Raw genomic sequence first — 144,179 nt, forward strand, 5'->3', positions numbered from 1 at the left:
CACTGGGACCCCCTCTTTGCAGAGATTCCAAACATGCTAGCCATGTGAGCACCCTCTGTCCACTGGACTCTCTGTCCATTGGACCCTCTGTCCGGTGCCCTCCTTATCTCTACCTTCACCTATCTCCTTACTTCCAAACCCAATAATAAACCTCTTTTATCAATCTAGCTCTCGGGCCAATAAATGCCTTTATTGGGGCCTCACGCCACTACTAGATCTCATTTACCACTGTATCCTTGCGCTGAATCCAGGGAGGTTGCAGGGGAGCTCTATTTGACTCTCTGTACCCCAAACCTGTCACTAGACCTAACTAAACCCTGATTTCATTTAGGTACCCCACAGCTAGACCTCAACATTTGGTTCCCTGATGAAAGGAATACCGGAAGCTAGATAATTTGGCGACCAAACCGAACCCCAATCTTTTCAGAACATTCAGAACCAATCTGGGTTTTGAGCTGCTTCTGCAGTATTCTTCTGGGAAGAATCTGCATTCCTTCTCTGTCTCACTCTATCTCTAAGGTAGTGGGGAGAATATCTGTGTCCTGTTTCACCCTACTTGCATTTCAGGTGAAAAGACCTCTATTCTTACTAGGAAATGAGGAACTCCGGACAAGATAAAAGACTTTTTTTCTTTCCTTATCTTGCAGTGATCACCCAAAGCCCTCGGGTTGGGCTTGGGTCATTGTTGGGAGCTCCAAGCTCTGGCACAATTCTTTAGGAATTGCTGTGGATTGACAAAAGGCCTTCTTTTGTCTGGCTCTGTCTCTAAGAGATAAGAGGGAGGCTTTACCTGTCCACAATCTAGACACTCCTCTGCCTCTAAAATCTTTCCTAGAGCAGATGCTTTGCTTGAGGAAATTCCCTCTGTCCAAATTCTTTGGAGAGATAAAGGCCCTTCCTTTCCATCTCAACACATTTCTGATCTTTTTATCTCTCACCAGAAAGCCCTACTCTTAGGCAGGGACTCTGAGACAGGAGAGGAAGTGTCTCTTTAACCCCCCCTCAGACCAAGGAGACACATGGCTGTTCTGGGGACCCCACCCCTCTCGGGGGTCACAGGCCGGGCTCTCTTTGATCTGTTCTGGGGAAATAACTGGAGAAACGTAAGAGGAGCCGTGTTTGAGCCCTTCTCCCACTCCACTATTAAATGCAATGGAGTTTCTAGTGGTCAGGCTGTAGCCACGAGGCGAAAGGTCACTGAGCTGGGGTGAGTTTAGAGAATGCCTCTGTCCACGGCTGCTACTCCCTGGACAGGGGTGAGCGGTCTCTCCTTTAGGTCTTTCTCTCCCACCAAAATTTGGGGGCTTAGATGAGCTGCCCGCCCTCAAATTCCTACATAGAGTCGCCCTCGCCATTAGGATGCACCCCGCTGGATAAGATGGCATCTCTTCCTTCTCTCCCCCCCCCCCCCCCCCCCCGGCTCTGGCCTTTCCTCCCCCTCTTCCATGGAGTGGGGAGTGTAGAATTCCAGGCCTGGTTCAGACCTCTCCCATGTGGCTTGGCAACCTGCCGTTTAAATGCTCCTATCCTGTCCCCTTCTTGGGGTTACTGTACAGTGGGGAGATTGGGGATTCAATCTTATCTTCTTAAATCTCCGGAAAGGTTGTCACCAACTTTTAAAACGGATTGCTGGCAATTTGGACAAGTGAGCCACGTCCCTCCCAGACCTTTACCTGGCTCTCGAAAGCCGCAGCTTCCAGCCCTGGGGAAGCGTGCTTGTCCCATACATTTTAGACAGGACTCAGTTTCCCTGATTTGGTCATCCTGCGTTAAAGCAATGCCCCTCCCGTCACAGCCTTGTAACTGTAGAAGCCTCAGAATTACGCTTTTTTTTTTAATTTTTATTTTTTATTTAATAATTACTTTATATTGACACTCGTTTCTGTTCCAATTTTTTTTCCCTCCCTCCCTCCACCCCCTCCCCTAGATGGCAAGCAGTCCTTTATATGTTGGATATGTTGCAGTATATCCTAGATACAATATATGTTTGCAGAACCGAACAGTTCTCTTGTTGCATAGGGAGAATTGGATTCAGAAGGTATAAATAACCCGGGAAGAAAAACTAAAATGCAGATAGTTCACATTCGTTTCCCAGTGTTCGTTCTTTGGGTGTAGCTGCTTATGTCCGTCATTTATCAATTGAAACTCAGGTCTCTTTGTCAAAGAAATCCACTTCCATCAGAATTCGTCCTCATACAATATCGTTGTCGAAGTGTATAATGATCTCCTGGTTCTGCTCATTTCACTTAGCATCAGTTCATGTAAGTCTCGCCAGTCCTCTCTGTATTCATCCTGCTGGTCATTTCTTACAGAACAATAATATTCCATAACATTCATATACCACAATTTACCCAGCCATTCTCCAATTGATGGGCATCCATTCATTTTCCAGTTTCTAGCCACTACAAACAGGGCTGCTACAAACATTTTGGCACATACAGGTCCCTTTCCCTTCTTTAGTATTTCTTTGGGATATAAGCCCAATAGAAACACTGCTGGATCAAAGGGTATGCACAATTTGATAAGAATTACGCTTTTGCATGCTCACAAGGCTGTCTACAAAGACTGGAGATTTTAAACTGCTCTCGGTTTTTTTTCTTAGCCTCAGGGCACTATTTAAAACCTTTTCTCAGCTGCTTGCTGAGAGATAACTTAGCTAACTCAGGCTAGGTCTGTCTGTCTCTCTCACTTTGCTACCTAACCCTACAGGTGGGGACTCTTTCCCTCCTCATTTTCTCAGTCCTAAGACCTTAGGCTTTTAGCACACCCTGTTCTATTCTTTTCTGGATTGGCGTTCTATGTCCCTGCCAACAATGAAAAGATTTTTTGGGGCTCCAACCCTGGTCAGGTTGCAGCTTCAAGAACTACTTTTGGAATAATGGCTGGGGAATAAAATTCTAGGTCAAGGCAAATTAAATTCTTTAGAAGATGGCTTTTTTTTTTTTTTTTCTTTTCTCCCCTCATTCCTTGACTGCTGCAAGAAATGAGTTAATGGGAGAAACTGAAGTTATTTAAGAATTCGGTGAACACCTTTAGGAAAGAAGTCTGCCTTTCCTGTTCTTTTCTCAAGCTCTCTAGATTTGTTCTCAGTTCTACACTACGGCTCTAGGAGCCCAGGGGCTACAGAATACACATACTGTCTAGAGTTAAGCTAGGAGCTATTTAAATAGAGAACATACCCATTCCTACCACACCTCTCCTTGGCTACCCTGCCCTCAATGTTGGTGGTTCTCTAGGAGGTTTCCACTAAGGCAAACCCAACATAATTTCATTTAGGTACCCCAAATCTAGATCTCAATACTTTTTCTGAATGTATTGAAATATTTTGTGTTTTTGTTCATTTGGTCATTTATATAGTCAATATCGATCCTAAACATATATGCACCAAGTGGTATAGCATGGAAAGTCCTCAAAGGCCTTTTATACAACTATTAAGATATTCATTTGATTTCTGTGGGTCTTGTTGTGGATGTGATCAATAATGCCAATCCTTTCCCTAGTATTGATCCAGTCCTGCATTCCTGGTATATTCCCATTTGGTCATAATGAATCATCTTGCTGATAAATTGTTGAAATCTTTCTCTTTTTTTTTTGTACTTTATTTAATATTTTTCCATCAATATTTGCGAGCAAAATTGGTCTATAATTTTCTTTCTCTGCATTGCTTTTCCCTTGCTTGAGAATCAGCACCATATTTATGTAATAAAAGGATTTTAGCAGAACTCATTCTTCACTTTTTTTTCCCACATTGTTTACATAGTATTGGAATTCAGTGTTCTTTAAAGGTTAGGTGGAATTAATTTGTAAATTCATATGGCTCTCCAAACTTTTTCATAAGGATTATATTGATTACTTTTTTAATTTCTTTTTTCTAAAATAAGCCTTTTTTTTTTAAAGCCTTTTATTTTGTCTTCTGTTAATCTGGGAAATTTATATTTTTATTAATATTCATCTTTTCCATTAGAGTGTGAGATTTATTGACATGAAATTTGGCCAAATAGCTCCTAATTATTGCCATAATTTCCTTTTCATGGATGCTGATTTGGTAAATTGGTTTTCTTCTTTCTTTTTCAAAATCAAATTAGTCAAAGGTTTTCTGATGTTACTGGAGTGCCAATAAAATTAGCACTTTTATTCATAAATTTAAAATGTTTTTCTTAGTATCAAATTTATTAATCTCTCCTTTGATTTTCAGGCTTTTATGTTCAGGCTTAATTGGGAATTTTTAGTTTGTAATTTTAATTTTTTTTTTTTAGGTGCGACCCAATACATTGAACTTCTCCTTCTCTATCTTTATCTCTTATTTAGAGATAAAAAATATCCCCTGAGCACTGTTTTAGAGGAACTCCATAAAGTTTGCTATGTTGTCTTATTATTCTGTTTAATGAAACTGTTTATTGTTCATATGATTTGTTGTTTGACCCACTCATTGTTGAGGATGAGATTATTTAGTTTATGGAAAGGATTTTGGGAAGATACTAAAGTAGGTGGGAAAACATCAATCTCCAGATTTCCCCCATAAATAAGAAAAAATTGCTCATGATGGAGAACAGAGTAATTAAAAAAAAAAACACAAATAAGAGTGGGGGCAGAACACTGGTCCTCCAGGGGCAATCAGAGACAATACAAAGAAAGATACCACCTTCAGCAAGAAGCCTTTTATGGTTCTCTCTCAACTTTTCCATGCACTTACTATCTCTTCTGTCTATATGTTATATGTTATTTGCAGGTCATCTCCTTCATCAAAATGTCTATTAGGACAGGGATGACATTTTTGTCCTTTTTAATTTCACCAGCCAACCTAGTATCTGACATATGCTAAGCATTTAATAAATCCTGTTGACTGATTATTTAATACATTAATAAAGTAGTATGTTGCATAATTTATAAATGTAGTTGTATGTTTGGAAGGCATCCTCATTTTTTAACAGATGGAAGTGAAGGATTAAGTAATTTTAGAAATCACTATCTTATAGCAATGAGATATCACTCTTCCTCCATCACCGTCTCACTGCTACATAGCAAACCTGTTTCTGATGCTATTTCTACTTCTTCACTTCACTTTGTATAGCTACTGGACCCACAGCTGCCTGTTTTAAGTCTTTTGCTCAAGTTGATTACAATAGAGCTTCATTAGTGACTTTTAAGCTTGAGTTTCCTAAGGGGCCTTTTGTTTGTGAATTCAGTTGGTCCCCAGGCACCTGAAGCACATTAGAGGGAGGAAACAAATATCCTCTACAGTTAAGTATAGATTGGACAGAATCCTGTCTCCCTGCTTTTGCTAAGTAAGATCAGGGAACCAAAGAAAAGTAGGACCTGAGAAACCATTCTCTTTTCAATGGTTCTGTGTTGTTTTCAGCGTCATACAGCAAAACAAAATACTTCCTGCCTTTAAAGCAGGATAAAATCTCAGATCTTGCATGATTTTATATTTGTGAAAGAGAGGACTATTATATTCTAGAATATGAAGACCTAGGAAGATTTCCAATCTTCCTTTTAGGGTGATATCATGGAATTGTGAGATTATGTGGCCAAAGGTAGGCATATAATTTCCTATTAATTTTTTTAATTTCTATCAAAGTACGGTTTTGAGTTTTTCTAGGGACATTTAGGCTAACATTGTTCACAGAGACCAGTAGTATGGACAGGAAAGTAAGTGAAATAATGGCTTGCTATAACAATATTTTTCTCTATTTTTAGGGATATAGTAATTCCAGAAATCAGTCCTTTGAAGGAGAGTTAGAAAAAAGATAATAAGGGAAATTTTATCAATTACAATTTAAGCTTAAGACAGAAAATAATAACAATTTCTAAGAAGCTACTGTTATTTTGTATCATATGACCCTTGGCATGTACTCTGAGGGCAGAGTAGTTTCACAAGGCCAGCATCATAGCAACGTGGATTACATACTGTTTTTTGAAATATGAGGGGTCCATGATAGCCTCTCATCAAAAGCTATCTCCCCACTGTCATGTAGCGCATTTACTAAAATTTCACAATTTTATGTAAATCAGCATGCTTAGTCACTAAATGCCTAAGAATTCCTGAGAGGATTAATATACAAAAAATTGTGCAAAAGTATAAATTAGTTAAAATATCTTTCCAGCTAATGTTTAGCTAATGTAATGGCTCAGAGAGGAAAAAGTGTAGGGAGGATGGAAAGGTACCTTTCAAAGTAAGACATTCACTAGACAGGGAAAGGAGAAATACATTAGGGTACACATACAATAGAAGATTACTAATATCTTGGAGATGGGGCTTATAAAAAGATGAGGTAGGTAGATTGAGAAATAAGCCTCTTGGTGGCTACATTTTGGGCAAAGATGCTCTTTAATGATATTTTTTGAAGTTCTGCTGATGGGGGAAATATTTCATTTTTCATCTAATTATAATTCCAGTCAAACTGCATCAGAGAACCTTTCTGGTGAGTGGCCTTTGACTTATGAAATGATCACATAGCCTAAGATGACCCAAATTACCTTAGCTGTCACAGTGAATCTCCATTTCTTCAGGCTCAGGGGGGAACTTCTCAGGGTTCTTGGTAGATAATATATTACAAAAGTCAAGGAAAGGGTATTTCAATAACTAATTGGTGTTGTTTACGGAAACCTATTTGAATGCAGAATAGAAAAAATAACAAATAAGGGACGGGAAATATTTGTTTAGCTACTGAATATCATGAATTAATATTTATTGAAAAAAACCATTTTGGGAGCAGGTAGATGGCACAGGAATAGAACAAAGGTGGCCCTGGAGTCATGAGGACCTGAATTCAAAAGGAAAAAAGAATCGAGGACAAAAATCTTTTTTTAAAAATGCTGTGCTTGGTTAGCTGATAGAGAGCTCAAAGTCACTGAAGATAGCACATCATTGGCATGATTTTTTACTTAGCCAATTAAATAAAATTGGCTCAAGAGAACCTTGTATCATTTATATCTAAACTATATTGCTGAAATTTTATGATGATTCTTCTAAACTCCAACTCCCCTCCCTCTCTTTCTCTCTCCCTTTTTCCCGTCCTCTGAAAATTTCTCTCTCTCTCTCTGTTTATCTCTCTTTCTCTATCTGTGTGTGTTTTCTTTCTCTCTCTCTCTCTTTTTCTCTCTCTGTCTCTATTTCTCTCTGTCCTTGTTTCTGTCTATTTTTATGTCTTTCTGTCTTTCTCTCTCTGTCTGTTTCTTTGTCTCTCTGTCTCCCTATTTATCTGTCTTTCTGTTTGTGTGTCTCTTTCTTTGTGTTCCTGTGTGTGTGTGTGTCTCTCTCTCTGTCTCTGCCTCTCTCTCTTCCTCTTTCTGCCTATTTCTGTGTCTCTGTCTTTGTCTGTCTCTCTATCTCTGACTCTCTCTCTCCTTCTTTCTTTCTGTCTCTGTGTCTGTGTTTCTTTATCTATCTCTATCTCTCTGTATGTCTCTGTCTGTCTCTATCTCTATATCTCTGTCCCTCTGTCTCCCTCTGTGTCTATCTCTTTCTGTGTCTCTGTTTCTCTCTTTATCTCTATTTTCTTTCTGTATCTCTGTCTCCATCTCTTTCTGTCTATGTATCTCTCTGTGTTCCTGTGTCTCTCTCTCTCTCTGTTTCTGTCTCCGTCTTTTGCTCCCTCTTTCTCTCTTTCTGACTTTGTTTCTCTGTCTCCCTCTTTCTCTCTATTTCTGTGTCTGTCTTCCAATTTCTCTCTGTCTTCCATCTCTTGTCTGTCTGTCTGTCTGTCTGTCTCTCTCTCTCTCTCTCTCTCTCTCTGTCTTTCTCTTTCTCTCTTTTAGTATTATTCTCTCTCTCAGGTCCATCAAAAGACAGAATTCAGAAATGGGAAACCACACAGGCATAACATTATTCATTCTTCGGGGACTGACAGATAATCCACAGATGCGGGTTCTGCTTTTGATTTTTCTGTTTTTGACCTATATTCTGAGTGTAACTGGGAACTTGACCATCATCACCCTCACTCTGGTGAATCCCCACCTTAAAACCCCCATGTACTTTTTCCTCAGAAACTTTTCCTTCTTAGAATTGTCATTCACAACTGTCTGTATTCCCAGATTCCTGTACAACATGTTAACTGGGGATGATACTATGACCTATAATGCATGTTTTACTCAATTATTTTTTGTAATCCTTCCTGGCATCTCAGAATTTTTTCTCTTGGCAGCAATGTCTTATGACCGCTATGTGGCTATCTGCAAACCTCTGCACTATGAAGCCATCATAAACAACAGAGTCTGTAACCAGCTCCTCTTGGGTTGTTGGATGTCTGGGTTGATGATCCTGCTTCCACCATTTGGTGTGGCTCTCCAACTAGATTTTTGTGACTCCCATATCATTGACCATTTTCTCTGTGATGCAACACCATTGCTGGAGATCACATGTTCTGATACACAACTCCTAGAAAGCATGATTTTAGCCCTTGCTGTGTTCACCCTCATCATCACTTTAGTGTTAGTGGTTCTATCTTATGCCTACATTGTCAGGACTATTCTGAGATTCCCCTCAGCTGAACAAAGGAAAAAAGCCTTTTCCACTTGTTCCTCTCACATGATTGTTGTCTCCATAACCTATGGAAGCTGCATTTTCATCTACATCAAACCTTCCGTAAAAGAAGGGGTGGCTTTGAATAAGATAGTGTCATTACTTGCAACCTCAGTGGCACCAGTAATGAACCCATTTATTTATACCCTGAGGAATAAACAAGTGATTCAAGCATTTAGAGATACATTGAAAAAGATTGCATTGATTTCCAAGCTGTGAAGCAATTGATGTTCAGGAAAATATTAGTAAAAGATTAGTAAATGTAAAAAAAAGAAGAAGTAAAAAAGTTTTAAAAAGTTAAAAAATTAGTAAGGATTAGTAAAAGAAAAGCTGAATATCTTTGAACTTTTTCCTCTATCTTATTTTATTCTCTTACTAATATCCCATTAATCACAGAAACAAATTTTAAAATTCTTTTTCTCTTCTATGCAAAAATCCTCCCTGATTAAAATTTTCTCCTTCACACTCTATTCATTTTTTCCAAGGATTTCATTTGCTTTAACACCCACACTCCTACACTTCATTTCTGTAAAATTCAATGAACATTTGAACCAAGTATGCATAAAACATCTACATTTTTGGCATTACATATTTATAGAACTTAGACCTGAAAAAGTTGAACCATTTTAAAGGGAGAAATACTTAATTTCTACTTTTCTTTTCATTCTTCCTCATTAAATACCTCTATTTTGGACTAATTGCGTCTTTTACCTGACTAATAAAATAAAATATAGTTGCAGAACTAATATTCTGTTTTTTAATAAGGGCAGATCCACTGTTTAGACACCTGGGTTAGACAAGATAGCCTTCTGCAACACAAAATGTATCTCAAAACCAGGCCAACTTAGATTTGAGGCACTCTCTAGGTTTGCAACCACCCAAAACCATTATTCTTCAGGTTCCACCAATATAGTTTTATTATTCAACTAGATAACACAATTAGTGTAAATAAAAAATATGTTAAACAACGGCCCATCAATAAAATTATTAGTAAAAGCTTTTGTAACATAAAACTGGATGATAATACAGAAAGGAGTGGGGAAAACCAAGCCATATGATTAATATGTAAAGAGAGAGAAAACCTCCAAAAATTGAGTATTTCTAGGAGGATATGATCAACTACATCAAACACAGAAGTTAAAAAGGACAAGGACAGAGATAAGGCCAGCATTAGGATTAGAAAGATCATTGAAAGAGCGCAATCCTGTGTAGAATACACAGGATTACAGTTCTCTCATTTTTCTCCAGCAATAACAAAGAAGGAGACCAGAGCAAATAATGAAATTAAAAATTAATTAAAAGACAAATCTCATTGAGATTATTCATTCCCTCTTGGACGGGGGAAAAAATTTATAGACGAATTTTTATGAAGAGGTAAACTAAATAAGGCAACTTTGAAAGCAATAGTTTTCTTAAAATTCAAGTTGTACGTAATACAATCATAATTCCATGTATGATGATTGTTCTGAATTTCTTTGAGCATGGAAATGTTTGTGTTTGAAGTTTAATTATAAATAATAACAATTAAGTTTGAAAAAACATAAAATATCCTTGGAACAAGCAATTTCAAATGAACAATGAAGCCTAAAGCAAGATTGTAAGCAGATGAAAAATGAATGGAAAGAGAGGAAGTATATACCAGTGACAAAATAGCTTAGTATATACCCATTATGAAAAGCTGTGCAAGGATGGAAAGTCCTTAGTAATTTTAAGACACCAGGGAAGGAGAGAGTGGATGGAGAGTGGTTCAAAATTAGAAAGTCTTGGGGTGAGGAGAGGGACAGTTATCAAAAGGGTTAATTCCCAAAAGAAATATAAAAAAGAGGGATATAGAGCCAAGATGACAGAGTAAAGGCAGGAGATTATCTGAGTTGTCCCCCAAACTCCTGCAAATACCTTTAAATGTTTATGTGAAACAAATTTCAGAGCAGAAGTACACACAAAAAGTTTGTGAAACAATTTTCTAGACCAGGACAGTTTGTAGGGGGAGCAGGAAAATTCTCTCACACTAGTGGGAGAATGGAGTGCAGTCCCACATAGTTTCTATGTTTGGGTTCTTTTTTGGCTATTCATTTTTAAATGAGAACTGTTAGGGTAAGCAGTTCTAACTCAGTTTGGGGAAATGGTGCTTTTACCTTCACTTCAGCTCTCCCCTCTGACCTGAAAGCCCAAATCAAAAGCTCCACACTCCTGCAAGTGCCTGAAGTTAGATATATCCCCCCTCCACTGCTTTTGCACACCCTGGGCTTATTTCTTTCTTCTCACTCTAGGTCATGTCTTAGCAACATACCTGGGCCTAGTGTTGCTAATTAGCAGTGGTTCCCTCAGTCTTCCAGTATTGAGACCTCCAATTCTTCATTCTATTCTGTCCCAAAAGGAACCATGTTCCATCCCAATATTTATTTTTTACCAGTCTATGTTCACTCAGAGACATAAATTTGGGCTGTTTGTGGGAGAAATCTGGAAAGTTTAAAATTTTCTGAGCTTCTAAGAATCTTCCTCCTATTCTCAAAATTATTTTAGTTATTTATTTAATTATTGCAAGACAACTAGTGTTGTGACTTGCCCAGTGTCATATAGCTAGCAAATATTAAGTGGCATCTAATTTTTTCTTTCCCAAGGTTTTTTTTCCTTTTGTTTTCATTTTAATTTCACAACATGAATACTATGGAAATATGTTTAATGAGATTGTACATATATAACCTATATCACATATTTTGCTGTCTTGGAATTGGGGACAATAAGAGAGGCATGAAAAAATATTGGAACTCAAAATCTTACAAAAATGAATCTTGAAAACTAATTTTATATGTAACTGGAAAAATAAAATGGAAACTAAATAGAAAATTTGACATTCAAATATAACATGCTAGAGAATTCTTAGAATTTTTAGAATTTTGTAAATTCTAGGAAAGGAAAATCATAAGGAAATTAATAAGTTTAACTTCTTACATTCCTATATAGGAAGATGATACTTCTAATTCATAAAAAATTTATCATGATTAGGACAGTAGGAAGGTGGGATTTGAAAGATATCTGTCTCCCATTTCTGTGACTGCTTTAGAATTTCCCCTAATCTGGAACACATTGCTGTTCAGAACGCCATCTCTTAAATTCCCCACAGAATTCTCAAATACCACTTTTTCTGATCCTATCTCAACTTCTTTACCCAAGTAATCCTCTTAGATTGCCTTCTATCTCTTCTACATATATGTTATACCTACAATAATTTACATGTTGTCTCTTCTATCCAAATGTAGATTAGGACAGGGAGAGTGTTTTTGTCTATCTAGTTAACTTTAGCCCTTGGCTTAGTATCTGACATATATTAAGCATTTAATAAATGGTAGTTGAGTAACTGATTATCTAATACATAAATGAAGTAGTAAGTTGCATAATATATAAATGTGTGTATGTACATGGAAGACACACTATTTTTTAACTAATGGAAGTGGAGGATTAAATAATTTTGACAGTATTGGAGGAACAAAGGGATGTCACTTTCCCTTCATCATCTGTTTCACTGCTATATAGAAAGTGTGTTTGTGCTGCTATTTCTACTTCTTCAATTCTCAATGGCTTATCTTGGATGGGGCAGAGCCAAGATAGTGGAGAGCAGACATGACTTTCTGTGATCTCCTTCTCTCAGTCCAACAGCAGATTAAGCCTCTTGGAGTCAAAAAATCCACAAATATTTGGAGTATAACACATTCCCAGAAGATACCTTGGGAAAATGTTAGAACAGGTCTGTTTCAAATGGATAGGGAGACAGCCTGCCAATCACAGACTACAGCCCAGGGCCCAGGGTAAGGAGCTGGGGTGAGAAGTCAGAGCCTAGAAGCTTCCATGCACTTGCGAATCTTCTGTGAGCCTCTTAGACAACTCTGTCCCAGTTGCAAATAGGTGCTTTGACAGATTTGCCAAATTTGGCAAACTTTAAACCACTAAGCCCCAGGAGAATGCTGGATATAGCCACCATTACCCAGCACTGGAAATCAATCAGTAGAATTACCCCAGGGCAAATTAAAGCAGCTGTCATTCCTTTGCATTGAACAGACCTCACACTTTAAACAATGACTAAAAAAAACAAAAAGAACTCTCATCAAAGACAGCTTTTATGGAAAAAGAGAAAAACAAATCTCAAATTCTGAGATTACTAAAGGCAAAGCAACGCCAGATGAAGCCCCAAAGGGAGACATGAGCTGGTCCGCATTTTTACAAAGTTTTATTGCAAGATTGTATAAAGGATCTTAAAAGAGAGTTTAGAGGAAAAATGTGTAACTGAAAAGATATCATGTCCTACAAAAGAGATATGAAAAAGACAACAATTCACTGACAAACACAATTTGTGAAATTGAAGTGAATGACTCAATAAGATTTCAAGAATCAGTCAAACAAAAACGAATACAATGAAAAAAAAGAAGAAGAAAATATGAATTATCTCCTAGGAAAAACAAGTGGCCTGGAAAATAGATCCAGGAGAGACAACCTAAGGATAATTAGACTTCCTGAAGGCCATGATGAAAAAAAGAACTTAGACATTATCTTACAGGAAACCATAAAAGAAAATTGTCCTGATATTTTAGAATCAGAAAGTAAAATAGCCATTGAAAGAATTCATTGATCACCTTCTGAAAGAAACCCTCAAAATTAAATCCCCAATGAATATCGTGGCTAAATTTCAGAACTATTGCACCAAGAAAAAGATATTGCAAGCAGACAGAAAGAAACAATTTAAATACCAAGGAACCACAATAAGGATTACCCAGGACCTAGCAGCTTCCACCTTAAAGCATCAAAAGGCCTGGAATTTCATATTCATAAGGCAAATTGGATTATAGCCAAGAATAAGCTATCCACCTAAAATGAGTATAATTTTTCAGGGAAGAAGATGGACATTCAATGATATAGGTGAATTTCACCTATTTCTAATGAAAACACCAAAACTGAACAAAAAACTTTGATCTCCAAACATAGAATTCAAGAGAAGCATAAAAAGGTAAAAAGAAAACACCTCTTGAGAACTATGTTTTTCTTATGGGTATACTTAGAGAATGCCAGTATACTTTGAGTTTATTGTGATAATATGAAAAAAATAGAGGTGGAAAGGGGCTCATACTGAAAAAAGAGGGCAAAGAAGGTAAAATAAATTACATCTTGTGAAGAGACAAAAAAAAAAAACTATTATAATTGAGGGGGAAGAAGGGAGGAGGATGAGCATTGCGTGAATCTTACTCTCATCAGATTTGGCTACAAAAGAAAATATCAGACATATTTGGTTCCACAGAGAAACTTGTCTCACCTTATAGGGAAGTGGGAGGGAAATGGGGGAAAGGAAGGGAAAGACTAATAGAAGGTAAAACAGAAGTATTAGAAGAAAGGTATAAAAGGGGGGGCTCTAAAGGGAGAGAACTTTTTGAGGGAGGTGGTCTTCAAAAGCAAAATACTGGGGAGGAGGAAAGAAAATAGAAAAGCATAACTTATGGTAAATAAGATGGAAGGAAATACAGAATTAGTTATTTCAACTGTGAATGTGAATGGGATGAACTCACCCATAAAATACAAGGGGATAGCAGACTGGATTAAAAGCCAGAATCCTACTATATATTGTTTACAAGAAACACATTTAAAGTGATACATACAGAGTGAAGGTAAAGGGCTGGAGCAGAATCTATTATGCTTCAGGTGAAGTAAAAAACAAACAAACAAACAAACCAAAAAAACAGGGGTAGTAATCCGATCTCAGATCAAATAAAATCAAATATAGAAATAATTAAAAGAGATAAAGAAGGAAACTACATTTTACAAAAGACTATCATAAATAATGAAGCAATATCAATACTAAATATATATGCACCAAGTGGTATAGCATCCAAATTCATAGAGGAGAAGTTAAGAGAAATGCAAGAAGAAAAAGACAGCAAAACTATACTACTGGTGGATCTCAATCTTGCTCTCTTGGAACTAGATAAATCAAAACACAAAATAAATAAGAAAGAAGGAAGTAAACAAAATGTTAGAAAAGTTAATTATGATAGATCTATGGAGAAAATTGAATGGAGACAGAAAGGAATTAAATCTCCAGGGCCAGATGGATTTACATTTGAATTCTACCACACGTTCAAAGAACAATTAATTCCAATATTATGTAAACTATTTGAAAAAAAAAAAAACAAGGAAAGAAGAAGTTCTACCACATTCCTTTTATGACACAAATATGATGCTGATAGTTAAACCAGGCAGGGTGAAAACAACAAAAAAAGAAACATATAGACCCATTTCCTAATGAATATTGATGCACAAACTTAAACACAAAATTATCAACGAGATTAGAGAAAATCATCCACAAGATAATACACTATGACCAAATGGGATTTATACCAAGAATTCAGGGCTGGTTTAATATTAGGAAAACTATCAGCATAATTAACTATATCAATAACCAAACTAACAAAAGTCATATGATTACCTTAATAGATCCAGAAAAAGCATTTGGCAAAATCCAGCACCCATTACTATTAAAAACACTAGAAATCATAGGAATAAGTGCATTTTTCCTTAAAATGATCAGTAGCATCTATTTAAAATCATCAGCAAGTATCTTATGTAATAGAGACAAACAAGAACCATTCCCAGTAAGATCAGGAGTGAAACAAGGCTGCCCACTATCACCATTTCTATTCAGTATTGTATTAGAAATTAGTTTTGGCAATAAGAAGAAAAAAAAAACATTAAAGAAATTACAGTAGGAAAAGAAGAAACCAAATTATTACTCTTTGCAGATGATATGATGGTATACTGAGAAAATTAACAACAACAACAAAAAACTATTAAAAGTAATCCACAACTTTAGCAAGGTTGCAGGATACAAAATAAATCCACATAAATAATCAGCATTTTTATACATTAGTAACAAAATCCAACAGCAAGAGGTACAAAGAGAAATTCCATTAAAAAACAACTGTTAATAGAATAAAACATGTGGGAATCTATCTGCCAAGGGAAGGTCAGGAACTATATCAACAAAACTACAAAATACTTTCCATACAATTAAAATCAGATCTAAGCAATTGGAAAAAATATCAAGTGCTCTTGGATAGGTCAAGCGAATATAATAAAGATGACAACTAACTAAACTAATGTATTTATTTAGTGCTATACCAATCAACCTACCAAGAAACTATTTTACTGACCTAGAAAAATTAACAACAAAATTCATCTGAAAGAACAAAAGATTAAGAATTTCAGGGGAATTAATGAAAAAAATGCTAATGAAGGTAGTCTACCTTTGCTAGACCTCAAACTATATTATAAAGCAATGATCATCAAAACCATTTGGTACCACTACATATCTGTCAGATAGGCTAAGATGACAGGAAAAGATAATGACGAATGTTGGAGGGGATGTGGGAAAACTGGGACACTGATGAATTGTTGGTGGAGTTGTGAATGGATTCAACCATTCTGGAGAGCAATTTGGAACTATTCTCAAAAAGTCATCAAACTGTGCATGCCCTTTGATCCATCAATGTTACTGCTGGGCTTATATTCCAAAGAGATATTAAAGAAGGGAAAAGGACCCATATGTGCAAAAAGGTTTGTGGCAGCCCTTTTGTAGTGACTAGAAACTGGAAATTGAAGGGATGCCCACCAACTGGAGAATGGCCGAATAAATTGTGGTATATGAATGTTATGGAATATCATTGTTCTATAAGAAATGACCAGCAGAATGAATAAAGAGAGGTTTGAAGAGACATTTGAATTGATGCTAAGTGAAATGAGCAGAACCAGGAGATCATTATACACTTCAACAACAATACTACATAATGATCAATTCCAATGGACATGGCTCTCTTCAACAACGAGATAAATCATTTCAATTGATCTGTAATGAATAGAATCAGCTATACTCAGAGAAAGAACACTGGAAAATGAGTATAGACATACTCATAACATTTCTACTCTTTCTGTTATTGTTTGCATTTTTGTTTTTTCTTTTCAGTTTATTTTTACCTTCTTTCTAAATCCGCTCTTTCTTGTGCAACAAGATAACTGTAAAAATAGATATACATATATTGTACTTAACATATACTTTAACATATTTACCATGTATGGGACTGCCTGCTATCTAGAGGAAGGGGTAGAGGGAAGGAGGGCAAAAGTTGAAACAGAAATTTTTGCAAGGGTCAATGTCGAAAAATTCCCCATGCATATGTTTTGTATATATAAAAAAAGCTATAATAAATAAACAAACAAAAACATGTGGTAGAATAGTTGATCAATGGATTAGTTTAGGATCATAGGACACAATAGGCAATAACTATAGTAATGTAGTGTTTGACAAACCCAAAGATCTCCAACTTTTGGGATAAGAACTCACTATTTGACTAAAAATGCTGGGAAAATCAGAAACTAGTATGGAAGAAATTAGGCTGTGACCTGCACCTAACACCACATATACCAAGATAAGATCTAAATATGTTTATGATTGAGACATAAAGAGTGATATTATAAGCAAATTAGAGAAATATAGGATAGTTTACCTCTCAGATCTTTGGAGAAGGAATGAATTTATGTCCAAAGAAGAACTGGAACTCATAATGGAATACCAGATAGTCAATTTTTATTATCTTAAGTTAAAAAGGTTTTGTGCAAAGAAAACTAATGCAGACACGATCAGAAGGGAAGCAATAAATTGGGAAATCATTTTCCCATTTAAGGGTTCTGATAAAGTCCTCATTTCTAAAATATATAGAGAATTGACTCAACTTTATAGGAATCCAAGCCATTCTCTAATTGATAAATGGTCAAGAATATGAATAGACAATTTTCAGATGAAGAAATTAAAACTATTTCTAATAATATAAGAAGATGCACACACTATTGATCAAAGAAATGCAAATTAAGATAATTGAAGTACCACTACATACCTCTCAGATTGGCTAAGATGACAGGAAAATATAGGATCAAATTTTGGAGGGGATGTGGGAAAACTGTGACACTAATACATTGTTGATGGAGTTGTGAACAGATCTAGCCATTCTGGAGAGCAATTTGGAACTATGCCCAAAGAGTTATCAAACTGGGCATATCCTTTTACCCAGCAGTGTTTCTATTGGGCATATATCCCAAAGAGATCTTAAAGGAAGGAAAGGGACCCACATGTGCAAAAATGTTTGTGGCAGCCCTTTCTGTAGTGGCAAGAAATTGGAAACTGAGTGGATGCCCATAAGTTGGAAAATTGCTGAATAAATTATGTGTATGAGTGTAATGGCATATTATTGTTCTATAAGAAATGATTAGGAGGATGATTTTGAAAGGCTGGAGAGACTTACATGAACATGCTAAGTGAAATGAACAGAATCAGGAGATCTTTGTAGACAACATCAATATTATATGATGATCAATTCCAACAATGAGATGATTGATGCCAGTTCTAATGATCTTGTAATGAAGAGAGCCATCTACATCCAGAGAGAAGACTATAGGAACTGAATATGGATCACAACATAACATTCTCACCCTTTGTGTTGTTATTCACTTGTATTTTGTTTTCCTACTCATTTACTTTCTTTTATTGATATGATTTTTCCTGAGTATCAAGAGAATTGTATATGTTTATACATATTAGATTTAATATACATTTTAACATATTTAACATATATTGAATTACTTGCTATCTAGGAGAGGGAAACTCAAGACTATGCAAGGATCAATGTTATCAAATTATCTGTGCACATGTTTAGAAAATAAACAGATTAAAAAAAATTCTCTTTAGCTACTGGCCCACCGCTACCTGATTAAAGTCTTTTCCCAAGCTGGATTACAATAAAGATTGATTAGTGACTTTTGAACTAGGTTTCCCCAAGCGACCTTTTCTTTGTGAGCTCATTAGAAAGATAAAACAAATATCAGATTAGAAACCAAAGAAAAACAGAACCTGAGAGGTCTTCCCTATAGTTCTAAAAAAGAACTGTTTTGTCAAATAGCAGCATACATACAGCATATTAGCATATTTCCTGCTTTTAAAGCAGGACAAGATCTCTGATGCCACTTCATGTTAAAGTTAATGATGAGATAGCAAAATTGGCATATTTTAGACGATGGCAACCTAGGAAAACTCCATTCTGCCTGTTAAGATGAGGTCTTGAATTTGTGAGATAATGTGGCCAAAAGTAGCTATGTTTTTTTCTCCCAATTCCTTCCTTCTCAGCTTTCTTTCCGGGACTTTAAGCTAAAACTGCTCACTGAGACTTGAAATAGGGCAGAATGGTAAATAAGATTGAAGTGCGCAGGCAAGAGAAAAACAGGGCAGCCAAAATAATGAAGTTTTAAGAGCGTTTATTGCTAGCTAATGACTGAACTCCAACACCAACAATGGAGAGGTCAGTAATGAGTGGCCTCAGGGCCATATATTTATAGAAAAAAGAGAGAGACATCAACATGTTTCTTGATACATTTGTCATAATAAAGGAATTTCCATTCTAAACAGGAGCCAAAAAAAGGTTATCACTCTAAGGGGGTCATTCTCAGGCAGAGCAAGCAGCATTTCTTTAAGCTTATTAGGTTGTCAAGGTCTCAAGACTCTCAGGACAGTATATCTGGGATGTTAAAACTACCATCTGCATTAGGGAGTGAAGAACTATTTCTAACTACAAAGATTCAAGATTATGTTTCTCACGTTCCCATTTGGGGTGCTTTTCCATTTCAAGATAATGACTTTTCATATCACTATAGTTTCCATTTTTTGAGCTGTTGTAATGCCAGAAAAACTGAGGCAAGACAGAAATTAGGTTTTTAATATTTAAATAGCAGAAAATTTGGGCTACTGATTGAACAGGTCTTATGTCCAAAAGATGTCTGACACCTAGCCAACTGAATGGGAATCTTGTCTCAAAACATCCATCAACAAGCAATTTATTCCAGAGACTTTTATAGGTGCCACTATCAGGGAAACAAAGACACAGGGGAGCAGAACACTAGGTAAGTGAAAATTCCACAAAAGGATCATAACTTAGTTCTGACAGTATGAGAGTCAGGAAAGTTGGGGGCAGGAGACAGGAGCCTGGGGTAAAAGATATCCAGGCATTTAAGATAAGCTATCTGGCATTTTATGACTCACTGGAATGTGAGAGTGACCAGACTTAATGGGGTAATGGAAGGAGGGGGTGGCTATAACATTTTATTCAGGGTATATTGTAATAATTAAAGGAAACTGAGGTATTACAATTCAGGGAAACTGAGGGATTACTTTCCACATTCTACTAGGTATTCAAATCATTGAATCATCTTCCCCGGGTACCTGAAGGGTCTTAGCTCCATCATTTTGACCAATCCTATTTGGACCGGATAAGTAAAAATAAAATTAGAAAAACTGCAAGGACTTATGATGAGGGCAAGTCTCTCCCTGGTAACCCCAGATTGTTAACAGCATTCTTTATTTAGGGTGGCACAGAGGCCTCCCTCTTGCAAGCATGTCAAGTCCTTTGCAGTTCTGGATCATAATCTCAGCCAGGGAATCCAGTTTGAGATGGACAATTCAATGTGAGTTAGATATGTAGTCATTTGTGCCCTTAACTTAGCATCTGCTTGTAGAGGGGGCAGCAGGGTTCAAGGCAGTTGTGCTAGCCCTTCTAGGAGGGACACTGCATGGTTGTCCAAGGGATTGCAAAGGGGATGGCAGGCTAGGGAACACTGATACTAGAATACAAAAAGGACCCAGATTACTGAAGAGAGTGTGAGAGTATGCACACTTAGTTAGACCATCGAGGTAGACAAACCATGAATTCAGAGGCCTGATACCAAACTGCAACATCCTTCGAGGATGCTGAAATATTAATTAAGGAACTGGGGTTATAGGACTTGAGGAATGGATCAGAGAGACTATCAGTCACAAGATAGGTACCTGTACCTTAGAGATTTCCAAGGATGATTTCTGGTTGTTCCCAAGAACAGATAATCAGAAAATAGTCCCAGAAACTGAGTCTACCAGGGCAATTCCAACGGAATAGGGGAGGTTCAAAGTTAAAGGAGAGGCGGCAATCACAGTCCAGCTGGGATTTAAATAATAAATGAAGCAAGGAGTAAAGATGTAAAAGGACTGATGGGAGAGCTTCCAATTTGAACTGGTGAGTTAGGAGAGATGTGGTTGGGGCAAAGTGAACAGAACTAGTGGCACTAGGGGTGGTAGAGGCGGAACAGGGTTAGGCAGGATTGAGGTTGTGGAGAAATTACTATGGTGGTCAGAGAGATACCCCTAACCTGCTTCCTGAAGTTTAACTTTTGTCAAATTCACTTCCCACCTTTCCCCTGGCTACTGTCCCTTCAATCTAATTCCTAGGTAACTTGTTTGATGAAGGTGTTTTCCCCATTCTTTCAAGTGCTTTGGGGAAACTCCATCAGTTTTCCTGGTCCCTTATCTTTTATCCTCCCCTTTTATTTTATCACAGGAATTATCCAAAGAGAAGTAAATAGGGCTCCAATTGTCAAGTAGCCATCCCACATATAAATCCTGAAAGTGAACCAAAGTTCCTATACAAAACATACTAGTACCTTAGGGATTTTCTATCCTGGAACTTATTCAAAGATCCTTCAAATAATTACATGTTCTAAAGGGAACATTGTATTCAGTTAGATAATGCAGATACATACTATAAGCATCTTTTATAGCAACAGTTACCCAAATTTTAACTCAACATTGTTCGTTCTATGTCCTAAATACATTGTAATAGGGGACACAATCAGGATTTTGCAGTCATTCATTCAACAACCAGTTCTAATTCCTCCGAAATCAATGAGGCTCAAAGTCCATTAGGGGTAAGGGGAAGGGTCTCATTTTCTGAAACTGCTTCCTGCTGAGAATGGATGCAGAGCTGATCCCATTCCAGGGAGTGGAGGTGTGGTATGCTGAAAGTATCCAATGGGATGATTCAGGTCCTAGAAGCAGGTCAGTACAGCTGAAACTTGACCAAAATCTAGAACAAAAAACAAATCTAACTAATGTTAGAATAATCTGAGATAGAAAGACTGGTTCACAAGGACTGCTACAAAATGTGGAGAGGGGTCAATATAGATTGCACAGCAGTTTCTCATGTAAGAAGACATGTTTGTCTCAAAAAACAGACAAATATTAAAGATGTGTCAGCTGCAGTCCCAATAAAGAAAACAAAAGTTAGGTCTTACAGACAACTGTGCCAATTGTCATCTCATTATTTTAGAAACCTCTATGGGCCTGAATACCTACAGATACAAATATCTTGTAACAGATGACTAGGCTAAATACTCATTTGCCTAAGGATTTAGGATATAATGACTACATATAGTCGGATTGGAAACAGCAGAGTATGACATAATTGAATTGTATTAATGATTTCTACTGACCATCTATTTGCTCTTATCATAGAAATCAGCCACAGGAGGAAAAAGCAGGGGTATGGCTATAACATAATACAGTCAAATAAAACATAATCAGTCAAAACTGATTCTTCAGCACATAAAGCAGCCTTAACTCAGTTTTAGTTCGGGTAATTGTCCCAGTAAGTTTCACATGATGGAGCTTTAAATCTTCCAAGTAATATTAGCTACAGGCCCAAGAAATTTTACCTCCAGTAACAAATCTCATTAACCAAAACTCCTGATGAATACTAAACAGGTATTTACCATGACTTTATATTGATAACAGTAAGAGATTTGTCCCAGAGAGTTCACAGTTTACCTTTCATATTTAAGTGAATGGTTTATAAGGTCAGTATTACATAAATCATTTTACTTTAAAAATGCCCAATACATATAAAAATTCTAAATTGTATATTGTCCATAACAGAAACATGTTCAAAGGGACAAAGGCAAAAACTATTATTCTCAGAGTCCCTTTAAATAATAACTTTAAGATGACTCAATACAATCAATTAAAACTGATACAGAATATCCTAATTCCACATAAACGAATTTTTCAGCACTAACATTAATACTTATTCATTCTTAAAACTATAAATTAAACCTTTGGGAATAGTCCTATCAAATTATAGGTCACATTTGTTATCATATTCCTTAAAGAAGGAGACCATTATACACCTAAATAAACAATCAGTAATTAACTTTGAAAGTAGGCAGTTCCTTTAAAATAAAAAATAAAATGCTCTCTATATCAGAGAGCCAGTTGAGTTTGTCTTCTCTTCTAAAAAAACAGCCACAATGGGGAGAGGAAGGGAGGGAGGAAGGTGAGTTAAAATTTCACCTTTGAAGCCAAAAAATCCCTTCCCTTTTCTCCCTCTCCCACTCTACTTCTCTTCATAATTAACTTTTAGGGTGCAAATAGGGATTTTGCAATATCCAGGCAGAATTTCCTTAGGTGTCTTTGTGAGGAATAATTTATAGCAACTAAGCAAAATACATTCATACAAATATTTGGGTTCTCCTAAGGAAGCCTAATCTAGAAAATTTCGGAGGGAAATTGAATTTACATGGGGATTAATATATAGCTAGTGAATAGAATTAACTAGTCATTAGTAAAAAAAAAAAAATTCTGAGCAGATCTTGTTCAAAGCAAGCTAGATTGCTTCTTCTTTAACTTTAGAAACACAGGGACACAGCAGACAGAGATGGCATCTACAAAAATATTGTATTTCTCAAAGAATAAGTTCTTATCCCAGAGGCTTTAGTGTTTGAGTTTAGCATACACTACATTACTATATTATTTTGCCATGTTCTACTAGTCAACCATTTTATTTCTTAGCCACTACCAAAAGTATGCTGTTTTATTACTTAGTTCTGGATCTGGTGTGACTGAGCTATCTTCCTTGCATTTTTTCCCATTAAATTCCTTGATATATTTGACCTTTTTTCCTTCCATATTTTATTATTTTTTCTAGCTTTTTAAGTTAATTTCTTGTTTATTTGATTGGTATACCACTGAAAATTTTCATTAATTAAAGTAGAATTATCAATTTTATTGTATTAGTTCAGTCTACCCATAAGCAATTCATATTTTCCCAATTATTTAGCCTTCTTTTTATTTGTGTGAAAAGTTTTTGCAGGATACAATTTAAATCCACATAAATCCTCAGCATTTTTATAAATCCTCAGCATTTCCCCAACAGCAAGAGATACAAAGAGAAATTCCATTTAATATAACTGTCAATAGTATAAAATATTTGGGGATCTATTTGCCAAGGTAATTTCAGGAACTATCTGTGCAAAATTACAAAACACTTTCCACACAAATAAAGTAAGATCTAAACAATTGGAAAAATAGTAAGTTTTCTTGGATAGGTTGAGTGAATACAATAAAAATGACAATACTGCCTATATTACTCTATTCATTGAGTGCTATACTAATAAAACTCTCAAGAAATTATTTTTCAAACCAAAAAAAAAAAAACAATAACAAAATTCATGTGGATGAATAAAAGGTCAAGAATTTCAAGGGAACTAATGAAAAAAGAAAGGAAATGAAGGTGATTTAGTTGTATAAGATCTAAAACTATATTAAGCAGCATTATAAAAAACATTTGATACTAGATAAGAAAGAGAGTAGATGATCAATGGAATAGGTTAATTCACAGGACGAAATAGTCAATAACTATAGTAATCTAGTATTTGACAAACCCAAAGATCCCCACTTTTGGGATAAGAATTCACATTATGACAAAAACTGCTGGGAACATTGGAAACTAGGATGGCAGAAATTAGCCATTGATTCATACTAACATCACACACCAAGATAAGGTCAAAATGGGTTCATGATTTAGACAACGAGAATGATATCATAAACAAATTAAAATAACATTTATCTCTCAGATTTGTGGAGGAGGAAGAAATTTGTGACCAAAGAAAAATGGGAGCTCATTATTGGTCACAAAATAGATAATTTTGATTATATTAAGTTAAAATTTTTGTACAAACAAAACTAATGCAACACAAGATTAGAAGGGAAGCAATAAACTGGGAAAACATTTTTTTTTCATTTAAGGATTCTGATAAAGGCTTCATTTCTAAAATATATAGAGAATTGACCCAAATTTGGCAGGACACCTTTTTTTACCTACTTTTCCAAATATTTTATATAATATTGGAATTAATTGTTTTTTGAATATTTGTTAGAATTCACATGTGAATCCATCTGGCCCTGGAAATTTTTTCTTAGGGAGTTCATTAAAAGCTTTCTCAATTTCTTTTTTCCAAAATGGTTAATATATTTCAGTAATATATTTCCTCTTCTGTTAATCTATGCAATTTATATTTTGTAAATATTCATCCATTTTGATTAGATTGTCAGACTTGTTGACATGCAGTTGGGCAAAATAGCTCCTAATTATTCTTTTAATTTCTTTTTCATTGGTTTCAAATTCACCCTTTTCTTTTTTGATGTTGATATTTTTTTTTCTTTCTTTTTTTCTGATTAAATTAACCAAAAGTTTATTTATTTTGTTTTTTTTTCATAAAACCAACAATTAATTTTATTTCTTAGTTTAATAGCTTTCTTAGTTTCACTTTTATTCATTTCTTCTTTGAGTTTCAGAATTTCTAATTTGGTATTTAATTGAGAGTTTTTAATTTGTTCTTTTTATTACATGCCTAATTCATTGATCTCCTCTTTCTCTCTGTTTTTCATGTAACTATATATAGATAAAAAACCTCCTCAAAGTACTGGTTTGGCTGCATTCCATAGGTTTTGGTAATTTGTCTCATTGTTACCATTCTCTTCGATGAAATTATGGATTGTTTCTGTGATTTATTATGACCCACTCATTCTCTTGATTTGGTTAATTTCCAATTGGTTTTTAGGTTATTTCTCCCTAACCATTTATTGAATATAATTCTTATTGCATTGTGGTTTTAAAAGGACATATTTACTATTTCTGACTTTCTGCCTTTGATTGTGAAGTTTTTAAGTTTAATACGTGGCCAATTTTTGTGTAGGTGCCATGTACTCCTATTCAATTTTCTCCAGATGTACATCACATCTAGGTTTTCTAGGATCCTATTAGCCTTCCTAGTTTCTTTTTTGTATATTTTGTGGTTAAATTTGACTGATTCTGAGAAGGGAAGGTTGAGGTCCTGCACTAGTATATTTTTGCTATCTATTTCTTTCTCCAATTGGCTTAAAATCTTTAGGAATTTGTTTGCTCTACAATTTGGTATGGTTACTACTTCATTATTTATGGTACCCTTTATCAAGATGTACTTTCCTTCCCCATCTCTTTTAATAAAGTCTATTTTTACTTTTTCTTTATCTGAGATCGGGATTGTTTCCCCTGCTTTTTTTTTTTTTTTTTGATTTCAGCTAAAGCAAAATAAATTCTGTTTCAACTTTTTACCTTTACTCTGTATGTGTCTCTCAATGTCAAATGTGTTTCTTGTAAACAACATATTGTAGGGTTATGGTTTTTGATCCACTATGCTATTGGCTTCCTATTTATGGGAGAGTTCATCCCATTCACATTCACAACTCCATATTTCCCTCCAGCTTATTGTCTCTTTTTCTGTTTTGTTCTCTCTTTCCACCTTGTCCTTAGTCTTGTGTTCTTTTTTACCCAATCCAACAACTATTTCTTATCACACCTTACCCTTCTCTTAGGAGTGTTTTTTAAGCCTATTCCACCCTTCTCTTAGATTTTCCTCTATTGTTTCTGCCCTCCCTTTTATCCTATCCCTCTTTTTCTTTTTCAGAAACACTTTAATGAATTGACACAAAGTCACATCACAATCACAAAATAACATCAATATTGTAATGTGATCAATTGTGAATAATATAACAATTCTCAGCAATATTATAATTGAATACAAACTTGAATGATGTCAGATGAAAAATGCTACTTATATGCAGAGAAAGAACTGGTGATGTCTGAAAGCAGATTGAAGCATTAAAAAAAACTATTTTTCTTGAGAGTTTTTTGTTTTGGTTTATATTTTCTTTAATGATGTGATTATTATGGAAATGTTTTGCATGACTACAAATGCTTGAATTGCTTATTGAATTGTATTGTTTTGTATGTAATAATTGTATTATTGAATTGCTTATATTTTCCATGAAAAGGGCTGGTGTAGAAGAAAAGGAAAGAATCTGCAACTCAAAGTTTTTTAAATGAATGTTAAAAATTGTTTTTACGTGTAACTGGAGAAAAATAAAATACTAACTTAAAAAAAGAAATCATCAAGGAAAAACACTTTGATTTCTTAGATGTAGAGAGTAAAATAGATATTGAAAGGATGTACCAATTATAGCAAGTTAGAAATCCCAAATCAAAACTCCTAAAATATTGTAGCCTAATTAGAGAGCTCCCAGGTCAAGGAGAAAATACTGCAAGTAGCAAGACAAGGGCCATTCAAATATCATGGAGTCATAGTCAGGATCACACAAGTTTTAGTAGCTTCCACATTAGAGAAATGGAGGGCTTGGAATCTGATATTCTTGGAATGTGATTGCATCCAAGAATTACCCAGTAAAACTAAATATAATCCTTCAGGGAAAAAATTAGTATTTGTTGAAATAGAGCATTTTAATGCATTCAAAGTCAAGAGCTAAAGACAAAATTTGACAAACAGGATTCAAGAGAAGCATAAAAAGTTGATATGAAAAGTTATAAGGGATAACATACAATTAATTGTTTACGTTCCTATGTAGGCAAAAGATTTATATAACTTCTAAGAAGTTTATCATTATTAAGGAATTTAAAATGATTCTACATAGACAGAAGTTATGAATATGTCAGTTATATTATGATGAATTTAAACAAAATAAAGGAATGACAAAGTGACAATAAAGGATGCCTTTGGAGTAGGAGGAAGGAAGTAGTGGAATGGTAAAAATTTTATCACATAAAACAGGGCTTCTTAATTTTTTTTCATTTGTCACCCCTTTTTACCCAAGAAATTTTACATGATCCAGCTATATAAGTACATAATATGGACAAATCAATCATTTACTGATAATAAATCATAATTACATGACCCTCTCATTCAGTTAAGAGATCTCATAGAGGTCTAAAACTACATTTCTGTAACTATTGAGATAATAATGCCATTTACAATCTTTTTATTTTGAATATCATTCTGTTGATTTTTTCCTTTAATGCTGAACTATTTTACCATCCCTTGTACAAATCCAATGCTAAGCCTAGTGAATCTGTGTGCTTATAAGTGCAGTTAATGACCTTATTACAGAAAGGACAAAAATTAAAATATCCAGATTTTTTGAATGGGAAAAATGAGCCAAAGAAATGAAAATTCTCTCAAATCACACCTGGACAGTTGTGTTAAGATATAGTTTCTACCAATAAGCATCAATTAAGTGTCTCTTATGTGCCCAGCATTGTTTGTTTTACCAAAATTGTTTCATTTTATCCACACAATAATTTTTTAAAATAGGTAGCCTTCTGAGTTTAAAAAAAAAAAAGGATAATTGAGATCAGAGTTAGTTAAAGGATTAGTAGAAATTGGACTTTGAATTGAACTTTGTAAGACTATGCCATTAATTGTAAAAGTTAAAGTGTTGTACTGTGTTGTGGTGCTTTTGACCTTCTTTCTTGACATAATGAGAGAGGTGTCTTAGCTTTCACATGAATTGAATTGAAGTGAAGCTGCTCAAAGTCATTAGCCTCACTCTCTCCTCCAGAATCATTAAAGTCGGGTTGGAAAACAAGTCAAGATGATTGGTAATGCCCAGCAGGCAATGGATGGCTATTTCTTGAAGGGTTAGAGACACTAAGGTTAGATGTTAATTAAAAGTTATATGAGAAGCAAAGTAATGGCAGATAGCTTCTTGAAGTTTGTAGTTATATTTGCCTATTCTTTGACAGTATTTCTGTAACTTTGACATAGGAAATTGAAAGACATATGGAAAAATTAGCTCTTTAAACCATTAAAGAAAAGATTATGGATAGTTAGTTTTGTGGTTGGAATTATTGAGTTGATAGTCAGTGAATAAGAGAGACTACATCATCATTGAGAATCTGTACAATACATGGGAGAGGAGAATTACTCTCTGTCTGAGTGAGGTTGGGGGTATTTTCCTGGAGAGAACCTAACCTACTCATATAGGAGAAAGAGTGACTAAAGGAATATAGGAAAGAACATATAGAATCCCAGATGTGGAGGAAAAATACTTCATCTATGATTCCCTACAGGAGAGAGCTGTAGTTTCCATTGTAGAAGATGAAGAAGATGAACGTTAGAACTAGGTAGAGGTTTGTGTTCGCATTTCCAATTCACTTGGGCAGAATATATTTATAAAAATAACAAGCATTTTGAACAAATAAAAAAGGAGAAACTTCAGAATCTCATAAAAATTACTAATAGGGATTCTTTTCCAATATGATATACCCTGGGGACTCTTCAATAGATTTTCCCCTGAATTGAGACTGAGAATTGCTTAGATAATGTGGGAAGGAGAAATGAGAAGCTCAGTTCCACCACTTGTCCTGAATCTTGAGCAGTTGTTCAAAACTATGTCTGATGCTATTATTGAATTTTCTGGTCTCTGTAGGTAACAACATCATAGGTACTTTTAGAAAGATTTTTGTCAAGGTTAATTGCACTGGAGATTCATTAGTGACTTTTGAACTTGGATCCTCAGGGACCTTTTTGTTTATGTACTTAGTTGGTCCCCAGGCACCTATAGCAGATGAGACAGATGCAACAAATATCTTCTGCTCTTAGTGTACTGTATAGAGGGAAAACTGTCTCCCTCTCAGACAAATGAAAACTTCTCTGTCCTTAACAAAAGCAAATCATGAAGTTCCCTGCCACTGATGATGGCAGTCTTCTTTTCTGCTACATAGAACTCATGGAAATATTTCCTACTTTTAATTTGGTACAGTTTACAGGTGATAAGAATTAGAGAAAATCAGAGCAATACTTTTGTATGCCTACCTAAGAGAGCTCTACCCCTTATGCAGCCTGCTTATGAATTTTGGTGTGTGTATTGTAGTGGGACTAGAAGAACATACATGTTTTTCTCCTAACACAGTGCTATTGTCTTCTACTCATATCGGGATCAACCATGGTTACACATACAGGTGTGATGTAAGTCCGGTCATAAAAGTTAAAGTAAGTATAAAAAAGTTTGTCATACCAGCACTTGCTCCTTTTTGAAACTATGAGAATGGAAAGGGTATGGCTATTTCTCCTCTGTAAGGATAAAATCTGTTTAAGATAATTCAACAAGTTCTATGTTTTTTTTTTTTCTCAGAATGTAATCTAGCAACCATTCCTGAGAGATTATTGTTTTTCTGTATTTATGGCGGCTCTTAATTTAGCCTTTCAATGAGAGTGGAATCAGTCGACTAGTTTTATACATAGGGGGATTGTCTATGTGATTAGAGAAGTGCAAGAAAGACCTTCCAAAGCTTTCTCCATTATTTGTTTGAAACGCATGTCTCAAAATTCCAATATTCTAATTATTTCCTCTAAATGAACATGTTATTTCACTTAAATGAAGGCAACTTTGGGAGAGTTGACACATTAGGTTGCTACTGATTAAATCATGGGAGTGTGAATAGTTAAGATATCCCTTCCATCTAATCTTTGATGAAGACCAGAGATCTGAAATAAAAGGCATCTTGTTGGGGTAAGAAAGAATGGTAATATCACTATAAATAAGGAAGAAAGAATTTTAGGTTTTATTAACCAAGAGACTTACAGAAACAAATTAACTTCACATTTCTAGAGAAAAGAGAATTGTATGGGATGACACAATGGGCATTGGACTTCAAAGGATTGAGATATTACAAACAACAGGATGACAGATTCAGAGACAAACTTTTGAGGAGAAATGAATTATGCAATAATCATATATCTAACCAATTAAAATTACTCATTGCTACCTCCTTGTAATGGCAGCTTACAACATCTGAATAATGCATTATGTGAAATGTGCATATATAATGTTGACTGAAACATAGAATCCCCATTTCTGAAGACCTGGGAGAAGTTCTCTTTAAGGAACTTTGTAGGAGTATTTTATAACAACCAAAAAAAAAACAAACAAACAAAAAAAAAACCAAACCTCTCCACTCCCACAACTAATTAGGCTATTTTGAGGAAGCCTCTTCCATTATATAACATGGAGAAAAATTGGATGTGGATGGGAAACATGTAGCTACTGGATAATATTAATTAGTGATGAGAAACAACTGTGAACAGGTCTTGCTGCAAACAGAAATTGATTCCTTGTCATATAACCTTAGAATCACATGAACAATCTGTGAAGACAGAGGAGACATCTATAAAGATGGCTTCATCAGCAGAAGGAGATGCTTGATTATTTTTATTTCCAATAACCCCTGGAATAGAGGAAATAATCTGTTACTTTCTAAAGTGAGGTTAGAGACAAAATGTACAATCATCAGAATAAGAGTCCTGCAGGAACCTTTTCACTGCAAACAGGCTGCCACCTCTAACTAGGAAAAGAGAAAATTCTGGGTTTTGCTATTCAAAGTCACCCTCCCCTATTAGACTGTGAGTTTTTGAGAACAGACCTTTATCTTTCACAACTAATGCAGTACCATGAGCCTGGCATATAATAGGAATTTAAAAATACTTACTGACTGAGTGACCCTTCTTGCTCTCTAGATCTTAAAGCACAAGTTTTACATTTTCTCTATGTCTTTTCTGATGTCTGAACATGACATCATTTTTTTCCTAGAAATTGTTATATATACTGTTTCTTTTTTTAAGATATAGAGAAAGGGACAGCAGATAAAAGATTGATATTAGGTGATATTCTCTTACTGCAGAAGGTCCATCTTCTTCAGAGGTAGACTAAATAGTAATCTTCATGGTGTAAATATAAAAGCATTGTCTTCATATCATGCAGTCCATCCAACTTTCAAATAACAATTATTCTATCTTTTAAATATGAATTATGCTTCAAAAGTATCCATTCCTAACTATTCACAAGATATTATGAATTAAACTGTGAGATCTTCTACACCCTAACCAGTTCATTGCAGAAGTTTTGCATAAGTAGAAATATGAAATGAAGGGCATACTATCAGGATATAATGAACTTCTGGGTAGTTATTGGAAAAAATTAAAAGCAAGCTTGGAGGATGGAAAGACACCATCTAAAAGCAATCTGGGAAAGTTTCAGACAACTTTTACCTACTTTTGGATTTTTCTTTGGTTTGGTCATGACATCGAACAAGTCAAATTTTCGTGACTGTTCTCTGAATGTTTCACAGAGAAAGATGTGAACGACACTCAGAAAGGGTGAAAGAATATAACTAATGAGTTAAGGTAATGGGGAAGGGCATAGAAAAGTTGGTACACAATTAAAATAATATGGAAAAGAGAAGAGTGAAGAAAATGAAATCCTAGGAGGGGTTACATTGTTTAGGAGAAAGTGAAGGAGTCTCAAGTTTCTATGAGATGTGAGTGATTTTCTCCTAATATCAATGAAAGTTTGAGTGAGAGTGACAAACAATTTAGTGGTTATCTGTAGATGTTTTAAATCTAGTTGGGATATAGGGTGCTTTCATCTAGGATGGGGTCAGGAATCAGGGGAGCTCCCTGGCCTTTTCTCTGAGCAGTGTTTCCTGTTTTTATAATTGTCCTTAAGCATCTCTTTGTAGTTCATTGACAACATGCTGCACTGCACCTTTCTTTTCCCTCCAAGGAATAGCTAATGTGTTCTATTGTCATGGCCTCCTTGTTCTTAGTTCTATTTCAACCCTTGATTTCCCATACAATTAATTTTCTGACTTCCCCTTTTCCTTCACCATCTTTTCCTGCATTCAATTTGGATACAACCCAATAAAGCTCTGCCTCTCATTGTGAACCTTGGGGGTATATTCTGATTGAAGGTGTTTGCCTGGAATGCAGTGTCTTGCTGCAGTAGTTGTGAGATAGTGGTCAGAATGAGTGAGTTCTGTGAAAGTTATATGTCTAGGTATTATAGAGTATTCATTAGGATGAAATTATTTCTAAATCAAGTAGAGGTGGTTTCTAGTGTGCATCCCTGTTGGATTTCATCTTCCTTGGCTGCATTTCCTTAACACAAGCATCCTTAACCTTAATCCTTTTGGCAGTCTGATGAAGCCTATTTTTCCTTTTTTTAAAGAATAATATATTAGATGTACAAAATAAAATTCTGGTTTACAATCAAAAACAATTATACCAAAATAAAATTATATTCCCCCACCCATTCAAGTATATAAGCCTTATAAAATCTGTACCCTGAACCTTTGAACATAGAACTCCAAGTTAATATTGTAAAGGACTTTGGAATATAGGAAGAGTGGTAGCCAGGGCTAGTGAACATGAAATGTCAGCATTTCCTTAGCTGTGATATTTGAAAAGCTGAGTTCTAAGGTCTGGCAAATCCAGAAGTGGAATGAACTTACACAGAGGGGAATTATTGGTACCAATAATTATATAAGCATCTCATCTTTATTATAGAGTCATGCTTAATTCTCTGTAAGCATGACTGTAATAAAGAAGAGATGTTTGATATGATGTGCTACTGGAAAGAAAGATTTAGACTTTGAAAGAAGGTTAACAAATTCATGAAAATTCCTAAATTATCATGCAATAACATACAAAGAGTGTGGGCTATATTGATAAATGACACTAAGAACCCATTTTTCTAAAAGAATAGTAATCAAAGGAGTTGAAAAATGTTCTCAATAAAGGAACCGAAATTCATCAACAATTATTTTGCGAAAAAATGGTATACTCTCATAATTAAATAAATGTAAATTAGAAGAATGCTGAGATCTTATCTCATAATCTTTACCAATGTTTAAAAAAATTAGCCAATATAGAAAATCTATTCAAAAACTATTGCTGAACATATAAATAGCTCCCAATAATTTGGAAAATATTAGGATCATTATGATAAAATAAACTTAACAATTTGAGGCCTTTGAGTTAAAAATAACATTTCTGAGCATATATCACAAAGAAGTCAAAGACAAGAATACCATAGACATATCAAGCTAATGGTAGTTTTGGTAGCCCTAATGGTTCTAACTATATTTATTTTTTTCTTTTTTAGTATCAAAAAACTGGACACAAGTGAATGTTCAAATGGTGAGGAATTAACAAACAAATTGTAGCTTGAAATACTATTGTACCATAAGGAATTCAGGAAAGAATGGGAAGACCTATATTAACTAAGACAGAGAAAAGTAAGTAGAGTTAATAGGACAATGGTGACAATGATGTAACAAAAACAACCAAGAACAACCAAATTCTGATGAATTATAATGACAAATTTAAACCATGGAGAAAATATGAGACATAAACTTCCCTTTTGGCAATATAGTGGTCGGTGACAGCCAGTACAAAATGAAGTGTCACTTGTTTTTTGTTCATGTGTGGAGTTTTTACTTTGTTTTGTTATGTCCTACTTTTTGTAACTTTTCTTGTTCTTGTTCTTGTTCTTCTTTTTCTTGTTCTTGTTCTTGTTCTTCTTGTTCTTCTTCTACAAAGAAACCAGAATGGCTTATCAATTTTTTTTATCCAGTTAATTTTGCAGATGAATTGAGGCAAATGGGGTTAAGGGACTTGGCGAGGACTATATAGCTAGTAATTGTCTCAGGCTTTATTTGAGGTCAGGAAGATGCATCTTTCTGACACCAGACCTTGCATTCTATCCACTGCACCACACCCTCAGCTGCCTCTAAATATCAGATATCATCACTATATTTGACTTTTTTCAACAATTTGCCTATATCAAAGGGATTCATTGTGACATGTAAGAAGGACTGATGAAAAGAATAAAACAGCATTAAAACTTAAAAAAAATACAAATTTACATAGATGTTTATTCCAAACAAATGGGATGTGGAAGAGAATTTTGAAAAACATGAAATATATGTAGGTGACAAAAGACCTTATAACAACTCTATAACCCAAGATATATTACACTTGAAGTCACCAAGAAGAGCTCATTGCTGTACATCTTCTCATCCAATGGGGAAAAAAGATTCCAAGAATGACCGCTGAGTTTTTCTATTGAAATTATATTGTTAAATCATTTGTGAAACTCCTTCTCAAAACTGTTCTCCCTCTCCTTCTTTCTCTCTGACTTTCCCTATCTCTTGCGGTCTCTCTTACTCCCTTTCTCTTCCCCTTTCTTTCTCTCTCTCTTTCTATCTTTGTTTTGCCTACAGATTCATCAAAAATCAGAGGTCAGGAATGAGGAACCATACACAAATAACATTATTCATACTACGGGGATTGACAGATGATCCATATCTGCAGGTTCTGCTTTTTATCTTTCTATTTTTGACCTATATGCTGAGTGTAACTGGAAACCTGACCATCATCACCCTTACTTTAGTTAATCCCCATCTTAAAACCCCCATGTATTTTTTCCTTAGGAACTTTTCTTTCTTGGAATTGTCATTCACAACTGTCTGTATTCCCAGATTCCTGTACTGCATGTCAACTGGGGATTACACTGTGACCTATAATGAATGTGCCACCCAATTATTTTTTGGTATCCTCCTTGGAGCCTCAGAATTTTTTTTACTGGCTGCTATGTCTTATGATCGGTATGTGGCTATCTGCAAACCCCTGCACTATACAACCATTATGAACAGCCGAGTCTGTAATCACCTCCTGGTGGGTTGTTGGTTTTCTGGGTTGATGATTATCCTTCCACCACTTAGCCTGGGTCTTCAACTAGAATTCTGTGATTCCAACATCATTAACCATTTTGTCTGTGATGCATCACCACTGCTGGAGATCACGTGCTCTGATACAGAGTTTATAGAAAGGATGGTTTTAGCCTTTGCTGTGTTGACACTCATCATCACCTTAATTTTAGTAATTTTGTCCTATGGCTATATTATCAATACTATTCTGAGATTCCCCTCTGCCCAGCAAAGGAAAAAAGCCTTTTCCACCTGTTCTTCCCACATGATTGTTGTCTCCATGACTTATGGCACATGTATCTTTATCTATATGAAACCTTCTGCAAAAGAAGGAGTGGCTTTGAACAAGGTGGTATCAGTGCTTGCAACCTCTGTGGCCCCAGTGATGAATCCCTTCATTTATACCCTCAGAAATAAGCAAGTTATCCAAGCTTTTAGAGATTCTTTCAAAAAGTGTATATTGGTTTCAAAATTATAAGAAGCGATTACCATCTGGATGCCAAATGAATACAAACTGTCTCTCTTGGTTTCCATAACACTTTCTCATATTAAAGATGTTTTACCTATAGACTAGTCATGTTAATCATATTAGAACCATCTCAAAGTTCCTTTTTCTTAGTTTATAGAAATCCCCACTTATCAAGGCTTTCACCTCTCCCATTTTGCAGATCTGCTTGATTTTAACCATCTTATTCACTAATATTATCCTAAAATATCCAATAAACATTCATTAGCCATCTGTTTTGTGCAAAGCTCTTGTTAAATGAATTGTTCAGTCTTTTTAGAACTTGTCTTCTAAGTTTTGTCACAAGCCATAAAAATCCATACAAAAGAAAAAACAACCCCATTTTCAATCTTTTTCTCCTTTATTTTTCAATTTATTTTTATTCTTTCAACTTCTTTTTAAATTGATGATACAGACTTGATTTTATCCCCCAGAACATGCAGAAGAGTTAAAATTCCACAGAAAACCATGAACATGTGTACATAAAGCACTTGAACTGTCCATTCGCTCTTTTCGGAAGGGCACTAAATATGACATTTCTTTAGATTCCTAGTATTCCACAGGATCGTACTCCATCTTTTCCGATATAATACTGGAAAACTCTAGTTTGGATTCTCTTCTCCACTTCTAACAAAGCAAAAAAACTTCGTGCTGCTGAGCATGCTATTTTCTTCCCATCACACCTTCCTTCATTGTCAATGAACGTCAGTGTTTTTCCTAATTAAGCAAGATGCTGTTCAGGAACTATGTGGGTGATCCTCTCACTCAAATAAATGGAATGAATCAGCAAATCACTTTCTTTATCAACTATAAAACTTTCACATTTGGGATTATCAAAAAAAGCATCCAGAAATTTGACAATTGTGACCATGTTTCCTACAGTTTTTAGACTAAATGAGCACAGACCTCTGCCTTGCACATTTAGCTTTGTGCCTCTCTCTTAGTTTTTGCCACTATCTAGGCCTGTCTCCTCTCAGTCTGCTAATAAACTCAAAATGAATACTTATATATACTTTATATATATATATGCATACACACACATACACACACATTAGTTATATATCTTTCCTCTTACACAACCATTTCTGATTCCTGTTGGGGAGAGATTGTGTACCCTTTCCAAAAATTGAGACAACATTGGTAAGTTTTCTGAATAGGACGAGATAAAAATGTAGTATAACAATAACAACTGCTATTGAGCTCAGAGGAGTTGGGATACTCATCTTCTTCCTTTGATTATGGAGCCACTTTCAATTCAGAACCCTGGAACATATAGTCAGGTTAAATCCTGAGGTGACTCTGTCCTTTAAAAAGAGAGATCAAACTTTTTTCTCAGATTTGTCACATATCTCTATTCTCTATCTCTATCTGAGCTGTCTCTATTTCTTTAGAATTCCAATCCAAACAATAATTTAAAATTTAGTTTTGCTTCCTGTCTAGGATTTCCAAAGTGTAGCAGGATATAATGTTATTGTAGTTTTTGTTGTTCCTCCATTTTCAAAGAGGATCAATGATACATGGGATGATTTTTTGACTTGTAAATGCATAGAATTTAAGTGAGATAAAGCTGCACAAATTTGTCAACCTCACTCTGTCTTCCAAAGTCACTGAAATCCAGTGTCAAGATGAAAGTCAAGATGATTGGTGGTGACCTGAGAGGCAGTGAATGATCTTGGTATGTTTGATATCTGACTCAACTCTTTACTTAATAGTGCCCATTTCTGTTACCTTCATGGACATTGGAACAAATTCTTCTTATTTTTCCATTCCATGAGGGATGTCTTTACATGCAGAAAATAGACTCTCTCCTAATTCATCAGTACTTTTGAGGTTCATGGGTTGCCATTACTCTGATTTAGTCCATCTGCCCACATAATTTACTGATTTGGGACTACTGTGATCTTATCCATGATTTTCCACAGATCCTCCAAAGAGGATCTCCCCAAGCCATCTCAGTTTGGCTGATGTAATACCCATTCATTGATGAAATCTAGCTAAGAATAGAGGCAAAGAATAGTGTCTTTTACCTAGTAAAAAAAAATCTAATCTGAGAGGGGAAGGCCCTAAGGGTTTCTAGTCAAAACAGTAACAATTGCTATTTAGATTCACTCTGAGTCAATCAAGTTCCAGCCAACTGGGGCTTGACATGGGACCTAATGTTAGCCATTCAATGAAATTCAAAATAATTTGGGTTTAAGGCAGGGACCTTAAGAAGAAAATTTATCTGGTAAACCCCAAAACATATGGGGAGTTTTCAGTGATAAATAATGTTTTTTGGACAAAGCACCCATACTTAATGATATGATACTCAATGTGGACAGAAGGAATGGTAAGACAAACAGACAGACAGACAGAAAGAAAGAAAAAAGGAAGGAAGGAAGGAAGGAAGAAAGGAATAAGGAAGGAAGGAAGGAAGGAAGGAAGGAAGGAAGGTACAAAAGAAAGAAGGAAGGAAGGAAGGAAGGAAGGAAGGAATAAGAAAGGAAGGAAGAAAGGAATAAGGAAGGGAGAGAGGAAGGGAAGAAAAAATGAGAGAGGAAGGAAGGAAGAAAGGAATAAGGAAGGAAGGAAGGAAGGAAGGAAGGTACAAAAGAAAGAAGGAAGGAGGGAAGGAAGAGAGATGTGACAGAGAAAAAGAGGGGTCCATGGAGGGAGGTGCAGAGAGAGGAAGGGAAGAAAAAATGAGAGAGGAAGGAAGGAAGGAATAATAGAAGGGAGGAAGGAAAGAAAGAAAAAAGGAAGGAAGGAATAAGAAAGGAAGGAAGAAAGGAATAAGGAAGGGAGAGAAATAAAGAGGAAGAGAAAGAGGAAGGGAGCCAGAAAGTGAGGGAAGGAGGAAAGAAATAGGTGTGTTGTCCAATTCCAATGCGGCAGCTCTACTCACAGAGGTTGTTGTTTATCCTTTTTTCTCAAAGAGGATCATGACATCAGGGAGGTGATGCCCTGGCACACAAGTGACTTGGATACATGTGAGATGGATTGGACAAAGTCACCAGCTTCACTTTTTCCTCCAGAGCCATCTGAGTCCAGTGGTCAAGCATAGGTCAGGACAACTGGAGATAACCCTGGATGTATTGGGAGACCTTGTCCTTGTTAAATTAAGGTTATTTTTTTTTCAAGTCTCAGTTTGACTGAGACAATGTAAATTCAGTGATTAAGGCTAGGTAAGAGTTGAGGCAAAGAAGGTCTTCTTTTACTTATTCAATTTTATCTACCTATCTCTATCTCTAGCTCTAGCTATATAGCTGTACTTACTATGCTTATTTGTCCTTTGTTTCTGTGAGATATAGAACATCATCATACTTAGGTCCAAATCTTTCCATATTTTTCTAATTCCAGCAATTCATCATTTTCTACACCCCAGCAATACTCCAACCTTATATTGTTTAATAATTTTAAATAGCCTAGAGCAATATTGATTAATATGGCTGACATTAGTTTCCCTATTTTTTTTGATTAAACCTATTTTAGCTTTAACTTTTTCTGAGATCATGATTATTACCCCTGCTTTTTTGCATAATAAATTCTACTCTTGATTTTCATGTTATGTTTGTATCTCTTATTTCTTATCTTCTCCAACTCCTCTGCTTTACTTCTATCCACTACTTTGTCCTCGAGTACTTACAAAGTTGCCTCCCTTATTCTCTACTCTCCCATTCTTTTCCCTTTCTCATTTGTTTCTAAGTTTAGAAGATGTTTGTAACCTTCCAAATATTTATATATTGTTCCCATTATATTCCATTTCCATTAATCTATATACCATTTTATACCCCCTCCATCCTATTGCCTCACCCTCTCATTTCATCATAAATTTAAAGATTTATATTCCCTTCCAAATGCATATGTTATTCTCTCTTTAAGTCAAATCTTATGTGAATAGAGTTCCTGCTAAAAATCCCTCTTTTATTTCTCTCTATTCCCTATTCCTTTACCCTCTTACTTCTTTCTGTATTTAGAAGACTTTTGTAACTTTGAAGACATACAGGTTTTGTTTCCTCTTTAACACTATCAGATCTTCTAATTTCTCTATGTCAGTTCTTCCTCTCACACATCATTTATATAAGATGATTCTTCTTTTTTTAACCTTTTCCCACATGGTTTTGCTTTTGTAGAATCACACCACACTCAGTTCTGCCCTGATTTTCTTTTAAACTATTCAATTACTAATGATAATCTCAGACATATGGTTTTCACTTCCATATATGAAACATAAATAATCTGCCCTTATTGAGATCCTTATAATTAATCTTTGATGTTTATCCTATCTTTTTTTTTTGGATGTTTATGTCAAATTTTCTATTAAGTTTAGTTTGTTTCACAACAAAATCCTGAAACTATGGCAATTCATTGAATATATGTATATTGTTCAGGATTATGCTTAACTTTGTTGCATATGATATTTTCAGCTAAAACCCTAATTCATTTGCTCTTTGATATATAGTGTTCCAAGTCTTTTAATATAGCCATTACTAGAACTTGTATGATTCTAATTGTGGATCTATGATGCTTAATTTTTTTTCTTGTTGCTCATGATATTTTGTCCTTTTGTAATTTGGCTATGATGTTTCCTAAGTTTTACTCATAGGATTTCTTTCAGGTGGTGACTGATGGATTTTTTTTTTTTTTTATTTCTGCTTTCCTCTCTTGTCCTAAAACTTCATATCTATTGTCTTCAATTATTTCTTGCATAATTATATCAACATTTTTAAATCATAACTGTAAGGTAGTCCAATTATTCTTGTTTTCTTGATCAGTTTTTCAGATCAGTTGTTTTTATTATGAAATGTTGCACATTGTCTTCTATTTTTCATTCTTCATATTTTGATTTATTATTTCTTGGGCACTTATAATTTTATGTATTTCCCCTTCTCCAATTCTACTTTTCAAGGAATAATTTTTCTTCCTGACGATTCTGGATCTTTTTTTTTCCAGTTGGCTGACTTTGTTTTCATAATCTTAGTTTCTTTTCTTTTGTTGTTATATTTATTTTTAATTTTCCTTCCATCTCTCTCATTTGATTATGTAAAATTTAATACACTTTGACTCATGAATCATGTTGGGAGAGAAAAATCAGGACAAAATAAACAACTCATAGCATGTGTTAATTTACATATATTTTCCAATGGTTCTTTTTCTGGATGCAGATAGCATTTTCTGACCAAAATCTATTGGAATTGCCTTGAATCACTGAATCACTGAGAAGAACCAAGTCTTGCTAGATAATGCTTGCTATTGGTTTTAGATAGATACTGCTAATTATTTTAAGGAAAGCTCCTTTATCTTCTATGCTCTCTAGTGTTTTCAATAGGAATAAGTGTTGTATTTTTTCAAATGCTTTTCCTGCAATTGAGATAATCATGCAATTTCTGTTGCTTTTGTTATTGACATGGTTGAGTATGGTAATAGTTTTCTTGAAATTGAACCAGCCCTGCATTCCTGGTATAAATCCCACTTGGTCATAGCATATCCTGCTGATAAGTTGCTGTAATTTCTTTGCTAATATTTTATTTAAAATTTTTGCATCAATGTTCATTAGGGAGATTTGTCCATAATTTCTTTCTTTCTTCCTTTTTTTTTTTTTTTTGACTCTTCCTGGTTTAATTATCAGTACCATATTTGTGTTATAGAAAAAATTTGACAGGACTTCTTTACCTATTTTTCCAAATATTTTACGTAGTATTGGAATTAATTGTTCTTCAAACATTTGATAGAATTCACTTGTAAATCCATATAGCCACAAATCATTTTTCTAAGGGACTTCATTAAGGGCCTCAATATTTTTTTTCTAAAATAGGACTATTTAAGTAATTTATTTCCTCTTCTGTTAATCTGGGCAATTTATATTTTTGTAAATATTCATCCATTTTTGTTAGATTTTCAGATTTGCTGCCATGCACTTGGGAACAACAGCTCCCAATTATTGCGTTAATTTCTTTTTCATTTGTCTTGAGTTCTCCTTTTTAAGTTTTCATATTGTTGATTTGTTTTTTTTTTTTCTTTCCCTTTTCTAATTAAGTTAACCAAAGGTTTATCTATTTTATTGTTTTCTTCATAAAAACAACTCTTACTTTTATTAATTAGTTTAATAGTTAGTTTCAATTTTGATAATATCTCCTTTGAGTTTCAGAATTTTTCATCTGGTATTTAATTGGATGTTTTAAATTTGTTCTTTTTCAGCCTTTTTAGTTGCATGCCCAGTTTATTGATCTTCTCTTTCTGTATTTTATTCATGTAGCTATTTAGAGATAAAAATTTTTCTTTAAGAACGACTTTGGTTGCATCCCATGGATTTTGGTATCTTGTCTCATTATTAGCAATCTTTTGGATGAAATTTTGGATTTTTTCTGTGATTTCTTGTTTGACCCATTCATTCTTTAGAAGTAGATTATCTAATTTCCAATTGATTTTTAGTCTAACTTTCCTTGGTCCTTTATTGAAAATAATTTTTATTGCATAAAAATATAAAAGACATTTACAATGTCAGCCTTTCTGCATTTGATTGGGAGGTTTTCCTGCCCCAATCTATGGTCAATTTTTGTGTACTTATCCTGTACTGCTGAGAAAAATATATATAGATATTCCTTTCTATCCCTATTCAATTTTCTCTATAAGTCTATCATAACTAGATTTTCTAGAATTCTATTAACCTCCCCAGTTTCTTTCTTGTTTATTTTGTGGTTAAATTTGTCTGATTCTGAGAGGTGAAGATTGAGGTTCCCCACTAATATAGTTTTGTTGTCTATTTCTTCTTGTAACTGGCATAATAGCTTTTCTAGAAATATGGCTTCTCTACCAGTTAGTGCATATAGATTTAGTATTGTTATTACTTCAATGTTTACAGAACCCTTAACAAAATATACTTTCCTTCCTGATTTCTAGTAATTAGATCTATTTTTTACTTTTTCTTCATTTGACATCAGAGTTTTCCCCCCTGTCTTTTTACTTCAGCTGAAGCATAATAATTTGTGCTCCAGTCTTTTACCTTTACTCTGTATGTTCTCTTTGTGACAAATGTGTTTCTTGTAAAGAATAAATTGTAAAATTCTGTTTTTTACTTCACTCTGCCATTCACTTTTGTTTTATGGGAGAGTTCATCTCATTCACATTCAGTTATGATGACCATCTTTGTATTTCCCCCCACCCTATTTTCTTTCCTGTATATAATTTTGTTCTCTTAGTCTCTGTATTTAGTAGTATTTTGTTTTTTTTTTAAACTTACTGCACCACCATTTTATGTTCTATCACCCTCTTCTTATCTTTTTTCTTTGGGTTTCTGTTTATCTTCTATGAAGCCCCTCCATTTTCTTTCCTTCTAATTATTTATAAAGTTAGATATATTTCTACACCCAAGTGAATGATTAAGTAATTTCCTCTTTGAGCCAAAACTGATGAGATCAAGTTACATATAATGTTCATCCCCTCCCCAATTTCCCTCTATTTTAATATGTCTTTTGTGCCTCTTTATGTGATTTAATTTGTCCCATTATACCTTCCCTTTATTCTTTTTCCACACCCCAATGACTTTTTCTCTCATACTTCAAATCAGAGTCCAAGTACAACCACATCCTCAATCCATGTGATGCCCCCCTCCATCTACTCCAATAACAGATACAGTTCTCAAGAGTTACAGATATCATTTTTCCATTTGGGATGTTAACTGTTTAATCTTGAAATTATATATATATCTATATTTCCCCTGTTTACCTTTCTATCCTTCTTTTGAGTCCTGTGTTTGAAGATTAAATTTTCTGTTTATTTGTTTTTTTTTTTTAATAGAAATGATTGAAGGTCACTCCACTGAAGATCAATCACCTCCCTGAAAGATGATGTTTATTTTCAATCAGTAGTTAATTCTTAGTTGAAAGATAATTAATTAGTTAATTAGTTGATTCCCAGATCCTTTGCCTTTCTGTATATGCTAATCCAGTGCTGCTGAATCTTTACTGTAAACCCTGGCAGATTCTGGATCCATTTTCTACTATTTTTTTCATTCTTTCTAGTTTGAGTGATTCTTGTAATCTCAGAGTTATAGGCATCCATTTTTTTCTACTTTAGTTTTTTAAATTTTTTAAGCTTTTTAACTCTACCCATATTTCCCAATATTGTTTAACATGTTAAATATATGTTTAAATCCAATATATATAAACATATTCATATAATTCTCTTGTTGCACAAGAAAAATCGATCAAAAAAAGAAAGTAAATAACTATGAAAACAAAATGCAAGCAAATAACAACAAAAAAAGTGAGAATGTTACATTGTGATCCACACTCAGTTCTCAGTCCTCTTTCTGGATGTAGATGGCTCTCTTCATCACAAGATCATTGGAACTGGAATCAATCATCTCATTGTTGAAAAGAGTCATATTCCTCAAAATTGATCATCGTATAATATTGATGTTCCTGTGTACAATGATCTGTGTACAATGGTTCTGCTCATTAAAATTAGCCTCAGTTCATGTAAGTCTCTCCAGGCCTCTTTAAAATCATCCTCCTGATAATCTCTTATGAAAAATTCCATAACATTTATATACCATAACTTATTCAGCCTTCTCCAACTGATGGCCATCCACTCAGTTTCCAGTTTCTTGCTGCTACAAAAAGGGTTATTACAAACATTTCTGGACATGTGGGTTGCTTTCCTTCCTTTAAGATCTCTTTGGGATATAGGTCCAAAGAAACATTGCTGGATCAAAGTTGTATGCATAATCCTGAGTGTTTGTCCTTGTTATGTGAATTGCTTTTGTTTGGCACCTTGTAGTCTTTTTTGCCTTGAGACTGTAGTTCTAGTATTTTGCAAAAAGAGTTCTTTGGTATTTTCCTTGCGAGTTATGTTTCCAAAGGCAATCAATGGATTCTGACGATAACTATTTCCCCGTCTCTTTCTAGAATTACTTTTTGAGCATGGTTCCAAATTGCTCTCCAGAATGGCTGAGTCTGTTCACAGTTCCACCAACAATGTATTAGTGTCCCAATTTTCCCACATTCCCTCCAACATTTGTCATTATCGTTTTCTGTTATCTTAGCCAATCTAACAGGTGTATATTAGTATCTCAGAGTTGTCTTAATTTGCATTTCTCTGATCAATAGTGATTTAGAGCACCTTCTCATATGATTAGAAATCGTTTCAATTTCTTCAACTGAAAATTGTTTATATCCTTTGACCACTTTTCAATTGGAGAATGGTTTGGATTTTTATAAATTTGAGTCAATTCTTTAGGTATTTTAGAAATGAGGCCTTTATCAGAACCCTTAAATGTAAAAATTATTTCCCAATTTATTTCATCCCTTCTGATCAATACCACTTAAGTATTAATAAGTAGCCCAAAAAATCAGAAAAAAGGAAAAGAGACTTATAAGTACAAAAATGTTTCTAGCAGCTATTTTAGTAGCAAAGATTGGAATTGAGGGAATGTCAATCAACTGTACAACGCCTGAAAAAATTGTGACATATGGATTGTAAATACTTCTGTATATGAGTGAGATTGTACCTTAAGAAATGATAAGGGATGGTTTCAGAAAATGTGTGACAAGACATATTTTAATTGATGCAAATAATTGAGAAGAACCAGATCATTATAAACCACAACAAAAACATTGTAATCATGATCAACTATGAATGACTTGGTTATTCTGATTAATATAGGGAGTTAAACAGTTCTAAATGATGTGAGTTGAAAAAAAAAATGCTGTGCACCTCTTGAGACTAACTGAAAACATTTGAAATTGAAGCATAATTTCCTCCCTTTTGAGGGGTTTATTTTGTGATTGTGATTGTGATATAGCTAATGTGGGAAAATATTTTTGATAATTTTATGCATTAAAAAAGTGCTATCAACCTCTAGAGACTGAGCTGATAAAATCTGAAACTGGAGTATAATTTTCTCAGTTGGGGGGGCTTTGTTTTTTGATATGGCTAATGTGGGAAATGTTTTTCATAATTTCATGTGTATATATTTTTTCACATATATATAATTTTATTTGTCTTCTCAGTGGTTAAAGAGCAGAAGGAGAAAGAAAGAGAATTTTAAACTAAAAACTTAAAAAAAGAAAACAATGTTACAAATAAATATTAAAATAAAAAAGGAATGTAGAAAAATATCATTAAAAATAAAAATTGGAAGATAAGTGAAAAATTAAATGTTGATAGACTTGTTTAATTAAGATTAGGGAAAAAAAGGTTCAAAGAAAGGCTCAAGCCAAAAAGTAAATAAAAAATAAATATTTCAATACAAAGAATCTTGGATAGGAAAGCTAAATCAGAAGGGCATAAAACTGACAAAATACTCATCAAAGCAAGATAATCATAGTAACAATATCCTTCTGAAGAATAAGAGGAAATAACAAAATGGCCCTAATAAATTAATGTATTAATGGGTTAGACAATCTAATAAAAAGAAAAATAGAGGGAAATAATGGAGAAAAAAATTGAAACTCAATATATATATATGTGTATATATATATGTATATATATACACATATATATATATATTTAAAACAAGTTTTTCTTGATCTTTTCAAGATGGCATCATTTTCTTGCGTTTCTTCCTGTCCCTTTCCACATAGCAAATAGTTTATTTTGAAGACAGAAAAAGCCGAAGAAGAGCAAAACATCATCACAATTGATAAATACTTCTTAAAAGTCTGAAAAAAATATGTAATGTATAATACTTTAGATATCATAAAACTTTCTTAATGACCAAGATGGATTGGGATTCCAGGAATACTGATTGGTTTACCATATGAAGAATATGCAAAGAATACATTATGTTTATAATTTATACATATAAAACTAAATCACATGATTGGGATAGATGATGAAGATCTTTGACCGAATTCAAAATCTGTTACCATTAAAAACATTAGAAATAAATGGTCCTTTTCTTAAGTCATTAGGCATTACCAATTTAAAACAAAAATCATACATTGGATGTAATGGAAAAAAGTTAGACTGATGACAAAGTAAACCTATCTACTGTCATTAATACAAATTTTAATATATTGATTTTGATAGCATTGAGATTTTTTTTTTTACATTGGTATGATGAGAACTAGGAAAAACAATGAGTAACCTTCCAATTATTCTATACATTGAAAATTTTGCTTAATATATATTTTATAATTATATTTTCATGTGACTTGAGTGCTGCAATATCTGAAGAGAAGTTATTGATGAGGAGGATGTTTGATATTTTATTGGCATGATTGTGAGTGCCTAGTAGATTCAACAGAGTGCTCTATATTTACATGTATGGAACCTGAACTAAGACTGAAAGCTAATTGTACAGAATTTTCCACTATCTTATCAACTTGGGCATTTAGGAAATTTGTGAAAAAAATACAAAAATAATCTTCTCTTTATCGGTATGGCACTACAACTGGATAGAAAAATGCATGAAGGAAAATTACGGCTTATAAGGAGAAGGAAAACTCAGAATCTCATAGAAAATAGAATAATTGATAACTCATTCACTTGATCTGCTTTCAATCTGACATGTCCTAAGGAAATCTTGTCAGCTCCTCCTGGGAGTTCAGATACATAATCCCTTAAATAATGCAAGAACTATTCAGAAGATGCCAACCTCTTGCCCCAACAGCCAATCTCTGTCTGATATTATCATTGTATCTACCAGTCTCTGTGAACATTGGTTCTACAAGTACATGATGAAAATCTTTTGCCAAAGTTAATCATATGGAAGATTCATTAGTCAGTGTTGAATTTGGGCCTCCAGGGGCTCTTTTATTTGTATCTTAATTTGATCCCCATGGACCAAAAGTAAATTCACAGATAAAACAAATATCTCTTGTTGTTAGCATGCAGTTTGGAGAGAATTTTGCCTCCTTACTCAGGCAGGTGATACCTCCTATTATACAAACAAGACCACGACTTTGAAGATCTTTGTTTTTTTTAATGGTTTTATCTTCCCTTTAGTTATATCAAATGCACTTAAATATTTTCTACCTTGAGAAAAGACTCTGATTCAATATCAGTTTAAAGTTAGTTGCTAAAGGGAGAAAGAGGTAGGACAGCAATCTGGGGTATTTCACAAATCGTAAGTAGAGAAGTATCTATTTCCAAGTCAGTCTGAGAGTATAAGCTTGTCTGGAAGCTAATTAAAATATTCCTGCTCATTACTGAGTTATATCTAATAAAAAACAATCAAGAAAACAAACATTTCTTAGATCCTTACTATATGCCAGGAACTTGATTAAGCACTGGAAATCTAAATAAAGGGAAGAACTCATCTCTTGTCCTCCAGGATCTCACATTCTAATGCCCATAAAGGATATTTAGAGTCAAACTGCCCAGCAAAATTGGAGCATTTACAGAAATGTAAGTATTGAAAGAGTCCCTTTCCTCTTATGTAGCTATGGGGATGAAATATGTATTTCTAATTGATTGTGTGATTTGAGAGTAGACTACCTTTAAAAAATACCACTCATATGAATACTCACAAAATCAACTCATAGAATAGTACAGTCAGAGTTTGACAGCAGATTTTACAAGAAAAGATTTGGTGAGGTGAATATTGGGACATTTCAAGATTAATATCAATCAGCAGAATGGTGTGAAAGCCAAAATGTGTCTGCTATTTTGGCTTTCACACCATTCTGTTGTTTGATATACATTGTACTTTGCTCTCATTAGACCTTATCACATGTCCATATAACACGGAGAAAAATTGGATGTGGATGGGAAACATGTAGCTACTGGATAATATTAATTAGTGATGAGAAACAACTGTGAACAGGTCTTGCTGCAAATAGAAATTGATTCCTTGTCATATAACCTTAGAATCACATGAACAATCTGTGAAGACAGAGGAAACATCTATAAAGATGGCTTCATCAGCAGAAGGAGATGCTTGATTATTTTTATTTCCAATAACCCCTGGAATAGAGGAAATAATCTGTTACTCTCTAAAGTGAGGTTAGAGACAAAGTGTACAATCATCAGAATAAGAGTCCTGCAGGAACCTTTTCACTGCAAACAGGCTGCCATCTCTAAGTAGGTAAAGAGAAAATTCTGGGTTTTGCTATCCAAAGTCATCCTTCCCTATTAGACTGTAAACTTTTGAGAGCAGATTTTTATCTTTCACAACTAATGAAGTACTATGATTCTGGCATATAATAGGAACTTAAAAATACTTACTGGTTGAGTGACCCTTCTTGTTCTTTAGATCTTAAAGTACAACTTTTACATTTTCTCTATGTGTTTTCTGATGTCTGAACATGACATTTTTTTCCTAGAAATTGCTATATATACTGTTTCTTTTTTTAAGATATAGAGAAAGGGACAACAGATAAAAGATTGACATTAGGTGATATTCTCTTAGAACAGAAGGCCCATCTTCTTCAGAGGTAAATAGTAGTCTTCATAGTGTAAGTATAAAAGCATTGCCTTCATATCCATGCAGCCCATCCAACTTTCAAATAACAATTATTCTATCTTTTGAATATAAACTTTTAATTATAAATGTAATGGACTCAAAAGAGTCCATTACTAACTATTCACAAGTTATTATGAATTAAATTGTGAAATCTTCTATAACCTAATCAGTTCATTGTAGAAGTTTTGCTTAAGTAGAAATATGAAATGAAGTGCATAGTATCAGGATATAATGAGTTTCTGGGCAGTTATTGGAAAATACTAAAAGCAAGTTTGGAGGATGGAGAGAAGCCATCTAAAATTCATTTGGGAAAGTTTCACAGGCAACTTTTACCTACTTTGGGATTTTTCTTTGGCTTGGTCTTATCCAATAACATTAAATAGGTGAAATTTTTGTGCCTGTTGTCTGGAATATTTCACAGAGAAAGATGTGAAAGACACTCAGAAAGAGTGAAAGAATATAACTAATGATTCAAAGTAATGGGGAAGGATATAGAACATGTGGTACACAATTAAAATAATACGGAAAAGAGAAGAGAGAAAAAAATGGAATGTTAGGAAGGGTTACATTGTTTCGGAGAAGGTGAAGAAGTCTCATGTTTCTATAAAATGTGAATGATTTTCTCCCAATATCAATAAAAGTTTGAGTGAGGGTGACAATTAGAAAATTTAGTGTTTCTGGAGGTATTTTAAGTCTAGTTGGGAGTTTAGCACTATGATATAGGATGCCTTCATCTAGGATGGGGTCAGGAATCAGGGGAGCTCCCTGGCCTTTTCTCTGAGCTGTAAGTTTCCTGTTTTTATAATTGTCCTTAAGCATCTCTTTGTAGTTCACTGACAACATGCTGCACTGCACCTTTCTTTTCCCTCCAAGGAATAGCTAATGTGTTCTATTGTCATGGCTTCCTTGTTCTTAGTTCTATTTCAACCCTTGATTTCCTATACAATTAATTCTCTGACTTCCCCTTTTCCTTCACCATCTTTTCCTGCATTCAATTTGGGTACAACCCAATAAAGCTCTGTCTCTCATTGTGAACCTTGGTGGGTATATTCTGATGAAAGTGTTTGCCTGGAATGCAGTGTCTTGCTGCAGTAGTTGTGAGATAGTGGTCAGAATGAGTGAGTTCTGTGAAAGTTATGTGTCTAGGTATTAAAGAGCATTCGTTAGGATGAAATTATTTCTAAATCAAGTAGAGGTGGTTTCTAGTGTGTTGGATTTCATCTTCTTTGGCTGCATTTCCTTAACACAAGCATCCTTAACCTTAATCCTTTTGGCAGTCTAATGAAGCCTATTTTTCCTTTTTTTAAAGAATAATATATTAGATGTACAAAATAAAACTCTGATTTGCAATCAAAAACAATTATACCAAAATAAAATTATATTCCCCCACCCCATTCAAATATATAAGCCTTATAAAATCTGTACCCAGAACCTTTGAACATAGAACTCCAAGTTAATATTGTAAAGGACTTTGGAATATAGGAAGAGTGGTAGCCAGGGGTAGTGAACATGAAATGTCAGCATTTCCTTAGCTGTGATATTTGAAAGGCTGAATTCTAATGTCTGGCAAATCCAGAAGTGGGATGAACTTACACAGAGGGGAACTATTAGTACTGATTATTATATAAGCATCTCATCTCTATTATAGAGTCATGCTTAATTCTCTGTAAGCATGACTGTAATAAAGAAGAGATGTTTGATATGATATGCTACTGGAAAGAAAGATTTAGACTTTGAAAGAAGGTTAACAAATTCATGAAAATTCCTTAATTATCATGTAATAAAGTACAAAGAGTATGGGCTATATTGATAAATGGCACTAAGAACCCAATTTTCTAAAAGAATAGTAATCAAAGGAGTTGAAAAATTTTCTCAATAAAAGAACTGAAATTCATCAACAATTATTTTGTGAAAAAAGGTATACTCTCATAATTAAATGAATGTAAATTAGATCTTATTCATAATCTTTAGCAATGTTTTTAAAATGACAAATTAGCCAATATAGAAAGCCTATTCAAAAATTATTGCTGAAGATATAAATAGGTCCAAATAATCTGGAAAATATTAGGATCACTATGATAAAATAAACTTAACAATTTGAGGCCTTTGAGTTAAAAATAACATTTCTGAGCATATATCACAAAGAAGTCAAAGACAGGAAGATCATAGACATATCAACCTAATGGTACCTTAATGATACCAAAAGGTAGCCCTAATGGTCCTAACTAAATTTATTTTTTCTTTTTTAGTAGCAAAAAACTGGACAGAAGTGAATGTTCAATTGCTGAGGAATTACTGAATAAATTGTGGCTTGGAATACTATCACACCATAAGGAATTCAGGAAAGGATGGGAAGATTTATATTAACTAAAACAGAGAGAAGTAAGTACAGTTAATAGGACAATAGTGACAATGATGTAACAAAAACAACCAAGAACAACCAAATTCTGATGAATTGTAATGGCCAATTTAAACCATGGAGAAAATATGAGACATAAACATACCTTTTGCAATATAGTGGTGGATGACTGCCAGTACAAAATGAAGTGTCACTTTGTTGGTTTTTGTTCATGCATGGAATTTTTGTTTTGTTTTGTAATATCTTACTCTTTGTAACTTCTTTTTCTTCTTCTTCTTCTTCTTCTTTTTTGACAAAGAAACCAGAATGGCTTACCATTTTTTAATCCAGTTCATTTTGCAGATGAATTGAGGCAAATGGGGTTAAGTGACTTGGCCAAGACCATATAGCTAGTAAGTGTCTCAGGCTGTATTTGAGGTCAGGAAGATGCATCTTTCTCCACTCTCATTCTCTCCACTGCACCACACCCCAAGCTGCCTCCAAATATCAGATATGATCACTATATTTGACTTTTTTCAACAATTTGTCTAAGTCTCAAAGGGATTTATTGTAAAGAAATACATATGAGAGCACTAAAACTTTAAAAAAAATACAAATTTACATGGATGCTTATTCCAAATAAATGGGATGTGGTAGAGAACTTTGAAAAACATGAAATTCATGTAGGTGACAAAAGACATTATAAAAACTCTATAACCCAATATATATATATTATACAACTCAAAGTCACCAAGAAGAACTCCTTGCTGTATGTCTTCTCATCCAGAGATGTGGATGGGGGGGGGGGAATATGTGTATTGGGGGGAAAGATTTCAAGAGTTTTCTATTCAGATTACATTGTTAAATCATTTGTGAAGATCCTTCTCAAAACTGTTCTCTCTCTCCTTATTCTTTTTCTCTGTCTCTTTCTCTCTCTATCTCTCTCTGTCTCTCTCTCTCCCTCTTTCTTTCTCTCTCTCTTTCTCTCTTTGTTTTACCTACAGATTCATCAAAAATCAGAGGTCAGGAATGAGGAACCATACACAAATTACATTATTCATACTACGGGGATTGACAGATGATCCATACCTGAAGGTTCTGCTTTTTATCTTTCTATTTCTGACCTATATGCTGAGTGTAACTGGAAACCTGACCATCATCACCCTTACTTTAGTTAATCCCCACCTTAAAACCCCCATGTATTTTTTCCTTAGGAACTTTTCTTTCTTAGAATTATCATTCACAACTGTCTGTATTCCCAGATTTCTGTACAACATGTCAACTGGGGATTACACTGTGACCTATAATGAATGTGCCACCCAATTATTTTTTGCTATCCTTCTTGGAGCCTCAGAATTTTTTTTACTGGCTGCTATGTCTTATGACCGGTATGTAGCCATCTGCAAACCCCTGCACTATACAACCATCATGAACAGCCGAGTCTGTAACCGGCTCCTGGTGGGTTGTTGGTTTTCTGGGTTGATGATTATCCTTCCACCACTCAGCCTGGGTCTTCAACTAGAATTCTGTGATTCCAACATCATTAACCATTTTCTCTGTGATGCATCACCACTGCTGGAGATCACGTGCTCTGATACAGAGTTTATAGAAAAGATGGTTTTAGCCTTTGCTGTGTTGACACTCATCATCACCTTAATTTTAGTAATTTTGTCTTATGGCTATATTATCAATACTATTCTGAGATTCCCCTCTGCCCAGCAAAGGAAAAAAGCCTTTTCCACCTGTTCTTCCCACATGATTGTTGTCTCCATGACTTATGGCACATGTATCTTTATCTATATGAAACCTTCTGCAAAAGAAGGAGTGGCTTTGAACAAGGTGGTATCAGTGCTTGCAACCTCTGTGGCCCCAGTGATGAATCCCTTCATTTATACCCTCAGAAATAAGCAAGTTATCCAAGCTTTTAGAGATTCTTTCAAAAAGTGTATATTGGTTTCAAAATTATAAGAAGCGATTACAATCTGGATGTCAAATGAATACAAACTGTCTGTCTTGTTTTCCATAACACTTTCTCATATTAAAGATGTTTTACCTATAGACTAGTCATGTTAATCATATTAAAGCCATCTCAAAGTTCCTTTTTCTTAGTTTATAGAAATCCCCACTTATCAAGGCTTTCACCTCTCCCATTTTGCAGATCTGCTTGATTTTAACCATCTTATTCACTAATATTATCCTAAAATATTCAACAAACATTCATTAGCCATCTGTTTTGTTCAAAGCCGTTGTTAAATGAACTTTCCAGTCTTTGTAGAACTTATCTTCTAAGTTTTGTCATAATCCATAAAAATCCATATAGAAGAAAAAACATTCCCCTTCTCTTTTTTTCCTTTTTTTTATTATAGCCTTTTATTTACAAGATATATGCATGGGTAATTTTTCAGCATTGACAGTTGCAAAACCTTTTGTTCCATTTTTCCCCTCCTTCCTCCCATTCTCTCCTACAAATGGCAGATAGATCAATACATGTTAAATATGTTAAATACAATATATGTATACATATCCATATAGTTATTTTGCTGCACAAAAAGAATAGGATTTTGAAATAGTGTATAATTAACCTGTGAAGGAAATAAAAAATGCAGGTGGACAAAAATAGAGGGATTGGGGATTCTATGTTGTGGTTCACACTCATTTCCCTGAGTTCTTTCGCTGAACAACCCCATTCTCAATCTTTTTCTTCTTCATTTTTAATTTCTTTTTATTCTTTCAATTTCTTTTTTAAGTGATAATGCAGACTTTATTTCATCCCCCAGAACTTGCAGAAAAGTTAAAGTTCCACAGAAAACCATGAACACATAAAGCACTTGAACTGTCCATTAGCTCTTTTCAGAAGGGCATTGGATATACCATTCCCTTAGATTCTTAGTATTTCACAGGATCCTACTCCATCTTTTCCAATATCATAGTGGCAAACTCTAGTTTGAATTCTTTTCTCCATTTCTAACAAAGTAAAACAACAACAACAACAACAACTTGGTGCTGCTGAGCATGCTATCTTCTTCCTATCACATCTTCCTTCATTGTCAATGTACCTCAGTGTTATTCCTAATTAAGCAAGATGCTGTTCAGGAACTAAGTGGGTGATCTTCTCACTCAAAGAAATGGGATGAATCAGGAAATCATCTTCTTTCTCAACCATGAAACTCTCACATTTGGGATTATCGGTAAGGCATCCAGAAATTTTACAATTGTGACCATATTTCCTATGGTTCCCTTTTAGAGCAAATGAGCACAGACCCCTGCCTTGCACATTTATCTTTGCCCCTCTCTCTTAGTTGTTGCCACTACCTGGACTTATCTCCTCTCAGACTATGAATAAATTTGAAATTAATACTTGTCTTTCTCCTCACACAACCATTTTTGATCCCTGTTGGGGAGAGATTGCATACACACACACACACACACACACACACACACACACACACACATCACTTACCCTTTCCAAAACTTGAGGCAACATTGGTAAAGTTTTCTGATGAGATAAAAATGTAGTATAACAATAACAACTGTTATTGAGCTCAGAGGATCTGGGATACTCATCTTCTCCCTTGATTATGGAGAGCCACTTTCAATTTAGAACCCTGGAACATATAGTCAGGTTAAATCCTGAGGTGACTCTGTCCTTTAAAAAGAGAGATCAAACTCTTTTTCTTAGATTTGTCACATATCTCTATTCTCTATCTCTATCTGAGCTGTCTCTATTTCTTTAGAATTCCAATCCAAACAATAATTAAAAATTTAGTTTTGCTTCCTGTCTAGGATTTCCAAAGTGTAGCAGGATATAATGTTATTGTAGTTTTTGTTGTTCCTCCATTTTCAAAGAGGATCAATGATGCCATGGGATGATTTTTTGACTTATGAATGCATAGAATTTAAATGAGGTAAAGCTGCACAAATTTGTCAACCTTACTCTGTTTTCCAAAGTCACTGAAATCCCGTGTCAAGGTGAAAGTCAAGATAATTGGTGGTGATCTGAGATGCAGTGGATGATCTTGGTATCTTTGATATCTGACTCAACTCTTCACTTCATAGTGCCCATTTCTATTACCTTTATGGACATTAGAACAAATTCTTATCCTTCCATTCCATGGGGGATGTCTTCACATGCATAGGATAGACTCTCTCCTAATTCATCAGTACTTTTGAGGTTCATGGGTTGGCATAACACTGATTTAGTCCATCTGCCCATATGATTTACTGATTTGGGACTACCGTGATTCTTATCCATGGTTTTCCACAGATCCTCCAAAAAGGATCTCCCCAGTCCATCTCAGTTTGGCTGATGTAACACCCATTCATTGATGAAGTCTAGGTAAGAATGGAGGCAAAGAATGTCTCTTTTACCTAGTCAAAAAAATCTAATCTGAGAGGGGGAGGCCCTAAAGTTTCCAGCCAAAACAGTAACAATTGCTATTTAGATTCACTCTGAGTCAATCAAATTCCAACTAACTGGGGTTTGGCATGAGACCTATTGTTGGCCACTCAATGAGATCCAAAGCAATTTGGGTTTAAGGCAGGGACCTTAAGAAGAAAATTTATCTGGTAAACCCCCCAAAATAGCGGGAGTTTTCAGTGATAAAAAATGCTTTTGGGCAAAACACCCATAATTAAGGATATGACAGAATATGATCAGAAGGAATGGAAAGAAAGGAAGGAAGGAAGGAAGAAAGAAAGGAAGGAAGGAAGGAAGAAAGAAAGAAAGAAAGAAAGAAAGAAAGAAAGAAAGAAAGAAAGAAAGGAAGGAAGGAAGGAAGGAAGGAAGGAAGAAGGAAGAAAGAAAGAAAGAAAGAAAGAAAGAAAGAAAGAAAGAAAGAAAGAAAGAAAGAGAAGGAAGGAGGGAAGGAAGGAGAGAGGAAAGGGGGAGGGAAACAAGGAGGGAAGAAGGAAGGGAGAAAGAGATAAAGGGAGGGAGAAAGAAGGTAGGAAGGAAAGGAGATAGGAAGGGAGAGAAGAAGGAGAGGAGGAAGGGAGAGAGGGAGGAATGAAGGAAGTGAGAGTGATGTGACAGAGAGAGAAAAAGATAGGAGTATGGAGGGAGGGGCAGAGAGAGGAAGGGAGGAAAAATGAGAGAGGAAGCAAGGAAGGAATAATAGAAGGGATTGAGAAAGGGAGAGATATAGGGAGAGAGGAAAGGAATAATGGAGGGAGGAAGGAAGAAAGGGAAGAATGAAAGAAGGAAGGAAGGAAGGAAGGAAGAAAAGAAGGAATAAGGAAGGGAGAGAAGTAAAGAGGAAGGAAGAGAGGAAGGGAGGCAGGGAGTGAGGGAGGGAGGAAAGAAAGAGGTGTGTTGTCCAAATGAACACTGCCATTTGAGATCCCAATGGGGTCTACTCACAGAAATTGTTATTTATCCTTTTTTCTCAAAGAGGATCATGACATCAGGGAAGTGATGCCATGACATGCAAGTGATTTGGATACATATAAGATGGATTGTACAAAGTCACCAGTTTCCTCCAAAGCCATCTGGGTCCAGTGTTCAAATATAGATCAAAACAACTGGAGATAGCCCTGGATGCATTGGGAGACCTTATCCTTGTTAAGTTAAGGTGATTTTTTTTCATGTCTCAGTTTGACTGAGACAATATAAATTCAATGATTGACGTTAGGTAAGAGTTGAGGCAAAGAAGAGCTTCTTTTACTTATTCAATTATCTCTATCTATCTATCTATCTATATCTATATGCAGCTGTACTTACTATGATGAGGTACCAATTTGCAACTATCAGAAATATAAATGGTAGAATAAATGGGAAAATAAGCATACCAAAAAACTGTCATTGGTGTTGTAAACTTGTCTAATCTGGAGAATAATTTGGAGCTATTACTTTCCCAAAGAGCTATAAAAGTGTGCATGCCCTTGGACACATCAATACCACTTCTACATAAGTAGCCCAAAAAATCAGAAAAAAAGGAAAGGAGACTTATAAGTATAAAAATGTTTCTAGCAGCTTTTTTGGTAGCAAAGATTGGAAACTGAAGGAATGTTAATGAATTGTATAATGGCTGAACAAATTGTGACATATATATTGTAAATACTTCTGTATATGAGTGAGATTGTACCCTAAGAAATGATGAGGGGTTGTTGGAATCCTTACTAACTGCTAACTAATTAGAGTTGATCTAATCTTACAAGACGATTTTGGCCAGAACCTGAAACAAGGTACTAAGTAGAACTAATTAATACAAGGCTTGTGTTCACACCTTTACTCATTGGAGTTCACAAGTATGCCAGCTTCACAAAGTAAACTTTCTAACTTCAAGGGAGTTCACACCTCCCTTAAAGCTCTTTGGGCCAGAGAGCACTATGGGAGAAAACCCATAATCCCATTCTCTCAGAAGAGTCAGATAAAAGGCCAGCGATGAGGGATCTAAGACAGAATACATTTTTTCCACTTGGCTGGCTGGTGGCAGAGAAGAGCTTTCAGAGGATAAAGCTACGAGTGAGAGTTCAGTGGACAACCATCTTCATCTCAGACCACTGTAGTTGGTGGCTGGGCTCCCCAGAAGGAGACAAGAGAGACATTCCATCTCTGTGTTGGTCGGAGGCTGAAGAAAGCAGAGGCAGAGGCTGAAGGACAGAACCTTTGGATTTGGAGATATTTGGAGGGCTCTAAGCCTCTAAGCCCTGTGTTTTGAGAAGAACAAGAACTCCAACATTTGAACTCATAACAAGGGGTGGTTTCAGAAAATGTGTGATAAGACATATTTTAACTGATGCAAATAAATGAGAAGAATTAGATCATTATAAACCACAACAAAAACATTGTAATCATGATCAACTATGAATGACTTGGTTATTCTGATCAGTACAATGAGTTAAACAGTTCTAAATAAGGTAAGTTGAAAACAAAAGTGCTATGCACCTCTTGAGACTAACTGATAACATCTGAAATTGGAGCATAATTTTCTCACTTTTGGGGGGTTTATTTTGTGATATGGGTACATTACCCATATATATCAATAATTTTGATTATTTTATATGTTGAAAAAAGTGCTATCCACCTCTAGAGACTGAGCTGATAAAATCTGAAATTGGAGTATAATTTTCTCAGTTTGGGGTCTTTATTTTTTGATATGGCTAATGTAGGAAAATGTTTGCCATAATTTCATGTGTATATATTTTTTCAGATATATATATATATAAATATAAATATAAATAAATATATATATATATATATAATTTTATTTGCCTTCTCAGTGGTTAAAGAGAGAAGGAGAAAGAAAGAAAATTTTAAACTAAAAACTTAAAAAAGAAAACAATGTTACAAATAAATATGAAAATAAAAAATGAATGTAGAAAAATATCATTAAAAATAAAAATGGCAAGATAAGTGAAAAAATAAAATGTTGGTAGACTTTTTTATTAAGACTAGAAAAAAAGGGTTCAAAGAAATGCTCAAGCCAAAAAAATAAATAAAAAACAAATATTTCAATACAAAGAATAGGAAGGACACAAAACTGAGAAAATACTTATCAAAGCAAGATAATCATAGTAACAACATCCTGACTTAGAAGAGGCAGAGAAACATTAGTTCTGAAGAATAAGAGGAAATCACAAGATAAACCTAATAAATTAATGGATTAATGGATTAGACAATCTAATAAAAAGAAAAATAGAGGGAGATAATGGATAAAAATTGAAACTCAATATATTTCTTTAAAAACAAGTTTTTCTGGATCTTTTCAAAATGTCATCATTTTCTTGTGTTTCTTCCTGTCCCTTTCCACATAGCAAATAGTTTATTTTGAAGACAGAAAAAGCCAAAGAAGAGCAAAACATCATCACAACTGATAAATACTTCTTAAAAGTCTGAAACATATAGATAATATGTAATACTTTAGATATCACAAAACTTTGTTAAATCCATTGTTTGAATATTTGTCCCAATCTGCATTGATTAAATAGGATTTTCTACCAGACATAAATAGGGATAGTTTTATATACCTTTTATTTGTCTGGATGGCTCTAATTTTTTTTTCTTTTATTGGATGGTCCAAGGGGAAGAGAATAGTTATAAAGGAAAGAAGGTGATTTAAAAAAAAATCACTTTAGATCATAAGTGCCAGGCAAATTCTGGTTTTTTTTCCACATTTTTTTTAAAGTAGAGAGGAAATGGTATTAAAGAATAAAGCAGTCCTATATATGTTAGATATGTTACAGTATATCCTAGATACAATATATGTGTGCAGAATCAAACAGTTCTCTTGTTGCACAGGAAGAATTGGATTCAGAAGCTAAAAATAACCTGGGAAGAAAAACAAAAATGCAAACAGTTTACATTCATTTACTAATGTTCTTTCTTTGGGTGTAGTTGCTTCTGTCCATCATTGATCAATTGAAACTGAGTTAGATCTCTTTGTCAAAGAAATCCACTTCTATTAGAATACATCCTCATACAGTATTGTTATTGAGGTATATAATAATCTCCTGGTTCTGCTCATTTCACTTAGCATCAGTGCATATAAGTCTCTCCAAGCCTCTCTGTATTCATCCTGCTGGTCATTTCCTACAGAGCAATAATATTCCATAACATTGATATACCACAATTTACCCAATCATTCTCCAATTGATAGGCATCCATTCAATTTCCAGTTTCTAGCCACTACAAACAGGGCTGCCACAAACATTTTGGCACATATAAGTCCCTTTCTCTTCTTTCGTATCTCTTTGGGGTATAAACCCAGTAGTAACACTGCTGGATCAAAGGGTATGCACAGTTTGGGCATAATTCCAGATTGCTCTCCAGAATGGTTGGATTTGTTCACAACTCCACCAACAATGCATCAGTGTCCCAGTTTTCCCGCATCCTCTCCAACATTCATTATTATTTTTTCCTGTCATCTTAGCCAATCTGACAGGTGTGCAGTGTATCTCAGAGTTGTCTTAATTTGCAATTCTCTGATCAATAGTGATTTGGAATACTCTTTCATATGAGTGGAAATAGTTTCAATTTCATCATCTGAAAATTGTCTGCTCATACTCTTTGACTATCTATCATTTGGAGAATGGGCTTGATTTCTTATAAATTAGAGTCAATTCTCTATATATTTTGGAAATGAGGCCTTTATCAGAACCTTTAACCGTGAAAATGTTTTCCCAGGTTGTTGCTTCCCTTCTAATCTTGTTTGCATTAGTTTTGTTTAATTTTTTAAAAACTTTTTTTAAGCTTTTTAATTTGATATAGTCAAAATTTTCTATTTTGTGATCAACAATGATCTCTATGGTCACAAACTGCTTCCTCCTCCACAAGTCTGAGAGGTAAACTATCCTATGTTCCTCTAATTTATTTATAATCTTGTTCTTTATGTCTAAATCATGGACCCATTTTGATCTTATCTTGGTATATGGTGTTAAGTGTGGGTCCATGCCTAATTACTGCCATACTAATTTCCAGTTTTCCCAGCAGTTTTTGTCAAATAATGAATTCTTATCCCAAAAGTTAGGATCTTTGGGTTTGTCAAACACTAGATTGCTATAGTTGACTATTTTGTCTTGTGAACCTAACATATTCCACTGATCAACTAATTTATTTCTTAGCCAATACCAAATAGTTTTGATGACTGCTGCTTTATAATACAGTTTTAGATCAGGTACAGCTAGGCCACCTTCAATTGATTTTTTTTTTTCATTAATTACCTTGAGATTCTTGACCTTTGTTCTTCCATGTGAATTTTGTTGTTATTTTTTCTAGATCATTAAAATATTTTCTTGGGACTCTGATTGATATAGCACTAAATAAATAGATTAGTTTAGGGAGTATTGTTATCTTTATTATATTCGCTTGGCCTATCCAGGAGCACTTAATATTTTTCCAATTATTTAAATCTGACTTTATTTGTGTGGAAAGTGTTTTGTAATTTTGCTCATATAATTCCTGACTTTCCTTTGGTAGATAAGAGTCCCAAATATTATATGCTATTGACAGTTATTTTGAATGGAATTTCTCTTTGTAGCTCTTGCTGTTGGATTTTGTTGGTGATGTATAAAAATGCTAACAGTTTACATTCATTTACTAATGTTCTTTCTTTGGGTGTAGTTGCTTCTGTCCATCATTGATCAATTGAAACTGAGTTAGATCTCTTTGTCGAAGAAATCCACTTCTGTTAGAATACATCCTCATACAGTATTGTTATTGAGGTAAATAATAATCTCCTGGTTCTGCTCATTTCACTTAGCATCAGTGCATATAAGTCTCTCCAAGCCTCTCTGTATTCATCCTGCTGGTCATTTCTTACAGAGCAATAATATTCCATAACATTGATATACCACAATTTACCCAATCATTCTCCAATTGATAGGCATCCATTCAATTTCCAATTTCTAGCCACTACAAACAGGGCTGCCACAAACATTTTGGCACATATAAGTCCCTTTCTCTTCTTTCGTATCTCTTTGGGGTATAAACCCAGTAGTAACACTGCTGGATCAAAGGGTATGCACAGTTTGGGCATAATTCCAGATTGCTCTCCAGAATGGTTGGATTTGTTCACAACTCCACCAACAATGCATCAGTGTCCCAGTTTTCCCGCATCCTCTCCAACATTCATTATTATTTTTTCCTGTCATCTTAGCCAATCTGACAGGTGTGCAGTGTATCTCAGAGTTGTCTTAATTTGCAATTCTCTGATCAATAGTGATTTGGAATACTCTTTCATATGAGTAGAAATAGTTTCAATTTCATCATCTGAAAATTGTCTGCTCATACTCTTTGACTATCATTTGGAGAATGGGCTTGATTTCTTATAAATTAGAGTCAATTCTCTATATATTTTGGAAATGAGGCCTTTATCAGAACCTTTAACTGTGAAACTGTTTTCCCAGGTTGTTGCTTCCCTTCTAATCTTGTTTGCATTAGTTTTGTTTAATTTTTTAAAAACTTTTTTTAAGCTTTTTAATTTGATATAGTCAAAATTTTCTATTTTGTGATCAACAATGATCTCTATGGTCACAAACTGCTTCCTCCTTCACAAGTCTGAGAGGTAAACTATCCTATGTTCCTCTAATTTATTTATAATCTCGTTCTTTATGTCTAAATCATGGACCCATTTTGATCTTATCTTGGTATATGGTGTTAAGTGCGGGTCCATGCCTAATTTCTGCCATACTAATTTCCAGTTTTCCCAGCAGTTTTTGTCAAATAATGAATTCTTATCCCAAAAGTTAGGATCTTTGGGTTTGTCAAACACTAGATTGCTATAGTTGACTATTTTGTCTTGTGAACCTAACATATTCCACTGATCAACTAATTTATTTCTTAGCCAATACCAAATAGTTTTGATGACTGCTGCTTTATAATACAGTTTTAGATCAGGTACAGCTAGGCCACCTTCAATTGATTTTTTTTTTCATTAATTACCTTGAGATTCTTGACCTTTGTTCTTCCATATGAATTTTGTTGTTATTTTTTCTAGATCATTAAAATATTTTCTTGGGACTCTGATTGATATAGCACTAAATAAATAGATTAGTTTAGGGAGTATTGTTATCTTTATTATATTCGCTTGGCCTATCCAGGAGCACTTAATATTTTTCCAATTATTTAAATCTGACTTTATTTGTGTGGAAAGTGTTTTGTAATTTTGCTCATATAATTCCTGACTTTCCTTTGGTAGATAAGAGTCCCAAATATTATATGCTATTGACAGTTATTTTGAATGGAATTTCTCTTTGTAGCTCTTGCTGTTGGATTTTGTTGGTGATGTATAAAAATGCTAAGGATTTATGTGGGTTTATTTTGTGTCCTGAAACTTTGCTAAAGTTATGAATTGTTTCTAATAGCTTTTTAGTAGAATCTCTGGGGTTCTCTAAGTATACCATCATATCATCTGCAAAGAGTGATAGTTTGGTTTCCTCATTGCCTACTCTAATTCCTTTAATCTCTTTCTTGACTCTTATTGCAGAGGCTAGTGTTTCTAATACAATATTGAATAATAATGGTAATAGTGGGCAACCTTGCTTCACTCCTGATCTTACTGGGAAAGGTTCCTGTTTTTCCCCATTGCATATGATGCTCCTGACTATTTTAAGGAAAAGTCCATTTATTCCAAGCCTCTCAAGTGTATTTATTAGGAATAGATGTTGGAGTTTATCAAATGCTTTTTCTGCATCTATTGATATGATCATATGGTTTTTGTTAATTTGGTTGTTGATATAGTCAATTATGCTAATAGTTTTCCTAATATTGAACCAGCCCTGCATTCCTGGTATAAATCCTACTTGGTCATAGTGTATTGTCCTGGGGATGATTTTCTGTAATCTTTTTGCTAATATTTTATTTATGATTTTAGCATCAATATTCATTAAGAAGATTGGTCTATAATTTTCTTTCTCTGTTTTCAACTTACCTGGTTTAGGTATCAGTACCATGTCTGTGTCATAAAAGGAATTTGATAAGACTCCTTCATTCCCTATTTTTTCAAATAGCTTATATAACATTGGGTCTTATTGTTCTTTAAATGTTTGGTAGAATTCACATGTAAATCCATCTGGTCCTGGGGATTTTTTAAGGGGTTGATTAATAACTTGTTCTACTTCTTTTTCTGAAATGGGACTATTTAAACAATTTACTTACTCCTCTGTTAATCTGGGAAGCCTATATTTTTGGAGTTAGTTATCTATTTCACTTAGGTAATCAAATTTTTTGGCATAAAGTTGGGCAAAGTAACTTCTATTATTGCTCTAATTTCTTCTTCATTGGTGGAAAGTCCCCCCTTTTCATTTTTAAGACTAACAATTTGATTTTCCTCTTTCCTTTTTCTAATCAGCCAAAGGTTTATCTATTTTATTTTATTTTTCATAAAACCAACTCTTAGTTTTATTTATGTTTAATAGTTTTTTTTTTACTTTCAATATTATATATTTCTCCTTTCAATTTTAGAATTTCAAGCTTAGTATTTGATTGGGGATTTTTATTTTTGCCTTTTTCTAGCTTTTTAAGTTGCAAGCCCAGTTCATTGATCTTTTCTTTCTCTATTTTATTCAAGTAAGCCTTTAAAGATATAAAATTTCCCCTTATTACTGCTTTGGCTGCATCTCACAAATTTTGGTATCATGTTTCATAGTTGTCATTATCTTGAGTGAAATTATTAATTGTGTCTATAATTTGCTGTCTCACCCAATCATTCTTTAAGATGAGATTATTTAGTTTCTAATTACTTTTTGGCCTATTTACACCTAACTTTTTGTTTAATGTAGTTTTTATTGCATCGTGATCTGAAAAGAAAGCATTTACTATTTCTGCTTTCCTGCATTTACTTTTGAGGTATTTATATCCTAATATATGGTCAATTTTTTAATTAGTTTCATGAACTGCTGAGAAGAAAGTATACTCCTTTCTGTCACCATTCAGTTTTCTCCAAAGATGTATCATATCTATTTTTTAAAATATTCTATTTACCTCTTTAATTTCTTATTTGTTTTATAGTTTGATTTATCTAATTCTGAGAGTGCGAGGTTGAGATCTCCCACTATTATAGTTTTGCTGTGTATTTCTTCTTGCAACTTTCTTAACTTCTCCTTTAGGAAGTTAGATGCTATACCACTCGGTGCATATATGTTTAGTATTGATATAACTTCATTGTCTGTAGTACCCTTTAGCAAGATATAGTTTCTTTCCTTATCTCTTTTGATTAGATCAATTTTTGCTTTTGCTTGATCTGAGATAAGGATAGCTACCCCTGCTTTTTTGACTTCACCTGAAGCATAATAGATTCTGCTCCAGCCTTTTACCTTCACTCTGTATGTATCTCCCTGTTTTAAATGTGTTTCCTGTAAACAACATATTGTAGGGTTCTGACTTTTGATCCAGTCTGCTATCTGTCTCCTCTTTATGGGAGAGTTCATCTCATTCACATTTATGGTTAAAATTACTAATTCTGTATTTCCTGCCATCCTAATATCCCCAAATTATACTTTTCTTTTTCTTGCCCTCTTTCCCTTCTTCCCTAGTATTAAACTTATTGGTCCCACTTGCATTATGCAGCTCTCCCTCTTTAGTATCCCTCCTTCCTCCCTTTGAATTCCTTCCCCTTTCTTGTACCCTTCCCTTATTACTCTTTTTCCTTTTCCCTTTTCCTCTCCCACTTTTTAATGAGGTGAGAGAAGAGTCTATGTAAAACAAATATGTCAATTATTTCCTCTTTGAGCCAACTCTAATGAGAGTAAGATTCACACAATGTTCTTCCCCCTCTCTACTTTCCCTTAGATATGATAGGTTTCCTTTACCTAATTATGGGATGTGGTTTCCCTCTTTTTATATCCCCTTTTCCCTTTTTCTGACACTATCCCCTTTCCATTTCTACGTCCCCTTTTTTATATTATATCAGTAAAATCAAATTATGCATGTGGTTTTTATGTATATCCACAACAGAAATACAGTTTTCAAGAATTCCTTTTAACTTTTTCTACTTCTCTTGAGTTCTATGTTTGGAGATCAACTTTTTTGTTTAAATCTGTTTTTTTTTTCCTTAGAAACAAATGGAATTCCTGTTTCATTAAATGTCCATCTTCTTCTAATGGAAAAAAAAATGCTCACCTTAGCTGGATAGTTTATTCTTGGCTGCAATCCAAGTTCTCTTGCCTTTCAGAATATCAAATTCTAGGCCCTTCAATCCTTTAATGTTGAGGCAGCCAGATCTTGAGTGATCCTTATTGTGGCATCTTGGTATTTAAATTGTTTTTTTCCTGTTGCTTGTAATATTTTTTCTTTAGTCTTATAGTTTTGAAATTTGGCCACAATATTTCTTGGAGTTTTTATTTTAGGGTCTTTTCCAGAGGGTGTTCTATGGATTCTTTCAACACCTATTTCACTTTTCGGTTCTATTACCTCTGGGCAGTTCTCTCTGATGATTCCTGTAAAATAATATCTAGGCTCTTTTTTCCATCAAAATTTTCGGGTAATCCAATGATCCTCAGGTTCTCCCTCCTAGATCTATTTTCCAGATCTGTTGTTATTCCAAGTAAATATTTGACATTTTTCCCAGTCTTTAATTTTTTTTTTTTTTTTTTGGTTTTGCTTGACTGATTCTTGATATCTCAATGAATCATTCATTTCTATTTGTTCAGTTCTGATTTTTAGTGAGTTATTTTCTTCAATTGCTTTTTTAAACTTCTTTTTGTCTATGTCCAATTGAGTTTTTAAATGAGTTGTTTTGCTCTATGGAATTTTTTTTTGCATTTCACTAATTTTTTATTTTTTTTTGGCGAATTATTTTCTTTTTACAATTCAAAAATTCTGTTTCCCTGCACTTCTTGGCAGTTTTTTACCTTTTCCAATTCACATTTCAGGAAGTTGTTGCTCTCTCACATAGCTTCTCTTTCCTTTCCCCATTTTTCTTCTAGTTCTCTTTTAAGGTTTTTAATAGTCTCTTCTAGGTGAGCCTTTTGTGTTGGGGACCAATAATTGTCTGGAGACTGTCTGCTATTAGTCTCCTCTGGGTTGAAAAGCTGCTCTCTTTCTGCATAGAAGCTATCAGATCATCCTTTTGATTTTTTTTACTCATTTTTTAAAGCCTGTAGGGTCTGCCTTCAGAGCCAGGAGGTTAACAACTTCCTCTGCAGAGCAGGGATAGGTGCATGGATGTGTAGTTGTCCTGCTAAGCGGCTACAAATTGCAGCGAGGTACTGGAGTGCTCTGGGAAAGAGTTCCCCACTGGGAAGTAACTCATGCCTGCAGGGCCGAGCTGGGAAAGTAACACATCTATGTCTAAGGGAAGAAATATCATATTCCTGGACCAGAAGACATTTAAAATCATTGACAGACAAGTTACCAGAACAATACTACTCCAAAGTCAAAGAGAGATGGGGAGACCTTAGGATCACAGATTCCAAAGCCAGAAGACCTCAGAATCATTGACAGATTGTTAGAACAGAAGCACTCTAAAGTCAGGGAACCTTATATTATTGCTACTCCTAGAAGCTATACTCCTTCAGTACCCATACCAGAAACTCTAGGATCCCAGTGACCTGAATAATTGACTCAAGGCAGGGCCCTGAAGGTAGTAGGAACAGACTAGAACTGAGTCCCAGAGCTCTAGTTTCCTGGTTTGGATTAACTTGGGCTAATTCAGTCTCTTCATCTATCCACTGGATTACTAGACTACTTGAATGGTGTTCATAAATCTCTTCCTTAACAAAGTAATCTTTTTATAGCTAACATTAGCAAAATGTTTTCCCTCTTTTCCACCCTTCTTTTAATAGACATTTATTAACATTTTCTCCATCATTTCCTTAAGTCTAGACAATTCACAAAATAACAAAGTCCTGATCTGCCAATTGCTGAGATGTAAATGCTCACATTGATAATGAAAATCTTTCAATATGACTAGACTAGTCTTTGAAATATCTCCCTCATCTGTCCTGTCAGATTCTTTTGATTTAATGAAGCCAAATATACTATGTCCTTACACATCCTTTATCTAAATCCTATAACTGATGACATTCTTCTTAATAACCATATCTTATTTCTTTGATGACATAAGCCAATGTGATTAAAGAGAATCACTAATTTTATACAATCTGCTCTTAAGGAAATCCAAACTATTACCTCTCATTGCTTTCTAATTAATTTTTACTGTCCAAATAATCTCCAATCCTCTTAACTTTTATTCTTTTTCTTCTCATGGATTTTGATTAAAATTCTCCAAAATTGTACCTTTCTTTTCCATGAAGTTTTTCAGCCCTTCACTTTTCCTTCACTACTTTCTCAGTTTCTCCTTTTAAATTCCCAATATTATCCAATCTATAAAAACTAATTTTGTTTAATCCACCAAAATTTTCCCTTTACAAATTAACAGAATATCAATTAATCACACCTTTGCCTTTCCCTGATCAACTTTTGTGTTTTGAGAAGATCTTCCCAGAAAAGTTACATTGCAGATCAAAGAAGCAGTTGCAAGGTTGTGTAAATAATTATCCTGTCTGCATTTTACTCAACAGGATAAGCCCACTGATCCTATCTTTGAAGATCCTGCAGTATATTCCAATTCCTTTTAGATGGCTTTTTTCTTTAAAAATGAATGGGAAAGCACAAGGTAAATAGTCACATAATGAATGCCAGAGTCTCAGAATCATAAAAGCAAAGAATATTATTCCAATAGGAAGAAATCTCAGAGGCCCACCTCAGCCAATTCACACCTAAAAAAGAACCAGAATATCTGGCAATCCAGCTTTTGCCTGTTGTTAGATTATTTCTAGTTACTTCCAAGTCTTTATGATTCCATTTTGGAATTTTCTTGACTTAACCACAATCACATAGCTAGTAACTAAGGCCAGACATGAAGTCAGGAAGACAAGATTCCCACCTCAGTTTTTCCTTTCCTATTGGAAAGAATTCCAATAAATGAAAAATCATTCCCTATCAAGGTGCCTTGTTCTACATGGGAAGGCTTTCTTAACATCAAGGATATGGTTTTCTATTTGCAGCTCTTACCCATTGCTCCCAGTCCTGACCTTTGGCCAAGAAGAAGTACAATCTTTCCTTCATATTTCAGTCCTTCAAATACTTGAAGACAGTAATTGTAGTGTTTCCTCCCAATCTCCAAATCCCATATTGTTTTTCTCTAGACTTACTATCCCATCACCCCTTTCAATTAATCCTCATATGGCCTGGATTCAAACAACTTTTATCATCTTTGTTCTCCAGTTTAGAAAATTCATTTTGTCTTTTATGTCCCATTGCCTAGTAAGGTGCCTAACACATAAGTAGACACTTAATAAGTGATAGTTGATTATTAATTAATTCTAATGAGCCTTATCTTGTACATTGCTCTTATATAAATAAATCTTAGAACAAGAATAATAGGGAAAGGGAAAAGAGAAAACATTAATCCCAAATCTACTTACAGAAGAATGGCAGAAAGGTAATTAGGTTACAGATAAAACCAATCTTTCATTCCCTCTCTGGAAATTGAGGTCATGAATTCAAATATTCAAGGAACAGGTAAGGCTTAGGAAGGACTAGAAAATGACCTATGGATCATCTAGTACTAGAGGAACTGAATGAAATCTGGTAGGCTAAGGCAAGGATCCTTCACAAGGGCCCTAAATTTCTTTGATTTCCAGATCATTAAAATGGTTTGTTTAGAGTTCTTCAACCTTCTACATTTTAGATCTCCACCCCAGTAGATAATACAAACAAGTAAGTCAATTGTTTTTAAGATTTATTGATGATGTGATTGATTACAAGAAGTCAAGTCCAGCTGACATTTGCCTGTAGATTCAAGGGAAACAGAAGATGAAGAAAAGGCTTTCCAGAACCTGTAAAGAAACAGAGACAGCATTGAGGCCTGCTCTAAGACCTGAAATCTCTATATCTGGGCTACTAAGTCTGTCCTGCCACCCTCTACACCCTGCACCTAAACAGCTATGTACCCTTAGTCCACTCCAAACAACCTTCAGGTCCCCAGCTTGTTCTCTAACCTAAGCCCTCTGAGGACTACTAGCAAAAATAACAGTAAAGGGTATACTAAAAGACCTGGAATTAACTTGTTCTTTATTTTCATATTGCCCAAATGTGGGCAAATGAGGCAGGGGTGAGCTGTTACCTAGATTTATTTGAAGGTATGACTTTCGGCACCTCCTCTTCCAAAGCCTGAGGGAGGAAAACAATCAGAAATTGGGAGCTGCAAGATGATTCAGGGAAGAAAAGATAAGAGGAACAGGGAAATAGGACTATATCAAAGATGGGAACAATGTGGGGAAAACAGAATGCTGACTGTCAAGAGTATTTTACCTTTGGGCCCAAACATGGCAGCATAGCAAGGATGGTTACAATAGGGCTTCCCTTCATGCTGTAGACCAAACAAACAAGAGGAAATCTGAGGTTAAGGATAGTCTTAGGAATGCACTTTTTGAGGTAAGGACGATCCTCCCTAGCCATGGTATTTTTGCCTACCCAAAATAATCCAGGGCTTCCTTACCTCTGCATGGCCTCCCGATGTCAAAGTCTTTCCACATTTTTCACATTTCAGGCATGGGCGATGCCAGTCCTTCCCCAAGGATGTCACCCGTTCGGCTGAGAAGATACAGAGAGAGTAACCCCAGGTCCTTCCAAAATCCCTTCATCAGGTTACAGACACATATATAAATGCTACATGTTCACTCTAATCCTTTCTGCAGTTCTCACAACCTGTTAGAACTACTCCCTGTTCCTACCTTAAGACCTGAAAATCCTTGTTTTCATTTCCTTTGAGAGGAAAATGAGAATGTATGCACATGGTGGCAAAAGATTCAAAAGATTCAAATGATGACTAATTGGTAAGAGCAGCCATCAGACAGACTGTTAACCAAGTTCCCTGTTTACTTCTGTTTTCTACTTAGTCCATAATGGGTAGGGCACCTTTGGCAAAGGGTGAAGGAATGGCTCTCATTCGCCAAAGTTTCCCCTTTGTTTTCCAAAAGGCTCCACCTTCTGCTCTCTAACTAGAAATTCTAGTCAGAGCCCAAAGACTGTAGGAAAGTTGAGAACATTCTGGAAAGAAAATAATGCCAGATGTGAAGAGTAATATCGAGACTGATATATACAGAGTCAAGCAATAAAAAGAGACCAGTGAAGGAGTCAAACAGATCCTGAGACACAGGAAATAACAAAGATAATGGGAGATGCAGAGAAAGAAGCTGAACAAAGTAGAAGTCAAGAGAGGAAGTGTCCTCTTCTACAGGAAATAATACGGACCCTGGTTCATCATGTCTTTACCTTCTCCTCAACCTCCTCCTCGACAGTACTCTTAGGAATAAGGGAGGAATTCTCCTCCTTCTTAGTCTGAATGGTTCCCATCCTTCCATCCTTCTTGTCCCATCCTCAACGCTTCACTTCTTCCAGCTTCATTTATCTCCTTGGCAACTAAGATTGGCGGGTGCTAACGGAGGAGGAGGGATGTACTATATTGTAGAAACCTCCAAAGGCCCCAGTGTGGTAGGAAAGCGGATCCCAGATGCGGAGAGCGGAGCATAAGGGGGAACCTCAGCAGTCTCCAAACAACTGAGGAAGTTCCAGCACCGGAACAAGTAGAACACATATAAGCTGTACTGAGGTTGACTACTCATAATAGCATTCCCATTCGCATAAACACTTGTTCACTCACAATACAGTCTCCATTCTAACGGTCTGTGGTTCCACGCTATACCACATATGCACATGTATACACTTTCACACAGATGTGTGACAGACTCAGGCAGAAGCGTGGAGTGAGACTCAGATTCAGCTGCCACACCCAGATTTCTATTTTTTTTTTTTATGCTCGGATAAGCCTCGCGGAAGTTAAAGGCGTTTCTACCTCTCTCACATCAGGTCCCAGTTTGCTCCAGCTCCACAACTGCCCAAGGGTTTAGATGGAAGATCTGGAGTTTAGAAGTGGGGGGGAAAACGAGGGTAGGTAAAAGGATGGGGAGGTTCTCAAAACCCAGACTTGGTAAAGCCATGGCCTGGAGTTTAAGCCGGAGCCGCAGAGAAAGCTTCATATACTCGTGTGGAATTCCTAGTGTGGCCACTTGCCAACCAGAGAGGAGGGAGGTGAAATAGAGGAAACCCGAAGGTCTGTCTTCTGGGGGAGCTGGCCAGGACAGTGTGCGGGATAAAGGCGGGAGGGGAGAAAAGACGTCCGCGCCAAGGAAAACAGAGGGAACGTACTCTGCCGCGGAGAGCGTCCCGGGAATGTTCAGGAGCTCTTGGAGAATGTCCAATGTCCGGCTTCTGAGAAGGGGCAGGGAGGCGTGTCTAGGATCCCACAAGAAAGGAGTGGTAGCCGGAATGGGTGAGGAGGGAGAGTCTCAGAAGAATGGGGAAAGGGATTGCCCCAAACCTCTCGGGTGAAGGGGACCAGTATCCAGGGCCGTTGTAGCCTAAACAGAATCCCATAGATTCTAGGGATGGCTGCGGGCTACTGTCCCCAAGCTTAGAAGCCGTGAAAGTTCGGAGAACTGGGGAAAAGGAAAGAGGAAGAGTCAAAGATCGAGACATAAGGGTGAGTAGATAGATAGAGGATTCAAATTTACTCACCAAAATAAACTTCTTTCTGGCACTTAGGACACTTGGGCATGTTGGCAGGCGGGAATCAAAGGTTCGGTAAGGAAGGAGCTTTGGTGAAGCTGAGCCGAGCTCTGTCCAAGTCCCGGCTTCCGAGTCCTTATAGCCTCCTCGAACTTCCCCGCCTCTACCCTTCCCCCACCAGGCAACTTTCTGACCGCGCCCCACCCAACCCTGCAGCAGCATTTCCTTTTCTAGATCTCCCTTCCCCCAATCTGGCGATTTCATACCTAAAAATTCCCCGGTACAAATCTCCCTACGCCTTGCCCATTGTCATTCACGGAATCATAGGAGCATAGCTAAAAACGATCTTCAAGAGTCTTTAAATCCAGCCCCTCCATTTTACCAGTGTTGAAAGCGAAGCCTGGAGAGACTTGCTCTAGGTCATGCACATTGAAGTGGCAGGTGGGATTCAACCAGTCTATTTTGCTTCTAACTACCCCCTCCTTTAATCTGTGCTCCCGTTTGTCATCCTTGATTTTGTTTTATTTCTTTCTTTTTAATCTACCTTTCTCTTTGCCTATTAAGTGAAATAGGTTTCTATACACAACAGTGTGTGTGTGTGTGTGTATTGTTCACTCCTTTGAACCAATTCCAGCAATTGCCTGCCACCCACCTCACTCCTTTTTCCCTTCCCCAAGCTCTTCCTCGAGTGATTCTTCATGTAAAAAATGTGCTCCATTCTACTTTCCCCTGCCTTTTTTTCTCAGTTTTTGCCTCTTTCTCTCCTCATTTTTTAAAAGAGATCATTTCCACATAATCAACTCATATCCATGGTCTATCTCTGTAAATGCCTTTTAATTGCCCTAATAATAAAGTTTTAGGAGTTTTATGTATTATAACAACTTAATGAATCCCTTATTGATCTTTCATGTTTATTTTTTTATGTTTCTCTTGAGTCTTATATTTGAATGTCAGATTTTCTGGTTCAGCTCAGGTCTTTTCTCCAAGAATGATTGAAAGTCCTTTATTTTTTTAAATATGCATCCTCTTTCCCCCCAAGATTATATTCAGTTTTTTGGGGTGGGTTATACTTGGTTGTAATCCTAGATCCATTGCTCTCTGCAATATCATATTCCAAGTCCCCCAACCTTGCTCATTTAACATTTCTATGTTAAATTAGTTAGCCACTAAATCTGCTGTGATTCTAACTGTGGATTCATGATATTTGAATTATTTCTTTCTGCCTGCTTGAAGTATTTTTCTTTGACCTGAGAACTCTGGAATTTGGCTAAAATATTTCTGGGAGTTTTCATTTTGGGATCACTTTCAAGAAGTGATTGGTGCATTCTTTCATTTTCTCTTTTACTCTTTTTTTCTAAGATCAATTTTCTTAGATAATTTCTTAAAAGATGATATCTAGTTTTTTAATTTTTATTTTTATTGTGACTTTAAGGTATTCCAATAATTCTTAAATTCTCTCTCCTCAATATATTTCCCATGTCAGTTGTTTTTTTGGATAAGATAATTCACATTTTCTTCTATTTGTTCATTCTCTTGACTAATTTTCTTATTTCTTGATGGCTCAAAGTGTCATTAGTCTAATTTTTAAAGAATTATTATTTTTATTGAGCTTTTGCACTTCTTTTCCCATTTTGCCAATTTTGTTTTTTAAAGAGCTCTCTTCAGTGGATTTTCTTTTCCTGACAATTTGATGATTTCCTTGCTTCACTCTCATTACTTATCATAAATTTCTCTCTGCTACTCATCCCTTTCTTTAACTCTTTTAGGAATTCTTTTTGGATATAGGTCCAATTAGCATTTTTATTTGAGGCATTTTTTTTTTCTTTTTGGTAACTGTTTTCACTTTGTTGCCTTCTCTCTTGCCCTTTCCTGCCACCATAATAGCAAATTTGTATTTTTTGTTGTTTACTTATTTTTCCAGCCTATTTTTTTTAAAACTTTGAGCTTTATATTAAAATTAGGTTTTATTCACCTAGGTGTGAGGAGCCACTGTCACAAGCTTTAGGTTTGTTTTTTAATGTTTTCAGAGCTACTTCTGGGAAGTGTCCAAGTTTTGGTGCTTCCAATGTGGTATGATCCTGGGTGAGGTATGCCTCTGCTTTTCTTGTTTACACTCTGTTCTTTTCCAAGCCCTGCTCCCCTGCAGTTGCAAGCGCTAGCATTCTTCTTTGTTTTCTTTGTTTTGAAACCCTGATCAGGAACGCTTCCCCTTGTAACAGGTTACCAGCATTTTTCTCCATCTTGAAGGCAAGTCCCAGAACTGTGTATGGTCAATAGAATTACCAATCAGTACCAACAAAGAGTCCCAGCAATCTCTTTCTGACCAGGTATTGAACCCCTTCCTGTCTTTGGACTGAGAATTCCCAAAGTTGCTACTATTGCTGGAGCTGCTACAGCCACTGCTGTATGTGGTGGCTTAGGCTTTACAGATTACTTAGATTTACAGATTTCTGACAACCTTTTAAGTAATGTTTTACCCAAATATTTTCCTGGCTCTGCTGCTCCAAAATTTGAATTGTGGCCTTATTTTAAAATTGTATGGAGGGGACTTTCAGCTAGATGATTACCCCTAATTCACCTTCTTAACATGTCCCATCAGACATCACTCTTAGAACACTTTTTACCCCATGCCACCTCCCTTAAGAATGCTCAGAATCTGGTCACTATAGTTTTAATTTTTCAAGAATTTGGCATTCCCACAGAGTGGATTGATTATACCCTAATATGTCTCAATCTCTCTGTGCCTTAAGACAGTTTCATTAGTTGCTGCAACCACACTATGCTATATTCTAGTGGCTAACCCTCCAAGACACGGTCTTTTGCTGGAGTTCATTCACTCAATCATTTCCATTCCACCATCTTTTTTCCTTTCCCTATAGACAATGTGAAAAAATGCCAGATTTGGAGTTAGGAAACATTAGCTGTGTGACAGTTTTCAACATGTAGTTAAATAAGTATTATGTTAGAAGGAAATCATAGTGCCAGATCAAAATAAAATAAAATAGAAGTAATTAGACTAGATGATCTCAAAAGTCCCTTCTAACTATGCGATAAATAACTGAGTTAAACCTAGTCCAGGCTCCTACCCTCAATTTGGACTTGGACTTGGACTTTATTCTCCATCTATAGCAGGGTAAAAAAGGAGGAAGTGACTCTGCACAATCCAGAGCTGCTGCTACTCCTCCCTCATCAGTGTTTGCTAATGTTGTTTCTATAACCATAGTTACCAACTATCCAATTCCACAGACATATTGGTCCTGACCCTGACACAAAAAAGATATATTTCAGGGGAAAGTGCCATCATCTCTTGATTCCCAAGATCCAAAGGTGATAGACAAAGTAAAGAAAGCAAGTGGTAGGTTAAAAGGGAAAGTTTCCAAAAAAGAAAAAAAAAAGCCTTCAGACTTTTGGATCTGTGAATATATTCCAACTTTGTTGGTGTCACCATTGTAGGCACCTCATGCTCTCTAAATTGTATCCTCACCTTACCCTCAGTCTGTGACTATAATTGTTTCACCAATAAATATTTCACTAGATGAGGGATGCTTTTCCATCAAATTTTGTTAGTCTCCTCCAACCATGACTCTGGCTCAAAAAACAGAAGCTGCAGGAGGAAACCCCCATAGGATCCTGGAAGAGGATAACTACTTCTATGCATATGTAATATATATTTCCCTCAGTGTATCACTTCCAAGTCCTTACATATTAACCTATATATACTATGTATTTCTACTCTCTTCCTTCCTCTTTCCCCCCTTTGCCATAGCTATTCCTGAAGATCCTATACTGTATTGGAAAGGCTCATGGTGTAAGGGAAGGGAACTGCTCTGGAAAAGTTGGGAGCTCTCCTATTTGAGACTATCTGACATTAACAGAAAGGAAATTTTAAACCAGGGGTGGAACACATCTGGAAAGGGAAGTAGAAAACAATCTCCCTCCAAACAATGACCTCCAGTTCCAGCTTGATCTGTTTCTCTCCACTCCCTTATTCCTATAGACAATGGGGAAAAATGCCAGATTTGGAATTAGGAGACAGTGGCTGTTACATTTATTTATCTCTCAACAAGTAAATTTTTTGATCTACAGTGAACTCTGTAGAATATAAGTCCAATGAAATAGGCAACCTGGAATTAATATACCCAGGCTATGATGCAGGCTTTTCAAGATCTGAACATGGGAACACAGGGTCCCTTTGGGCAAGGGATTTCCAAAGAGACTTATCAATGCTTTCAATGTGGTAAAGTAGGGCATTTGAAAGCTCAACGTTGGCATAAAGATTAAGTAAAAAAAACAGTGTGGGAGCACAAGACCCCAGACCCCACATCCAAAATGCAACAAAGGCTTCCAATGGGTATCAGAGTGTAGACTGACTCAGGGAAACTGGAAGCGGGGCTCGGCTCCAGGGCCCCAAGCAAAAAACACTTGGGCCGTGATGGTAGCCAATGTTACACCCAGAGAGTCTTTAGAAATTCAGTATTCTAACATGATCAATCAGCCGAGAAGCAACCTACAAGTTGTCTTGTATCTTTAGAAGGAAATCACAGGATCAGTTCAAAATAAAATAAAATAGAAGTAGTTAGATTAGATTACCCTCTAAAATCCCCTTCAACTATGGAATATAGGAATATGGAACATAGGATCCTATGATTCTAGAACTGCTTGAAAGAATTGAGATTTTCAGTTTCCCCCTTCATGCTTTTCATTTTTCTCCTTTCCCCAAGGACATTTTTGAGTCATTATTAAATAAACTCTTAAATAGTTCCCAGGACTTATTTTCTGCTTCTTTATCCCCAGGGTCCTCTTCCTATGTTTCCTCACTCCCATCCTTGCCAATCTGGGTTACTTAACTTAACCACCCCCTAAGGAAAGCTTGGCCAACTCAAATGAGTGGTAATAGAAACCAGGAGTGTTTTTCCTATCGACATGATCACAGGACAGAAAATTTTCAGATCTAGGAAACTCAAAGGTCCATAGGTTTCCCTTCTTCCAACTCAGGAATCTCTTTCATAGACTTTCTGGCCCCTGCTTGCACATGTCCAATGAAAAGCAGATCATTATCTCATTCCATTATGGTACAGCTGTATCTTTGTACTTTTTAAAAGTTCAGCCAATTTGGTAAGGAAATCCAGACTATTAGCCCTAAGCCTTAGTAGACGCCAATAGCTATCTGTCTCTGAAGGGAAGATATGGCCCTGCTTTCAGAGTAGGGCCGAGCTGGGAAAGTGCCCTGCAAAGAACCCTGATCTACAGCTTAATGACTACCCTGGGGTAGTGAAAATTTCACTATCCCAAGCCAAATCCCGCCCTGGGGCTGTGGGTATTAGTGGTTGAGCAGTGAATAGCCCTGCAGGGATAGGAAGTGTCTCTGCTAGGGGAAGCACAGTCCTGCCGGGGAAGTTCTATTGCCCCAGGTTGAGCCTCCCTCTGTGCAGATTAGAGGCTGCCTGGGCTGTGCCCTCCTGCTGTGCAGATTTGCAGTCTGCCCCCCCTCAAAAGCCCCATACTGCCGGGTGTGGCTGCAGGGCTGTGTTTCGGGTCTGCTTGAGTCACTTCCGGGTTTGAGTGGTTACAGGCAGATCTTGTTAGGTTCTGATGTTTTTTAAAGAATACCCTCTGTTTAGGCTTTAATTTCTCTGCCGGTTTACTGCTTTGTAATCAAAGCAGAACAGTTAGCCTATAGCAGAGTTGTCTCTGTAACTTCTTTAGCCACAGAGATGTGTCCTCAGATAAATCATTTAACCTTGCTCAGTGGCACGTTTCTCTTCTCTAAAAATGAGTTATCTTTCCTAAAATAAATTCATGATCCTATAATCTTTTTGTGTTATGAGCTATTTATCTACAGATTGAACTACAGATGTGAGTTTGGGTTTCTTCAGATTTGACATTTCACAATCTGATCAAGTCACAGAATGTTTATCTTGCTGGATCATTAGTTTTTTCATGGAAGCCCCTGACTTGAACACAAATTCAGAGTTGCTTCCTTCTTTGTTGATTGGAATAAAAAATCTGACCTCTAAGTCCTTGGTGATTCTTTAATAATTGCTTTTGACTCCTGATTTTTTTTTTTTTTTTTTTGGATTCCCTTTGTCTTTGAGTTCAGAAAATGCCTTAATTTAGACTCTAAGAATTCCACCTTCAAGTGACCAGAGCATTCTATTCTTGGGGTCAATCTGGTCTATACTGTGTCCACAGATATACTAAAGGCAGCTCAAATCAGCTCCTAAGTGTTAATAGCTCAGTTTGAGCATTTGTTTCTTGGAGCAAATGCTCAAAACCCAGGTTTATTTTGTTGAGAGTCCCTAGACTTAAAGTGATAGAGAAAACTGTTAATAATGAAAATTAAGCAAAAAAGATGTCTTCCATACTTACATCTCCCACTAACTCACATGTCCTGGTTATTACCAAAACACCACTGCCTTTTTTATTTCTTTATCATGCTATGCTTTAGCCAGAATGTCTGAGTGTCCCTATGAATCTTTCCATGTTGCTATCACCCTTAAAACTAGTACTTTCCCTCTGAGATAATCTTCAATTTATCGCACATAAATATTTATATCTATTTACCTTGTCGGTACATTGTTCTTTGTATATTGTCTCCCCAATTAAATTGTGAGCCAAATCTCCTTAAACACCAAAGATACCTTGTCTGTGCCTAAAGCCATGGGAATAGACATCTGTTTATTTGATTCACTTATATTTCCTGGTGTTGTACCCAGAAACTCAGATTCAACTTTGTTTTTTGGACAGAGCCACGGACATCTATTCCTATTATTGTTTTATTCTAACTAAAGGGACTTAGGGTATAAACAAGGCTCTACTTTAACCCATTTAACACAATCTTTTCCCCTTACCTGAATTAACAATTTAATCTCTTTTCTTAACCCACAAATACTAAGGATTTACTGGAATCAATGGTCCAGGACTTGTCAATGAAGTTTGTCAAAGGTTTTAGTAGGATCATGGAATCTGTCCCTAACTCCTCTGAACCTGAAAAATAGCCCTAGCAATTTCATACTGCATTGAGGATTCCTATATACCTCTAGTGGGTGAAGATGCTTTACACCTTGACCAGAGAATATTCTTTCTATGGAATCAAATCTGACTCAATGTGAGCCCTTTAATGAGCAGTGTCTATGGGTTCACTCTTTTGCTTTATAGTTTATTAAAAAAAAAAATTCAGATTCCAAACCTATGATGAATCCCTAGGATTCCTTTTAAGGTGGGTGGACTACCTATAAACTTTGATGAAAGACCTGATAATTTCCTTCCCATTCTGTACTTTCCTCCATTAGAAAGAAGGCAGAGAGTGAGAGGAATAAGATCTGGTCATTAATTTGCCAAAGCAAGTTAAAGTTTCCCAGGTTGAAGGAAGAAAAGGAGCTGCATCAAAATGTAGTGCCAAAATCTCCTCATACAGGTGCTGTCCTCCTTTTTGTACTCCCCCCACCCCCCACCGCCACCATTTTACATCCTTATCAAGACAACTTTCCCCTCCATCCAACTTTGATCTACTCATTCAAAACCTTATTCCTGCTTAATATTCCAGTGGAGTCTTAATAGTCTTTTAATTGTACTGCCCCCTCAGCAGGAAGCACTATGTCTTTCCTCATAGCTTTATTTATAGCACTCATATCAACTTATCACATTCTAATTTTCATTACATTAATTTTTTTACCTGCATTTTCTTCAACTATGTTAAATAGCTATGTAGTTTTCATCTTTATATTCCCCAAAGACAAAGATGCAGTATAAATTACAACGTCATTGATGATAAAAATGGGAAAAAAGAAAAGGAATGATAGTGACACTACATTATTTTTTTCTGGAACGATTCTTAGAAGATATTAAAAATAATATTAAAAATCAAATCATATATCTCAATATAAAATTAACATCAAACAACAGTGCAGTGCACTTGGTGGAAAAAAAAAAAAAAAAACAACCACATGAATATCTCTCTGAGCAAAGCCAAAATTATAAGAAAGAAAATCACTGATTTGGAACTCAGAAATACACAGTGAAAAGTAATTTGATATAAGAGGAATAAATTGATATATGTAATTCCTAGGAATAATGTTATCATTAATTCAGTGTGTGTGTGAGTGTGTGTGTGTGTTTGTGTGTGTGTGTGTGTGTGTGTGTGTGTGTGTGTGTGTGTGTGTATAGGGGTGATGATACCAGGAAGGCAGGAAGAATTAGGGAACAATCAGCTTCCCAGGGCTGAGAATGTTACATTAACTGAAGGGATTCCCATACTTGCCCTCTAGCCTATTTCTGTAGAACCTAGGTGTTGGGCAGTATTTGTGGGTTTTTCTCTGGTCTAGGGCAATAACTTCTTTAACATGCCTCACTTTTCTTATCTGTAATAGTCACCTTGGCCCTTTTAAGAGGTGCTAATTGAAAAATGAAAGAATTAATTTCTGAGGGAAGGTGTGGAAGCTGCTCCCAGAGGGACATATAGTCAAACCTCCCCTCACATCCTTCTCAACTGCACTGCTTTTATGGAGAAACCTACTTTGGGGACATGTATATTTTTCCTTATCACCTCCAGCCACTATGGAGGAAGGGCTCTGAACAAGATATATTGCATTCAATATTGGCTACCCAGAAGTACTGGCTGGGCTAAGGGTGGGAGTGGTGGTTCAAAGGGTTTAGGTACTGGGTCACAGAAAGCTGAAACACTGAAAACCATTCTTCTCTACTTCCCTTCACCATCTTCCTAAGAAGGGTCCCCAAATTTGGCATTAGGGAAACTCAGCAACACTGGAACCAAAGGGTTGGGGGCCCCCCGACTAATGTCACATTTCTGGCACAGGCCAGTATCTAAAGAATGATGTGTGGCACTAAAGGACCCAGCCAGATGTGGAGGGAGATGGATAAAAGGATGAAGGCCAGATTCAGTCTTGCTATACCTTTGATCATTCTTATCCACTCCTCCAATTCTGGATTTAATGAGGTGGGCTGGGTTGGCTGATGGCAGTGATAAGAGAATAGGATCTTTCCCCTTAGCACCGAATTTAAAAATAAATTTGTTTCTTTAAAAGAATAGTCAAAAAAATAAAGACAAATTAAAACAACTCTGTGGTGTCATCTCACACTTCTCAGATTGGCTAAAATGACAGCTAGATACAATGTTAAATATTGGGTTGGATATGGAAAAACTGGGACACTAATTCATTGTTGCTGGAGTTGTGAAATGATCCAATCATTCTGGAGAGTCTTTGACCCAGCAGTGCTGCTACTGGGTCTGTAGCCCAAGGAAATAATAAGAAAGGAAGAAAGGACTCACATGTGCAAAAATGTTTATTTTATGAATGTTCTTTATGTGGTAGCAAAGAAATGGAAAAGGAGTGTGAGGAATGGCTGAACAAGTTGTGGTATATGAAAGTAATGGAATATTGTTGTTCTATAAAAATGATGATTATAGAAAGGCCTGGAAAGATTTACATGAACTGAAGCTGAGTGAAACAAGTAGAACCAGACTACATTGTACACAATAACAGCAAGATCAACTAACCAAGCAAGGTTTGATTCTTCTCTGTGGTCCAGTGATCCAAATCATTCCCAATAATCTTTGGACAGAAAAAGCCATCTGCATCCAGAAAAAGAACTAAGGAGATAGAATGTAAATCAACACATGTTATGTTCCCTTGTTTGTTTCTCTCTCTCTCTCTCTCTCTCTCTCTCTCTCTCTCTCTCTCTCTCTCTCTCTCTCATTCATCTCACATGGTTTTTTTCTCTTTTGCTCTGATTTTTCTCTCCCAACATGATTCATAAAGCGATGTGTTAAAAAAAAAAAAAAAAAGGAATTTTTTTTTTAAAAAAAGAAGAAAAATAAAAAAAATAAAAATAAAAAAAAGGTGACTGGAAATTTCAGTGTGAAGAGGGAAGATCAACTTCCCTGATGCAGAAGTGGGACCTTGGGAGTGGTTAGTGACGTGTCAGACCTTACTCTGTGAAACAAGCAGAGGACATAGGACCCTGAGCCAGGGGAGACATCAGTCCCACCCCCCACTAGCTCTCAGTCCTCTATTATTTGAGCACTGAGTAGACTTTATCAATGCTGCCAAGCAGTTCAAAGAAAGGAAGGATGTCCTAGATCTCTATGCTGTCCATGTCTTCAAAGCATGAGGCCACTGGTTCAGCATTATCAGGGGATAGACATAGGAAGCTGGAGAGTCATCCAAAATGAGCGTACTCCAAAGCACCGAGCCCAGGAGGCTCCGGTCTTGAAGTAGTATTGTAGGAACAGCCAGACGAAAATACCCCCACTTGCCCAATAGTTCAGCAACAAGCACTGCATACCTGGCCAGGCTGACTGCGAAGAATGACCTTCAAACAATAACCCCATTCCTTGCAGGAACTCATCTACACTCATCTATTTCAGCCCATAGATCAGTCTTAGTAGGGACGAATGCTCAGGGATCATTGGCTTAAATGAACTGTGCACCAAAGTCTTATCCATTTTGTCCAAGTTCTGGGCATTAGCATCTATGTATTTTTTTAACTAATATTATTTATTTATTTAATCCCCCCCAAAAAAACAAAACAAAACAAAACAAAACAAAACAAAACAAAAAAAAAGACAATATTTTTACATTGGCTTTTTTTTTTTTTTTAAAGCGTTTGAATTCCAAATTCTCTCCTTTTTTTCCACCTCCATTCTCCATTAAGAAATCATATGTGGGCACAGAGCCAAGATGGCAGAGAGGACACACACATCTTTCTGAGCTATCCTTTACCCTTAAACTATTTTTAGGAAACTCAGCCTTGGGATTAGTGCTTGACTGTCAAAACCCATGAATATTGGGATTATAACACATTAGCAATAGAAGATAAATTCGCCAGAAAAGGTCTATTTTTGCTCACATGAGAAGATGGAACAGTGTTAGGTCAGGTGCAGACTCAGGCAGATAGGCAGTGAGAGCACAGAAAACAGCTCACAGGGAGCAAACCAGAATGGGGCGGGGGGCTGGGGGCTGGGGTGGGGGGTAAGGTGTGGTCTTCACCAGCTAAAATTCTGCAGAGAGAACTCTACCACAGTATTGACTATTCTGCCCTGGCAGCAAGCCAGTAAATCAGCAGAGAAACTATGAATACAAGGAGTAAAGACTATAACCCCTAAATGCTAGAGTCTCTCAGGACCTGGCCACACCCACCCAGCACCTTGAATGACTCAGCATGATCTCAGCACACAATCCCTAATCCCCAGCACAGCCACTGCTGTCCCACTGCTGCTTCACTGCTACTCGCTGTTGTCTGTAGAGGCAGCCTGGAAATAAACTACTACCCCATAAGCAGACTGCAGCGTTTTATTTTGTTTTGTTAAAATGAGTAAAAACACAAAGCTGGCTCTAACTTTAGATAGCTTCTATACTGAAAGAGAGCAGATTTCAAACCCTGCAGAGACCAAAAACAATTTTTCTCTATATCCAAAGATGGATATGATCTGGTCCCCACTACATAAGGCTCTCGTAGAAAAAATTGAAAAGGCTTTAAAAAGAGAACTAGAAGAAAAATGGGGAAAGGAAATCCTATAATATGTTGTTTACAAGAAACACATGTGAAGCAGGGTGATACATATAAAGTAAAGGTAAAAGGATGCAGCAGAATCTACAATGCTTCAGATGAAGTCAAAAAAGCAGGGGTAGCCATCCTGATCTGAGATCAAGCAAAAGCAAAAATTAATCCAATTAAAAGAGATAAGGAAGGGCACTATATCTTGCTAAAGGGTAACATAGATAATGAAGCAATATCAATATTAAACTTATTTGCACCAAGTGGTGTAGCATCTAAATTCTTAAAAGGGAAATCGATAGAGCTAAATGAAGGTGGCCTTGCTGTACCTGATCTGAAACTGTATTATAAAGGAACAGTCACCAAAACCATTTGGTATTGGCTAAGAAATAGACTACTTGATAGATGGAATAGATTAATTTCAAAGGAGAAAATAGGCAATAACTATAGCAATCTAGTGTTTGACAAACCAAAAGACCCTGACTTTGGGATAAGAATTCATTATTTGACAAAAACTGCTGGGAAAATTGGAAATTAGTATGGCAGAAATGAGGCATTGACTCACACTTAACACCATACACCAAGATAAGATCAAAAATCATGATTCAGGCATAAATAATGAGATTATAAATAAATTAGAAGACCATAGAATAGTTTGCCTCTCAGACCTGTGGAGGAGGAAAGTATTTGTGACCTAAAAAGAACTAGGGATTGTTATTGATCACAAAATTGAAAATTTAATGCAGTCAATATTAGAAGAGAAGCAATAAACTGGGAAAACACCTTTACAGTTAAAGGTTCTGATAAAGGTCTCATGTCCAAAATATATAGAGAATTGACTCTAATTTATAAGAAATCAAGTCATTCTCCAGTTGATAAATGGTCAAAGGATATGAACAGACAATTCTCAGATGATGAAATAGTTTCAATTATTTACACCTAACTTTTTGTTGAATGTAGTTTTTATTGCATTGTGATCTGAAAAGAAAGCATTTACTATTTCTGCCTTCCTGCATTTAATTTTGAGGTCTTTATGTCCTAATATATGGTCAGTTTTTGTGTAGGTTCCATGAACTGCTGAGAAGAAAGTATACTCTTTTCTGTCACCATTCAATTTTCTCCAAAGATCTATTATATCTATTTTTTCTAATATTATATTTACCTCTTTAATTTCTTTCTATTTGTTTTGTGGTTTGATTTATCTAATTCTGAGAATGCAAGATTGAGATCTTCCAGTATTATGGTTTTGCTGTCTTTTTTTTTTGCAACTCTCTTAACTTCTCCTTTAGGAAGTTAGATGCTATACCACTTGGTCCATATATGTTTAATATTGATATTGCTTCATTGTCTATAGTATTCTTTAGCAAGATATAGTTTCCTTCCTTTTCTCTTTTAATTAGATCAATTTTTGCTTTTGCTTGATCTGAGATAAGTATGGCTACTCCTGCTTTTTTGACTTTACCTGAAGCATAATAGATTCTGCTTTAGCCTTTTACCTTTACTCTGTGTGTATCACCCTGCTTTAAATGTGTTTCCTATATACAACATATTGTAGGGTTCTGGCTTTTGATCCAGTCTGCTATCCACCTCTGCTTTATGGGAGAGTTCATTTCATTCACATTTATGGTTAAAATTACTAATTCTGTATTTCCTGCCATCCCCAGATTATGCTTTTCTTTTTCTTGCCCCCCATTACCCCCTTCCCTAGTATTAAACTTATGGGCCCCACTTGTGTCACATAGCTCTCCTTCTTTAGGACCCCTCCCTCTTCCCTTTGAATCCCTTCCCCTTTTTTGTACCCTTCCCTTATTACTCTTTTTTCTTTTCCCTTTTCCTCTCCTGCTTTTTAATAAGGTGAGAGAAGATTCTTTGTAAAACAAATATGTCAGTTATTTTCTCTTTGAGCCAACTCTGATGAGAGTAAGATTCACACAATGTTCCTCCCCCTCTCTGAGTTCCCTCAGATATGCTAGGTTTCCTTTGCCTCATTATGAGATGTAGTTTCCCTCTTTTTATTTTCCCTTTCCCCTTTTTCTGGCACTAACCCCTTTGCATTTCTACTTCCTTTTTTTTTTTTTTTTTGTTATATCAGCAAAATCAAATTATACATGTGTTCTTTATGTATATCCACATCAGAAATACAGTTCTCAAGAGTTTCTTTTACCTTTTTCTGCTTCTCTTGAGTCCTATGTTTGGAGATCAAATTTTTTGTTTAGATCTGGTTTTTTTCCTTAGAAACAAATGAAATTTTTCTGTTTCATTAAAAGTCCATCTTCTTCCATGGAAGAAAATGCTCAGCTTATCTGGATAGTTTATTCTTGGTTGCATTTCAAGTTCCTTTGCCTTTTGGAATATCAGATTCCAGGTCCTTCAATCCTTTAATGTTGAGGCAGCCAGATCTTGAATGACCCTTATTGTGGCACCTCGGTATTTGAATTGTTTTTTTCCTGGCTGCTTATAATATTTTTTCTTTAGTCTGATAATTCTGAAATTTGGCCACAATATTCCTTGGAGTTTTTATTTTAGGGTCTTTTTCAGAAGGTATTTGATGAATTCTTTCAACACCTATTTTACTTTCTGGTTCTATTACTTCTGAGTAGTTCTCTTTGATGACTTCCTGTAAAATAGTATCTAGGCTTTTTTTTTTTTTCATCATAATTTTCAGGAAGTCCCATGATTTTCAGGTATCTCTCCTATATCTATTTTCCAGGTCTGTTGTTTTTCCAAGTAAATATTTGACTTTTTTTTCTAATCTTTCTTTTTTTTTTTTTTTTTTGGTTTTGCTTGACTGAATCTTGATGTCTCAATGAATCAGTCATTTCTATTTGTTCAGTTCTGATTTTTAGTCAGTTATTTTCTTCAATAGCTTTAAAAAAAATATTTTTGTATATGTCCAATTGAGTTTTTAAATAAGTTGTTTTGCTGTATGCATTTTTTTCCCATTTCACTATTTGTTTTTTTTTTTTTTTTTTTTTTTGTTACTGAGTTATTTTCTTTTTCCAATTCACAAATCCTACTTTCTTGGGAATTCTTTACTTTTTCAAATTCATAAATTCTGTTTCTCTGCACTTCTTGGGATCTTTTTACCTTTTCAAATTCATATTTCAGGAAGTTTTTGCTCTCTGACATAGCTTCTCTTTTCTTTCCCCATTTTTTTCTAGTTCTCTTTTAAGGTTTTTAATAGTTTCTTTTAGGAGAGCCTTTTGTGTTGGTAACCAACAATTGTCTAGAGACTGTCTGCTATTAGTCTCCTTGTAGTTGAAAACCTGTTCTCTTTCTCTATAGAAGGTCTTGATCATCCTTTTGATTTTAGTGGAATCAAAACCTTCAGGGCCAGGAGGTTACCAGCTTCCTCTGCAGAACAGGGATAGGTATATGGATGGGTAGCTGTCCTGCCAACCAGCCACAAAGAGCAGAGAGGTTCGGGAGTGCTCTGGGAAATAACTCCAGCTCAAGTGCCCTGCAAAGAACCCTGTTGTGTGGGTTATGACTGCCCTGGGGCTAAAAGCTGAGTAGTGAAAGTGTCACTACCCCAGGCCAAAGCCCTCTGTGGGGCTGTGGGTATTAGCAGCTGATTAGTGAATAGTTCCACAGGGACAGTTCTATTGCTCCAGGCTGAGCCCACACTGTGCAGATTAGAGACTGCCCTAGCTGTGCCCTCCTGCCATGCAGATTTGTGACTGCCCCAGCAAAAGCCTCGTACTGCAAAATGTGGCTTCAGAGCTCTGTTCAATTATTCTAAAAAACCTTCCTTAATGAATATTTTGTAATTATATTTTGATATTTCGAGTGATATAATAACTAGATTGAAGTTAGTGATGAAGAAGATACTATGTATTTTGCTAGCATAGTTCTTAGTATCTAAGAGACTCCACAGAATGATCTGTTTTTACATATAAGGGACATGATGTAAGACAGAAAGTTAATTCTCTTATCTAATCAATTTGTTAATTTAGGAATTTGGTGAAAATCAAAATAAAGCAAAAGAACATAAAACAAAAAGGTCAAACCCTTGTCCTTATGAAAATGGGACCATAACAGGACATAAAAAGTCATGAGAGAAATAACTGCATGTAAAGAGAAGGAAACTTCAGCATCTCTAAGAAAGTAGGATAATTGGATTATTATTTTCTCTGCTCTCAATCAGACTAGGAATGCTCATAAATTCCTCCTGGACGTTCAAATACATAATCCCTTAGATAATGTAGAAACTGAATGTAAGATGCCAATGTTTTACTGCAGTATTGAACTCTAATTTCTGTATACTTATTCTGTGTCTGATGCTATTGTTTCTCCAACTCTCTGTAGGCACTGAATTCACAATTGTCTGGTGAAAATCATTTACTAAAGTTAATCATATGAAAGATTCATTAATTACTGTTGCATTTGTGCCTCCAGGGACCTTTTGTTTGGGCCCTGAGTTGCTCTCCCTGGCCACACAGCAAATTCAACAGATATGAGACATATCCCTTGTTGTTAGCTACAGATGAGAGAGAACCTTGCCTTCTCACTTAGGTATGTGAAGACAGGACCTCACAGACTGTTCTTTTCATAATGGTTCTATCTTAATTTTGTAAATATTTTCTATCCTGAGAAAGTTCTCTCATACATTGTTAGTTGAAAGATAGTAAAGGAAGAAATGGACAGGACATCTAGGTTATTCTGGAAAATATAAGTAGAGAATTATCCATCCCCAGCCCTGCCTGCCTGAGAGTATAACCTTGTCTGGAAGCCCACATATGCTTCTCCACTAACATTTTCCAGCACAGCATTGTCACACTTGGTCAAAAATAAGAATTATTTAAGTGCTGACTATATGCCAGGAAGAATATTAAACACTGAAGATTCTAAAAAAGTTAAAACATAGCTCCTGTCAATCAAGGACATTTAGGGTCAAAGTGCCCAGCAAGAAATGAAGCATTTCCAAAATTGTAAGTATTAAAAGAGTTCTTTTCCTCTCATGTAGCTGTAGGAATGGAATATATATGGCTTTTTCCATAACAAAGAACCAAAGAATGTAGCATAATCTCTTCCAAAAAGTCTAATCATTATTGTGGATCCTTCTGAATGGAAATCCATTCAGTATTGAGATCTTTCTTTCTTCTGAATTACATGACATTTTGAATTTTATCTTTTGATGAGAGTGGGACTATAAGACCATCTCCAAGGATTGTGGATTGCTTGTATGGTTGGAGGAATACCTGCTGAAAAAGATATCACTCACATGTACTCATATGTGAATTCACAAGTATATCCAACTTAAAGTAATTTTGGAAATATCTCCTTTCAATGTATAAGATTCTTATTTGAATATGTGAACATTCTATAGGAAGTTCACATTCTATTTTAAAAATCAAGTTGTAAAAGGGTTACTTAGTTTAGGGGTTTCTTTTTTAAGGGACTTTGAAAAAGTAGGCAAGTGATTATAGCTTTACAGTAAGAATGTAAGGGTAAATAAAATTGACCTTCAATGTTCTGGAAAGGGAGAGCTAGATAAGGAAATAAATAGATGTGCTGGGAAAGGGCTTTAGGTGGATAGGATGGGGCTTATTGAAAAGAGCAGGGGGATGGCTCAAGGACTTTAAATGGTCCTTCCTTGTGTCTTCTTTACTAGAACATAGAAGCAAATATCACTTCTTCTCTGATCAGTCTAGCCAATTCAATCAATATTCCTTGTTGTGGTTCAGGAATCGTAGTGAAGGTAGTCACATTTTGTTTACCAACATGCACAATAGGAAATTACATAAATCATGTTAGCTGTAAGACAGGAATCTCCATTCTCCAAACACAGGAAATGCCATTTAGATATTTGTTGTGGGAAATATTGTTGCACAATGAAGTAAAATTCATAGCTAAATGGGGTCTTCTTAGAAATCTTTTCCCTAATTTTTTAGAGTGATATGACATATGGTGACTTAGAAGAGAAAAACTATATGGAGGAAGATGCACCAAGGAAGAGTTCTATATAATAGTCAGCAAAGTTGAATGAGAATTGAGAGAGGATGCAGCAAAATCCTGTTTCTATTTTCCAAGAAAGAGTGAAAGAGGGAGATAGAGAGAATGAGAAAATGAGAAAGGATGTATGAGTGAATGAGAAAGAGAGAAAAAGAGAGATAGACAGACAGACAGATAGAGAGATAGAGATAGAGAGAGAGAAAGGAAAGGAGACTGACAGAGACAGTGATAGAGACAGAGAGACAGAGACAGACACACCCAGAGAGAACGAGTGAGAGCAAGTTCGAGTCCCAGAGTCAGAGACAGAGAGATACAGAAAGAGAAGACAGAGACACAGAGAAATAAATAGGAGAGAGAGGAGTGAAAGAAGGGAAAGGGCAAGAGAAAGAAAAAGGGAAAACATTTTGGAAGGGAGAATTTTTAAGAAAATAGTTTAAGTAAAGTAGTTTAACAATCAAAGAAGTTATTTTAACTTTCATTTAGATATTGCTCTAAGATATGAAGTTACCCCATTTTGTTCTATAACAACATCAAGATGCTATTATTTTATCCATTTAACTTAGGAGGGAACTGTGTCTTACAAATATAAAATGATTTACTGATGCATCTACAACAATCTGTTGTCTGAGGCAGAATTTGAACACACTTCCTCTTCACACCAGTCTAGAGCTCTATCCTTTACTACTAAGATTGCTTATGAATAACTTCATCAATTATACAACATGCTATTGTAACTTTTCAGATTTGTTAATTGTTAATGGAATTGTTAATCTTTTCCATCCAGGGATTGATGAAGAGAAAGATTACCTAGAATTTAGCAAAGCATTTGATAGAATAGCATACCATTATTGTAGAGTAAATAGAAGAACTATGTAGACTGTATGATAATAAAATTAGAAGTATCTAGAGCTTGTGGAATGAACAAAATCAAAAAGCAGTCAATATTAATTGAATTTCCTTTTCAGAAAGTACTTCTTCTGAGGCCACAGGTATACCCTTTATTTCTTAGTGAGTTACATGAAGGTATAGCTGGCATGCTTATCCAATTTTTTGATTACAACAAGTTGTGGAGAAACTTAGTACTCTGTCCTTTGTGGGAGGACAGAATGAGAATCATAAGAGAAAGATTCTAGAGCACTATATTAAAACTCATTACAATAAAATTTTCTTTCCTTTGTTGCAAAATAAGCTATAGCAGAATGACATGGTCGGAGTTAACTCCGACCATGTTAGACAGCAGATTGTAGGAAAAAAGATATATTGAGGAGAGTAATGGGACATTGCAAGGTCAATATCAATTACAGGATGATGTGGAAGCCAAAAGAGGGTTACTTACATACATTCTAGGAATAGTGAGATGAGAGTTGCATTGTTATGCTGCCTCATAGATTTCATTTGAAGTACTAAGTTCAGCCCTAAGTCACACCACTAAAGAAAGACATTAGTAATTTGAATTGAGTTGACCGTCAGGATGGAGATGAGGACTGAGTCCATATCCTACCAAATATTAAAGGAAATAAGAAGGTGAAAGAAAAGACTTGGGGAAAGAGATGTTGCATGCAGGAGAACAGAATTTGAAAACCTGTCATGTCAAAGACTTCTATTTGACCAAAAAAGAAAAAAATAGTAGAAAGATCTTGGAGTTTCAAAGAGACAATTCAGCTTTGATATCAGAAAGGAAAAGAAGCAAATAAAAGCTTCTCAACATTTAGCACTTTCCCAAAATAAAATAAACTGCCTTGAGAGTCAGTGGATTCTCTTTCATTGGAGGTTTTCAAAGAGTGGCTGAATGATTGATGCTTGTTGGGTGTGTTATAGTTAGGATTTTTTTATGTAAAAATTATTTGTTTTCTGTTAGTTTTTCAATACATCAGGAGTAGGTACTGTCTTCTGTCTTTCTATGTATAGCAAGATCTTAGTGTGATGCTGGTTCATGGTAGGCATTAAAAAGCTTACTGACTGACTGAATTAGATTACATATCAATTGAGGTCTCTTTCAACATGGACATTCTATGATTCTCTCAGGAGAAATGGTATTTGGAAGGACAAGCCTGTTAGGAATGCCTGTATGGGAAGAACTGAGAATCATAGGAGTTTTGAATCTGCTGTTTTTGAAGTTCCTTCTAGAAGCTTCTTATGACTCAAAGTTCCCTGAATAATAAGCCCTGAAAAGACTTTATCTCAGGCTTCTGTGCTCTGGGTCTTATAATGTTCTCAAAGACAAAAGATGATCACAGAGAATTTTGAGGAAATAGTGACAGAAAATTTGGTTTTGATATCCCTACACATGTTCCATCATAAGGATGAGACTATTTATGTAAAAATATATAGATGAATGAACTCACATGAATGTCCAGATTAGAGCATAGATTGTGAATCTGAAATATATTTATATAAAAATAGGATTCAGGCATTTGTAAACACAATAAATTATAACTTAGTGACAAAAATGTTTTTGAAAAATCCTTAATTTCTTACCTATTATTTAGCAAAATCAATGAAATTTACAAATGACTATTGAGTTCCTCTATCTACATTGGATTTTTAATTCATTTTGCTACCTTCAGTTTCAAATCCAAATTCTCTTTTTTTATATACAGATCTATCAAATATCAGAAACCAGAGATGCAGAAATCATTCAGGGATTACATTATTCATCCTGCAGGGACTGACAGATGATCCTCGATTCCAAGTTCTACTTTTTATTTTTCTTTTTCTTACCTATATGTTGAGTGTTACTGGGAATCTGACCATTATCACCCTCACCTTGGTCGATGCCCACCTGAAAACTCCCATGTATTTTTTCCTTCGAAATTTTTCCTTTTTAGAAGTTTCATTCACAAGTGCCTGCATTCCCAGATATCTATACAGCTTATTGACTGGTGACAATATTGTGACCTATAATGAATGTATTGCTCAAGTGGTTTTTATCACTTTCTTTGGTTCAACAGAATTTTTCCTTTTGTCTACCATGTCTTATGACCGCTATGTAGCTATCTGTAAACCCTTGCATTATACAACCATCATGAGCAGTAAAGTCTGTTATCAGCTCATTCTGAGTTCTTTGCTGGCTGCACTGATACTCATCCTCCCACCACTGAGCCTGGGCCTCCAGCTTGAATTTTCTCATTCCAATGTCATTGATCACTTTCTCTGTGATTCATATCCAGTTCTCAAGAATTCGTGCTCTGATACAACATTCTTAAGAAAAATAATTGCAATCTTTGCTGTGTTATTACTCATGACCACCTTAGTCTTGGTAATTCTATCTTATGCTTACATTGTCAAGACTATTTTAAAATTTCCCTCTGCCCAGCAAAGGAAAAAGGCTTTTTCCACTTGTTCTTCTCATATGATTGTAGTCTGTATGACTTATGGCACCTGCATCTTTGTCTACATAAAGCCACCTGGGAATGAAGAGCTAGCTTTGGACAAGGTGGTATCAGTGCTTATGACCTCAATTGCTCCTGTGATGAACCCGTTTATTTACACTCTGAGGAACAAACAAGTCATACAAGCCTTTAAAGACTTTATCAAAAGAATCACATTTATTACCAAGGTGTAGAGGAATCCTGAGTTCATGATAACATCACTACAACCAAACATTATTAATCCTTAAGTCCCCATCCAGGATTCCACCCTGTTTTACTTTTTCTTATTAATTATCCACTTCTCTGTAGTCTGGTCAGTTTTACTATTATATCCTCAACTTTTTGTTTTCATGGAAATACATATGGATCCAGGCTCTCTTTTCTCCCCCATAAGTTTTCTAAAGCTCTTCCCTACTTTCTGCCACTTGATTTACTATTCTACCCCATGCAAGTCCTTGTCTTTAAAAGTAAGTTCTGGATCACTGACATGCTGAGATCATTTCTTGCCTATAGAGAGCATATATAGAGAACAAATGGTTGAAAAAAACTTTTTGAATTGAGGGGATCCTTAGAGTTATTTAATCTTTTATATTTGTTCTTAAATTCTTTTATTTTTGCTGATTTCTAAAGCTATTATCCATATTGCATTTATCTGAACTTTTTTTCTCCAGGGAGAGGTTATACTTCAGGGATAGGGAATTGGTATGTCATCAAAACATCCCCTGTACAAATAGATACTGTAATTAAAAACATGTCAAAAGAGCCTAATCTGTCAGCAAGTATGACATTTCCTATTAACTGGGTAGCCTTCTGATCATTTGAATTAATTTCCCCCACATTGGATTTCTACCTTTTCCCTATGGTATTTGCTTATGAATTATCTTTCAAGTTGTTACTATCATTATTTATTGTTGTTCAACTAAAACTCTCTATGTAACTCACCCCCAATCCTGCACTGCCATGGAGTACTTTGATAGAAATAAATTGGATTCACAGTCAAAAGACCTAAGTTCAAAATGCTATTTTATGCCTGTGTGTCCTTAGATAACCTTGTTCAATATCAGTTTTTTCTTCTATAAAAAGTAGATATCCTGTATAATTGTAACTCACAATCATGTAATCCTGGGGGGATTTCTGCTGTTTATCTCCAAATTGGCCTACAGATGTGAGTCTGGGTTTCCTCAGGTCGGACATTTCAGAATTTGGTCAGGTAATACAAGGTTTACCTTTCAAGATCTCATCTGTCTCTTCATGGAAGCATAAATCTAAGGTTTACATGTGCTTCATTCTTGTTGGATAGAATAACAAAGTTCTGAACTTTAAGACCTGGATGATTCTACAAAGATTACTTTTGATTTCTGCTGTATAAATACTTGACTCTTTGAGACCAGAAAATGGCTTAATTTTGATTCAAAGAATTCTATATTCACTGTGACCATCATATTCTATGCCTGGGTTCAACTTGATGTAATATTGTGTTCTGAGGTAGATTGGGAAAGCAGCCCAATTAGATCAAGTATACATTGAAGAGATCCTTGCTACTGTTATCAACACAATTGTGAGAGAATTGAGAGACAATTTTGTTATCCTTTTTCTTTTGTATTCCATGTACCGCTTTAGGATCGATGTTTGGCTTCTTGAAAATCTTGACACACTTGAGCATCATACTGTTGCTTGTTTCAACCAGAATTTTCATGAAACAGCTTATAGCTAAATTGGTAGCTGAGATATTTGTCAAGATTACTTATACTTCATCATTACAAGAAATCAAATTCAATATCAATTGTAGAGGAGCTATAAAGCCACAGTATGTGATTGGAATATTTAATATGGGTTTCTTGGCAGTTATATTTCTAGACTTATTGAACCCTACCAAAAGAAACACATCCTTTTTTTTGCTCTGAATGACTTTTCATTTGCTCTGAATGACTTTTTGACAGATCTCCATAAATCTTGGCAAAAGAAGTCAGACCCAAATACTTCTTTCCTAATACCTCAGAATCCAAAGTAGCTGTTGAATCCCATATTGCATATATTTTTGAATGCAAGAAGAAATCATCTATTGATATTAGTATATTATTTATGTTTTTTCTAACTCCTTTCAGGAATAAACAAGTTCATATTAACTAAAGTTTCAAAGGCTTATTGATACTGATGATCTTTATCCATATAGAATTAGTTGATAACATTTTTATTTTAACATACTGAGTAAAGGTTCCATATTTCTTACAGATGTGATCTACCACTAGTGATTATTGGAATCTGTATTTTCATTACATGAACACATTATTAACAAGTAACTGAATTCCACAAAATTTTCTAATTCAAAAATGTCATTAAAAAGGAATTATATAGCAAATATAAAGTAGCTAAATGCTGGATCCATTAGATTAAAAATAAACATAAAGGAAATCTACCTATGTTAAAACCATCATTAAATAATATAAGCTAACTAATACTCAGAGCTCCCATTCAATGTTTTACAGGCTATTTGTTGGGTACAATGAATATACACATTTTTGATAGCTGGTGGTTCAGGGCATGTCTGTAGAGGACCTTGCCTCTTTTCTGAATGTCAGTGATTTAGTTTGAACCTATCTTACCCCTACCAAAAGCAGGAGACAATGATTTTTCCTAGACATAAGAAATAAAAGAAGAGTAGCTGGAAGGAAAATAACAGCATTGCGAAAGAAGCAAGAAGAATAAGATTTTCTACACCTTAGGAATAAGTTGGAAGATATCTGGATAGCATTAGTTCCCATTCCCTCCCGAATTTATGGTATCCATCCTGTTCCTCCACAATTCCCATCACACTAAGTTGCTGAGAAAAATAATGCTCATCCTTGGCTTTCTCTATAGCAGTGTAAAAGTGTAAAACAAAGCTTGGCCAAGAACAGGAAGATAAAAATTAAAAGGAGAGAAAGTTCTGCTAATTAATTTCCAGTGCTGGATAATGGAACCTAGGTCTTCTGGGGCTCACTGGTTTATAATTTTTTTTTTTGTAGTAAATGTACCAAACCACCTGCTTGCAACCAGGACAGAGTAGTCTAAAAGGCTCACAGATAATTCCCAGGTGCATGGAGGCTGCAATTCTGTGACTCCCTGCCCCAGCTCCTTGCCTTGGTCTCTCTGTACTGTGATCTGGGCTCAGCAGAATGACTTTCTGTCCCTTTGAAACAGACCTGTTCTTTAGTTCTTCCAATATACCTTCTTCTGCAAGTGTGTTGTACTCCAAATATTTGTAGATTCTTCGACTCCAAAACCAGTTTAGAAGCTTAATCTGCTCTTGGTTTGAGAGAAAGTCAGAGGAGGTCACAGAAAGCCATGTCTGCTCTTTGGCATCTTCCACCTTTTGTCATTATGAAGGAAGAATAACCCTATATAGTCAGAAGTCATGAATATGGGTCAATTATATGAAGATGAATTTTAAAAAAATAAAGGAGCAACAAAGAGGAATGTCTTGGTAGAAGTGGGCCATTTAGAAGAGGATTTCTTAATTTTTTCCACTTGTGTTTTCCCCAGAAATTTTTACATGATATTGTTATATAAATATATGATATAAGCAATCCATCATTTACTGAAAATAAATCCTAAGTTCATGACTCTGACATTCATTTATGATGTTTCATATGAGGCCTTAAATCACAGTTTAAGAAGTGGTATTTAGAAGAAACATTCACTGAAGAATTTTCATAGGAAAGTAGAAAATAGAAGGGTGGTGGGTAATGCTTGAACTTGATTCTCATTATTATTTGTTTAAAAAAAGAATATTTATACACATTCAGTTGGATAGAGAATAGTGAAATAGGAGAGGAAAGGAATAAAAAATGGGGTGGTGATAAAGAGGATTGTTGATTGAGGAATGCTGTAGTAACAAGTAAAACAAAATTTTAAGGAAAGGCAGGATGATAACAGAGAGAAAAAGACAAAAAGAAGAAAATAGAATGAAGGAAAATGCACAATTAGCAATCATAAGTGTGAATTGGAATGAGATGAAATCACACATTAATTAAAAGCAGGTTGAAGAATGCAGAAACCATAATCCAATAATTTGTTATCTACAAAAGACATGCATGAAACACAAAGACACCAAGAGAGTGAAAATAAAGATCATGACCAGAATTATTGTGCTTCATTCAGTTAAAATAAAAAAAAAAAAGCATCGGTAGTAATCATGATTTTGGATAAAGTAAAAGCAAAAATAGACCTAAATTTAAAAGATGAATTTGAAAGCTACATTTTGTTAAAAAGTACCATTAACCATGAAGTAATATAAAATTTATTGGAAATTTCTCTGATAAATATCTGGGGAAATGAGCCAATTTCATAAAAAATAGGAGCCATTCCCCCATAGTGAAATGGTTAAATCATAATAGTAGGCAGTTTTCAAATGAAGAAATGAAAATTATCTAAAATACTAATGTTCTAATTGAGTATTGATTGAAAAATGCAAATTAAAACAACTCTATGCTATCACTTCACATATATCAGAAATATCAAATGTTTTAGGGGATGAGGAAAAAGAAGTTCACAAACTTTTTGTGGTGTTGTAAACTTGTGCAATCATTCTAGAGAATGATTTAGACCTACTGTATACCCAAAGGGCAATAAAACTGTCCATACCCTGCATACCCTTTGATTCATTAATACCATGCTAGGCATGTACCCCAAGGAGGCTAAAGCAAAAAAGAACAAAATCTTTTCTATGATACTATTTATAGTAGCTCTTTTTCTGGTGACAAAGTTTGGGAAGTGAGGCAATTGATAATGACTGAATAAGTTGTGGTTTATAATTGCAAGTTGTACCATATATGAGTACTATTGTGGTCTAGGAAATGATGTTGGGGTGGTTTCAGAAAATTCATAGTAGGAAATATTTGAACTGATGCAAAGTGAAATGAGAAGAACCAGATGGTTGTACACAGTGATGAGAATATTGTAATGAACATCATCTAAGAATGACTTGGCTGCTCTGATCAATAAATGAGGTAAATAGTTTCAAACGACTTGAGATTAAAAAAAAATGCTACCCATCTCTACAGACTAAACTGATGACATCTGAAATTGAAGTAGCGTTTTTTTCATTTTCTTTTTTTGCGAGGGGTTTGCTTTTTTAATAATATGCCTAATGTGGCAGATTTTTTTATGATTTCATGTTTATAATTGTTATTTTTTTTCCTAATTTTTCAGTGGAAAACAGTATACTGGGAGGAACTGAGAGAATTTTAAACTCAGAATTTAAAATGAAAAGAATGCTAAAAATAAATATTAAATTAAAAAAAGAAAGTAGAAGGAAAAAAGTATCATTACAAATAAGGAATTGGAGAAAAGGTAGAAACATAAAATTTTGAAAGGCTTGCTTAATTGAAAATGAAAAAGGGTTAAAAACAAATAAATACTCAGAAATAAGTTAAAAAATAAATTAAATATTTCAATTCCAAGAGTTTTGGATAGAAAAGGCAAATAGGGAGTAGGAAAAAGTGAAGAGACTACACTTCATTAAACTAAGCTAATTACATAAACAAAGTACTGATTTAGAAGGAGAGAAACATTAATTTAAAAGAAATAACAGGAAAGCACATGTCTGACACTAATAAATTAACATATTAATTGATTAAACAATCTAAAAAATGAAAAAAAAATAGGGGAAGAGTGGGACAAAATGAAATGCAGTATATTTTATTAAAAAAAATCTTTTCCATGATTTTTTAAAATTTTGGGGCAGCTAGGTGTCACAGTGGATAGAACACCAGCCCTGAAGCCAGAAGGACTGAGTTCAAATCTGGCCTCAGACACTACATACTTTTTAGCAATGTGACCCTGGACAAGTCATTTAACCCCACTTGCCTCTGGGGAAAAAAAAAATCATCATTTCCCTCAAGTAGTTATTCTTTCAAAAACTATTTCATATAGCAAATATTTTTGAACGGTATAAAAGGCAAAAGCAAAACAATGGTAAACTATCAGCACTACTGACAAATACTTCTAAATGTCTGAAAATATATGCAATGTGTAGTACTTGTAGTATCTTGAAATTTTCTTGAAGCTATTGTCTCAGTATTTGCCTCTTTACTAATTTGGTTTTTGGCAATCTTTTTTTTTTTTCCCTCCTTGGTAATCTTTGCTAATTCCCTAGGATTTTCTATAAGACTAAATAAGGATAGTTTTATATCCCCTTTACTTATCTTTATGCCAGCTTTTTTTTTTTTTCTTCTGCTATTACTTTTATTCTCAGAGGTATATAAAATAATAGTCAGGATAGTTGCTATCTTTGCTTTATTCCAATATTTATTGAAAAATATTCTAATTATCACCATTTTCCAAGATGATTTCTTCTGGTTTTAAATAGATCCATTTTGTGATATTGAAAAGAAGGCCCCTAATAGATTTTTTTTTTTGTTTTTGGTGTAGCATGAATGCATGTTGTATATTGTCAAAGACTTTTTCTATATCTATTGAGATAATCATGTAATTTTCTTTTAATATTTAATTGGTTGTATATTATAAAATAATATAAATAATATATAATACAATAACATAATATATAATATAATATCTACATAATTATAAAATTATATAAAATTATAAAAATATTAAATTACATTTAATTGATTTAATATTGATTCTCCCCAAATGTTGAATTCTTTTTCCATCACTTGAATAAATCCTATGCTAAGTCTTGTGAATCTGTGTGCATGTAAGTGCAGTTAATGACGTTATTTCAGAAAGGGCAGAAACTAATGTTTTGGATGGGAAAAATGAGCCAGAGAAATGAAAATTCTGTCAAAGCGCATTAGGCCAGTTTTCTTAAGATATATTTCATTAATTAAGTGCCTCCTTTGTGCTAGGCATTGTTTCTTTTACAAAAATTGTTTCCTTGTATCCATACCACAACCTTGTGAAGTAAGTGACATTCTGAATTTAAAAAAAGAAAGGATAATTGAGATCAGAGTTAGTCAGAGAACATTTTAGGTAGAAATTGAAAAAAAAAGTTCACTGTGGGGGAAAAAAGTTTAAGATGCCTGGTAATGCAGGCGGCAATGGATAATAATTTCTTGAAGGGTTAGAGACACTAAGACTATATGTTAGTTAAAAGTGTTATGAAAAGCATAGTACTGGCACATGGCTTCTTGAAGCCAATAGTTTTTTTTTTTTTCTTAATTGTTGCTTCTATGGATATATCTTTGACACAGAAAATTGAAAGGCCTATGGGAAAATTAGCTCCTGAAAGTGATAAAGAAAGGATTATGAATAGAGTTAGTTTTGTGTTTAGAGTAATTGAATTAAAATAGTGAGGGTAGAGACTACATCATGATTGGGAATCTGCATAATACATGGGAGAGGAGAGAGGATGACTCTGTTTGAGTTAGGTTGGATTATTTTTCTGGAGACAATCTTACTTATTTATATGTGAAAAAGTGACTGAAGGAATATAAGAATTCCTCTGTTTTCTTGGCATTTTCTTATAGGGATTTCTTTACCTTTTTATTAAGATGGTGGAACTGAAAGTGAAAGAAAAGAAAGTCTGTTATGTCTGAGGAGAAGGCATAGATATAACAAGAAAGTTGTTTATTAAAAACAAAAGGAAGGTTCAAGAAGACACAATGTAAGAATATTGAAAGGGATAATGGAGATATGTGAAAGATAGAGTTGACCCAGATGGTTTTGAGTAAGAGGGGAGATGTCTGTGAATAGAACTTTTCCATATAGGGTTCCACATGCAGGTACATGACAATAGTCCGTGATGAGAGATTTGCTTAGAAATCTAGCCCGGATCTAAATGATAATAAATAGTTCAACTCTTCATGATACCATTTGGAGTTTACTTGACAAAGATACTGAAATGGTTTGCCATTTTCATCCAGTTCATTTTACAGATGAGGAAACTGAGATAAACAAGGTTAAGTGACTTGCCTATCAGGGTCAAGTAAGTTTCTGAAGATTGGATTTTAACTCAAGTTCTCCTAATTCCAGGACCAGTGTTCTAGTTATTGTGCAACCTAGCTCCCCTTACTCAAATTATACAGGACTTTATTTGCCAAATTGAGAAGCTTGTGTTTAATTTAAGCAATTAGTGAATCACTGAAGATTCTTTAGCAGGTTAATGGCATTGTCAGATAGAAGATTATTTTGGCTACTATGTGAATGATGGAAGGTAGAGGAAAAATACTGAAAATGTTGAAACCTAAATAAGTAGATATTATAGTTGTCTAGGTAAGCTGTCTGCAACTGAGTGTTCAATATGCAAAATGATTCCAAGAAAGAGATTTGGTAAGCAGATGATCAGCTCCATCAGGGAAATGTGCAAAAACAAAAATGTGCTAAGTTATAGCAATATCTACAATCATTAAAAACATAATAGAGAAAATATCCTTATTATTGCTCAGGACAAAAACCTCATAGACATTAGAATCATACTCATATATGCTAAGTATTGTGGGAACAAGAATCCATAAGATTATTTAAAGTCAGAGTACAGTGCAAGGTCAAGAATGCCAATATAGTAGTCATGAAATAGAGTAATCAAAAGACAATTTCAAGTGACCAGATTGGTATAAGAAGCAGACACAAGGATCTAGGGAAAAACAGGACATGAAATTAGAATCAAGTTTGTTTAGTTCAATACAGGAACAAATGAATTCATAGTCAGGAGCAGTAAGGAAAATCTTCCAATATATGTTCACAATTTGGAACAGGGAAAGGATGATCCAAATTTATAGGAAGACGATATCCCACATTCTTAAGAAGCATTCGTTCATTGAGGTCATTGGTCATTTTTCCAATTCATACTTCCCTTGCCAGGGTAGGTTCCAGAAAAAGGGACTACTACAATTTTCAGTAAAGTAAGAGGTAACTCCATTGGCAACTCTTTTTCTAACACTGGCTCTTACCAATATGCTTACTCTTAACAATCAGCCTATAGACTTATTTCTTTAGCAAGAACATTTAATTAAATGGCATGGCAACATCAGCAATGGTGAAGCATGAGCCCTTAAACAGGAGGCTCAGTCATCTTTACCTAATACACAAAGTCGAACTAATAGCACCTTGATAGTGTATCTTGTGTGATCAAGGCAATTGGAACTAGTAACTGCAACTGCAAGATTTCCATATCCTTTCTTCCTGCAAAGGGTCCTCATGAAATTAGCTGCAAGGCATGATGTCAGGGATGGATAAAGGATGGAAGAGTTGCTCATCTGGTTTGACACCTGGACAGGCACACCTGTTAATCTCACATTTATGAGGCATAGTAATTTGACAGGATGAATCAGTTCACTGTATGTTGATCATCTTCTAAAGTAGCTCCTAATGATCTGCCTCTATTGAACTATACTCAACAGGCCCATTGGAAAGTTGTAAACAGACAGAATTCAGCAAGCTATTCTGACCTTGGTCTATTACTGCTGATAGGCTAGCAAATCACTTTTCTATATGATTTTTCTTGGGACAAAGCATCACTTTTGGATGAATGCTCTAACTGTACTTCTTGGACTTATATTTTAATTTTTCTTGCTTTTATTCAGTTGTTCAGTTGTGTGAGACTCATCATCATGATTACAAAATCATAGCATGCTAGCCTTCTCTATTTCACTAACTTATGTAGTCTATCCAATTCATGTTCATTATTTTCAGGATATTATCTATACATTTCATCATCTGCCAACCCCTTTCCCTTTTGTTTTCCATTTTAATAAACATTAAGATCTTTTTCCTATGAGTTCTTTTTGGTGGCCAAAATATTAGAGCTTTTGTTTCAGTATTTGACCTTACAATGAATAGCCTGAATGAATTTCTTTTAAGTATCAACTTATTACAGCTCCTTACTGTCCAAGGGACTCTTTAAAAGTCTTCTCCAACCCACAATTCAAAAGTGTAGATCCAGTGGTACTCAGCTTCAGGCAAAGTGCTTCTATGCTCTTTAATTTGAGGCAATGACACTTAGGCTAGGGCTCTCAGAAGCTTATTTTCTTTGACTCCAGAACCTACGTTTTGAGGTTTTTCAACATTAGGCAGGAGGTAAGAGAGGCTTAGGCTAGAATCCCTCTATATTTAAGAACCCTTAGTAAGGCTTTTCCCTCTTACCTGAATGACGATTTTTTACTAATTACAATTTGTAGCTTTCTTTTAAGTTCAGCATACAAAAATACATATGCATTTTTTTCCCTCAACTTTAGTGAATTCTAACGACTTTTTTGTGTGCAGAGCAATTTCCTTTACATCTAGGGTGAGGAAAGAAATACACATAAACACACTCATATATGCACATAAACATCTGTGTGTGTGTGTGTGTGTGTGTGTGTGTGTGTAAATATCAGTCTTTTGTTATACATTGCTGTACCTCCTTTTTAATTTCTTCTTCATTTTTTACTTGTTGAAGTATCTCCAAGTCATTCCTTCCCATACCAAAAATTTAAAGTAATGTCACAAACCATCAGATCCAAAATCCTCCTTTTATCTATGTGGAAACTAAGGCAACATATCTAATTAGTGAATGATGTATACATAAGATCAAGTTTCCTGATTGTCTATCCAATAGTCATTCTACTCTTTTAGAGAGGTGATAACTAAATAAATGCTCAGAATAGACTTGCCAATCCAAACACAACAGGTATGATCTAAATGTCATTTTTACTTTTTCTTACAGGAAAATAGGTACTGGATGGAAAGAGTCCAAAGAGTTAATTTCATAGGTATAAGTTTAAAGAAACCCTGCAAAGAATATTCCATTTTATGCATACTTGTTGACCTGTAAACCTCAGGCATAATTTTATGAATATTGCTAATTTTCTCTTTTCATCATGGGAGTATGCAAATTAGGGTGGAAAAGACAACCATAAATATCCTGAAAGTTCATTTTCATACTACTTAAAAATGAAAACTTTAATTGAGGAGGGAAAGGTAATCTCTTGTTCTATGATATGTCTTGAGCATGCTGGAGGAGAGTAACACTGATGGCTTTGCACAGCTTTGTCTCACTGAAATCCAATTTACTTGTAAATTAAGACATCATCCTCCTGATTTTATTGATCCTCTTTGAGAATATTAGAGGAACAACAACAGGCCATGAGAATTATAGATAAAGAGCTGTGAAGACTTAACAGAACTTAGGAAAACACAAAATAGTGTAGGTTGTCCAGAATACATACAACAAAGTTAGTAATGATTCACTTTATGTCTTATGACTTCATATCTCAATCATGGTAGCCTCTTACTTTTTTGTGAGAAATGCAATCCTTTTTACTGAATCCCTAAAGGCTTGTTTGACTTGCTTATTTCTGAGGGTATAAATGAAGGGGTTCATCACTGGAGCCACTGAGGTCGTGAGCACTGATACTACCTTATTCAAAGCTACCCCTTCCTTTGCAGAAGGTTTGATGTAGATGAAGATGCAGCTGCCATAGCTGATGGACACAACAATCATGTGAGAGGAACAAGTGGAAAATGCCTTTTTCCTTTGTTGGGCAGAGGGAAATCTGAGAATTGTCCTAATGATATATGTATAGGACAGAACCACACACACCAAAGTGATAATTAATGTCAATATAGCAAAGATTAAAATCATCTTTTCTATGAACTGTGTATCAGAGCAAGTGATCTGTAGGATGGGAGATGCATCACAGCCAAAATGGTCAATAATATTTGAGTCACAGAATTCTAGCTGGAGTCCCAGACTAAGTGGTGGAAGGATAATCATGAACCCAGCTAGCCAACAACAAAGGACAAAAGTTATACAGACCCTATTATTCATGATAGTTGTATAATGAAGAGGCTTACATATAGCCACATAGCGGTCATAGGACATAGCAGCCAAAAGAAAAAACTCTGTTGCACCCAAGAGTATGACAAAAAATAACTGGGTGGCACAAGCATTATAGGTCACAGTATTGTCCCCACTTGACATGCTATATAGGAATCTGGGAATACAGACAGTTGTGAAGGAGACTTCTAGGAAAGAGAAATTGCGGAGGAAAAAATACATGGGGGTTTTAAGGTGAGGATCTGATAAGGTGAGGAAGATGATTGTCAAGTTTCCAATTACACTCAAAATATAGGTGAGAAGAAGAAAGACAAAAAGGAGGACCTGTAGTTGTGGGTCATCTGTAAGCCCTTTCAGGATGAATAATGTGATTCCTGTGTGGTTTCTCATTCTTGACTTCCAACATTGAAAAGACCTATATGTAAAGGTAAGAAAGAGATTGAATTGGAGTTGGAGTACAGTAAATTATGTTTAGAAATGGGATTTAGATAGAAAACCTATCTAAATTTCTCATATGATTTTTCTTTCATAATTGAAAAGATGTTATGTAAATATGCTGTTGGCCTTGGATGCATATCAGTGGAAGGATGGGGAATTTTAATTTAAATTAATTCAGCTCTTCAGCCTCCTGGTAATGGCAGAAATTCTGATCACTTCTATTTGAACCTTGACCTTAGACCCCTGAATTCCTTTTCTATGTTATTTCCATTTCTGAGAATAAATAACTGAATATTGATTCCAAGATGGCTGTGTACAGGCTTGGAGTTGATCTTATAAGTCTGAGAAGTAGAGAGATGTTTGCTCTTAAGTCAATGTCAGTTTCCCTTCAGTAAGATGTCCTTATCAACTATCCCAGTGATTCTTGAATAGAATGAGTGGAAGCCCGTAAAGCACAAATATTCATTTTGACTTGCCAGAAAACATGAATTTAAAGAGATTCAGAAGATGAAATATATTACTGTCTTTTTACCGCTTTAAGTTCTGGTGTTTATGTCAACTTTTTGGAAGAGTATAAAGTTAATATTACTGTTGCTTAAGGTTCAGTCATTGTGAATCTATGAGAGCCTTTTTTGTGTTCAACAGTTCTTTCTTTCTGGAAAAAATAAAAATCTGTTCCACACCTGATTTACATTTTGATACATAACTCTTTATTTCTTTGTGGGACACTCCATATAATAGGCAAAACTAAGCTTTAAATTAAACTTCTTTGATAAGCTGTAAGAGAGGTCTAATAATCAAAAGAGTTAGAGAAAAGGAGGCTGGTCAATATTCTAAGAGGACACTTCCCCAGGACAGAACTTAATACACTCTACATGTCTATCTCTAGAGCAGAGAGCCTCTGTAGCATATGTAGCATCTCAGGTCTCATGATCCCAGAAGTGTTTGTTTCTGGTTGGTGGAGTTGTGATGAACAGACTCACCTATTCTAGAGAATATAGGTATCACAATATTTAACACCCCCTCCTTCCCCCCCCCCCCCCCCCCCCCCCCCGCCACAAAATCGCAGACTCAAGTTAAGAATCCATCTTCTACGGACTGTTTAAAGGTAGCAAAACAAACTGATTTGTGTAGTTATGATTTTTAAGGTATTTAGGATTTAGTATTATTAATTTTTAGTTGTCATTATTAAACCATATAGATAGAGGGAATGAGTGCAAGTTGAATGTGTTGGGATGATCTGAAAAAAATAAAATACAATAAAAATTGAAGCCAGCTAGATGGTTCAGTGACTAGGACATTGAAGTCAGGAAGACCTGACTTTAAATCTGGCCTCAGATACTTGACATTTACTAGCTGTGTGACTTTGGACAAGTCACTTAATCCTGATACCCTCATCAAAAATATGAAGTGATCAGGAAGAGAGATGAACTTGGAGAAGGAGGAAGGGAGATCTAGAATAGAGAACAATTTTCAAATAAAATAGGCATGTAAGGAAAAGTCTTTATTGTGAAAGGGAAAATGAAGATGAAGTTATATACACAGATATATATATATATTATATATTATATATATGTTAATATATACTATATATATACATATGTGAGTAACATGTATGCACTGCATCTCTGTGTGTTCACACACAAATATGCATACATACACATACTCAGTAAAGCATAGAAATCTTTTTTACCCAATATTATTGTTGTTGTTATCCAGTAAAGAAAGAGAAGGGGAAAAGGACAGATAATGTGAAGGGAGGAATGGTTAAAAGGAAAGCAGATTAAAAGAGTACAGAAGCAAAAGAGAGAAAGAAGGTTAAAGAGGAAAAATAAATAGAATGGAGGGAAATACATAATAAACATAATTGTATACATGAATAGGATGGGCTCACACATAAAAAGGAAGAAGATCACAGAATGCATTAGAAACCAATTATATATCGTTTACAAAGACACACTTAAAAGAACAAGTCATACATAGCACTAAAAAAAGGGCTGGAGCAGAATCTATTATTCTTCAATCAGTTAAAGTAAAGAAGGCAAGAGTAGCAATCATGATTTCAGACAAAGCAAAAGCAAAAACAGATCTAATTTAAAAAGATAATTAAAAAAATTATTTTGTTAAACAATACCATAGATTATAAAGTAATATAAAATTTTATATAGTAAGGTTCTCTGATAAAGGCTTTGTTTCTCAAATATTTGGGGAACAAGCAAAATTATAAACTGAAACAAAGGATATAAACAGGCAGTATTCAGAAGAAATCCCCATAGTCATATGAAACAATGCTCTAAATCACTATCAGCTAGAAAAATAAAATAAAATAATTAAAAAAGAGACATGCAAATTAAAACAATGTCACTTCACATCTATCAGAAAAGACAAATACTTGTGGGGATGATGGAAAATAGGTATAACGATAAATTATTAAGAGAATTGTGAATTGGTCCATCCATTGATTGTTTAATAACATCGAACATATACAACTCTTCAGGATCCTTTTCAGGATCTTTTTTGGAGTTTTCTTGGCAAAAATACTGTACTGATTTGGCATTTCCTTTTCTACCTCATTTTACAAATGAAGAAACTGAGTTTTAGGTTAAGTGACTTGCCTGGGCTTAAACAGATGGTAAACATTTAAGGCCAAATTCGAGCTCACAAAAGATTGAATCTTCCTTCTTTCAGGCTTAGGACTCTCTCTACTTTGCCACCGATCTGCTCAGTCCAATCATATTAGTGAACAATAGTCCCAGGGCTATTAAACTGTGCAAATCCTTTGACTCAGTGATACCACTATTAGGCCTGCACTGCAAAGAAATAACCTTACTTAAAATCAGGGAAGCAGGACTCTGCAATTCTATATTTTTAAGCAGGACTCTGCAATTCTATATTTTTGATAGCTGTTTTACAGTAATTAATTATAACATAGTTACTCAAATTCTCCAAATTCACATTGTTTGGTCTATTGAATTTCCTTCATAAATGAATAAAAAGAATTGTTCTCAGAAAACACAAATTAATTAATAGAATTTTCATAAAATTGTTTCAGTTTAACAAAATTAATTCAAACAAGATTAGAGGGGAAGCAATAAACTGGGAAAACATTGTTATAGTCAAAGGTTCTGATAAAGGCCTCATTTCCAAATATATATATATATAGAATTGACCCTAATTTACAAGAAATCAAGCCATTCTCTATTTGATAAATAGTCAAAGGATATGAAAAGACAGTTTTCAGATGAAGAAATGGAAACTATTTCTAGCCATATGAAAAGATGCTCCAAATAATTATTGATCAGAGAAATGCAAATTAAGACAACTCTGAGACACCACTACATACCTGCCAGATTGACTAAGATGACAGAAAAAGATAATGATGAATTTTGGAGGGTATGTAGGAAAACTGGGACACTGATACAATGCTGGTAGAATTGTGAATGCATCCGACTATTCTGGAGAGCAATTTGAAACTATGCTCAAAAAGTTATCAAACTGTGCATAGCCTTTGAATCCAGCAGTGTTACTACTGGATTTATATTTCAAAGAAATTTTAAAGAAGGGAAAGGGACCCATATGTGCAAAAATATTTGTGGCAGCCCTTTTTGTAGTGCCTAGAAACTGGAAATTGAATGGATGCCCATCAATTGGAGAATGGCTGAATAAATTGTGGTACATGAATGTTATGGATTATTATTGTTCTGTAAGAAATGACCAGCAGGATGAATACAGAGAGGCCTGGAGAGACTTACATGAACTGATGCTAAGTGAAATGCGCAGAACTGGAAGGTCATTATACAATACTATATGATGATCAATTCTGGTGGATGTTGCTCTCTTCAATAATGAGATGAACCAAATCTGTTCCAATTGTTCAATAATGAAGAGAATCAGCTACACTCAACGAAACAACTCTGGGAAATGAGTGTGGACCACAACATAGCATTTCCACTCCTGTTTTAGTCCACTTGCATTTTTGTTTTCCTTCTCAGGCTATTTTTACCTTATTTCTAAATTCATTTTTTTCTTGTGCAGCAAAATAACTGTATAAATATGTATACATATATTACATTTAACATATACTTTAACGTATTTAACATGTATTGGTCTACCTGCCATCTAAGGGAGAGGATGGGGGGAAGGAGGGGTAAAGTTGGAACAGAAGGTTTTGCAAGGGTCAATGTTGAAAATTACCCATGCATATATCTTGAAATAAAAAGCTATAATAAAAAATGTTTCAGTTTTAACACTCATTTTAACAATATTTAAAAGAAATTGCTTTAAATTATTTCCCACTAAGATGCTGAAAGATTATGTCTCTGGGTTTACAGAAATGCTTTTCAGTACCATGGTTGATGTCAGTTCCCTCTCTATGTCCAAATAGACATTAGATAGATCCAAGGCACTGGATCAAATTTTTGCATTGAGTAGCTAAAGGTGGCCAAGGAATGATATAACTTGGGAGAAGATGATATCCTTCGTTCAATGCCCATATTCAGTAACTAAATGTTCATATATTGCCTACTCTATCCAAGTTGGCTTTTTCTGGATAGTGTTCCATGCAAAAATTACTCTTTCATTCTTTCCCCACTACTTTCAATGCATTCTATTGCACTCAATGCTTTTATAGATTAGTTTTAAGCTATAAAAGATTAGTCAGATGAAATAACATTTTTAGTATTTTAAAAGTTGAAAAGCATATTACAAATATTTCATTTTACATCTATAATTACTGTATGTGTGTGGGTATTTATTGTTACTATTTTATTGATAAGTAAACCAAGGGAGAAAATAATTAAATGGCTTTCTCAGAGTCATGTGGCTACAAAGTGCCTGAGACTTACTGCAAGTCCATTGTGCTACAGAGATGTTAGCCATCAAGATTATGTAAAAATTACTTATAATCATATAGAACAAAACCATGATAACTTAATGTTTTAATCTTCTATGAAGGACCTATAATTTCTAAATGTGAAATTTCAGACAATGTTGGATGCCATTGGAGAATTTTTTTGGGGCAAAGTGCACCTTGATTCAAAAGGGAGAACAAAACATTTGTGCAGTCTAATCAAGGTCTAAAAATTTTGCCACTTCTCTATCACTTATACATGATTTGCAGTAGAGGTTTTGAAGCTTCACTGTGACTCATCTAATTGGGCACATCATGAAAGAAATAACTATTTTCTATGGGAAGCTTCAGAAAATTTCAGGAAGGGAATTAACAATGATTTCTCAGCTATTCCCAAATTGTTAGTGCTTGCTTCTTTTTCAAGTAACACATTATTTATCTTTGTATATAAATGCTAAATCTTTCAGTAGAATGTAAACTTGAGAAAAAAGGTTATTTACGTTTCTGACTTTGTATTTCCAGACATTAGCATGGTCCTTTTGTGCAAAACAGAGATTTAAAAACAGCTTTATTTTTAATTGTCTTTAAAGTGCTTAAAGATGATGTATTCTCTTCCCTTTATTTTACATATAGATAAGGGTGAAGCGATTTGTCTTATATCATAGAGTATTAAGCAGCAGATATGGGATTTGAATATAAATCCATTACAAAAACTCCAACGCTCCAGAAAAAGAGAATTCTCTGGTGTAAAATAGGTGTGATAATTAAAATAGATATTACAAAGATATATTCATGATCACTCCTGCAAGTTCCTTCTCCCCTTGGCTGATGACACTTTCTAAATCTCACTAGTAAATTGCCTCCCACTGCAATGCATATATTAAATATATATTGTCCATGATTCCAATTTCATCAAAGACTAAAAATTAAGAGGCATGTTATCTAGAAAAAAGAGTTTTTATAATAATTGTTATGTCTCTTTCTGAAACTTCCATACAAAAATATTTTAATTACACTTTTGATTTTATTGTACCTTTCTTCTGATACAGATGGCCATCTGCTCTGAATTAGTCTTAGATAGCTTAAATAATTTGGCCAAAATGAACTCAAGCCAACAATTTGCTTCTTCTCCATAGTAATTAAGTTCTAGATTTTGAGTCTTCCATCATAAAATATATGGACCTACCATTTCATCTTTGCAGCTCCTTAAAAAAAGAATAAATTTTTTTCATACTTACATTTCTGGCTGTTTTTCATAGACACCATGAGAAATTTAACCTCAGACATGCCTGATTGTGACTCAAAAAAGATCATTGATGCACTTCTAAAGATTTGCATGTGACCTTCTGACCACACAATTTAAAAACACCAACAACAATGAGTGACACTCTCCTAGGCAGAGACTGGATTGGAAAGAATTTCCCTAAAATTTTCTCTTTCAAAATACTAAAGGCTCATAAGTTCCTTACTTAGATCTAAAATGAAATTAATTAGAGATCTTGTCCCACTTCAAGTGTAAATAGTATGTTCATGTTTTCCAAGTAGCTTAAGGGAAGATAAGGCCACTGGAAAGGGACAGGAATGTTAAGACCTGCCTCTCTTGGTGACGGAGAAAAATGCCCAAACTATCTGGGCAGGGAGACAGGTTCCCTCCAAATTATATGATAACAAATGAGGATATTTGTTTGATCTGTGTAATATGCTGTGGGTTCTTGGGGATCAACTAAGTGCAAAAATAAGTCTTTAGGGACCTAAGTTCAAAAGTCACTAATGAATCTTCAATGTAATTACTCTTGACAAAAGACTTTCAACAGGCAGTTGTGTGAGTCCAGTATCCTCAGAGACAGGAAGATGCAAGAAAAGCACAGATTTAGTGTGCAACCAAATACTATGTGATAAATCAAGCATCTGTGCTTTTTTTACCTTTCAGAAAGGTGCCCCAGTCAACTATCCAAATGATTCTTGGATAGGATGAGCTGTGGAGCACCAAGATTTGTTCTGGCTTGCAAGAAGACATGGAATTAGGGAGAATTTTAAGGATGCATTTTTAGCAATACATCAAGCTCCTTTATGATCTGATATTTGTCTCCATCTTTTAGGACCCTATAATAGTCCTTACTATTATTGCATAAATTTCTGTCAATGTGAACCTGTGAGAACTTTTTTTGTTTAGCATTACTTTTGTCTAGAGGAAACCAGTATCTGTACCACAAGTGATTTATGTTTTCATTAATTATCTTTCTACTTCTTTGGGGGAAATACTTTAGTAATTAGCCAAATATACCTTTTAAGTTAAACTTTCCTGGTATGGTATGGGTGGAGATCAAAGAAGTCTTTTTAAGATAAAGGGACTAAGTTCTTGTTCCCTAGAACATGAACATAATATACTATACATAATTACTTCCAGAGCAGAGAGGCTCTTTATTGTATTTTATGTCCTAAACCTCATGGTCTTATGAGTGGTTGTTTCTGTTAGATGGAGTTGCAAATTGGTGCACCCATAATTTGGAACTATAAAACTGCATATCCTTTCATCCAGTTGTAGTAATAATACTAGTGATTAATTACTATTAGGCCTATACTCAGAAGAGATCAAAGACAAAGATCCCCAAATGGACAAAAATATTTATAGTAGAGCTGAATGTGGCAGCAACATTTTGGAAAGTGAGGGGATACCCTTCAATTGCAGTATGGATGAACAAGTAGTGGCATATGATTGTGATGGAGTATTATTATGCTGCTATTATTCTTCTATATATATATATAATATACTATGGCAGGAATTCTTGATGATTTTTGCATGTGTCATGACTTCCTTTGGCAGTCTGGTAGGATCTGTGAATCCTTCTTAGACTGATGTTTTTAAGTGCATAAAATAAAATGTCTAGGATTACAGAGGAAACCAATTCTATTACATTATAGTTATCAAAATATGAAAAATCCCAACAACTTCACAGACACCTGAAGTTAAGAATCCATGCTCTATTGACTATTGTGAAAAGGATGATTAAGAGGAACCAATTTGATGCTATTGCAATACCTAATGAACAATATGATGAGGATATGAACAAGACTGGTGCCCATTTTCATGGAAATGGCAAGAGAAATGCGAGGAATGCTAAGCTTCTCATGGGAAATCTCTCAGCAATTGTTCTAGTGATAAGTTTCATTCATTATAGAATAATAATGTAATAACATAATAAAACATAAAGATAAAATTTGCAACATTAAGTTAGCATGGTTGCTTAGAATTTTTAGTGATATTATTAAGAAAAATATTAAAGATCAACTTTACCTGAATTTTGTCTATATTCTATTGCATACATTAACTATACTCTCCCCCTTTCTAAAATTCTATGAAATTGCATAGGGAATGGTCAAATGTTAATGGGAATATGAAAAAAAATTAATTCAAAGATTAAGGTGAGATCATTCAATTCAGGAACAGGAAATAGTTTCCCTAGGAGTTATCTATCCCTTGCCCTTCTTTCTAGGACCTTTAATTCTGAGACAGTAGATCTGTCAGTCACCCAGAAATATATCGAGGAGAAATATTGAGAAAGAAACTTTTAACCTTAACAGGAGAGAGGGAGACAAAGAATAACTAAGAAGAGACATAGAGAATATACAGACTTTTCTGATTCAGCTATAAGTTCGAACTCAGTGATAATGCATATTTACTTAAACTGGGAGGAAATGTTTGGGTTCAACCAGGGGTGAGGTTCAGGTACCTCTTTTTATTTGCTTATCTCTCACCCAAATGCACATACACACAATTATACAAAGTTTAGAATCTAAAAAACTTGCCTGGTTGAACCTACTCCAAACAATTACATGAGCACTTTTCAACCCTTTTGCTCAATTCTACATCAAATACTGGACATTAGACATTGGGAATCTGATCTATGTAACCATGAAACCATTTTCCTGAACTCTGAAAAAGTAAATAAAATATTGTCAAAATGCAAGATAATTATTAACACTTCTACTACATCATTCACATGACAGTCTTTACAGAGTCATAGCTTTTCTTTAGTAGGACTTGAAACTATTCGTATGTTTTTCTCTATCTCATCTCAGAGGGAGTTATTAAAATAAAGAAAAATCCTTAGGGACAGATAAGAAGATGATGCTGATAATTCTACATCATAATCAACTTTCAAAACAAACTTTAGTTGGGTGTTTATGGGAACTGTATGTTTGGAGGTTCCTTATGAAAGATAAAACAAGAGTAAGAGACACTCTTTATTATCAGCCAAAAGCACCATTAATAAATCAAAGACAATTGGATTCTATTATGTTGCTCATGTTTGTTAAACTTGAGAAAAGGGTCATCTGGGTCATCTTCTTAAGGTCTAAGTACCAAGGTACTTCATCTACCCATCCATCTATTAATTTATTTATCTAAAAACTATTTATTGATCATTTACAATATGGATACTGATATGGCAGATGTCAAATAAAATTAAGTCTATGATAATGTAATGTAATTGAATAAATACTTGTTAACCAACTATTATATGAAAGTTACCATGCTAGGAACTAGAGACACAAATGCAAAAATGAAACAATCTCTGATTTCAGTGGGTATAGATTTTATGGAAATAGGGGAGGTCATAACTTGTATAACTAGAGGAAATGTAAAATTATTTTAGGAGTAACAGATATTCTGTCAGAGAACTAGAGTTTCTGCAAATGCCTTCACTAGGCTATAACATCTCCAGGAGGGCAACAACTCTTTTTTTTTTCTTTCAAATCTTTTTCATCAACTGATTCAATCATTCTGTAAAGCTATTTGGATCAATGCCAAAAGGGTATAAAACCATGCATCCCCTTTGACCTAACAATACCACTACTAGCCATAAATCACAAAAAAAATTAAGAAAAAAAAAGGAAAAGTACCCATATATATGAGCACTTTTAAAGCATTTCTTTTTTTGGTGGCAAAGAATTGGAAATTAAGGGAAGGCCCATCAATTGGGAATAGTTGAATAAACTGTAATGTGTGATTATGATTGAATAATATTGTTCTATAAGAAATTATGAGCAGAATTCTTTCAGAAAAACTTCAAAAATCTTCCATGAGCTTATGCAAAGTGAAATGTACTATGCACAAAACACTAGCAATATTGTGCATCAGGTGTGAATAATTTTGCTGTTCTCAAAAGTACAATGATCCTAGACTACTCTAGGGGACTTATGATGAAAAAAACTATTAATACCCAGAGAAAGAACTGATTGCATCTGAATATACATTGAAGCATGCTTTTTTATTTACTTAATTTTTAAGTTTTTTTTTCTTTTTATAAAGATGGGATCTATGTCCATTTTGCAACATGACTTTTAGGGAAATGTTTAGTTTAATCTCACATGTGCCTTCTAAATGGGACTGTGTGGGGGGGAGAAAGGGAGAGAATCTGGAATTCACTTTTAAAAACAAATGCCATTGATAGTTTTACATGTAACTGAAAAAATAAAATATTAAGTAAATGGAACACTAATGATGAATTCTTTTTAAAAACTGTATCTTCAGTACCTGGGAAAGTAACAGGTATATTAGTAGGTACGTATTAATTTTAAAAGTGGGAAGATGCCTTAAAAACTATTATTTCTCAATTGATAAATGGCCAAAGGAGATCAGCAGGGAGTTTTCAGATAAATTAATCAAAACTATCCATATAATCACATGAAAAAAAAACTTTATTGCATTGCTTGCCATCTAGGAGAGGGGGTAGGGGAAAGGAGGGGAAAATCTGAAACACAAAAGTATGCAAGGGTCAATGTTGAAAAATTATCCATGAATGTGTTTTGAAAATAAAAAAGTTTTAAAAAAAATTTGAAGGAGCTCTATATACAAAAAATATTTATATCAGCTTTTTGTGATGGCAAATAATTAGAAATTGAAGGGATGCACAACAATTGGGGAACAACTGACCAAAACTTAGTGTTTTTGTGATGTAAGAAATGATGAGCAGCTATCAGGACTAGATAAATCAAACCACAAAATAAATAATAATAATGTTAAGGAGATAAATAGAATTTTAGAAAAAGTGAGTAATGATATACTTTTAGAGAAAACTGAACGGGAACAGAAAGGAATACAGTCAATGGTACATAGAACACACAAAAAAATTGACTATATATTAGGGCATAAAAGCTTCAAAATCAAATGCAGAAATAGTAAATGCATTTTGTTCAGATCATTAGGAAATAAAAATTATATGAAATAAAGAGCCAATAAAAAATAGAACAAAAATTAATTAAAAACCAAATAATCTAATCCTAAAGAATGAGTGTGTGAAACAACTCATAAATACAATTGATAATTTCATCCAAGAGAATGACAGTAATGAGACCACATAGCAAAATTATGGGATGCAGCCTAAGGAGTTCTTTGGGGAAATTTTATATTTCTAGATGCTTACCTGAATAAAAAAGAGAAAGAGAAGTTCAATGAATCAGGCATACAACTAAAAAACTTAGGGGAAAAAACCAAACAAATAAACCCTAATTAAATACCAAATGTGAAATTCTGAAAAAAGGGGGAGATTAATAAAATTGAAAGTAAGAAAACCATTAAACTACTAAACAAAACTAAGAGTTGGTTTTATGAAAAAAAAATATAAAACTTTAGTTAATTTGATTAGAAAAAATATAGAAGAAAATCAAATTGCTAGCATCAAAAATGAAAAGGGTAAACTTTCCAAATCATGAAAAGAAAATTAGAGCAATAATTAGGAACTATTTTGTCCTTTCTGTATGCCAATAAATCTGATAATATTAGTAAAATGGATGAATACATGCAAAAATATAGATTGCCCTGATTAACAGAGGAGCAAATAAATTATTTAAATAATCCCATTTTAGAAAAGGAAATTGAATTATCTCAATAGATGCCAAAAAGCATTCTACAAAATCCAATACCCATTCTTAGAAGAGAGAGTGCTGGAATAAATGGAGTTTTCCTTAAAATGAATAATAGCATCAAAACCATCAGCAAGCATCATATGTAATGGAGATAAGCTAGAACTCTTTCCAATAAGATCAGGGATGAAACAAGGTTGCCTCACCATTACCACTTATTATTGTATTAGAGAAATATTAGATTTAGTAATAAGAGAAAAAAAGAAAAAGACCCTAGCCTCTGGCACAATAACTCTCTTCTTGACAAAAATTGCTGGGAAAATTGGATAATAGTATGGCAGAAATTAAGTATTGACTATCACCTACCACTGTGTACCAAGATAAGGTCAAAATGGGTTCATGATTTAACCATAAAGAGTGATATACTATAAGCAAATTAGGAAAAAGGAATAGTTTACATTCTCAAATCTGTGGAATTTATGGCCAAATGACTAGAGAGCATTATGAAATGTAAAATGTATAATTTTGATTATGTTAAATTAAGAAGGTTTTGTACAAACAGAAGCAATGCAGACAAGATTGGAAGGGAAGCAGAACATTGGGAAAAAATTTTATATCCAGTCAGCCCCATTTACAAAATATATAGATAATTGATTAAATTTTTTTTTGCTATGAACTTTGCAATTTATTGAAATCAAAATGTCAGAAAATCTCTTCCTAGTCCTTTCTTTTATACTAAGAATGTTTTTCTTTTTTTATTAAAACTTTTTAGTTTTAAAATGATATGTTATGTTATGTAATGTTTAAAAATTATCCAAACATTAACTTCTGCAAAATCAGTTCCAATAGAGCAGTAATGAATTGAACCAGCTACATCCAGTGAAAGAACTCTGGCAGATGACTATGAACCATTACATAAAATTCCCAATCCCTATATTTTTGTCCGCTTGCATTTTTGATTTCCTTCACATGCTAATAGTACACTATTTCAAAGTCCGATTCTTTTTGTACAGCAAATTAACTATTAGGACATGTATACTTATATTGTATTTAATTTATACTTTAACATATTTAACATGTATTAGTCAACCTGCCATTGTGGGGAGAGGATGGGGGAAGGAGGGGAAAAATTGGAACAAAAGGTTTGGCAATTATCAATGCTGTAAAATTACCCATGTATATAACTTATAAATAAAAAGCTATAATAATAATAAAAAAAGTAATGAAAAAAAGAATAGATTTTTCTTTGCTTTTAGTTAGGTGTTTCATTAAAATTACCATTTATTTGAGAAAAAGATCCTTCTGATCATGTTCTCAAAGGCTTGCTATACTTGGTGGTTCCTTAGAGTATAAATGAGGATGTTCAGCAGGGACAACAAAAGTATTTAACACTGCTATGCCTTAGTTCAAAGTCCTTCCTTTGCTGAGGATTTGACATATTGTCATAGCATCCATAAGAGATGGATACAAGTCATATGGGAGGAACAAGTGGAAAAAGCATTAGGCAGAGGGGATTCTCAGAATGTTTATTAGAATGCATGAATAGGAGAGAATCACTAATGCCCAAAATAACATGAATGTGAATACAGCTAAGCAAAAATTCATGACCCTTAAGACTTTGATAACTGCCAAAGAGACATCCATATGGGAGAAGAATCACAGGTGAAATGATCAATGACATTGGAATCATGGAACTCCAACTACATACCCACGATGACCAGTGGAAAAATAATAAGGAAACCTGCCAACCAAGACTATTATAACCTGACTGCAGACTCTGCAGTCTGTAATCTATGATTATAACCTGAAATTCTGCAGATTCTGTTATTAATTCTGATCATGTAGTATAAGTGTTTTTAGATAGCCACATAGCAATCATAGGATGTGGCAGTCAAAAGAAAACAATTTGTTGAATACAGAATGATTAAAAAAAATTGGGCCATGAAAGAATTATAACAAATTGTCTTGTTCTCAGTTATTATATTGAGTATAAATACAGGAATGCAAACAAATATAAATATGGTTTCTAAGAAGGAGAAATTCCTGGGGAGGAAATGCATGGACTCTTAATGTGAGAGTTAAGCAAAGAGAGGATGATGATGGTGGGTTTCCAGTCACACTTAAAATGTAAGTAAGAAACAGGAAAAGGAAAACCATGGCTAGTAGCTCTGGGTCATTTTTTAGTCCTGGGAAGATGACCTCTGTCACTGATAATTAATTTTTCATGCCTGACTCGATTTCTCTCTCTCTCTCTCTCTCTCTCTCTCTCTCTCTCTCTCTCTCTCTTTCTCTCTCTCTTTCTCTCTCTTTCTCTCTCTGTTTTTCTTTCTCTTTTTAACTGACATGGATAATGTGGGAAGTTTTCATCTGCAAATCATATATGCAGTGGGTTTAGTTTTCCTTGTCTTCTTAATATATACAGTAGAGGAAGAGAAGAATATAATTTAGAATTGAAAACAAAATTATATTTAATTATTAATAAATAAATGCTGGCTAACAAAAGATATACACAATCCTTCTGTGGCTTCTGTGTATTTTAGTTTCCTCATCTGAAAAAATGGAAAAAGATTTCATTTTTCCCTTAGCTTTCTTCAGACCATTATGACTTACATTTCTTTAAATGAAAATTTGCTCAATTTGAGTTCCATGAAAGTTTCCTTTGGTTCTTTTTCTTCCTTTTCATATCATATAGTGTCCCACTTTTAAAATCTTGCTGATGAAATTCATTTCACTCTGCATTAGATCATTAAGATCTTATCAATTTCCTCTATAACTATCCAGTTAATCATTTCCTATGGCTTAATAGTATTACCTTACTATGATTAGTTTAACCCTCTTCCCCAGTTTCCAATTTGAGATAATATAAAGAGACCTGCTACAAATATTTTTATCCTTTAAAAAAATTCTCTCAAGTTGATTCAAAGGGTACACATAAGTTACTAATTGTTAGGGCATATTCTTAAATTGAGTGGTCAAGTTTATAGCTCTTTATTGTTTTTTAGTGTACCTTAAATATTTCATAGATGTGAGGTAGAAATTTGAGATCTAACTTAAAGACTTGTAAGAGGGGGCAGCTAGTGACACAGTGAATAAGGTACCAGCCCTGAAGTCAGGAAATCCTGAATTCAAGTACAAACCTAGCTGTGTGACCCTGAGCAAGTCATTTAACCCCAATTGTCTCAGAAAAAGACCTGTATTGATGAAAAACACTATCTCCTAAAGTTCATTTTATTTTGAAAACTTGAAATCTTTAGTAATATTTCTATATATTCTATATATGCTATATCTTTAATAATATTTCTATATGTTCTATAACATTCCCTATTATTTCTTCATTTATTTCTTCATTATTTGTATTTCTTTTGAAACAAAGAACTATTATAAGCACATTCATTTCAGAATTTGAAGAAAAATACTTTGTTATTTTTTCTGATTAAAGGGGACAACATTGGCTTCAACTAAGTATGCAGCAAAAATAATATAGTATACATTATTTTCAGATGTAATCATAAGACAAGAGAATTCCAAGCACACTTCATCTCACATTGTTCCTGTGATCTATGAATATGAGTAGCATTAGGTGAAGCAAAATCACAGGTGAATTATTTCCATAACTCAAAAAGGGCAAAATCTTGGAAAGTAGGAATGATGTTAGGTACCTGGTTGAGTGGATGGCATAGGTGTTCACCTGAGGGGGAACATCTCAAACAGAGTAGAACCAGAAATCTTCATGATAGTTCACATGAGATGATTTTAGTAATGCTTCTTGGGAAACTCTTTTGATCAATGAGAGAAGATATGGGGAAACTGATAAGGTGCCAAGCTAAAGTTGAATATCAGCATTACAATAGTACGGGGTCTAACCTGAACAAATCATCAATAGAAGGAATTTCTAATAATAGAATCATCACAATTCAGGGCAGAATGGAATTTCAGAAGTTTCTTCATCAAACATATGAAAAATAAACCATTCTACAAAATACATGACAAGGAATCATCTCATTTTATTTAAAGTCCTCAAGGAAGGTCTTCCCACATCTCTTAGGTCTAACTTAGGGCATTAAGCAAAACAAGTTTTATTTCTTCTTCTATAAAAGAATCCTTCCAATATCTAAAATCATTATATTCCCTCCTAAATTTTCTTATCTTCAAAACTAAACATACCTTCGACTTATCTTCAACTCATATAAACTTGTGCTCTACCAACCTACCATCCTGGCTATGTGCTGCCAAAATGTGATGCCTAGAACTAATGGCAATAATTTGGAAATGAGTTGTCCTAGAGAGTATATTTGGAATATATACATGTCAATTGTTAGTGTGACTAAATCAACAAATCAACAAAATATTTAATAAAATGCTACTACTTGCCAGGCAGCCACTGTAAAGGATACCAGGGATACAAAGACAAAACTGAAATATTCTCTTTCACCCCTTAAGAACCCTCCATCATATCAGAAGAAACAACATGAATGTATGTGTATATGAAATACCTACAAAGCAAAAACAAAGTAATTTTAGAGGTAAAATAATCAGGAAAGAACTCAAAGAGGAGGTGGTGCTTGTGCTAAGTTTTGAAGGAAGATTGTGGCTCAAGAACACAGAGATGAGTTGTCATGAGAGACAACTTGGTTAAATGCACCAAGAATGAGGAAAGAATGAGGAACAATAAGACCAATTTGGCTGGATCATAGCATACATAATGAAGAGTAAGGTAAAATTGGACTGGAATATTCTGAAAGTATAGAATCACAGAATTTAAGAACTTGAGTGGATTTGACCATTCTAACACACACACACACACACACACACACATACACACACACACACACACACACACACACACACGGTAATTTAGAGCTATGTTGGAATTAAGTATAATGCCAATAAAATGTTTATAATATATTCTAGAAATATATTGCTCTTTGTGCATAAGTATGTTTACTGAGGCAGTAAACTTTCCAATTAAATTGACATTACTGATAAGTTTGACAGAACATGCACTGAGGAAGCTTTTTTTGTTTGTTTTTAATCAGGAAAGTGGCAAGGTGAGATGACTTTAAAAATAATATTTAAGCTTCTGTGTTGAAGATAAGCCTTGGAAGGGAGTGAAATTTCAGGCAAAAATATCAATTAGGAGGCTACTTCAAAAGTTCAAAAGAGAGGTAATGTGCTTTTAGAGTAGTAGTTATGTGAGTGAAGAGAAGGTGATAGATGCAAGAGATGTTCTTCTCATGTGTAACTTCTTTAAGGAAAAAAAAAACTTTATGGCTGTCCTTGTGTCATATGTGATACATATGTGATAAAGAGATTATAACATAAACAGGAGTGCCTCATTGTAATATTTAATGATATTATCGCAAAATATCTGAGAGCAATTTGGTATAATTTATTACTGTATAGAACATCAATACTTTCAGTTGTTCTCTCTAATATTATGAAATCATATAAGGTATGGATATCCATGATTACATTCATATTTAAGAATAAAGCTGACATTATCAACAAACATGTTGTTTTAGGAGTTATTCCGGGTGATGTTCATGATCTTTCTGGGCCCATTCAAATAGAAGAGATTCCATTTCCTGGCATGGTACACATACATTGTCCAATTTTCACAGGCATACAAAAATGAGGTCAGCACAATGGCATTGTAGAACTTCATTTTGGTATTCAATCTAATAGCACTCTTATACTTTTCTCTGGAGATTCTAGAACTAGTTTTAGCGGTGCATGTTCTGTTGAACTTATCAGTAATATCAATTTAATTGGAAAGTATATTGCCTCAGTAAACATACTTATGCACAGATAGCAAAAGTTTTCCATTTGCTCCATGAAAACTTCCACATATGGATTGTGTGATGATAGCTGCTGGAGAGCCTGTGATTTTGGGGGGCTTAATTGTCAGACCAAAATCCACACAAAATATAGAGAATCAGTGCACACATTGTTATATCACAGCATCAGAGGCTAAGTTGAGTGCATAACCATCAGTAAAAAATGTTACATATCAACTCTTCCTCACCTTTTTTCTTGGCATAGTCTTTTCAAGTTAAATAATTTATCATCAGTGTGGTAGCTGACCCTGACACTGTGTTCATCCTTATGGAAGGGATCCAACAATATAGCTAATAACATGGCAGTCAGCACATAGTCTGCTTCACTGCATAGGTAATTGTAAAAACTCAAGAGAAACATTCATTATCCAGAACTGACATTCTGCTGTAGTTATCAGATGGCAAAACAAACAACAATGAAAACTGATTATTCCTTGGCCCTTCCTGAAACCTTACTGCTTCACACTACCCAAAGCGGAGTACCATTTTTAAGATGAATGATCATTTCATTAAAAAGCACTTTGGCAAAAGTCTTGCTGTCAATAGTTAAAAGAGTTAAAATTATTTCCATAATTGTCACAGAACATTTTTCCTTATAAGGATAGACATTAGAAACATTCTTGGACTCCGATAAGATAACCTTCTCTTGCCATATAAAATGAAGATTTCAGTAAGCTTTTGCATGAACAGTGGACCCTCTTTCTTGGAAATGTCTGCTTGAATGTTATTGGGACCAGGTGCTTTTCACAAAAAGGCACATAATGGCATCTAAAATGTCTTCTACAGTTGGAAGTTAAATAGAGAGGACTTTAACCTATGGTCGGTGGCTTCATCACTGATTAACAATGCTGGGTTGTAAATATAAGGGATGTATTTTCTCCAGGATCATGCTGTTATCACTCATCAATGTGGATCCATAATCACTGAGTAGTTTAACATACACCATAGGTTTTTGAGCTACAAATTGTCTTAATGACATCATAAACATAATATAGATTGTTATTATAAGTGAAAAGCTAAATTTCATTTTCCTTTTTACTGAGCCCTAAACCTGAAATTTCTCTAAGGTTCACTTGAACTTTACTTTTGATGAATTTAAGATCTTCCTTCTTAGAGACTAATGAACTATTCTGCTGGTAACATTTTTTGCTCATTTCTCACCCAGTAACTTCTAATTTACCCATAATTTTTATCAAGCTAATCCTAATGTTTGTGCATGTTCTGACTTAAATGAGCAAATGCAGTGTTTTACACCAATGGTGTACTCCTTCTCACTCCTTTTTGGCTTCACTATTGTCAACTATGCATTAGCTTAGCTTTCCTTCTGCTTTAGCAATAAGTTATTCACACATAGAAAAAGCATTCTAATCTATTGACATTAAGGTTCCTGATTGTCATTTTGACATTAGATTGCTGCTTTTGTTGCATGGAAATTTTAGTTTGTACAAGATAAGTCAATTATGGCCCAGTACTATGTACCACAAATCTCTCTTGGACCCTATCTGTCTCTTCTGTTTACAATGGCACAGTCAATTAAATACCAATGTTTCCTGTGAGGGTGCATCCATGAATTTTTTTTTTTTTTTGCATTTAGATAGATGGAAGATTACATTGGTGATAAGAAGGCCATGAAAATCACGATCTTCAGTAGTTAATTGAATGTTGTTCTTTCTTTTTCTGAATTCATTTTCCCCAAGGACTCCCTGCCATATTTGACAGTTTGTCTCTACACTGGCATTAAAGTCCCCAAGCTTGTCCTCTTTTCGCATACTGATGATGAATGTTACCAGGTGTTCATAAATTTTTATTTCTTTTTCTGGAAGAAACAAAAACACTAGTGATGACAGTATGGCACTTTCTTGCAAATCCCAATTAAATTATTATAAGACTATTATTCACTCCTCTTGGTAGATGTCCAACACTGTTGATTATATTAGATCTGATTGCAAAAGCTACACTAGTTCCATGGTGCTTCCCATCATGGTAATCACTACAGAAAAAAAAAAAAAAAAGCAAACATCCAGCTCTTACTTTGGTAAACTTACCAGTTTTATTTCTCTCAGGGCTGCTAGCTAAATGTGATAATTTGGGCAAAATTCTCACAGCAAGAGCCATTTGTCTTTTAGGTCTCTTGGATGTTATGTTGTCAATAAGTGTGCATACATTCCCTATACAAAGGGTAAGTGAAATAATCTTTGCAAAAGTTTTTTTTTTTTTTAATCATTTGTGTGTGTGTATGTTTTGACTACAGGGTAGTATTTCTGCCTTCCATGGTTTGCAAGTCAGTATTTGGTTAGGTGAAGCAGAGAATTTTTTATGATTCCTTTTCTAACCCTTTCCTCAAAGGAAAGAGTGGACAGTACAGTCCTTTAAAAAAGCTCTTGTACCCAGGGGCTGCCTAATCCCACTTCTGCTTCAGTCTAGTGAAAAGAAGATGACCCCATCCCCTAAGTGATTGTATACAGACTTGTAACTATAGCCCCTAGTGTATCCACACCTGCTTCTCATCACTTGTCCTTTGTCACAGGGCTTCGATAGGTAAAAATTGGTAAAATATTATGGTGATTTTTTGATTTGTGCATAAATTAGATTTAAGTGAAGCAGAATTGTATGAAGGAATTGGCCTCAATCTCTCTTCCAGAATCATCAAAGTCCAGTGGCAAGACAAAAATCAATCTGACTCCAGATGGTTCAGGATGAAATGGATGACCTTGAACTCTTCAATGTCTCACCAGATTCTAAGAGCTCCATGGTACATGCTTATACTACCTTCATGGAATAAAGGGTTCCCATACACCTATTCCATCAGGGGAGTCTTTATATACCTGGAGCAAACTTCCCCCAAATTCACCAAGGCGATTGAAGTTCATTGCTTACCCTTACCCTGGTTTGGCTTGTCTGCTGTTTTACTGGGGTGTGGACGCTGGGTTTATTACAATTTCTTGGAGCCACATGTGAAAGTTGCAAGAATCAGGTAGACACCCAAAGTAGAAAAAATACTTGAAAAGGGCATGTAGCCCTCACAATAAAAGTCCTAATATTCTTGTACACACTCATAATCAATCTATTGAAACCTATAAATTTCTTTTCATAATAATTTTGAAAATGCATGAAAAATGCATATAGAATTAAAAAGAAAATAAATTGACTGAAATATAGTTATTAAAATTTGTTTTGAAAATCCATGGATTGGGGTAGAACCAAGATGGCAGAAAGGACACACACTTTATTCTAAGCTTCCTTCTACCCTCATTTACCAATTATCTAATTCAACTTCAGAAATAGTGCTTGACTGGTAAAATACATGAATATTGGGAGTACAACAAATTACCAGCTGAAGAAAACTCAGAAGATCACCAGAAAACATCTGTGTTGATTGGTTAGGATGAGGCCAATGCCAGCAGGGAGGCAGAACATGGAGGCTAGCTCAAGCTGAGTTTACTGGGGCAGGGGTGGTCTTTGTGGGTGGAGAATTTGCAGGGAGGACTCTACCACAGATTGGCTGCTCTGCTTTGACTGCAAAGCAGTAGATTAGCAAAGAAGTTTACACAACTACCAAAAGTAAAGTGTACCCCAAAACGCCAGAGTTTAACAGGACCTGGCCACAACCACCCATCACCAAGAGTGACTCAGAACAACCACAGTGTGGCTGTGCAGCTGCAGCCACAGTCCTCACAGTAGGGTTCTGCCCAGGGCAGTAACACTTCCACAGCAGCATGGCAGCTCTTTGCAGCCAGTTCATAGGACAGCTACTTTCCATATATCCCTGTTCTGTAGAGGAAGCTGAGAACCTCCTTGCCCTGAAGTCAGACTCTAAGGGCTTTTAAAAATTGACTAAAAAACCCAAGTGAACTCTAACTATAAATAGCTTCCATACAGAAAGAGAGCAGATTTTCACCCCTGAGGAGATTAATAGCTGTCAATCTCCAGACAAAACCCAAAGGGGGATATAACCTGATGCCCATCATACAAGGCTCTCCTAGAAAAAATTATAAAAGATCTTAAAAGAGAGATAGAAGAAAAATGGAGACAGGAAAGAGAAACTCTGTAAGAAAGTACAGAAAAGACATATAACTCATTAAAAGAAAAATTTGATAAAGGCGAAAAAGAAAACAACTTTCTGAAATGTGAGATGGAAAAGGTAAAAACTCCCAGGAAAACAGAATTAGTGAATTGGAAAAAAAAATACTCTCAAGAAAGTAGGATTTTTGAATTGGAAAAGAAAAAGAACTGCCAGGAAAGTAAGATTTGTGAATTGGAAAAATAAAATAACTCATTAAAAAAATAAGTGAAATGGAAAAAATCCCATAGAGCAAAACAACTCATTTAAAATCTCAATTGGACATATAGAAAAAGAAGTAAAAAAAGTTAATGAAAATAACACATTAAAAATCAGAACTGAATAAATAGAAATGAATGATTCATTGAGACATCAAAAATCAGTCAAGCAAAACAAAAAAAAATGTTAAATATCTACTTTAAAAAAAAACAGATCTGGAAAATAGATCTAGGAGAGATAATCTGAGGATTGTTGGACTTCCTGAAAATTATGATAAAAAAAGAGCCTAGAAACTATTTTACAGAAAATCATCAAAGAGAACTGCCCAGATGTAATAGAATCAGAAGGTAAAATAGGCATTGAAAGAATTCATCAAACACCTTCTGAAAGAGATCCCAAAATAAAAACTGCAAGGAATATTGTGGCTAAATTTCAGAACTATCAGACCAAGGAAAAAATATTACAAGCAGCCAGAAAAAAATAATTCAAATACTGAGGAGCCACAATAAATATTACTCAGGATATAGCAGCTTCCACATTAAAGAAATGAAGGGCCTGGAATCTGATATTCCATAAAGCAAAATAACTTGGAATGCAGCTAAGAATAAACTACCCAGTGAAGTTGAGCATTTTCTTCCAGGGAAGAAGATGGGCATTTAATGAAATGGGTGAATTTCATTTATTTCTAATGAAAAAACCAGAGCAAAACAAAAAAATTGACTTCTAAATATAAGACTCAAGAGACCCATAAAAGATAAAAAAGAACTCTTGAGAACTGTATACATAAAGAGCATATATATAATTTGATTTTATTGTTATAATATATAAAAAAGGAAAGTAGAAATGGAAAGGAGATTGTATCAGAAAAAGGGAAAAGGAGAGAAAAAAAGAGGGAAATTACATCCCACAAAGAGGCAAGGGAAACCTATAATATCTGAGGGAATTAAGGGACGAGAAGAAACATTGTGTGAATCTTACTCTCATCAGATTTGGCTCAAGGAGAAAATATTAGACATATTTGGTTTACAGAGAAACTTCTCTCACCTCATTAAAAAGTCAGAGAGGAAAAGGGAAAAGGAAAAGAGTAGGCTAAATAGAAGGGAATACAGAAAAAAATAAGGGAAAGGTATAAGAAAGGGGAAGGGACTCAAAGGGGTAGGAAGGATTCTAAAGAGGGAAAACTGCATGAGGCAAGGGGTGCCCATAAGTTTAATACTGGGGAGGGAGGTAAGGGGGGAAAGGAAAAGTATATGCTAGGGATAATAAAATGGCAGCAAATACAAAATTAGTAGTTTTAACCATAAATGTGAATGGGGTGAACTCTCCCATAAAGCTGAGGTAGATAGCAGACTGGATCAAAAGCCAGAATTCTACAATATGTTGTTTGCAGTAAACACATTTAAAGCAGGGTGACACATAAAGAATCAAGCTAAAAGGCTAGAGGAGAAGCTATTATGCTTCAGGTGAAGTCAAAAAAGCAGGGGTAGACATCCTGATCTCAGATGAAGCAAAAGCAAAAATTGATCTAATTAAAAGTGATAAGGAAGGAAACTATATCTTGGTAAAGGGTAGATAGACAATGAAACAATATCAATAGTAAACATATATACACCAAGTGGTATAGCATCTAAATTCCTAAAGGAGAAGTTTAGAGAGTTGCAAGAAGAAATAGACAGTGAAACTATAATAGTGGTAAATCTCAACCTTGCACTCTCAGAATTTGATTTATCTAAAGTAAATCAAACCACAAAACAAATAAGAAAGAAGCTAAAGAAATTAGCTAAAGAAGCTAATGGAATATTAGAGAAAATAGGTATGATATATCTCTGGAGAAAACTGGAGACAGAAAGGAGTATACTTTCTTCTCAGCAGTTCATGGAACCTATACAAAAATTAACCATATTTAAGGACATAAAGACCTCAAATGCAAAAAGGCAGAAAAAGTAAATGCATTACTTTCAGATCATGATACAATAAAAATTACATTTAACAAAAAGCTAAGGGTAAATAGGCCAAACAATAATTTGAACCTAAATAATCTCATCCTAAAGAATGAACAGGTTAAACAGCAAATCAAATTCACAATTAATAATTCCTCCCGAGAGAATGACAATAATGAGACAACATACCAAAATTTGTGGAATGCAACCAAAGTGGTAATAAGAGGAAATTTTATAACTCTAAAGGATTACTTGAATAAAATGGAGAAAGAGAAGATCAATGAATTAGGCTTGCAACTTAAAAAGCTAGAAAAAAAGGAAATTAAAAACCTCCAATCAAATGCTAAATTTGAAATTCTAAAATTAAAAGAAGAAATAAATAAAATTGAAAGTAAAAAAAAAACTATTGAATTGATAACTAAAACTAAGAGTAGGTTTTATGAAAAAAAAAAACCCAACAAAATAGATAAATCTTTGGTAAACTTAATTAGAAATAGGAAAGAGGAAAATCAAATTGTTAGTCTTAAAAATGAAAAGGCAGAATTTACCACCAATGAAGAGGAAATTAGAGCAATAATTAGGAGTTACTTTGCCCAACTTTATGCCAATAAATTTGATAACCTTAGTGAAATGAATGACTACCTTCAAAAATATAGGCTGCCCAGATTAGCAGAGGAGAAAGTAAATTGCTTAAATAGTCCCATTTCAGAAAAAGAAATAGAACAAGCTATTAATCAACTCCCTAAGAAAAAATCGGACTCCCAAAAAATCTATTTTAATGACCTAGAAAAAATAACAACAAAATTCATATGGAAAAACAAATGATCAAGGATTTCAAGGGAACTAACAACAACAACAACAACAACAAAATCAAATGAAGGTGGCTTAGCTGTACCAGATCTAAAATTATATTATAAAGCAGCAGTTACCAAAACCATTTGATATTGGCTAAGAAATAGACTAATTGATCAGAGGAATAGGTTCAAAGGACAAAATAGTTAATAACTTTAATAATCTAGTGTTGGACAAAGCCCAAGACCCCAGCTTTTGGGATAAGAATTCATTGTTTGACAAAAACTGCTGGGAAAATTGGAAATTAGCATAGCAGAAACTAGGCATTAACCCACACTTAATACCATATACCAAGATAAGGTCAAAATGGGTTCATGATCTAAGCATAAAGAATGAGATTATAAATAAATTAGAAGAACATAGGATAGTTTACTTCTCAGACCTCTGGAGGAGGAAGCAATTTGTGACCAAAGAAGAACTAAAGATCATTATTGATCACAAAATAGAAAATTTTGATTATATTTAAGAAAAAAACCTTTTGTATAAATGAAACTAATGCAGACAAGATTAAAAGGGAAGCAATAAATTGGGAAAACATTTTTACAGTCAAAGGTTCTGATAAAGGCTTCATTTCCAAAATATATACAGAATTGACTCTAATTTATAAGAAATCAAGCCATTCTCCAACTGATAAATGGTCAAAAGGCACGGACAGACAATTTTCAGATGAAGAAATAGAAACTATTTCTAGCCATATGAAAAGATGCTCCAAGTTATTATTAAGCAGAGAAATGCAAATTAAGACAACTCTGAGATACCCCTTCACACCTCTCAGATTGGCTAGGATGACAAGAAAAGGTAATGCTGAATATTGGAGGGGATGTGGCAAAAGTGGGACACTGATGCATTATTGGTGGTACTGTGAATGAATCCAACCATTCTTGGGAGCAATTTGGAACTGTGATCAAAAAATTATCAAACTGTACATACCCTTTGATCCACCAGTTTTACTACTGGGCTTACATCCCAAAAAGATCTTAAAGAAGGGAAAGGGACTGTTGTCTGAAAATATTTGTGGCAGCTTTTTTTGTAGTGGCTAGAAACTTGAAATCGAATGGATGCCCATCAATTGGAGAATGGCTAAATACGTTGTGGTATATGAATGTTGTGGAATATTATTATTCTGTAAGAAATGACCAGCAGGATGATTTCAGAAAGTCCTGGAGAGACTTACATAAACTAATGCTGAGAAATGAGCAGGATCAAGAGATCATTGTATACTTCAACAACAATACTATATGGTGATCAGTTCTGATTGATGTGGGTCTCTTCAACAATGAGATGAACCAAATCAGTCCATTTGTTCAATAATAAAGAGAACGAGCTACACCCAGTGAAAGAACTATGGGAAATAGGTATGAACCACAACATAACATTTCCACTCCCTCTGTTTTTGTCCGCTTGCATTTTTGATTTCCTTCTCAGATTATTTTTTTACCTTATTTCTAACACTAAAATAATTGTATGTGTGTATGTATGTGTGTGTATATACATATATATATATATATATATATAATATTTAACATATACTTAAACATATTTAACATGTAGATTTAACATCTACCTGCCAGCTAGGGGAGGGAGTTGGGGGAAGGAATTGAAAAGTTGGAACAGAAGGTTTTGCAAGAGTCAATGCTGAAAAATTGCCCATGCATATATCTTGTAAGTAAAAAAGCTACGAAAAAGAAAAGAAAATCCATGGATCCCAGATAATGAAGTTGTGCTATAAAGACACTAATGATCAAGGTGTAGACTAATTGGGAAATCATTTTCTTTTTAGTCATATGGAGATGAGAAAACTCTCTTTCCATAAACTTAATTCATATCAATTTACTGAAAGAAAGGAAACCCTCCATTAACTTGTAGGTAATTTGAATTCCCTTAATTATGAAAGTGAATCTTTATTCTTTCCCTTTGGAAGAAAAAAGTAGGCCATCACGACTGCTATATCCAGCACAGGATGTATATGCAGGACAAAATCCCTAATATCATAGTGATTATGAGCGTAAAAAAATGAGTGTAAAATGAGTGTATTTACACTCATATATAAGCAAGGGGGGGAAACAAAAACAAAAACAAACCAAAAAAAACTTAAATTTCTAAGATATTGGTAGAAACATTTGTTACTCTCTACTTGAAGGTGTTCATAAGAAAGAGGAAGTTTTGATTGATTGGTTGGGCAACAATGTGTCTCATTTTCAGGTTTGAATCAGGGACAACATGCATATAGAAGCGTATTATCCCTGACAAATTTTGCTAGAGATGTAATCTCTACAGTAATATGACATCTGAATTTTGTGTTGATCAGGGTACTCAATTCCTTTTGAGACTTTATCCAATTCACTGTAGTTAGCTAAATGAAATGACATCTAAATTCAAAGCTAAACTTACCAATATGCAAAAAGAGATGACAGCACATTAAGAATTGTATATTTCATTAATTCTCTCTCCTAGAAGGAATAATGCCACAGGCATAATTTTAATAGATGGCATTTATGTAATGTTTTAAATGTTGAAAAGCACATTGCAGATCTCATTTCACTTATTCAAAAGAAGAGAATTCATTAAAAAGGAATCCATAGTACTGAATAGGCTTTGAAAAATAAAATTTAAAAGACTCATTGCATCTTTTGAATAAAAGCATTAAATGCTGGTTGATCTGTTTTTTGGTGAACCAGAATAATTTTTAAAAAACTTATTTGTAGGGCAGCTAGGTGGCGCAGTGGATAGAGCACATGCCTTGAAGTCAGAAGGATATGAGTTCAAATCTGGCTCAGACACAACACTTCCTAGCTGTGTCAATGTGGGCAAGTCACTTAACTCCAATTGCCTCAGGGGAAAAAAAACTCAATTGTATTTCAGAATAAAAGAAAATATACACATGTAAAATAAAGAAAATTTTAAATTGACATTTTATATATAGTATACATATAAATGAAACATTAAAAATATTTGTTCCAAGTAATTTACACACTGCTGTGAAGGGAAAAAAAGGGATGCACAAAAGGAACCTCTAGAGTATCTCAAGAGTTTACTTAGGCATTTCTTTAATTTTCAAGTACAGATTTTATTAAAAAAATATTTATTTTGTAAGAAAAAACATTTTTCTGACAGTGTCTTTAAAAGCTTGTTTCACTTGTTGGTTCCTTAGGGTATAAATGAAGGGGTTCAGCATGGGAGCAATAGAAGTGTTCAGGACTGCTACACCTTTAGTCATAGCCACCCCTTCTTTTGCTGAAGGCTTGACATACATGAAGATACAGCTTCCATAAGAGATGGAGACAACAATCATATGGGAAGAACAGGTGGAAAAGGCCTTTTTCCTTTGTTGGGCAGAGGGAATTCTCAGAATAGTTCTGAGGATGAATGCATAAGAGAGAATCACTAATGCCAATGTGACCATAAGTGTTAACACAGCCAAGAAAAAACTCATGATTTCTAAGATCTTGGTGTCTGTGCAAGATATCATCAGCATAGGAGAAGAATCACAGGTGAAATGATCAATGATATTTGAATCACAGAAATCCAACTGGAGTCCCATGATGACTGGTGGAAAGATTATGAGAAATCCTGCTAACCAAGAACTAATTACAAGCTGGCTGCAGACTCTGTTACTCATGATGGTCATGTAGTGTAGAGGTTTGCAGATGGCCACATAGCGATCATAGGACATAGCAGCAAGGAGAAAAAATTCTGTTGCACCAAGGAGGATAAAAAAGAATACTTGGGCCATGCAAGAATTGTAAGAAATCATTTTTTCTTTAGTTATTATACTGACTAGAAATCTTGGAATGGAAACCGATGTAAATGATATTTCTAAGAAGGAGAAATTCCTGAGGAAGAAATACATGGGAGTCTTAAGGTGAGAATCCAGCAGGGTGAGGGTGATGATGGTCAAGTTGCCAGTCACACTCAATATATAGGTGAGAAACAGAAAGAGGAAAATCAAGATCTCTAGCTGTGGGTCATCTGTCAGTCCCAGGAGGATGAATTCCTTCACTGATGTGTGATTTCTCATGACTTATGCTTGATTTCTGGAAGATATGTGGTGAAAACAAGAGAAAAAAAACTCAGAGTTAAGTTAAGACACATCTATTCGAAAACTCTATTGTGTAGAGAACCACACAAGCCAAAGTGAAAGATGGTCCATGAGAGATCACAAGTGTAGGCTTTGTAATCCAGAAAAGGATTAGCATGTGCTTTTTGTCTATTCAGCTTCCTTAAATTACAAATAAAAATTCTTTTCTACCCAGAAAGCCTCCTAAATCCATAGCTTTCTCTCTTCTAATTATTTCCATTTTATGTACATGTTTATTTTCATGTTATTTCCCTTATTAAATAGTAAACTCCTTGAAGGCAAGGGTTTTTCTTTGCTTTTTTGTATTCTCACCTCTTAACTCCATGCTTGAACACATAGTGCTTAATAATAACAACATAGTGTTGATTAACTGATTGCACTACAAGTTGATTCTACACTCAAATATATTCCAAAACAGCCTTATTGAATCTTCCATAAGTAAAAATGAGTAATTGTATTCTGTGATTATTCCAATTTTTCCTGTATACAAAGTTTCTCTGAAAAATTTCATATTTCCCAATTGATAAATGGCCAAAAAAAACAAAAACAAACCAGGCTGTTTTCAGAGAAGAAATTAAAACTCAATAAATGAGAAAATGGTCTGAGTCACTATCAATTACAAAAAATGCAGATGAAACAACTTTGAGGTGCTACCTCATACCTATGAGATTGTTTTATATGATGGAAAAGAAAACAATAAAAATTGAAGAGGATGTGAAAATTGGAACATTAATGGATTTTTGTTAGAGAGAAATTGTGACCTTATTAAAACATTCTGCAGATCAATTTGTAACTATACATAAAGAGCTATGAAACAGTATATATCTTTTCATGTGGTAAGACCTTTGTCTCTAAGATACCATAAAAAAGTGCAAAAGGATCCACAGGTATAAAAATATGTATAACAGCTTTCTTTGTATTGGCAAAGTATTGGAATTATAAGGGATGCCCATCAATTGGGAAATGGCTAAATAAATTGTGGTATAATGTGGTATAATGAACTCTTTCATTAGAAATAATGAGAGTATAGACTTCAAAATAGCCTAGAAAGATTTACATGAACTGATGCTGAATGAAGTAAGCACAATCAAGAAATCATGTACAAACTAACAGAAACATTTTGTGATGATCAACTTTGATAGAATTAGTACTTCTTAGCAATTTAATGATCTAATACAATTCCAAAGATTCATTATGGAAAAAGCTATCCACATCCAGAGAAGGAATTATGCAAGCTGAATGCAAATCAAAAGATTTATGCTTTTGATGATTTTTTTGTTTGTTTGTTTGCTTTCTTATGATTTTTCTCTTTTGCTCTGATTCTTCTTTTACAAAATAACCAATTTGAAAATAAGCTTAATGTGATTGTACATGTATAATCTATATCAGATTGCTTATTGTTTTAGAGATATTAGAGGAAAGGGAGAGAAAGAAAAAATACAAATCAAAATTTATAAAAGTAAATGTTGAAAATCATCTTAATTTGATTTTTTAAAAACATTTACATTTTTTTTTTCATTTTCTTTACTGCTGCCACTATTCCCCCTTATACTGTGAGCTCCTTAAAAGCAAGGGCTGTATTTTGCCTTTCTGTTTATCTCCAGATGTTAGCACAATGCCTGTAATTTAATAGGCTCATACTAAGTATTCATTTATTGACTGACTGATTTCTAAGGGGATTTTTAACATTCTTCTTTTTAATGTAATCAATTATCAGATTGCATAGATTGCTATATTACTCCATTAAAATATTGCTTCCCCTCAACCTTCAATTTTGTTTGTTTTTCCATATTCATTTCTTTTAGCTAAGTCACTCCATCTGGTATTTTTCTGCATGTAGCAATTTATTATTATTATTATTTTTTGGCTTTGACCAGAAACATTGAAGGTCTTCACCTCCCAGATTTATTTATTTAGCCTTTTTTTTTGACAAGATGAAAGAAGATATTCTTTGCCTCAAATGTTCTTATCCTTAATCACTGAATGGATGCAAATTCAGTCAAACTGAGATGTTGAAGACCTTAGCTTAAAAAGGCCACAGTCTCCCATAGTTGTCCTGATCTGTACCTTGCCACTGGACCTAGGTGGTTCTGAAGGAGAAAGAGAAAAAGGTGACTTTGCACAGCCTTCTCTCACTTGAATCCAATTCATTTGCATGCCATGGCATCATCACTCTGATATCAAAATCCTCTTTGACAATGAAGAACAAACTTAAAAACAAGCATGTCTTCTCTCTCTTTCTTTCTCTCTTTCTCTCTCCATGTGTTTTTTAATCTAAGTACAGATATAACTTCTCTTACTACTCCACTTCATCTAATAGTGTTAGGTAAATTCATGAAATTTTGTTTATTTTTACTAGTTTAAATTTTTTGGATGACTAGACAGGCAATTGAGATTTTTGCTGAATTTGGAATCTGTCTTGCTAACCTAGCCATATTTATGTCATTTTTAAAAGTTATTTCTACCCTTATTTACTAAGTCATAGAAACATGTTGCATTAAAATGATAAAGGACATAATCTTATATCATATCATAAAAACCACTTTTTAAAGTCCTATCAATCTGTTGTTCATCCACATTCTTTGAGCGAAGTTGATCAATTTACTCGGTATCCATTAAGATCTACCTATGTCATTTCACAAATGTGGAATGTGGAATGTCCTATGTCAAACCACAGTTTCATGCCTATTGTACTAGAAATATCAACCCTAAAATATTTTGAAAACTGATGGCATAGAATGCAAGCATCTTTGAGAAATCAACATAATATTTAAGTATTAGTAGAGCTTAATATCTCCTCAAAGTCTATGCCTCAATTAGAAACATCAGCTTGATTTCATGTGGCTGGCCTCACCCTAATCAATATTTTCTGCCTGTTCCAATTTCAAATCCTCGGTAGTGAAATAATTTGTATTTATCCCAAGGATATTGTGCATGAATACTTTGAATATCTTGCTAAAAAAAATGTACAATATGGACCTCACATTCCCTTATGGTACCAGTCCATTGACCTGTCAGACCTGAGGTGAAGTTAATCTGATATAAATAATTCTATAGTGAAATAATATAATAAAGTAATCACCACTTCCTTTTCTAATTGCTAGTAAGATCACTTGTTTTTTTGTTTTAAGAATTTTTAGACACCTACTCTGTTGCTATTATTGTACTAGATGCATAAATTCTCTGCACTCAAGAAGTTTACATTCTCTTCTAGTATTTTCCTCTATTTGATGTTAAGTTCAACAATTTTTTTGAAGGGTGCCCTTTTTCAAAATTGACACAATATATGATTTAGCATTCCTCTCTCCTTTTTCAAGCATTATAGAAAGAACTAATATCTTTAAAGAATAGTGTCTCAAAAATCATATCGACAAGTTTCATCAATGAAATAAAATGTATGTTGAATTAACACTGTAAAAAATACTGTATGTTAGTTTACATTTGATCTAAAAATAAAATAGACAGTGGGATTTGTTTATGAGGGAATGGCAGGTTCAAATCTGTACATACAGAAAATGACTTTGGAAGCTGGGGAAATGATGGTTTGAGGAAAGGGAGTAAATCTGATGAAGGAAACTGATTTGATGCTGTTACATTGAAAGATATGATGGGAACTTGAAAAAAGATTGGTGGCCATCTTAGTGTAGACAGTAAGAGAAATGAGAGATGTTATGTTTCTCACAGAAGCCTTTCAGTAATTATTTTGATGATAGGCTTGACTTCATAAGGATAATATAAATATAAAGAAAAATGTTGAAATATTAAGTTGGGGTGTTTGGTTATAGTACTTAGTTATTACCTTAGCAAAATATTAAAGGCCAAGTTCATCTTGGTTATGTCTATACTCTATTGAATATATCAAGCATACTTTTACTTCATTCCCAATGCTATGAAATAACAAAGGGAATAGCAAAATATTAAAGGGAATATGAAAGGATTTTTAACTGAAAGATTAAATTGAAATCATACACAATTCAGTGGGACAAATTGCCCTATAATTTGGTCTTTGTCTTTCACTCTAGGACTTTTGATTTTGAGTCATTAGTTCCATTAGCAATGCTGACATATATTTAATAGGCAATGTACAGAAAGGAACCTTCCAAATTACAAGGAAACAGAAAGACAAAGTTTAACTAAGAAGAGAAAGAGTACACACACTTACTTTTCTCATTTGCTTTGATGGATTTTGTTGTAAAATAAAATGCAAAGATAAGAATATTTACTTAAATTGAAAGGAACAATGTGAATTCAACTAGCGAACACTTTCATTTTCAGGCACCTCTTTTTATTGTTTATTTTCTCACCCGTGTGTGTGTGTGTGTGTGTGTGTGTGTGTGTGTGTGTGTAATTTTAAGTGTAAAGGAATTCCCCTGCTTGTGCTCTAAACAATTAAGTAAGCATTTTTAAATCTTTCTTCTCAACTCTGCATCAAACAGAATAAAGGAAAACTCACTAGTAGTTCTGGGTCATCTGTTAGTCCCAGGAGGTTGACCTCTGTCACTGATATTTAATTTTTCATGGCTGACTCAATTTCTCACAAAACTCTGTCTGTCTCTCTCACTCTCTGCCTCTCTCTCTCTCTCTCTCTCTCTCTCTCTCTCTCTCTCTCTCTCTCTTTCTCTCTCTCTCTCTCTCTCTTTTTCTCACTGACATGGATAATATGGGAAATTTGTATCTGCAAATCATATTTGCAGTGGATTTAGTTTTTCTTCTCTTCTCATTATGGACAGAAGGAGGAGAGAAGGATATAATTTGGAATTGAAAATAAAATTATATTGAATTATTGATCAATAAATTATTGTAAACAAAATGTGTACAAAATCCTGTCTATGTCATCTGGGTGTACTTTAGTTTCCTGATCTGAAAAATTAGGAGCAAAGTTTGGTATTTTTATAAGGTCTTTTCAAGGCCTTCATGACCTAAGTCTATGTAGTTCTGTTACATCTTCTTCATATGAAAATGTAATAGATTTGAGTTCCCTATAAGTTGGTAATCTTTTCTCTCTATATATTATGCAATTGTCTTTTCAAATTTTTTTTATCTATAATATAGTGGGAAAATTAAATTTTCCTTTGGTTCTTTTTCTTCCTTTTCATCATATAATAAAATGACTCACTGACAAAATCTTGCTGATGAAGTTCACTTCATTCTGCATTGGACCACAAAGATTTTATTAGTTTCCTCTTTAGGTGTCCATTTTTTCATTCCTATTTCCCCATAATATTACCTTACAATCATATGCTAAAATTAGTTTAACCATTCTCCACTAAATATGTAGCCCTCTTCCCCAGTTTCCAATTTGAAGATAGTATGAAGACTTGCTACAGATAGCTCCATACAAGAAGATCCTTTAAAAAATCATAAACCTCTATTTCTAGTTGATTCAAAGGTTACACATGGATTACTAATTGTTAGGGTATATTACTAAATTCAGTGGTCTAATGTATAGCTGCATAATGTTCTTTAGTGTACCTAATGTCCTGAAGTCCCTTCAACATTTCATAAGTGTGAGGTAGAAATTTGAGACTTAACTTGTATTTACTTGTAAGAATGAGAAAGAGTACCTTCCAAAATTCATTCAATTTTGAAATTTCTAATCTTTAGCAATATTTTAGTAATCTATTATTATATTAATATTACATTAAATGTATATAATATATTAGTATAATTTATTAATATTTCAATATTTTGAAATGAACTGTACTTATCTATGATTTCATTATTATTTTATTTCTTCTGAAGCTAAGTACTATTATAAGCACATTCATTTCAAAATTTGAAAAATATACTTTGCAACTTTGCTGACTGAGATGGACAACACTGGCTTCAATAAGTATGCAGCTCAAATAATATAGTATAATTTATTTTCAGATGTAGTCATAAGACAAGAGAATTCCATGCACACTTCATCTCACATTGTTCCTGTGGTACATGAATATGAGTAGCATTAGATAAAGCAAAATCACAAATAAATGATTGTCATAACTCAAAAAGGGCAAATGTTTGGAATAGTTTGGAATAGTTTTGATATTGGGAATGTGGTAGAGTGGAAAGTACAGGTCTTTACCTAAGAATGAACATATCAAACAGAATAGAACTAAAAAACTTCATGATAGTTTGGATGACATCATTTGAGTAGTGTTTCTAAGATCAGTCTGTCATTGTAAAACTTTAACAATGATAATCTTCCTTTTCTTTCAAAGATCATAGGTTTAACAATCAAGATTAAATATTTTGAAAAAGAATTGCACAAAGAGCAGTTTTCTGAATTATAGCACTTAGAAAAGCAAAGTGTAACTAAGGAGAAAAACAATAAACATACTCACTTTTCTGTTTAATCTTGATGATTTAACTGGACTTTTAAATTCCAAAGTTCAGCTGATTTACTTATATTAAGAGATGGTATTTGAAGGACTACATTGGGGAAAAAAGAAGTTTATCTGTTGTCTGTTACAAAAATGCACAAAAGAATGTGACATTTGAAATTCCAAGGGTTTTCTAGATGTTCCTAAGTTGTGAATGATATGGTTATTTCCCAACCAATTTTCCCTACTCTATATAAACTATTGGTGTGAAATGTTGGCAAACTTGTCAAATATAATTGAGCAAATAAATTCTTGGTGTCTAAGCAGTTAAAAGGAGAAAATATTGTCATGAAGGAAAGATGCTTCCATCTGCTTTATCTTCTATTGGCTATCAATTTCAATACCTGTTTGCTAGAGACATGATCATAATTATCATTTATCTTATAGTCTCAGAAGAGTTAATTAAATAAAGGGGAAAATCTCAGGAGATAGATTCTAAAAAGATACTAATAATCCTCTATTACAGTTATTTTGAGGAATAAGCAGGAATTGAGTAGCTATGTGAGTTGTTTTGTTTCTTACTTTTTCCTTTCTTTATCCACTAATTTTTAAAAGTACTTATCTCTTTCTCATTCCTTTCCTTATCAATTGAGGAAAAAATAAAAGCTAAAGCAGACTTTCGAAACAAATATGTTGAATCCAATAAAAATATTTCCAAATTATCTGTGTACAAAAATATGGTGCATCCTTCTATTTAAACAAATCATTTATCTGACATACTATGGGATTTTACGCTTAATGTGTTTTTATTTCTGTTATTTGGAGTCTTAGAGCTCTCATAATTAATTTTCTTTATAGTGTTATGTGATTTTCTAAATTGTTTTCCTAGTTCTCCTGATTTAATTTCATATTAGTTCACATAGATCTTAGATCCTTCTGAACCTATTCTTTAGGCCATTTCTTATGACACAAAATATGCCATTTTATTCATACCATTAAAAATATTCCCCCAATTGACTGCTATTCCTTTACATTGCATTTATGGTTATTATGAAAAAAGGTGAAGAGCTACTATAAATATTTTATGCCTATAGGTATTTTTATTGTTTTTTTTAAACAAATTATCTCTCCAAAGAGTATTTTATAATAAATGGGAAGTGTTCTTAGCTCTTTTTTAGACATACTCTCAAATATTTTGTATCTTCTATAGTTATTTTGAATAGATTTGCTCGTTATTGTTTTTTCTGCTAGATTTTTTTTGGTAATGCAGAGAATGTTATGATTTATGTTAAAGGAAAGTATATTCTGAAATCTTCAATTCAGATAAATTGTCAAGCCATCTCTTTATTTGAAAAGATTTTGTGTTAATCAGATCCCTATATGTGTTCATTGAGTGTTTGTTGTCCATTGTAATTAAAGAGAACTAAAATAATATCACTATGTCAGTCCAAAGGACATGATGTGTTCGACAATGACTGATCAAACCAACAGGAGCTTATAGTTCTTTACCACAGGTGGGCAAAACATATGAACATTTGAAATGGAGATGCCTCTAAATTTGTATATCTCCTGTTTCTTTTGAGCTACTGATACTCTTCTTTGCTCCTAGAGCACAATAACTTCCTTGATTTATGCATATCATGTTGGTACATCCCTCTGCCAGTGCTTTTCATGTATTGCAATAGATTCCAAATTCTACAGAGAGACATTGAAACTGTCTTTATATTGCTTCTTCTGACCTACTTGTGAGCACTTGCCTTGTTAAGTCCTCTGTAAATTGTTTTTCAGGCAAGCATAGCATTTATCATTCCAACAGTTTGACTAGACCATCTGAAGAGTGTTTTTAGCAGGATTGTTTGAATGTGGGCAGGGTACTTCAAGAAAGGATTTCATTGTCTGTTATCTTATCTTTCTTGATGATGTTCAGAATCTTTCTCTGCTTATTCAAATAGAAAGGATTCAGTTTCCTGACATCGTGCTGGTATACTGTCCAAGGTTCACAGGCATACACAAATGAGGTCAGCTCATTGGCATTGTAGAACTTCATTTTGGTAATCAATGTAACAGCACTTCTCTCCCATTTTTCTCTGGAGATTCTAGAACAAGCTTTTGCAGTGCATGCTATGTTGACCTTATCAGTAATATCAACATAATTGGAAAGTATACTGCTTAAGTAAATGTATTTATCCACAGCTAGCAATATTTCTCCATTTGCTCAAATAGTTCCATATATGGATAGTATGATGCTGGCTGCTGGAGAGCCTGTGATTTCTTGGAGTGAATTGTCAGACCAAAATCTGCCAAAAAAAAAAATAGAGAATGAGTCCAAAAATAGTTACATTACAGCATCAGAGCTTGTACTGTGTGCACAATGATCAATAAAAATTATTACATACCAACTGTTTCTCCACTTTTGTTTTGGCCTATAGTCTTTTCAGGTTAAATAATGTATCATAAGTGTGGTAGCTGACCCTTACACCATGTTCATTCTAATGGAAGTAATCCAACAACATTGTTAAAAACATGGGAACCAGCACATAGTTTGATTCACTACTTAGGTAACTGAGGAAACTCAAGAGCAACAGTCATTATCCAGAACCCAAGAAAGTATACCATCATAAACATGGCATACAACATTGATGAACTTCTCTGGGGAACCAAATAGTGTCATGATTGTCCACAAGTCCTCATGACTGATAGAATAAAAGTACATGGTCCATTTCTTAGCCAAAACCAGATGGTTTTAGTAACCGCTGCTTTATAATATAATTTTAGATCTGATACAGCTAGGCCACCTTCATTTGATTTTTTTTCATTAATTCCCTTGAAATTCTGGACCTTTTGTTTTTCCATATGAACTTTGTTGTTATCTTTTCTAGGTCATCAAAATAGTTTTTTGGGAGTCTGATTGATATAGCACTAAATAAATAGATTGGTTTAGATAGTATTGTCATTTTTATTATATTTGTTCACCCAATCCAAGAGCATTTAATATTTTTCCAGTTGGTTAGATCAGACTTAATTTGTGTGGAAAGTGTTTTATAGTTTTTCTCATAAAGTTTTTGATTTTCCCTTGACAGAGAGATTCCTAAATATTTTATACAATCGGTAATTACTCTAAATGGAATTTCTCTTTGTAAGTCTAACTGTTGGGTTTTGTTAGTGATATATAAGAATGCTGATGACTTATGTGGGTTTATTTTGTATCCTGCAACTTTGCTAAAGGTGTGGAATGTTTCTAATAACTTTTTAGTAGAGTCTCTGGGGTTCTCTAAGTATACCATCACATCATCAGCAAAGAGTAATAATTTGGTTTCCTCATTGCCTATTCTTATTCCTTTAATCTCTTTCTCAACTCTTATTGCCAAAGCTAGCATTTCTAATACAATATTAAATTGTAACTGTGATTCTGAGCAACCTTTAAACTGAAGATTTCAATCAGCTTTTGTTTAAGCAGTGGACTCTGTTTTGGAAATGTCTGCTTGAATACAATTGGGACCAGGTCCTTTCCACAGAAAGGCACATAATGGCATTCAAAATCTCTCCTTCAGTTGGAAGTTAAAGTAGAGAGGAATTGATTTTAATCTGGGGTCAGTGGCTTTATTATTGGTTAATGATGCTGTGATGTAAACATAATGGAAGTATTTTGTTCAATATTATGCTCTTATCACTCATCAATATGGGTTCAAAAGCACTGGGTAGTTAAAATATATAATAGGTCTTTGAGTTATAAATTGTCTTAATGACATCAAAAACATAATTTGGA

The 144,179-nt window shown here is 34.6% G+C and overlaps 7 protein-coding genes across 8 annotated transcripts; 4 read left to right on the forward strand and 3 right to left on the reverse strand.

The window, feature by feature from the left end:
- The first annotated feature begins 7,804 nt into the window (after positions 1–7,804).
- Positions 7,805–8,743, forward strand: LOC127538007 (olfactory receptor 6C2-like). The gene has a single exon (XM_051961455.1). It carries the CDS (start codon positions 7,805–7,807, stop codon positions 8,741–8,743), a length of 939 nt encoding a protein of 312 aa, XP_051817415.1.
- A 25,923-nt stretch (positions 8,744–34,666) lies between these two features.
- Positions 34,667–35,605, forward strand: LOC127537955 (olfactory receptor 6C2-like). Its single transcript, XM_051961327.1, has one exon. The coding sequence runs from the start codon at positions 34,667–34,669 to the stop codon at positions 35,603–35,605; it is 939 nt and encodes a 312-aa protein (XP_051817287.1).
- Positions 35,606–52,389: 16,784 nt separating this feature from the next.
- Positions 52,390–53,328, forward strand: LOC127537948 (olfactory receptor 6C2-like). The gene has a single exon (XM_051961315.1). It carries the CDS (start codon positions 52,390–52,392, stop codon positions 53,326–53,328), a length of 939 nt encoding a protein of 312 aa, XP_051817275.1.
- Positions 53,329–69,525: 16,197 nt separating this feature from the next.
- Positions 69,526–72,534, reverse strand: LOC127538396 (cysteine-rich protein 1). Its single transcript, XM_051962135.1, has 5 exons — positions 72,380–72,534; positions 70,302–70,396; positions 70,115–70,172; positions 69,927–69,973; positions 69,526–69,639 (listed from the first exon to the last, which is right to left on the reverse strand). The coding sequence occupies exons 1-4, from the start codon at positions 72,417–72,419 to the stop codon at positions 69,933–69,935; spliced, it is 234 nt and encodes a 77-aa protein (XP_051818095.1). The 5' UTR covers positions 72,420–72,534; the 3' UTR covers positions 69,526–69,639; positions 69,927–69,932.
- Positions 72,535–72,792: 258 nt separating this feature from the next.
- On the forward strand, positions 72,793–93,651 carry LOC127538701 (olfactory receptor 6C2-like). The gene is made up of 3 exons (XM_051962454.1): positions 72,793–72,811; positions 74,698–74,835; positions 92,443–93,651. Exons 1-3 carry the CDS (start codon positions 72,793–72,795, stop codon positions 93,405–93,407), a joined length of 1,122 nt encoding a protein of 373 aa, XP_051818414.1. The 3' UTR covers positions 93,408–93,651.
- A 10,771-nt stretch (positions 93,652–104,422) lies between these two features.
- Positions 104,423–105,361, reverse strand: LOC127538387 (olfactory receptor 6C2-like). The gene has a single exon (XM_051962126.1). It carries the CDS (start codon positions 105,359–105,361, stop codon positions 104,423–104,425), a length of 939 nt encoding a protein of 312 aa, XP_051818086.1.
- A 19,038-nt stretch (positions 105,362–124,399) lies between these two features.
- LOC127538371 (olfactory receptor 6C76-like) lies at positions 124,400–134,048 on the reverse strand. Of its 2 annotated transcripts, XM_051962110.1 has the most exons (2): positions 133,132–134,048; positions 124,400–127,147 (listed from the first exon to the last, which is right to left on the reverse strand). In XM_051962110.1, exons 1-2 carry the CDS (start codon positions 134,046–134,048, stop codon positions 126,961–126,963), a joined length of 1,104 nt encoding a protein of 367 aa, XP_051818070.1. In that variant the 3' UTR covers positions 124,400–126,960. The 2 variants fall into 2 exon arrangements, with proteins under 2 accessions (XP_051818070.1, XP_051818071.1); XM_051962111.1 differs by lacking the exon at positions 124,400–127,147 and having other exon boundaries at positions 133,113–134,048.
- Positions 134,049–144,179: the final 10,131 nt, after the last annotated feature.

This window comes from Antechinus flavipes, chromosome 5 (genome assembly GCF_016432865.1).
Source record: "Antechinus flavipes isolate AdamAnt ecotype Samford, QLD, Australia chromosome 5, AdamAnt_v2, whole genome shotgun sequence".
Lineage (NCBI taxonomy): Eukaryota > Metazoa > Chordata > Mammalia > Dasyuromorphia > Dasyuridae > Antechinus > Antechinus flavipes.

Excerpts from the sequence above, each read along its gene's own strand:
- LOC127538396 (XM_051962135.1), bottom strand. The coding sequence starts at position 72,419 with ATGCCCAAGTGTCCTAAGTGCCAGAAAGAAGTTTATTTTG. Across the intron at positions 70,397-72,379 it reads CCAGAAAGAAGTTTATTTTG|CCGAACGGGTGACATCCTTG; the intron begins GTGAGTAAATTT and ends GTATCTTCTCAG. Across the intron at positions 69,974-70,114 it reads TGCCATGTTTGGGCCCAAAG|GCTTTGGAAGAGGAGGTGCC; the intron begins GTAAAATACTCT and ends TTCCTCCCTCAG.
- LOC127537955 (XM_051961327.1), top strand. The coding sequence starts at position 34,667 with ATGAGGAACCATACACAAATAACATTATTCATACTACGGGGATTGACA.
- LOC127538007 (XM_051961455.1), top strand. The coding sequence starts at position 7,805 with ATGGGAAACCACACAGGCATAACATTATTCATTCTTCGGGGACTGACA.
- LOC127538387 (XM_051962126.1), bottom strand. The coding sequence starts at position 105,361 with ATGAGAAACCACACAGGAATCACATTATTCATCCTGAAAGGGCTTACA.
- LOC127537948 (XM_051961315.1), top strand. The coding sequence starts at position 52,390 with ATGAGGAACCATACACAAATTACATTATTCATACTACGGGGATTGACA.
- LOC127538701 (XM_051962454.1), top strand. Across the intron at positions 74,836-92,442 it reads GATTTCTGACAACCTTTTAA|ATCTATCAAATATCAGAAAC; the intron begins GTAATGTTTTAC and ends TTTTATATACAG.
- LOC127538371 (XM_051962110.1), bottom strand. The coding sequence starts at position 134,048 with ATGAGAAATCACACATCAGTGAAGGAATTCATCCTCCTGGGACTGACA. Across the intron at positions 127,148-133,131 it reads AAAGACACTGTCAGAAAAAT|TATTTTTTTTTCCAATTCAC; the intron begins GTTTTTTCTTAC and ends CTTTCTTGAGAG.